The following is a 139770-nucleotide window of genomic DNA, read 5'->3' as shown; positions in this document are numbered from 1 at the left end:
ACTTCACCTAGTAGTTCCTGAAACTGTGAGCACCGTTGCACTAAGCCAGTGCAGAGCTGTTAGGGACGGGGCCCAGCTCCTGCCACCACAGACACAGAATGTCTTGGGAGGGCCAGCAGGCCCTCTGAGGGTTCTGGAATCTGTGCACCTTATTTGATCACACTCCAAAATTCCGTTTTTATTTTAACCCTTGAACCTGCTTTATGTATATAATCAAAATATCTATATCTATATCTATATATATTTTTAATCATCTACATGTAAATGAAGCAATAGAATTCTAACATAAGGCCAAGAAATGAGATGAATGTTTGGGGTTTATGTTTTTTAAGGTAAATACGGGTATTGTTTTTAATTATTACCATTTATTAAATTGTGGGCTTTGAAACCTAATGAAACCTGTTAGCCACTTCTCTGTGCCATATACTTCCCATGTTACCAAAATACCCCCAACTCTTTAGTCAAAAGAGAACCCTGACCTCCTGAGTTTCCATGGTCCTTTCTGTACCAGGTTTAAATACAGTCTTCTGGAGAAGTATTTTTGACATTAAGCTCTGGGACAGGACACCTTGGGTTTGTGGACTCCAGCCCACTATAATGTTATGACTTCTCTGGCCAGGCCTCTGGTGGAAGTGCACGGGCACTCCCAATGTTGTTAATGCTCTGTCTTCCATTTGTTCTGGAATCCTGTGTGTGGGTCTGTTGTTCCATGCATTAGCTGTTTGTAAGTAATGCATTTGCATACTGAAAAAGGAATGCCACCTGCCACAGTTGATGGTGAGGAAGGTCCTTTGACGTGGTGCAATTTTGATGAGATGTGTCTGGGGACACGAGGATGCCCTAATGATGCTAACTTGTCATGGTTGCAGCATTCGAACTTTTGGTGTTTAAAAAAAAAAAAAAATTCGTTAAGTCTATGACCTGGCAACATTTTACAACCCTGTATTTTTAAAGATGGCTTTCTAATAAAAAAATCCAGAACCACACAGCCCTATGGTCAAACAGTCCTACGTTTGTGCCTCTGCTCTTAAAGGTGCTGTGCTGGACAGTTGGCATGCCAGGGTTTGAGAAGAGTGGATGGCTTGACGTACTTGCAGTTAACTGTTCATAATTGACTGGCTGCCTCTGTTCCTACCGTACTGTAAATTTGATCATGTCTGTTCCTGTTCCATTCTCCCAGGAGCTTCTCTGCAGACTGACACACCCTCCCCCACCCCAGGTAGTGGAGATGCTGGTGTCTGGGTAGTCATGGATTTCTGTTGGACATTTGAATGTGATAAACAATCCAGCATTACTTGGGAAATGCTACATGTGGAATGTGCATGTTTCCAGGGGCGAGTATTGTCAATCAAAAGGTTTGCAACGATTTCCTTCCTGCCAAAAATAAACATGTGAAACTGCGCTCTCTTGTGGATGGACTGCTTTTCTACCAGCAGCGCCTCTCCTCCCTCCCTTCCCCACCTCCTGTGCAGCCTCATGCCATCACCTTGGGTCTCCTGGTATCCCCACTTCTGGGGAACAGGGTTGGACGGGAGTCGGGCTGCAGCACTCCAGGAGCCACAGACTGATCTTCTAGCTCCTCCATCCCACCCAAATTGCCTGTCACTCCAAGGGTGACTGCTGTTCAGCCTCCTGGCTTCCTCTCTCCAGAAGCGGTATGGCTCACTGTCCTCCCAAAAGGATTCCAGTCCTCCCAGCAGACTTGAAAATTCAGCCTGAGAGAACTGGGACCTCCCATTCCATAAGAGCCACAGGCATTATATGTGGTGCCTAAACCCATCCCCATCCCCATGGGCACAGTGACTGAGATGATTGCCAGATGAAGCACGGCAAGGACTCGGAAGAGGAGTCAGGATGTCCCAGGCAGTTTCTTGCAGTGAGACATTCTGTCGCCAGTGTCCTGAACCCAGTCCCTCTGTACATGCAGGTGAGAGAGGCAGTGAGTCCTCCTCTGCTAGGGACTCCTGGCAGGGTCTTGGACATGGCTTTGCCACTCTCAGGACTCTTTCTGTTCATAATGATATCTGATTCAGATAGCACCAGTGTCAATTTCATAAGGTAGGTCTTATCCCCATTTTGTGGATGAGAAAACAGGCCAGTGAGACAAAGCTCTGCAGTTTGCTCTATCACAAGATAACCAGGCACATATATTCATCCCAAATAACTCAGGACACAGTATGTGTATCAGCCCAGGAGACCTAATATTTACCCAGAGACAAAACCCCAAATACCCCACAGCTAAGCCTGTGCCGTGCCTCTAGGTTCCTTGTCGTCACAGTGGAGCAGCTAGCCAGCCAGAGAGAAGTCACCACAGCTTCCTCCCCTGGTTCCAGACTCCTAGGCTGTGTCCTTCATTCTGCTCCCCAGCCCTCTCTGTCCCTCTCACTTTCTCTGGCATCAACCCTGTACCCCACTGCTTCACACCTTTGCAAATAGGCAAACAGATAAAAGGCTGAGAATTGTGGCAGTGTCTGAGGCTGAGGTATCCTCATGAGTGTCCACCGATCCCTGAAATAGGTGGGAAGGACACACGGGGCGTCAAGAGGGCACTTATCTGGGGACTTAGACATGCTGAGATATGCCTTCCGTGTTTTCTAGTTTGAGCACATGTCATCTGTGTGTATTACACGACCAAGGAATGGGCAGGAAGCTCAGGAGGGTGGGAAGGAGTGGCTGGGAAAAGCCAGCCTGGGAACAGTGGCGCATCAGCTCATGAACATTCTGTGGAGCTTATGGATGAGTGCATTGAGGGCTTGTGGCCGAGTTGTGGAGTAACCTGAATGCTTGCACGATAAATCTGTGCCAGGGTTGGCTATGGGTCAGCAGGCTGTTCAAGGCCCAGAGCCACCAACTGGCATGGCCACCAGCCTGACCTCTGAGAACAGAGGCCATCGGGAGGAGGACATGGCCCCAGAGCTTTCCACCCCAAGCCTCCATTACAGCTCCCTCTCCTGGCGCAGTGATTCTCAGCTCTGGCTGCAGCTGTACGCTAGAATTACCTGAGGGGTCTCAAACACACATCCCTCAAGTCCACCCCAGACCATTTCCAATCTCTGCAGATGGGGACCTGCACCATGTTTTTAAGTGCCAAGAAGACTGGAAAGGGCAGCCAGGGCTGAGACCCCCTGCTCTGACTGGCTACAGAGGAAAGGCAAGTCCTCCAAAACTGTTCCAGGCCTGATGCCCAGGTGTGGCAAAGGAGCCGTGGCCAGAGCTTTGCGGAAAATGACACATTGCTTTGCCTGAAAGATCAGCCATATACATGTTCATTGCCAAAAACTTGGAAAATCCAGAAAAGTACAGAGAAAAGCCCACCTGGGCACTGGGAGCCTTTCCCAAGGCAGGAGTGAGGAGGGAGGCCTGATAAGACCCCTGCCTGGCTGACAGCACCTGCTTTCACACAGGTGGGGAGAAGAGTGGAGCCCCCCACTGCACATTGGAAGGGTCACACTGCCACTAGGCACGGACCCCAGCCTTGCACCACCCCTCCAACAGGCCAGGGGCTTTCCTGACCCAAGCTGGGTCCTAATGGGTGGGCGTGCTGCTGAGCAGGACCACAGTGGGCAAGGCAGTGACACCTGTTTGCAGGGATCCAGGGTTGGTGTTTGGTCTGTCCTCTCACCCAGCAGTTCCTGTGGTGTCCTTGGGAGGAGTCACTTCCAGCCTATGCAAGCCCCGGTGACCATTGCCACAGCTCCTTCCACATCCTGCAGCCCAGGACGGGACCAGCAGATGTGGGGACACACGCCGGCCCATGGCTGCTCCCCTCCAGCATGAGGAGCCAGGGCATCTGCAGCAGTGGGCTCCAGTCCTCGCTTCCCTGTCTGCCCTCAGGGAGGGACGCTCCTTACAGAGCCCAGAGGCAACATTCTGCACCTGTCTGGGAGAGACTGGAGAAGGCCTGGGGGATGAAGCCTGGGAGAGGATGCCTGAGCCCAGGGAAACCGGGGCGGAGCCTGGACTTAGCTTGGGGCCACTCCTTCACCTGGGTCAATATTGACATGGAGTGGGCTGGGCCTTGGAGACAAGCCAGGCAGGAACAAAGTAGGCCCCAAGCCCTGGAAACTTGCTGAGTGAGGAGGTGGTAGATTAAGGGGGGCTGGGGCAGGAAGAGGGCAGGGCTTTGCTAGCAAGGCAAACTCTACTCAGGGCCCTTTTTTTTTTTTTTTTGGAGACGGAGTCTCGCTCTGTCCCCCAGGCTGGAGTGCAGTGGCGCCATCTCGGCTCACTGCAAGCTCCCCGCCTCCCGGGTTCACGCCATTCTCCTGCCTCAGCCTCCCGAGTAGCTGGGACTACAGGCGCCCGCCACCGCGCCCAGCTAATTTTTTCTATTTTTAGTAGCGACGGGGTTTCACTGTGGTCTCGATCTCCTGACCTTGTGATCCACCCACCTTGGCCTCCCAAAGTGCTGGGATTACAGGCGTGAGCCACCGCACTCAGGGCCCTTTTGACTCCCGGCAGGCCCCCTTGAAGAGGGGCGGAGGTAGGGATGGGGGTGAGGTGGTGGGACCCCTTTCCTGCTAGGGGGAGGAGGGAGGGAAAGGCTAGGCATCCCACCTTCCCATTCTTGTAGCACCCGGCTGCCTGTGAGCCTGCCCTGGGCCTCAGTTTCCCCTCTGTGTGCCTGGGGTGTGACAGCCATGAGCCGGAGGCTGCCCAGGCCAGACTCAAGGCAGTGCTGCTCATCGTGGCCTGAGGCCAGGTTCTAAGGCCAGACTGCCATCTCTCCTGGGCCTGGGATCACAGGTTACAGAGTAAGTGGTTCTGGACAGGGCAGTTCTGCCCAGGTGACATCTTCTGGTTTGCAGACACCGAGACAATTCTGAGAGGTGAGGCCTTGGAGAAGTTCTCGTGCCCCCCACTAAGCTGCTGACACTGGATTGTGCCAGCTGGGGTATCTAGCCCACAACCAAAGTGAAGAGGAGTCACCCCCTCAGCTTCTCAGAGGAGGAGGACTGAGCCCAGTAAAGGATCCAGACACACACACACACACACACACACACACACACACACACACACACACAGGGTCAGGCGCAGGCCACAGAAACATGTCAGCAAACATTTTATTAAGCAACTGCAGTATGCCGGGCACCATTCTACACACAGGTGGACATGAGCAAGGCCCCGCCCACAGTGACTCACAGTCCAGCTGGGACACAGACACTAACCAAAGATCCCACTTAGCAAGGAGACCAGCTTCTTGGAGCACCATGATGAGGAAAGTGCTGATGTCTGAGGAGGGAGACTGCTGTGGCTAAGGAGGGCAGGAAGGGCCCTCTGCAGGGCTGCCGTTTTGGCTGGGGCCTAAATGCAGTAAAGGAGCAGCTACGGGAAGATACAGCGTGGGGCTTCCAGGCAGAGAAGACTGCAGTGCAAAGGTCTGCAGACAACGACCTGGGCGTCTTCAAGGGACACAAGGAATCATATTGCCAGAACGCAGTGAGCCATGCAAAGAGCGATGGGAGAGGCAGCTGGGAACGGCCATTGAGAATTTCATCCCAGTTTTAGTGGAAGCCACTGGAAGGTTTGGAGAGGGGGATGGTGTGAGTGGGTTTATGGTTAAATTCTGAGGTTAAATTTTCCCTCTAGTTAGTGAAAATCATAGACAGAAAATAGAATGGTGGTTGCAAGGGGCTGGGGGCAATGGGGAGTCTGTGTTTAATGAGTGCAGGGTTTCAGTTTTGTAAGATGAAAGAATTCTGGAAATAGTGGCAGCGGTTGCACAACAATATGAGTGTCCTTAACACCACAGAACCATATACTTAAAAGTGGATACACGTCGGGTGTGGTGGCTCATGCCTGTCATCTCAACACTTTGGGAGGCTGAGGCGGGTGGATCACTGGAGGTCAGGAGTTCACCACCAGCCTGACCAACATAGTGAAACCCCGTCTCTACTAAAAATACAAAATTAGCCAGATGTGGTGGTGCATACCTGTAATCCCAACTTCTCAGGGGGCTGAGGCAGGAGAATCACTTGAACCCAGGAGGCGGAGGCTGCAGTGAGCCAAGATTGAGCCATTGCACTCCAGCCTGGGCAACAAAAGCAAAACTCCGTCTCAAATAAATAAATAAAAAGGGGATGCAATGGTAAATTTTAAGTATATCTTACTACAATTTTTTACATCTTGTGAAAAAAAGATTTTTTATATTTTACCACAATGTTTTAAATCTTAGGAAAAAAGATCCCTCTGGATACTGTGGGAGGATGGCCGCAGTGGCCAGGCAGACCCCCAGACACAGAGGGAGGCTGGCTCCAGAGCACGCAGGAGGCATGAGAGGGAGGGCCAGGGCCAGGATCCACCATGAACCAGCCGCAGACTGGCCAGTGGCTTGGGGGAGACAGAAACCAAGGCAACTGCAGGTCTGGGGCCTAAGCACCCACTGGATGTTCACGGTGAACATGTTCCTGGGGCTCAGAAAGGGTAGATCTGGGAGGGGCCTGAGGCAATGTTAAGTGTGAGGCCAAACGTGCCGGGAGAGATGTGACCAGATGGAAGATGGAGACTTAGGCTGGGGCAAGGTTCAGGGGAGTTGGGTCAGGGAAACGCTTGCGTTTCCATGGTATTTGCATCCTTCAGACTGGAACTGGGAAGGTAACTAGAAAACAAACAGGAGTGAAGGCCCGAGCTCTGCACCTGCTGCCATTTAGAGGCCTGAGGGAGATGGGTGGAGTGAGAGGGAAGGAACGATGGTGACTGAACCGACTGCCGACTGCCGCATGGATGAGAGTGGGTATTGGTGACTTAGGAAAGAGCCATTACCAGGGAATTCAAGAACCAAGACCAACAGAGTGGGTGGGCTGAGGGGAGATGGGGGAAGAGTCAGTGGGAAGAAGTGAGGACACAGGGTCTTCCTGGGCACAGGGACAAAAGGAGACAGGGAAAAGGGTATGCACAGCTGCAGCAGATACACTGCCACTGTCACAGACAGAGTCCCTGTCCCAAGTGGGGATTAGACAGACATGCCAGGACACAGGCACACACATGAGGTCGGACAGGCAATGGCACACGTGGGGACAGACCAAGTGCCTGTGACACAGGCATTGCTTCACACACAGGGACCCTGCATCGTGTCTATTAAACAGTCACACACTAGCTGTAGGTCCTGCTGGGCACAGACTGCCCCTGAGTCCCCAAGTCCCCAGACCCCTGTGACAGAGACCTTTGTGGGGTGAAGACTGAGCACAGGGAGAGGGTCTTGGGCAGTGGGCAGTGGTGGGCAGGCTTTAGCAGCGTGGCTTTGATAGGACAGCCCATGCTGGCTGGGCCTTGGCTGGGACTGAGGCCTGTGCCCTAAGCTGCCAAGAGGAGGTTGTGCCCCTGGAGTTTCTGGAAGGCTCTATTTGCAGCCCCTCCACCCCACAGTGAGAGAGAGAGAGTGGCAGTGGGCGGCAGCTGAGGTGAGGGAGAGGCGTCTTTGCTGCTAGAGCTGGACTGGCCTCTCCCATGATGGGTAGCGGGGTTCCCTGAGGAGGGCTGTGCCAGGCAGTGAGCTCACATTTGGGTAGGGACAGCAGAAATATCTAGAGGGAGCCCTGGCCACCTTCCCCTCCTGAAGTGAGCTGGGTCCCACAGAGCCGGACCCCACAGCCCCCAGCCTCAGTCCTACCTCCTCCTAAAGTTTGCTGGAGTGGCCTGGCCCTCTTGGTCCAGGGGGAGCCCACCACCCTGGGTGAGGGATCAGGGGCCCATCTAGTACTCCAGAGAAGGAAATTCCAGTATCTTCCACACCTCACCACTTAGCCCAGTCCAGGCCTCCATCCCCTGCTCTCTCTGGCCACTGGTACCCAGGCAGTGAGACCTGGGAGACTTAGCCATAGCCCTGGGGAGGGCGCTGGCCCCCAGATGGCTTGCTCAATATTTGTTGACTGACTGACTAAGGGAATGCCCAGCCCGCTGAGTGCTGTGTGGTGGGGTGTGTCCTGCAGGGCAGGAGCTGGGATTCAGTTACAGCAGCAGGGGCCAGGAGTAGGGAGGCAGAGACTGGCCCTGTGCCAGGCCCAGCACTGCCCACAGGCAGGGTGAAGGCGCGGGAGCGGTTTCCAGCAGGTAGGCCTGGGCAGGGTGTGTGGGGGGTTCCAGGGAACCAGCGGGGCAGAGAGTGGGCTATTCAAGTCAAGGGCATAGAGCATAAGGTCGCAGGGCTCAGGGTCACAGAGCCTTGGCGGCAGAATTGAGCGGCAGCAGCAGCCCAGCAGGTGAAAACACCGATGGGGCAGGGCCACTGTGGCAGGCAGCCCAAGGGGAAGAAAGTGGTGGATTTTGTAGAAGGGCAGGGAAGTCCGTGGCCCACAGACTCAGTGTGCCTGCCCCCAACCCTGGCCCCATCCTTTCCCCTCATTCTAGAGGGCGGCACCAATCCCTGCTCCCTGGAAGTTGGGCAAGGTAATCTCCGGCTCCCTTCAATGGTACCCACAAAGGAAGGAAGGGCTCCTGTAGGGAGAGAAAGAGGCGCTGGAGGAGGGAGAGGGCCAGGAGAGAGGAGGCACCCAGGGACATGAGGGGCACGGGGAGAGAAGAGGGTGTGTGTGAAGAGGGTAGGGAGTGTCCCGGGAAAGACAGGGGAGCCCGGGAAAGAGAAGGGAAGACCTGGGTAGGGAGGGCGGGGAGGGAGACAGGAAGGGGTGTAGGGGAAAACAGGGAACCGGGAAAGGAGGAAGTGCCTGGGAAAGAGAAATGGGAGAAAAAGGGAAGGATCACAGGGGAGAGGGGCAATCAACGGGGAGAAGGAAGAGCCAGGGGGAGGCAGAGGCACCAGGCGGGGACAGAGGGAAACCTTGGAAAAGGGGAGGCGTGGGGCATAGGGAGAGAAAGGGAAACCAGGGAAGGAACTGGGCATCTGGAAGAGAAAGGAGCCCTGAGTGGAGGAAGCGCACCCCCAGGGAAAAGAAGGAGGGGCTTCTAGGAGGAAAGAGAGGACCAGGGGTAGGAGGGTTCCCACTTGGGAAGGTGGTGAAAGGGAGTTCCCCAGAGGAAAGAGAGCGGGAGGGTTTGGGAGGTTGGAGGCAGCACTGTGGAGAGGTAGGAGGCCCCCAATCTTTGAGCACCCATTCCCCCCTGAAGCCCAGGTGGAAGACAGTGAACACAGATGCCATGGGAGTGGGACCTCAGCCCTGGTGGCTGAGGGTTTGGCTCCACAGGCTGGGGCTGGATATCAGACAGGCTCCCGGCCCCCTGGGGGCGACACTGCCCCTCCCAGTGACACCAGCCAAGTCCCAACTTTCTGGCTGCCAGTTTGACTTTCCTGTCCCCCTTGGGCCCTGGCTGCCACTGTTCTGAGGCCATCCAGCAGTCTTTCTGATACTCTGTCACCGAGTTGCACTCTTCCATGAGCTACGTACAGCTCACAGTTTCTGTCTGCACCTCTGGTCACTGCCTGCCTGGGCCTCTGGTAATTGTCACTGGTCACTATTTCTGCCTGTTACTCAGTGTCCTACAGGGCCACCATTGCATGTCATCCTGCTTGCCACCCAACGTCCTCACGTTTTCTGTTGCTTGAGATCACCTTTTCACGGCCACTATGTCTGCCTGTCACTCATGTCATCGTCACACCAATAGGCCATCAACTGTGGCAACAGATCCTGGGGCAGTTAGGGTGCGGGGACGGCTCCCTTCTCCATTCACTTTCACTCAGTCCCGTCAGTCACAGGGCAGCACGCTTCACTCATTCAACAACTACTTACCGAGTACCTGCTGGGGGCCAGGCAGCTGGGATCCCACAGTAAACAAGAGGACAAACCCCTGCCTTCAGGAATCTGATGTGCTGGTGAGGGAGACAGCAGCCAACAACCATCCTATGGTTTCCATAGGGTGCGGGAGGAGCTGTGAGCTAAACCCAGCTCTAACCCCCTAGAAGGACCGCCCACTCTGTCCCCGCTGCCCCACGGCCTCCTCTGCTCCCACCACATTTCCTTGGCTACCTGTTGGGTGTTGCCACAGTGTACTGTGAACTCACCAGGGCCAAACCAGGGCCCCTGACAAAGGTGTAAGGAATGTGAGCCACTTTATGCCACCTATTGTACCACGCCTGATTCTGTAACTCTGTCCCCTTGCCTTGTTCCGCCTGGAGCCAAGGGTGTTCCTGCTGTCGATAAGACATAGTGGGAGTGGAGGGGGAGGGGGAAGGACTAACACACCAGGGTCACCCTGAGTGAGAGATTTAGAAAGAAGTGACTTTTGGACCAAACCTCACACACAGGTTTCTGAAAGTGGTGCAGAGAAGCCTCAGGTAATTGAGTATGAAGTGCCAAGACATAACAAAATCGACAGAAGTGAGGGTCCCTTCCTTCCCCCAGGTACTTCTCATTCCATGTCACTCACTGCCCTCTCCTTCTCTCCCTCCTCCGCACACGCAGAACCACACAGCACAGACTCAAGCCAGCTAAATCGCTATTTGCAGAGCCTGTGGCTGTTTGCAGAGCCTGTGGCTGTTTGCAGAGCCTGTGTTTATACAGAGTTCAGTTCTGTTTCAAGAATGTGTCAACTGAAGCAGGAGCATCACTTGAACCCAGAAGGTGGAGGTGCAGTGAAGCGTGTTCGAATCATGCACTGCAGGCTAGGTGACAGAGCAAGACCCTGTCTCGAAAAAACTGAAAAAAAAAAAAAAATTGTCAAGTGTTTATGCCTAATCTGCCCAACCCACTCATATCAGCTGAGCCTGTCACTTGCTGCAGAATCTGTCAGTCTTCACAGTCTGTGTGCGACATGTGTGAGTTTCCAGAGCCCTGCTAATAAAAGTCATGTTCTATGATGAAGCTGTACAGGTAGCCAGGCGTTGGTCTCCAGCCTGAGAACTCTGGCTCTTGTTCCTTGTGTCATCCCATATTCCTGCCTGGCCTAGGATGGACATCAGCAAGGGCCTCCCAGCCATGCAGGGAGGCCTCCACATATGGATCACTGAGGTGAGAGGCACGACCAGATAGGAGAGTTGGTGACACGGAAGAGCGTGGGGTTTCCCACACCAGGCTTCTCCCGCCCCCAACTCAGAGCGTCCTCCTCCACCCCAGCCCAGCGGGTGTCACGGGTAGGGATCTCCTGAGTTGTTACAGCGCGCTCTCCTCTCCCAGAACCAGAAGATGGTGCCGGTACCCGAGGGGGCTTCCGGGAACTTTTTTGAGGAACACTGCTATGTCATCCTCCACGTGAGTCGCTTGGGGAAGTGTGTCTGAGAGGGGTGACATGGCCCAGCACTGGGGAGACAGTGGCGCAGACATAAACTCTGCCCTGGGAAGCGGCAAGTTGAGAGCCGGAGAATCACATCCCACAAGGTGGCGGTTACCGCTGAGGCTTCTCAGCCCTTCCTCCCGCTTCCTCATCTCCGCGGAAGCCCCTGCCTGGCTGGCGTCTCCCCATGGCCCTTGGTGCATCCTCCCCTTCTCCAGCCGCACCTCCGCCTTCCCCGCAACACACACACACACACACCCGGACCCTAGGTTCCCCAGAGCCCGAAGGCCACGCAGGGGCCGCCCAGCGACCTGCACTACTGGCTCGGGAAGCAGGCGGGTGCGGAGGCGCAGGGCACGGCGGCCGCCTTCCAGCAGCGCCTACAGCAGGAGCTGGGGGGCCGGACCGTGCTGCACCGCGAGGCGCAGGCCCACGAGTCCGACGGCTTCTGCAGCTACTTCCGCCCGGGAATCATGTGAGTGCGGGGGCGGCCGGGGGCCGGACTGAGCCGTGGAGGCGGTGCCTGGGCTGGGGCAGTCTTGGGATGGCCATGGTCCACATGCCTGAATGGGGAAAGCCGGGAGGGGTTAGGTAACACCTTTATTGAGATGCAACTCATACACCGTACGATTCACCCATTTAAAGTACACATACATGTCAGTGATTTTTAACAGTTGGGTGCAACCATCACCACAATCAATTTTAGAACATTTTCATCACCCTAAAAAGAAGTCCCATACCCCTTTGCGATCACTCCCCATTTCCCTCCAAGACCCCCATCCCCGGCCCTAGGCAACTACTCATCTACTTTGTCTATACATTTGCCTCTTCCGGGCATGTCATAGAAATGGAATCATTCAACAAGTGGTCTTCCCTGACGGACTGTTTTTGCTTAACACACTGTTTTCAAGGTTTATCCATGTTGTAGCATGTGTTATTACTTCTTTTTATTACCAAGTAATATTGCATTTTATGAATATACTACATTTCATGTATCCATTCATCACTTAATGGACATTTGGGTTGTTTCCACTTTTTGGCTGCTATGAATCTCTTTCTATGAACATTTGTATACAAGTTTTTGTGTGGACAAATGCTTTCATTTCCCTTGCTATATACCTAGGAGCAGACACCAATGGTGTTTTGAGTTTGCTTTTATATTACTGTGCTGGTGGGAATATGTCTTTCGCTGTAAATGGCTTCACAGGTGTTTTAAATTAACATTTGCAATATATTTGGCAGTATAGGAAATTGCTGCTATTTGATCATTTCCATTTCATACAGTTGAACCTATATATGCATATAGCATATACATGAACACATGCACACAAGCATATGCACAGATGCAGAAACACCACCCCCATGTAAGTCCACCTATAGATGGACATGTGTGAATATCCATGTTCACCTACACACATATATACTGTTGCCCATTTTCATGTACTCACCATCTAGACTTACAGGGATAAACAAATAGACACTGTGCCCCCAAATGTATGTACATGTACACATATATGCATGTGTCCACATGACTATGCATGGAAGTGCACTACACATGGAAATGAATGCACACTCATGCCCTATGTGTGCACCCATGTACCTATACATGCATGTGTTCACACAGATTCCCGTGCATGTATGAAGCAGGTACATATGTGCATGTGCTCACATCTGCAATCATTCATGCACATGGCAGGCTGTGTTCTCACATACACAGAATGTATATACCCTCCTGCTATTCCCTCCTCAGCTACAGGAAGGGAGGCCTAGCGTCTGACCTCAAGCATGTGGAGACCAACTTTTTCAACATCCAGCGACTGCTGCACATCAAAGGGAGGAAGCACGTGTCTGCCACAGAGGTGAGGCTGCCAGGGGAGCCTCTTGACCTCTGGACTCGGCTCAGACTGGGTGTACTGAGGTATAAGGAAGTTGGAAATTGGCTGGGGCTGTGGGGAACAAGGAGCTGTCAGCATTCTCAGATGGTCTTGAACGAGGAGAATGGAGAGGACACCAAGCTTCTAGCCCCACTTCTGCCTCTGCTCCCTGGACCTTATATTTCTGCATCTGTCTCATGGACATATTGAGAACCTGGGCACAGCTACTTGGGAGGCTAAGGCAGGAGGATCACCTGAGCCCAGGAGTGATTCATGATGACACCACTGTACTCCAGCAGCTTGGGTGACAGAGAAAGACCCGACCCTGTCTCTAAAATCAAAAAAAGAACTTGGGCAGATGGGGCAGACGATCTGGCACCTGTGAATGGTCCTTGTTAGCAACACAGTGAGAGGTGCTGCAAAACTTGGGGAGTGCATAACCTCACACTCTCTCACACACATTGTCATTGTCACCCATATGCACACACGCTGTCTCCCACTGTTATCCCCAGGTGCTTCTCTGGTCCATTTAGTGCCCTTGTGCAAATCAGAACACAGTGTCCCTTTCTTCCATCTGTCAGGAAATTACAGGAAAGTACTGGTTTTGTTAAAACAAAACATTTTGCTGCCATCTGGCCAGAATTTGGTGTAATGAACATTCAGGTGTACAACATCTACAGTGTGAATGGTAACCCTTGAGGTATGCAAGTGAGTCTGCATAGGCAGCCTGTGACACACAGACAATCCCACATAGGCTCAGCATGTCACCCACAGACCCAGTGACCATACATCCCTGGTCATTCAGGGACACCATGAAGCCCCATGTTTCTCCTATTATCCTGGCATAATTATCTAAAGTACTCCCTTTTACTCTCAAAAGTGTGTCCGTTTGGAGACTATCTTCATCCATACATATACACTGTCACCATGAGCACATACACTTCTTCACATGTGATGTCCCCACATACATATGTGTGTATATGCACACACACAAAAGATAAACAGATACACCCCACCTGTATACATGTGTACATGTACACATGTACAGCAACAGACATGCACTGAGTGAAAAGTGTCATAAGTCATGTACACCCTGTGAAATGCAGCATTATCTACAGTCACACATGCCTAGTACACCCAGTTGCAGACAGCTTCATGCACACGTGACACATCCCAGCTATGCTCCCCTCTAGCGGATGCTGGTGGTATGACACTCTGTCTCCCTCCCTGCTCCTCCTGGCTCTGGCAGGTGGAGCTCTCCTGGAACAGCTTTAATAAGGGTGACATCTTCCTGCTGGACCTAGGCAAGATGATGATCCAGTGGAATGGGCCCAAGACCAGCATTTCTGAGAAGGCTCGGGTCAGTGTCTACCCAAGGAACTGGGGAGTATGGGGTTTGAGGGGGAATGGTCCTCCAGGTGCCCATCCTCCAGCCACCCCAAGAGGTGGGCTTGGCTTTCTGCTACAACCCACGAAACGTCTACGAGTTACAAGCTGAGTTCAGACCCTGCACTGTTGGTGTCCCCCTGGATGCCAGGATGAGGGGACACCAGCCCTTCTCCCCACCAGCCTCTGGGAGCTGAGCAGTGACAGGAGAAAGCCGTGCTGTGAGGGGGCACACTGGTGACACCCTGACTGCCAGGTTCTCTCCCGCAGGGGCTGGCCTTGACCTACAGCCTCCGGGACAGGGAACGTGGTGGTCGTGCACAGATTGGTGTAGTGGATGATGAGGCCAAAGCCCCAGACCTCATGCAGATCATGCAAGCTGTGCTGGGCCGCAGGGTGGGCAGCCTTCGTGCCGCCACGCCCAGCAAGGATATCAACCAGCTGCAGAAGGCCAGTGTTCGCCTGTACCAGTAAGTACCCTTGGGGTGGGCAGGGGTGGATGGGACAGTCCAGGACTCCGTGTCCATCACTACTACAATAACACGGCATCTCTAGAAAGCCCTCCAGCAAAGGCTGCTGGGTTTCTGGGACATGTCATATGGACCGTGGGCCCAGCCTGTACTCTTCCATGGTGTGCGGCTGCCTTGCTGAGAAACCTATTGTACATACCGGGGGACTGTGGTGCCCTGCTAGGGTCAGGGAGTTGCCTAAAGCTCCACAGCAAGGCTGCGGTAAAGTCAAGACTACAACTCAGGGCTCCAGCCCCCATGCCTTCTGTCTCTGAGGGGCTGCGGTGGGGTCCTAAGAGGGGCTGGAGTGGAGCCAGGTCAGGGAGGGGCTGGGCTGGTCACTCCTGGGTTCCTGTTCCCCCAGTGTCTATGAGAAGGGCAAAGACTTGGTGGTCGTGGAGTTGGCGACTCCCCCACTGACCCAGGACCTGCTGCAGGAGGAGGTGAGGAAGTCCTGGCCCCAGCTATTCGCATCCTTCCCCACCCACAACCCCAGCCCAGTCTGGACCACCTACTGACCAGCCCCACCCTTGCTCCCAGGACGTCTACATCCTGGACCAGGGTGGCTTCAAGATCTATGTGTGGCAGGGACGCATGTCTAGCCTCCAGGAGAGACAGGCTGCCTTCAGCCGGGCTATGGTGAGCACCCGGGCTCTGTCTGAGAGGAACAGAGCACTGCCCTGCTGTCTGAGTGGGGAGACAGCGCTGCCCCGGGGTCTAAGGGAGGAATCAGCCCTCCCCTGGAGTTTGAGTTGGGAAATCCTATGCTGGAGTCTTAAAGGGGCGGTAGCCCTGCCTTGGGAGGCCTGAGAGTGAAGACCAGGTGGCCACTGAGAAACCATGTATAAAAGGGGCACGTGGCCCTGCCTTCAGGTGTGGGGCCTTACTGACTGGGCGGCCCCGCTTTCTGAGGGTGGGGTTGGGGAGGAGACGGGGCTCTGTCTGGGGTCCATGAGGGTTGACATGGCCTGTCCTGCCCGACGCCTGGACTAAGGGGACCCTGCCTGCCCTCAGGGACCTCAGAGAAGTTGGTGGTGACAGAGTCAGTTCGTTAAGTGGGTCATGAGCTCGGTTAATTAACGCTTCTTGGAGCTCGGCTGTCCCAGAGCTGTAGGTCCCCAGGGGCGGGAGTGGAGCAGTGGACTCTCGGGTCGCAGGACTGACAGTGCCTTCCGCCCCAGGGCTTCATCCAGGCCAAGGGCTACCCGACCTACACCAACGTGGAGGTGGTGAACGACGGCGCCGAGTCGGCCGCGTTCAAGCAGCTCTTCCGGACTTGGTCTGAGAAGCGGAGCAGGAACCAGAAGCTCGGCGGGAGGGGTGAGCGGGCGGGGCGAGCGGGCGGGGCGAGCGGGCGGGGCGGGACTGGCGGGGGCGGGGCGGGACTGGAGGGGGCGGGGCCTGGCAGTAACTGGCAACTCGGCGGGAGGGGTGAGCGGGCGGGGCGAGCGGGCGGGGCGAGCGGGCGGGGCGAGCGGGCGGGGCGAGCGGGCGGGGCGGGACTGGCGGGGGCGGGGCGGGACTGGCGGGGGCGGGGCCTGGCAGTAACTGGCAACTCGGCGGGAGGGGTGAGCGGGCCGGGAGAGCGGGCGGGGCGAGCGGGCGGGCCGAGCGGGCGGGGCGGGACTGGCGGGGCGGGACTGGCGGGGCGGGACTGGCGGGGGCGGGGCGGGACTGGAGGGGGCGGGGCCTGGCAGTAACTGGCAACTCGGCGGGATGGGTGAGCGGGCGGGGCGGAGCCGGAGGGGGCGGGGCCTGGTCTGCACGGGGCGGAACAGAACCTTCTCAGGATGAGGAAAGGGGCGTGGGCGGCGGAGGACGGGGCGGGACCTGGAATCTCGGAGGGATGGTTGAGGAGTGGGCGGGGCGGGGATGGTGTGGGAGGGGGTGGGGCCGAGGGCGCCACTGACACCTGCTGCCCCACCTTCAGATAAATTGATTCATGTAAAGCTGGACGTGGGCAAGCTGCACACCCAGCCTGAGTTAGCGGCCCAGCTCAGGATGGTGGACGACGGCTCTGGGAAGGTGGAGGTGAGGGGCACTGGGTTAGCTGGGGGAAGATGGGCACACAGGGGTGAGCTTTGCCTACAGGTAAACGGTATGACTGCTATCTGATGTGACCCAGGTGCGTATCCATACATAATCAGGGACACCAAGAGACACGTGTACATTTACACACTCTTCTAACAGGCAGTTCATAAGTTCATAAGTTCATACAGAGTCACACCTAATCATATACAGCCATAGGCACTCACATAACACAGACACACAGTAGAGTAACACTTGGACCCTTAAATTCGCCCTGTAGTCACATGTAGGACAAAATCAAACATATGCTTATACAGACACACATACACACATACATAGTCACAGCCAAGTACACAAGTGCAAATATGAAGCTGCAAAAACTCTGCATCAGACATGACCACAGTCACACACAACTATCAATCCACAGAGACACACCAACACAGACACATGATCACACATAATCATAGCCCCACACACTCAACCCCAGCTCATTGCCAGACACTGTCAACCACTCATCTGGTCTCAGTCCAGTGTCCTGCGAGACACAGGGGTTGAGGGCCACTTCCAGGCTGTGTATAGTGTGGGGTTGTATCTTGACTTACTGGCTGACCCCCTAGGCAGGGCCCTGAAATTTTTAGGCCCTAGTTTTTAAATAAAATGGAGTCAGAAACTGTGGTCCCATCTGGCCCCAAGGCTGATGTGGGGATCCTGTGGAACTGTGGGAACAGAACTGCTGGGCCTATGCAAGGGGTCCTAGTTCTCGAGGTAGGTGGAGGTCAGAGAAAACCAAGATTTCTTCTTCCTTTGCTCTAATATGGATGGACAGAAGTGATGAGTGGGAAGAGACTGAGAGAAGAGAAGATGGGGCACGGGGGAAGAAGGGGGAGACAGGGAAAGAGGAAGACAGGGAAGGAGCGCAATGAGAGACAGAGAAAAAAGACTGGGAAGGACAGGGGATGAGGAGGAGACAGAGGGAAGGGAGGAGGAGGTGGGATGGAGGAAGAGCAGGGAGAGATGGGGTACAGGGAGAAGAGAAGGGGGGTCAGGAATAGATGGGATACACAGAGAGAGACAGAGAGCCAGATAGTGGGAGCGGCAGACAGGAAAGCAGAGGGAAAGGCGAGGGACGGAGGGAAAGAGAGCTCCAGAATTCAAGCGCCAAGCACAAAGTCAGGGAGGGGATCCCTCCTGGCAGACAGTGGACAGACAGGCAGAGAGAGGGCCTGAGCCAGGGGTCCTGGCTGCCCGGTAAGTGCCAAGTGGCCTGTGGTCAGGTCAGCCCCTTTTGTAAAAGACAGGGCTGTGGCTGCTCTGGGCTGGAGGTCAGCTTCCCAGGGACAACTGTCAGGGTCAGTGTGGGAAAGGACACCCGGGCCTTGTCTCCTGCCATGCAGAGGTGAGGTAAGGGAGGTGTCATCGTCCCCAATATACCGGTGGGAAAGGCCTGATGTTTAGAACAATGTCACTGCTAACACAGGGCCTATCTGGGATTTGACCAGAGTCTGCCTGGCTCCAGGCTCTGCCACCCACAGGTCCCAGAAGAAACTACACTAACAGATGTGAGACAGTGTTTGCCCTTCAGTCTTTGAACAGGCTTTGTGTTTTCTAAATGACACTTGAAAAAAGGGAATTCATTCAAGAGCTCCAAAGCTTCCCTTTCCGCCTGGCTTCTGTTGCCCTGGCCTGAGCAGCAAGCAGCTGGGAGGGGACCGAACTGCTCCTAACCAGGGCTGTGGCTGGTGGGGTTGGGACTAGGGCTGGGCATGTGGCTGGGATTGGGTCCATCTCCCAAGTGTGGTGGGTTTCAGAGGTCCATGGGGAAAGGGCCGCCTGCAGATCCTTGTTCAAGCCCAGCACAAAGCCCGGAATGGGCCTGGAGCTGAGGGTGGGCCCCTGGCCTTTGTGGATGAGGAAGGCCTCGGAGGCTGGGGAGAGCTTTCCAGTTGGGTGCAGGATGGGTGGGCTGGTTCAGGAAGAGCAGCCATCTGTGCCCATCAGTCCCTTATTCCCCAGGTGTGGTGCATGGAAGACTTACATAGGCAGCCCGTGGACCCCAAACGTCATGGACAGTTGTGTGCAGGCAACTGCTACCTTGTGCTCTACACATACCAGAGGCTGGGCCGTGTCCAGTACATCCTGTACCTATGGCAGGTGAGCCAGCCTGAGGGAGGCGGCACTCACCTTAAAGCCCAAGGGCTGGGCTCTGGGAGTGAGATGTGAGAGCTGGGCCAGGCCCTCACTCACTGCCCCTACCTGCAGGGCCACCAGGCCACTGCAGATGAGATCAAGGCCCTGAACAGCAATGCTGAGGAGCTGGATGTCATGTATGGTGGCGCCCTAGTGCAGGAGCATGTGACCATGGGCAGCGAGCCCCCCCACTTCCTCGCCATCTTCCAGGGCCAGCTGGTGATCTTCCAGGTAGGTCTCACCTTGCCCCTCTGGCCACAGCCTGCCCAGTTCTGCGTGGGCCATGGCCCCCACACAAACTTCTAAGCACTTTCTCTTTGGGCCTGGGTCCTGCTTCTCATCCCCTAGTTTCCCAGAGCTTGTCTAAGGCCCAGGAGCTCCAAGGTTGGCCCCTGCCTGACTTACCCTCTCCAGTCCCAGAGCCAGATGAGGAATTTGAGTTGAAAGGGAGCCAGAGGCTTGCCTGGGGCCACACACTGGCAAACCTGGTCCCCACTTTCCACCTCCAAGGTCTGAGCACCCATGCCCTTACCACTCAGAGATAGGGGGGAAGGTTCATTTAGAAAGGGTCTGTCCCTATCCCAGCCTGATGGCATTCCTGCACTCCACGCTTAGAGGGTCCTATACTCCTCATGTGAAATCACCAGTGAGGGCCGTGGTAGCTTCAAGCAAGGGTCCCTGAGCTCTGAGGTAATATGTCCCACACTGGGACAGGAAGGCGCCCCCGGGAGCCCTTGCCCAGCCTGAGGCCTTGTTCTCCTGTAGGAGAGAGCTGGGCACCATGGAAAGGGGCAGTCAGCGTCCACCACGAGGCTTTTCCATGTGCAAGGCACTGACAGCCAAAACACCAAGACCATGGAGGTGCCAGCCCGTGCCTCGTCCCTCAACTCCAATGACATCTTCTTGGTGGTCACAGCCGGTGTCTGCTACCTCTGGTTTGGGAAGGTACCCACAGCACTGACCACTTGACTCATGCCCAGAGGTAGTGGTGCCAGGCTGGGGGTGGGTCCTCTCCATAGGGGATGCAGACTTTGAGTCCAGCCTCAGATAGGCTGATGGGGGGAATGGGGAGGGGAAGAAGCCACAGTGTCCCCTCTGGAACTTGGGGAAAGTTACAAAGTTACAGGTGGACCTGAGAGTCTACAGGTCAGAGCCAGGCCCAGGCCGCTGTCTCCTTACTTCCTGGAGCACAGGGCATGTCCCTTCCCAGGTCTCTTGGGAAAGGGGAGGCCTATGCCAGTTTGCTGGAGTTTTCTCTAATTTTCAGCATAAACTATGACTGACCCTCTAAGCCTGGGAGCCTCCCATCCCCTGCTCTGGACCTTTCGAGGGTCCCAGACCCTGTGATCCAGGTCAGCTGGGGACACAGGCCTGGAGGATGAGGAAGATGCCTTGTTCACCGGTGCCCTGCCGTCAGCTTAGGCCTCCTGTGACCTGGGCCCAACCCCACCCCATACACCCCGTGAATGGCATATGGGGCTGGAGGTGAAGGCCCCTCCTCGTACAGGGCCTGAGCCATCTCTTTGCCTGCTAGGGGTGTAATGGTGATCAACGTGAGATGGCACGGGTGGTGGTCACTGTCATTTCCAAGAAGAACGAGGAAACAGTGCTGGAGGGTCAGGAGCCTCCCCACTTCTGGGAGGCCCTGGGAGGCCGGGCCCCCTACCCCAGCAAGAAAAGGTAACAGGGTTGGGAGGAGAGTGTTCTTACGCAGAGGAGGAATTGAGGCCCAGAGGGGAGGGTGGGTGACTGGGGTTCACACAGAGAGCTGGAGAGACAAGACTAGAACTGGGGACTCTCAGCTTCCCACTCACAGAGACTCCCACGAGCACAGCCCGCCCTTCACTCCCAGGCCTGGGTAACTTGGGTCTCGAAGATGCTGGGGAGGGTGGGGGGCAGTGGCGCTCTCTGCTGGCAGAATCCCCTCCCTGCATTGTCGTGGTCCTGGGCCAGGGGACAAAGCACCCTACAGTCCTCAGGGGTCACGGTGCCCAGTGTGTGTGTATACAGTGTCATATGATGTATCGGTATACAGTGCGTGTGGATGTGCAAGAACAGGTGTATTCTGGGTGTTGTGTGTGTGGTGTGCAAATGGACAGGGTTTGTGTGGCAGGTAGGAGTGAGGCCTCAAGGGGAGGAGGGAGCTGAGTCCTGGTCACTCTTGGTCTCCCTGTGGGGCTTGGTTTATGTGCTGCACTCCCTGAAATTCTCCTGAGCTCAGTACTCCCGCCTCCTTCTCCCAGCCTGGCTTCCCCTCCTTCTACTTTGGGCTGGAGACCTACTCTCTGCCAGGGGTGGGCTGAGGAGCTCCTCCCATCCCAGGGAGGGCGAGACTCCAGCTCAGGCCCTCCCCTTGCCCTGCAGCCCTCTCCTAGGGGAATTCACGGGACACCTTGCATCACAGCTGGGTGGGGCGAGAGCTTTCTCCATGAGCAGAGAGGGACCCTGCACCAGAGCAGAGCAGTGTGCTCGGGGAGCGGACCGTGGGGCTCAGAGGAGGGCCCAGGGCTCCCACTCCTGAGAAGTGGCTTCCCAGTCCCGGGATGGGGCACTTGTGCCATGGGCTGGGGTGCCTCTCTGCGTGGCTCACAGCCTTGCTGTCCGTGCTGGCCAGGCTCCCTGAGGAGGTTCCCAGATTCCAGCCACGCCTGTTTGAGTGCTCCAGCCAGATGGGCTGCCTGGTCCTGGCAGAAGTGGTGTTCTTCAGCCAGGAGGACCTGGACAAGTATGACATCATGTTACTGGACACCTGGCAGGAGGTAAAGCGGCCACCCCTGCCTGGTGGGGCTGTGAACGGGAGTGTGTCTGTTTGTGTAACTGGGTGTGTGTGTATCTAGCCATCTGACTCTGTACATAGGGTTGTGGGTGAGTCTGTGTGACCCTGTCACTGAGCAACTGCATTGTGGTGCCTATGAGACCATGGATGAGTGTGTGTCACCAGGTGGCAGCACTGAGACTCTGGGCGACTAGGAGTGTGTTGGAACTCAGGGGTAACTGAGACCACGTTTGCAGTTGTGTGCGGCTCTGTGTGCCTTATGATACTGTGTGTGGCTCCAGTGACAGTACCTGCGGCCGAGCAGGTGTCAGTGCTGCATGAGTGACTGTGAGTGGAACACCCAGTCGCATCATTCATGTGTGCGGCTTGGTGTGAGCGTTTCCCTTTGTGCACCTGTATGTGACACTTTGTTAGTGACTGTGAGGTCACATGATGCTAGAACTGACCAGACCAGTGGCAACTGGTGAAAATGCGTCTGTGAGAGAGATTGTGACTGGCTGTGGGCGAGTGATGGATGGGTGTGTTTGTGGGTCTGTGTTTCTGTGCACAGTGGTGTAACTGGCTGGGTGTGCATGGCTGTGTAAACAAGTGCTGTTGTGTTTACGTGCAGCTGTGTCTGACAACAGTGGATGACTGTGTGGCTATGGTTTGCTGTCTGGCTGTGTGGCGATGGATGACTGTGTGACTGTGTAAGCTGCCATAATGTGTGTTCTCTGCGTCTCTGTGGGGCCATGTCTGCAGCACTGTTTGAATTTGTGATGAAGCTGTGTGCTCCCATCTCACTCAGAACAAACCCAGAGCTCTTACCGCAGCCCTACGTGACCTGGCCAGCCCCAACTCTTTGACCCAATTTCCCCCCGCACCCTCCCACTGCTTCTGCTGCAGCCACAATGGCCTCCTTGTGTTCCCTGAACATGCTGGGCACACGGCCACCTCGGGGCTTTTACACTGGTTGTTTCTTCTGGTTAGGACGCTTTTCCTCCAGACATACATGTGACTTGCTCTCTCATGAAAGCTCTATAAGAGCAGGGATTTTTGTCCATTTTCTTTCATTGTTGACTCCCCAGAGCCTAGACCAATGCCCGGCACACAGTAGGTGCTCAGTAAGTATTTGTGGATTGATCTCCAGGTAAACCATGCAAGAAAAAAAAGACGTGTGGGTTGAATATGTGTGCATGCATGCATTCCTGTGACCTCGTGTGTTCACGGGTGTGTGGGTATGGCCGCTTGCTGGATGTGTCTGCCTGGCCAGGGATCTGTATGTGGGGTCCTGTCTGGGACAACTGATGGACAGGGAGTGGACAGGAAGGGGTCCGCTCTGGGCAGCCCTTCCACCTGCCCAAGGCCAGGCCCCCTCTGTGGCCCAGATCTTCCTGTGGCTTGGGGAAGCTGCAAGTGAGTGGAAGGAGGCAGTGGCCTGGGGCCAGGAGTACCTGAAGACCCACCCAGCAGGGAGGAGCCCGGCCACACCCCTCGTGCTGGTCAAGCAGGGCCATGAGCCTCCCACCTTCACTGGATGGTTCTTCACTTGGGACCCCTACAAGTGGACCGTGAGTGAGGCCGGAAACCCCCAGCCCCACCCTAATTTGGGGGGAGAGGAGCCTGACCTGGGCCAATGGAATGAGGAGGCACTGCCCTGGCTGGGGATTGCCAGTGTGTGCAAGAGACCTGGTCTTGTCCTCAGGCCCCTCCTGACTCCCACCGGTGCCCCCTCCTCCTGCCCTGGCCCTGATACTTGCCCCTATTCTTGCTCCAGAGCCACCTGTCCGACACGGAAGTGGTGGAGGGCAGCCCGGCAGCAGCATCAACCATCTCTGAGATAACAGCAGTGAGTCCTGGGGCCCCCAGCCTTCCCCACAGTGACCTGGGCTCTGACCGCATGGTCCTGATGGGCAGGGGAAGTGCCAGGCCCTGGTAGGTGGGAGGGGCTGCAGTTGGAGGCAAGAGGCCTGTGGGTTCAGTGCAGCCTCCCTGTGGGCTACCAATTCCCCATCTTCCCCAGCCTGAGGCTCCTCTCTGGACAGGAAGTCAACAACTTCCGGCTATCCAGATGGCCGGGCAATGGCAGGGCAGGTGCCGTGGCCCTGCAGGCCCTCAAGGGCTCCCAGGACAGCTCAGAGAATGAGCTGATGCGGGGCCCCAAATCGGGTGGCACCAGAACCAGCAGCTCTGTCAGCAGCACCAGCTCCACAATCAACGGGGGCCTGCGCCGGGAACAACTGATGCACCAGGCCGCTGAGGACCTGCCAGAGGGCGTGGACCCTGCCCGCAGGGAGGTGGGTGCCCAAGACCCCCGCCACTCACTGCCCCAGCACCAGTGCATCTGACACTGAGCTGGAGGAGCCTGAGGCAGGATCCACTGGTGGCGTGCAGTGGGCAGCTGCCCCAGGAGATGTGTCTTCTAGTTGGGGTGGTGGGCAGACAGATGTCTGGGAGTCCTAAGCCCTGGATGACGCTCCTGAGTGGGGCAGGATTCTGGGCTCAGATGACACCCTCCCCTGTACCTCCCCCTCTCTCCCCTGCCCAGTTCTATCTCTCAGACTCTGACTTCCAAGATATCTTTGGGAAATCCAAGGAGGAATTCTACAGCATGGCCACGTGGAGGCAGCAGCAGGAGAAAAAGCAGCTGGGCTTCTTCTGACCCCAAGCCCTCTCGACTGCCCCTACCCGCCCCCGCAACATACCTACAATGCTGGGGAGGCCCTGCTTCCACTCCCCTCAGAGGCTTCTGGCCATCCTCTGCTTGTCAGTAAAAGCAGGCAGTCCATACAAGGTGTGGTATGCATGCTTTCAAGCCCGGGCCACTCAGCAGGTCCACCTCTCAGAGGAAGGGGCCTCCGGGGCTGGCGAGTGTGAGCTCTCAGTGCCACCCCACAGAGGGGTTTATTTCTCATTGGTCTCTCCAGATGATACCCCCCGCCCTACTCAACTGTGTGCAAGGCAGGTAGAGAGTGAGGTGCTGAGGCTCCAGCACTCTAGGACATGGGGACACACACACACACACACACACACACACACACGCTTCACAGGGGATTTTTCTGGCATCCAGGTAAAGAGACCACAAGGCTTAATCTTACCGTGATTTTTATAAAAACCCTTGACCACCGGCCGGCCAGAGGGTGGAGAGGGCTGCAGTGTTGTTCCTAACGGAATGAAGGACAGCTCCAGGGACTGGGCTAGCTCCTGGTCCCCAGGGAGGCAGCAGCAGACACTATGTTAGAGCTGAAGGCAGTTTGGGGGCCTAGCTCTGAGCAAGAGGCTGGGAGCAGCCACACCAGCCCTGTCCCCACGTGTGGACAGAGGGCCCAGCCCACTCAGGGGGGACCCTCCTGGCTTCCTCCAGCCTAGTCCTGGAGGGAGATCTTCACAAAGAGGGTGGCTGATGGATGCTGGTCCCCGTTCTTAGACAAGAGGTGGACATGGCGGTATCCTGGTGGGTGGACAGGCAGGAGGGAACACAGAGAGTTTCGGTCACTCAGGGGATGCTTCAAGGGACAGCCAGCCCCAGCCCAAGAGATACCAGGGCCTATTTCCCGCCAACCTGGCCGTCCCCTTCTCTTGACACTCACCTTGCTTGAGGCTGTTCAAGGGGATGGTACTCTGGCCAATGAAGTCGTTCTTGGAGGAGGCATCATAATCTTCCACCAAGAAGCGGACGAGGGCAAGGTCAGGCACAACTACCTCAAACGCAAACTCCGTGTCCCACCATGGGTTGAAACCTAGGGGGACAGGCACCATATCAACAGCATGGACACCAGCCTAGTAGCCCAGCCCGGCCCAGCACCTACCGTTGTTGGTGATGACAGCAGTCTGGCGGCTGGCCACGTCCCGGCTCACGCCATGGATCTCCACTGTTACCTTGGGGTCCACGATTGAATTCTTATTCTTGTTGACTTTTGGCAGCTGCTGCCCTGAAATGACCTGAGGAAAGGCAGGGGACAATGGACAGTTCAGGAGTGGTAGTGGGGAAGGGAGGCCCATCGGCACCTATCCCTCCTGGGTCCGGCGTACCCTGATGTTGAGCCGCTTCCGTGCCCACCAGGGCCCCTGAGCCAGGGCGCGGGGGTTAAAGGTGGCGTTGGGGTCTCGCAGGAAGGCGGGCTTCAGCACGTACCCACAGGCCCCGTTGTCCTGGAAGCGGCCCTGGTACACGTCCATCTCTGGCCCAGGTGTCTGGAAGTTCAGGGCCACTACAGGCAGGACAGAGCAGTCGCAGGCTGTGGGTTGGCCCTGGGGCCCTAGAGCACAGCCTGCTCAGGGTACACTGAGGCCTAGGGTCACATGGTGAGTTATCAGGGCACAGCATCACTCCAATGCCTGCTGCCCACCTGCCACCCTCAGTGACCCACAACGCTAACCACGCCTTCCATTCCTCATGTCAGAAATCAAAGGGCTAGTGTGTTAATGAGGTTTCAGACACTGGGATGTGCTGGTGGGCAGATATTTCCAGACGGATATTACCGGCTCCACAGGCCCCTGCATTAGACCCTGCTCGGGTCCTCAGAGCTCCACTGCATGGCCTTCGAGCTCTAGGCTGCCCACCTTGGGACTGAAACCCTCCTCCAGGCCTCCTCCAGCCCCAGCCAGCCCATACCGATCTGGCAGCCCCCGTTCCACATCTCCACGGGGCTGTAGTTGGAGGAGTCTGTTCTCCATCCAGCCGGGTAGATTCTGCTCAGGTGCCCCACATTGTGGCGGACAAAGCCGTTTCCTGAGGGGAGGTGTGATTCAGTCGCAGTGGAGGCCTCCTGGTGAGGCCTGAGCACTGCCCTGCCAGTTCTCTCTGTAACACAGCAGAGGAGTAGTGGGGAGCCAGGCCTCACCTGATTCCTGGAGCAGTCGAAGGGCACGGTTCTCAGAGAAGGATGCCATCTCGTAGAAGGCCTGTCCAGGGGTACCAGGACTGGAGAAGCCCCCAAAGTGGACGCTCTTGCAGTAAATGACCATGTCAGAGAGCTCCTGTGCTAGCCTGAGCTTGTCCTCCTGGGGGCCACGGGAAGGCCCGGGTTAGATTCAGTGGTTGGGGCAGGGTAGGCACTGAGAAAGCCAGAAACCCAGGCACGGAGAGATAGGAGACAGACAGAGAGAGCGGGGCAGAGGGTCTGAATGGCAGCCACAGAGAACTGAGACAAGGCAGACCTCCCAGGGTTGAGGGGATGGGGAAGGCCCGGGCTGCCCCACCCCACAGCTCCCCCTCAAACCTTGGGCTTGTGCTGCACGCGGCTCCTCACTGCCTCATCCTCCATCTCAGCAGCCTCATCTTCGTCTGACACCACAGTGGCCTCAGGGCCATCCTCCCCTCCAGGAGGCAGGAGCCCCCCGAGCTTCTTCCCCTTCAGCAGGATCTTCCCCTTCAGTTGCTAGGGGTGGAGGGGCAACTGGTCAGGACACACCTAGCCTCCCGGCCAGGCTCCCCACCCTCCCCCTGGGATCCCACATCCCCACCACACACCTCAGGGGAGGGCAGGCTGTTGGTGACCCCATCCAGCTGCCGGTTCAACAGCATGGGGCCCAGGATGGCTTGCAGGTGCCGCGCCATCACGCGCTGCTGCTCCAGGGTGCAGTGGTTCTCCAGGGACAGGATGACGGGGTAGGGGGATGCCTGGAGGCCCAAGGGCACATTAGGAGTGGTGGGCCACCCTAGCATCCCACTCCTCACCTGCCAGGGGCACGCCCACCTTGAAGGCGTAGTCCCGGATGGCCCTGAGCACATCGCAGAAGAGGATCTTGGAAGTGAAAGTATAGCCGTGGTAGATGATTGGTTCCTGGTTGGGTCCGTCCCAGCAGTCGAGCTCTAGGCAGCGGCAGCCTTTGCACAGTGCCCTGAGGGGAGGGTGGCAGCTAGGACCCTCCAAGTCCCGTCCTGGGTCCCACCCAGATTCCCGCCCCAAGGCTTCCCTGGACAGCACCGGATGTAGGCCTCAGTGCTGCTGGGCCCGGCGAGCTGGTCCTCCAGCAGGTAGGTGTTGTGCGAAGAGGACACCAGGTAGTGGCTAAGCGGCTGGCCCATATCCTGGTAGACGCGGCGGTGTGCCAGGCTGAAGGCACTGCCGTCAGCTGACAGTAAGTACATGAGGAAGCCATCCTTGGTCATCTGCCGCTGCGCCTTGGCTGGGAGGGAGGAGGCCACTGCCAATCAGAGCCAGCCTCCAGCTGCCCACCCATCTGGACAGAGGAGCCCTCTGAACCCGCTTGCCTGCCTGTCCTGAGCCAGTCTTCCAGAGCTCTTGGAATTAGGATAAGTCTGAGGCTCTCGACTAGACTGTGGCTACTCCAGAGTGGGGCCCCATCTCCTCCTCCTCCCCTGTCTGCACACTCTAAGACCTCTGAGGACAGGGCGTCATCTCCCCGTTCTCTGTACCCCCAGACTGGAACCCCCTCCAGAGCAGGGCCCCATCTTCTCTGCTCTATCACATCTCAAAGCTGGCCCAGAATGAGCACAAAAAAGGAAGCAGGAGTAGCATCTGCTTTTCAGCCATCTCTCTGGTTTCTTGAAGAAGAGGCTCTCAAAGCCCCCTGAAGGAAGTGCTAAGAGGGAAACAGGACCAGGGAAGGGCAGGGATGCCGCAGCCCTGTCTCTCATCTGCCGGCTTTCATGGGACTGGAAAGTGCTGAGCAGGGGCGCGGGGCTGGCTGAGGCAGCCCCTTCCCTCCAGCTCCCTCCTTGCTGCAGTCTCCCCAGGGGTCTCCCGGCCAGTGCGGTACTGGGACTGCAGGTGGCAGGCCCTGGTCAGGCTCTCACCAGTCTCGCTGGGCTCGTAGCGCTCAATGAGGGAGAGGGCCAGCGCAGGCCCTGCGGCCTCCTCCCGCTGCTGGTGCTGCAGGAACGTCACTAACTGATCCACCGACAGAGTCTCCCCTGAGCCCGCGGCCTCGGCGAAGGTGCGGTCGATCTCCACCCGCTGGGTCAGCATCTTGTAGAAGGCCTCAATCTCCTCGTCCTCCAGGGAGTCTGTCTGGGAGCGGTCACACTCCTACAGAGCCAGGACAGCCGGGTGGGCTCAGAGCAGGCCTTGGGCCGGGGTCAAGGGCCCCATGGACAGGCAGCCCCAGCCCCTACTTCCTGCCTCACCCGGAAGATCTTCCGGGCATAGCTGTCGTCCACCTGGATGTTGAGCTCCTTCAGGAAGTTCTGCAGCTCCTTGAAGCTCATCTTGTTGTCCTTGTTCTTGTCAGCTTTTCGCAAGCAGGAGTGAATCCAGCTGGGCAAGAAGTAAGGAAAGAACCCAGGAGTCCTGGAACCCACCAAGGTCCCAGCCAGAGCCATGGATGACTCCAGCTGAAGCCACCTATAGCCACAGCTCCCTGCAGGCCTGACTTACTACACATCCACGTTTCAGTGGCCTCTTCAGAGGAAAATGTTACATCCCATTAAGGGATCTTTTTCTATTTGCTGGTTTTCAAACCTTTCAAATTTTTAAAAACATTTATTTTCTTACTATAAAAGGGCCCACTGTAGACAATTTAGAAAATGCAGAAAAGTAAACAAGCAAACAAATCCCCCATAGTCTATCACCTAGGGATAAGTACTATTAACATTCCAAAGTACATTCTTCTGGTTTTCCTTTTCTCTTTCTCTTTCTTTCTTTCCTTTCTTTTTTTCTTTCTTTCTTTCTTTCCTTTTCTTTTTTTCTTTTTTTTTTTTTTTTTTTTTTTTTACAAGATCTCACTCTGTCGCCCAGGTTGGAGTGCAGTGGCACAATCACAGCTCATTGCAGCCTTGACCTCTCAGGCTCAAGTGATTCTCCCGCTACAGGTGTACACCATACCACTATGCCTGGCCTTTTTTTTTTTTTTGGTAGAGACATGGTCTCCCTGTGTTGCCCAGGCTAATCTCAAACTCCTAGGCCCAAGCAGTCCTCCTGCTTTGGTCTCCCAAAGTGCTGGGATTACAGATATGAGTCATCTGGACTGGTTTTCAACATACAATATATAATAATAAATATCCAACACTAAAGAAATGGATATACCACCTGCTAAACAGCCTTCAGCACACGAATCTTGTGCTTGGCTGGACCATTCTGAACTTGAATTTTTTTCACCTGACTTTCTGCCATAATTATTCTTTTCCACATATATACCCATATATACAATTTGGAAAATATGTGTTAGAATTTTTTTTTTTTTTGGAGATGGAGTCTTGCTCTGTCGCCCAGGCTAGAGTGCATTAGCGCGATCTCGGTTCACTGCAACCTCTGGCCCCTGGGTTCAAGCAATTCTCCTGCTCCAGCCTCCTGAGGAGCTAGGATTACAGGCGTATGCTACCATGCCTGGCTAATTTTTGTATTTTTAGTGGAGATGGGGTTTCAGCATGTTGGCCAGGCTGGTCTTGAACTCCTGACCTCAAGTGATCCGCCCGCCTTGACCTCCCAAAGTGCTGGGATTATAGGTGTGAGCCACCGTGCCTGGCCTAGAATGAAGTTTTAAAGATCCACCTACCTCCTCCAGAAGCTTCTGATATTTGCATTTTCCTCCTAATTTTTTTTCTGCAGTTTAATTTATTTATTTGGTTTTTTGAGACAGGGTCTCACTCTGTTGCCCAGGCTGGAGTGCAGTGGCGTGATTATGGCTCACTGCGGCCTCAAACAATCCTCCCGCCTCAGTCTCCTAAGGAGCTGGAACTACAGGTGCAAGCCACCATGGCTGGCTAATTTTTGTATTTTTTGTAGAGACGGGGTTTTGCCATGTTGCCCAGACTAGTTTCAAACTCCTGAGCTCAAGCTATCCACCTGCCTCAGCCTCCCAAAGTGCTAGGACTAGAGGTGTGAGACACTGAGCCCAGCCTTTCTGGATTTTAATTTGCCTAATGATGCATCTGCCAAAAATAGTGGAAATCATACATTTGTAGTCCATTTTCTGTGTAACATTATATCATAATTATTTCCCTGTGTTAGCGCAGTCTCCAGAAACAGCTTTAATGGCTGTATAATGCTTCGCTGAGTATAGGCACTATAAATTAGAATGGCTGTATGAGCTTAAGGTCTAGGCAGCAGGACTCTGCAGAGGGCATGAGATTGTTTAAGGTCAAGGCTCTGCCAAAGGTGTGATTATGACAAAAATGCCACAGAATTGGGCTTTTTAAAAAGCTCAGAATCAGGCAGATGTGCCATTGAGAAATCGCACTTAAAAGTCTTTCAGAGGCTCAAAAGCACACAGAAGAGGAAATTAACAGGGCTCAAAATGTGTCCCCTAAGGAGTGGATATACACCAGCAATGAAAAATTTAAAGTGAAATTAAGAAAACATTTCCATTTACAGTAGCAGCAAAGTGAATAAAATACTTTTAAAGAAATTGTTTAAGGGCAAAACCTGGAAAACCATAAGGCGCTGTTGAAAAAAATGAAAGAAGACATAAATAATGGAAAGACATTACATGTCCATGGATCGGAAGACTTGACATTACTATACTGGGAATATACTCCAAATTGATCTATACATTCAATATAATCCCTATCAAAATCTTGCTGGCTTCTTTGCAGAAATTGACAGGCTAATCCTAAAATTCATACAGAAACTCAAGGGACCCAGAATAGCTAAAGTAATATTGAAAAAAAAAAAAAAAAACAAAAACAGAAACAAATTTAGAGAACTCACACTTCCTTATTTCAAAACTTACTACAAAGTTACAGAAACCAAAATATTGTGGTAGTGGTGCAAGGACAGACATCTAGACAAACAGAGTAAAACTGAGAACTCAGACCAGGCGCAGTGGCTCACTGCTGTAATCCCAGCACTTTGGATTAGGCAAAGCCTTCCTGAAGAGGATGCCAAAAAACATAAATAACAAAAGAAATAAAGTATATGAATTACACTTCATCAAAACCAAAAACTTTTACGCTTCAAAGAATATGAAGAGTCTGGTCTGAGTGCAGGGGTGTTTACAACTACTGATCACAAGCAGTTCCAGATTTCTTTGTTCCTTCTCCACTCTCACTGTTTCACTTTTCTATCTTTAAAAAACCCATCAAGAAAGAGAAAAGACAACCCACAGAATGGAGAAATTATTTGCAAGCATAAATCTCATAAAAGACTTGTATCTAGAATATATAAAGAGCTCTTACAACTCAATAATAAAAAGATAAATGATCCAAAAAATGGGCAAAGGACCTGAATAGCTATTTCTCCAAAGAAGATACATAAACATACATGGAAAAATGCTCAATATCACTAATCATTAGGGAAATGCAAATCAAAATCACAATGAGATACCACTTCATACCCACAGGGTATCTATAATCAAAAAGAAAGATGTAGTGTTGTCAAGGACATAGAAAACTGAAACCCTCGTATACTGCTGGTGGGAATGTAAATTGATGCAGCCTGTTTGGAAAACAGTTTGGCAGTTTCTCAAAAGGTTAAACATAGTTACCATATGACCCAGCGATTCTACTCCAAGAGAAATGAAAACATATATACACACCAAAACTTATACACAAATGTTAATATCAGCATTCTTATAAAAGCCCCGAAGTGGAAACAGTCTAAATGTCCGTCACCTGGTGAAGAGATAAATAAAATGTGGTCTATCCATACACAGCATATTACTAGACGCAATGAAATACTGACACAGGCTACAACATGGATGAACATTGCAAATATCATGCTAAATGAAAGAAGTCAGTCACAAAAGACTCCATGATTCTGTTTCTGTAACATGCCCAGAACAGGAAAGTATAGAGGCAGAAAGTAGGTAAGTGGCTGTCGAGGGCTGGTGGTTGAGGTGAAACGGGGAGTGACTGCTAACGGGTACAGGATTTCTTTCTGGGGTGATGGAAATGTGCTAAAATTGATTGTGGTGATGGCTGCACAACTCTATGAATATACTAAAAAGCACTAAATCAGGTTCAGCACTTTAAATGGGTTAATTATATGGTATGTGAATGATACTCAATAAAGGTGCCATAAAAAATGGGGAGAGCTGGCTCCACCCTAATCCGTACGTGCCAGAAGCCTGACCACCTCGAATCATAAACCAGTGTGTCACTGTGTAACTAAATGTTGAAGTTAATTTGTTTTGAGCCCACAGACTGGCCTACACACCACACCCAGGGGAACTTGATCACTCCCCAAAGAATGGCACAGGAGGGTACTATGGCCTCCCAACTCCCAGAGGGAAATCATGTAGTAACTCCAGAAAACATGATTCAAACACCCAAGACTGGTCTCCCATTGCAGCAGGCTGCTCCCCTCAGGCTCCTCAGACCCCCAACTCCACGCTGGTGACAGACGGGGACACGGAGTATCAGGAGCAGCAGAGCTATTTGGGCTCTGGTCAGACTAGACCAAAGAGGGCTTCGTGTACCTTCCCTCCTTCCCTTCTGAATTGTATACCCAACCCCCCAACTCACCAAATTTATATGTTGAAGCCCCAATGCCCAACGTGATCATATTTGGAGACAAGGCCTTTGGAAGATAACTTGGTTGAGATGAGGTCATGAGGGTGGGGCACCCGTGCTGGGATTAGTGTCCTTACAAGAAGAGATGGCAGAGAACCTAGTCTGTCTCCCCACCATGTGAGGACACAGCAAGAAGACAGTCATCTGCCAGCAAAGGAGACAGCCCTCACCAGGCTCTGACCGCACTGGCACCCTGACCTTGGACTTCCAGCCTCCACACTGTAAGAAAATAAATTAAGCCACCTAGTCTATGATATTTTGTTATGGCAGCCCAAAGTACCTAAACCACCTTCCATACCCAGGTTGCCCTGGGGATAACCACAGCCAGTGCCCATAAGCCAGGCCTGGACCCACTGCCACCAAAAGGATACTGCCGTAGCTTCTGCCGCTGGTCCATGGAGCCTGAGTGGTGGATGATCTTGCGCAGCCCCAGCACCCAGTGCTGGGCATCAGCTGGCGAGGGGGCGATGAGGTCTAGTGTATTGCGCTGGTCCTTGAAGACAATGGAGAAGCAGCGGTCCTCGGGCACATCACGGGCGAACTTCTCCAGACCCTCCGTGCGGTGCCCCATTCGCACCTCCTGAATGTCCTCGATGGAGACTGCGAGAGGGGGACGGTGGAGAAGAGAGGGAGAGAATGCTGTGAGGTCAGTCCCTGACCCTGACATGGCCAAGGCCACAGTGGAGAGGGGCATGGCTTGGAGACACAGAGCCAGGACCAGAGTTCAGGCCTTGAGTCCAGAGGGAAAGGAGAGGGGCAGAAGGTCAGATAAGGGGGGACAAAAAGGAGAAAGGAAGACAGAAACTGAGGGGGAGCCAGAGCATGAGACACGGTCATTGCAGGCACAGTGGAGACGCACAGGGAGGGACAGAGAGTGAAAGAAAGACAGACTTTAGCAGCGGAAAGGGCACCTGGGACCCCAGGCCTGCTCTCTCAGTGATGGGGGGTGCGGGGCCCCAGGGAGAGGACTAGGGCAGGGCCGGGCTCTTAGAGATGCAGACAGACCACTCCGGAGTATGGGGCCCATGACAGAGAAGGGCCACACACCCTTCTGACTGTATTGGACTTTAGGTCTGTCCTGACCCGACAAAGCCACAAGAGCCACTGGGCCCCTCTCCCGAACATTCAAGAGACTGGAACCACCCTCAGTTAGCCCCAGCCCTGGGGTCTATAGACAGAGGGCTGAAGACAGAGGGAGAAGCCCTGAATGGGAGAGGAGACAGAGTCATGTCCTCTGTGCAGCTGTGTGTATCCTGACTTCAGGGAGCCCCTTGGCAGGGGATACAGGAAGACTCTGCCTTCCCCAATCCCAAGAGGCAAACTGGAGGGTGCCCTGAAGGGGTCTGAGAGATTACATCAATCTGCCCTTAGAAGAGCCAAGGGGAGGGCCCTCCCCTCACAGCCCAGCCTTCCAAGCTTCAGGGAGATGCCAGGCCCTGTCTACCCCCGCTTCCAATGTGCCCTCCATGGCCTGGCCAGGAGCCAGTTCTTCCAGCCAGGCTCATGCTCTGCCTCCCAGCAGTAGGATCCAGGCTTTGCCCCTGCCACGCCCCCATCCTGAGCCATCCTCATCCATCTGTCCAGGCTCCTAGATGGTTCTAGCTGAAGTCCACCTGTCCCTCCCTGTGCCCATTCACTCTGAGTATCCAGGGGCCTCCTAGCCACCTGCAGGGCCCACAAATGTAGCATGTGCCAGCCTGGGCTGCAGGCTTTGAGGAGTGGGACACATGAGCCCAGGGCTATCTCGGGGACAGAGGATAGCACTGCTTAATCCTTCTGCCTGCAGTCCCTGGTGACCCACACGGCCGCACACAGGGTCAGCTGCAGCTGCCTGGGGCAGGAATGAAAACAGGAAGCCTGAGCCATGGAACGCCCCAAGGCCAGCGCCCTTACCCACACAGAGAGAAACTCCAGATGCCTTCACTTCTGATAACACCTTTGGCCTCTGGGAACCAGAGTTATGAGGGTGGGTAGTAGTGGCAGGATTGGGGAGACTTAAAAAGCTGGAAGCAGAGCCAAAGAAAACTGGGCAGAAGGGGAAGCTATTCCAGGCCTCCCTCACCTGGCCTCTGTTTCCCAGAGGGTAAAGAGCAATTGAAGACAACAGTCTCACCGCTCACCCAGAGAAGGGAGGCAGCCAACACAGCAGGTGCAGCACGAGCCCCGTCTCAGGTGTCTGACTGGCAGAAAGCCCCCTCAGGCCTTGCTCCATAGCTGCGCACACCTGGCTCCCTGACCCTGGACCTGGCTCCCTGCAGCCCCTCCTTCTGGCAGGACGCAGCCCCTCAGCCTCCCATTCATGCCTGTTCCTCCTCCTCACCCTGCACCTTGGCTCACATGGGGCCTCCTGCCTGCAATGCCCTTCCTGCCCATCTGCTCACAGCTGTTGCAATACAAGGTCCTCCTCTCACCAGCCCAAATGTGGTTCCTACAAGGCAAGGCCTGGGTCTTCCACTCCTCTGTCTCCCGCTTCACACTTCCCAAGAGCTAGGTACACACTGGGAGTCATGCATATGTAGCGGTAGGTAGGTGGGCTCCAAGGAACCCCCAGGGCTCAGAGCATAAGATCTCGTTCTCACTGTGCTCCCCACCCGCCAGCATCTAACAGGAAATCCCATATCAGGGCAAGAGCCCCACGAAGGAGCCTGTCTGGCGCCACAGACAGAAAAGGTCAGGCGGTCACTCCTGTACTGTGTGGTAGCAGGCTGAGCTGGGGCTCCGTGTGTGTGTGTGGTTTCCTCAGAATGTTCTGGAGCCCCTACCCCTCAGACCCTCCCCTGCCCTGCCCTGCTCGGAAATCTTCCATGGCACACAGCCCCAAGGACTGTGTGGAGAGCCCCAAGGCTCTCCGCAACTGGTCCTGCTCCCGTCCTGCCTTACCTTCAGCCCCTCCACAGGCCACAGGCTGCCAGGCCATACCTTCTCAGGGTCCTGTCCAGTGTCCTGAGGCCAGGCAGACCCTTTCTGGGTGAAAGGCACCCTCCTGGGGCACCCTCAGCGGTGGATCCTCCCCTTCCTTATGCTCTCCTCCTACCTGGGCTTATCACCCATGTCCAGTCTCACTCCCCATAGACCTGCCCCCCATCTCCCCACCCACACCTCAGCCAATGGCAGGAGAACAGGCGAGGGATCTCCAGGGTTCTTGACTACGTGAAACCCAGGCTGCAATGATTTATATGCACTGTCCAATTCAGTAGCCACCAGCCATCTGGGGCTATTTAAATATAAATTAGTTAAAATTAAATAAGAGTGGGAATTCAGTTCGGCAGTCACACTAGCCAATTTCAAGGTCTCAATCGATAGCCACAAGTGGCTAGTGGCTCCCATGCTGGACAGTGCAGATATAGAACATTTCTATCATTGTTCAATCGTAAGCATCAGCCTCAAATTTCCTCACCAAGTAAAGGTATAGAAGGAGACATCTCACTTTATAGGATCTTTAGGGAATTCTTTCCCTTAAAGGGCAGAAGTGAGCAGAGCTTTCTTCTCCCTGAGGCATTGCAGGAGGCTCTATTTGTGGCCTGAGACTTGGGTTCCTTGGACTTTTTAGAAGCTTCCAGAAAGCTCTCAGACCCACAAGCGCTCCCCAGCAGTGGCCTCTCTCTGTGTGTCCCAGTCCTGCTCTGCCCTAACACCCCTCCTGCAGCTCCAGTCCCAGGGAGGAGCTGCCTCCTGTGGCCCCAGCTCCCACCCTGGCCACTCAACCCCAGAAGTACCTTATCTGCCTGGACCTTGGGCCTGGCTTTTGCCTTCACCACACCTGGAGTCCTAATCCGCCCAATTTCCCTCCTCACAAATGCCTGGGCGGAGGCCTGTGAGTTCAGGCAACACTGTCCAGCTCTCTCCCTGCTTCTGAACCTGGCTGTCCCCATCTGTGGTCATGGTTAAGTATCCCCATCCCTCAAAAGCTTTGCCATTTCCATCTGTGGTCCTCGTTCCATGACTGCCCTTTCCAACCCCGACTAGGCTTCAATTTCCCGACAGGCAATTTAACTGGCCCCGCTCCCCAGCACCAGCCAACCTCAGTTTCCCCATTGGCAGTTCAGGTTGTACAAATGACCTATGCCCCACCAGGCCAGGCCTCAGTTTCCCCATCTGTGGTTTTGATCCACAAGTGACGTTTATATTTACCCAGCCCTGAGCAGATTCCACACTCTATCCCCTCCCCTGTGATCCCAGGGCACTTACACAGCTGGGACTCCGGGGTCCGCATGACCTTGCGGGACTCCTGCCAGATGGTCTTGCAGTCCTCCTGCAACTTGTAGAAGCGCTCTCTCCTCCATGAGCTGGACTTCACCTTCAGGAGCTGGCTGCCCTTCAGCAGGGCCTGTAGATCCTCATCATCCTGCAGGCCTGGGGATCAAAGCCAGTAAGATGCCACCTTCTCCACTGGTTTCCCTGATGCCCTAGGCCCCACACTGGCCGTGCCCACCTCTGGACCCTCTCAGAGCCCACTTTTCACCAAGCCTCATCCTCAGCTCTGTTTACTCCTCCCTCCTCCACCCACACTCCAGCCTGCTCCCAGTGCCTGCCTTCCTCCAGGAAGTCATCCCTGATTGCCAGCTAAGGCGACCATGCAAACGGGACACCTGCCCCCCCGAGGCCATACTTATACACTGTGACCTACCACCCACAGCTGAATGAACAAAAGAAAGGCAGCTAATTCAAGAACCCCTGGTTCCTAGAGGACCAGGTCCCTAAGAAATGTTCTGAAAGATAGTTTTGAAAGATTAGGTGAGCCCCTCCCGGTCACACTTAGGGGTCAGAGTGAACTGAAGAAAGCTGGGATCAAAAGGTTAGGCAAGGCAGGGAGACAAAAGGGGGACAGACACAGAGAGAAATGGACCCCAGAGCGTCATGGAGCCAAACAATGTCCCAACTCCAATAGCTCCACAATCATTTGTGCCTAGGTTCATGTGCCCTTCCCAACAAGCTGTGTGACCTGGGCAAGGGACTTCATGCTGCTGGGCCTCTGCTTTCCTGTCTATGAAATGGAGATAATAATAGCAACCACCTCAAAGGGAAGTTCTAGGTTCAATGAGATGATGCCTGAATCTGTGCAGGCCCTGAGATAATGGCAGTTGGGGTTCTTGGTGTTAACATTGTGGTTACTGTGGGACCCTTGTGCCCATCTCTGCCACCCTTACCCTTGCTGTCCCCCCCACCTCTGACTTGAGCCCACATGGTGGATCTCTGATCCTTGCCCCAAGAAGAGACAGATGAGTCCACTGTAGCCTGTGTTTGGCCTGCTGGGATGGCCCTGTCCCTCGCTGCCCCAGCCCCATCTCAGAGTGCCCAGAGTCTGGGACCCCTCAGGATACAACAGCTTTTTCTCTTTTTTGAGATGGAGTCTTGCTGTGTCACCCAGGCTAGAGTGCGGTGGCGAGATCTCGGCTCACTGCAAGCTCCGCCTTCTGGGTTCACACCATTCTCCTGCCTCAGCCACAATGCCAGGCTAATTTTTTGTATTTTTAGTAGAGATGGGGTTTCACCGTGTTAGCCAGGATGGTCTCAATCTCCTGACCTCGTGATCCGCCCGCCTTGGCCTCCCAAAGTGCTGGGATTACAGGTGAGAGCCACCGTGCCTGGCCAGGATACAGCAGCTTTAAGGTATAGTGCATCCCTTTCCGAAGCTGAGCAGGTCCTGTCCCAGAGCCCACAGAGAGGAGCCTGGCTGCTTGCCCCAGTCCTGCCCCACTCTTTTGCTGCTCTCAGAGGCGTGGGCTCCCAAAGATGCAATGCCCTCAGTCCTACCAGGCCCAGACTGGAGGCACCAAAAGGATGTCAGAGCCTTCACCACCCAGCAGGTCCTGCACCAACTGATAAAGTTGATAAAAGTGACCCCAACCCTGAGTAACCCACTGGTGTAACATAGAAACATCTATAAGGGCATATGTGTGTGTGTATCACCCTAGCCACATATAGTCCAGCAGCCAGCTCTGCTGAGAGCCAATCAGCCACTTCACTTCTCTCCCCAGAGCTACGTGACCCATCTGCAATCTCTGTCCTGTGCTCCAGCACAGTGGCAGCCTCCGGACTTCAAGTGTCTAGTCTGAGGGTCTTGAGCCTAAGCCTACGTGGGGAAGCCCTCACAAAGCCACAGGCCTTTTCTTTTCTGAGCCCAGATCCCCAACAATGGATGGCCTCTCCCATTTTATCCATGCCCCCTCCCCCAGCCAGCCTGTCCCACATATCTTCAGGGCTCACAGAACCCTCTGGACCACTTCCCCAGCCTTCAATCGCTCACACATCTCTATCCCTCCCCAGTCTCCTGCTTCCAGTCAGAACAGAGGCCAGTGCTAACATCCACCTCCTATAGCTTTAGGCAACTCCCTTCCCTCTTTCTGCTTTTGTTCCCCCTTCAGCCCTGGGCTAAGAACAGCATGGGGGAGGCATCCCTGGGCCTCTTCGGGGGTGACAGTCTGATGTGACCTTCCTCCACCTTTCTCCCAGGTCTGTCCACCCACTTGATGAGCTGTTCTGCCTTACTGTGAGCAGCTCCCTCTTAGCCCAAGGGGAGTCCCAGTGGAAAAGAAGGGGGCTCTGATAGAATATTCCCAACTACTGGCTGTGTCTGAGGAGCCTGAGACAAGAGGAGGGAGAAGGGAGTTCCCAGGCTGCCAGAGGACCGGGCCACCTCCGGCCTCCAGTGGGGAATTCCACTATCCCTTCTAAGGCTGATGTCCCTCTAAAGCTGAGAGGGACATCTCCTTGCCCTCTGCCAGCACCCTGCTGGGCATACATCAGGGCAAGCCACTGCTGACAGCACATATGGGGATGGAGCTGGGAGCCAGGAAGTAGAAGTTGAGCACCACCCTCCTGTTCTGGAAAACACCATGAAGAGATGACATGCTCATCCTGTCCTGGAGCCAGGCTGTGGCCCTATCTACAGTCAGGCAGAGATAAACCTCCAGCTGCCAACAATAGTTTCTAAAAGGTGGATATCAGTTCCAGGGTGATAATTCCAGAAAGGTGATAGCCACAGCCCTCTGGACCATTAGGAAACCTGGGCAGGTGCCCTCATCTCTTAGCCTCATTTGGGGCCCTTCTGTTTCTGAAGCTTCTGGACTGCCTGTCCCACCACCCTGGCTCCCTTAGTACCCAGAAAGTCTGTGGCACCCCTCACCCAGCCCTACTCAACCCAGTCATAGTATTAGTTTGGCCCAAAAGTAATTGTGGGTTTTGCTATTACTTTCAATAGCAAAAACTGTGATTACTTTTGCATCAACCTAATAGCCTCTCCTCCTGTGGGAGGGTGGTGGTGAGGGGCCTTTGAGCTGCCCCTGGGTTGACCTTGCAGCCTGCCCAGGCTAGCTGTGCACAGTGAGACTGCCATGTGGTGGGGCATACAGGGTGTTGCAGTGGGAAGCTGAGGGAGGTGCCAGGAGTCCTGTCCCTATACCTAGGGTGATGCATAACGAAGACACACTGGGACTGGGACCCACAGCGATACAGAGCTACACAGATATGGCCACACAAATACACAGACACACACTAGACCACCACTCACACAACCTCAAAGAGACAATGAGCCACACACAATGACACACTGCCCCCCAAAATTACACACTGTCACAGGGAGTTGCACAGTGTCACACTTAGTCACGCATAGCCACACAACATACAGTGCCAGAACATGATGATGATGATAGCAGCTCCCATAATAATAGCTAATATTTAAATAAGATACTGTTCTTAGCACATGCACTTAATTCTCTCAATAACCCTCTGAGGAAGGCACTGTCATTATTCCCATTTTACACAAGAGGAAATTGAGGCTCAAGGAAGTTGCATGGTGGAGTCAGGACTCAGAAGCAGGTAGCTTACCCACAGGGTCAGCACTATGAAACTTTATGCAGCCACTGTGAAGGGACACACGGCCACAGAGTAAGAACATCAGAAAATCCATATAACACACACACCATAACGGAATGACAAAACCACTCAGTCACCCTGGGTCACCCACTGTCACACTGGTTATACAGTCACACTCCGTTGAACGGTATCACAACAGATCACACGCTGTCACACTGGGTTACAAGCAGCCACCCTCAGTGCCACAATGTCACACACTTTGTTTCACAACATTACACACCATCACCATCATTACACACTGCCCCACCACAGACCACAGGCGTGACAGAACTACTCAGTCGGCACTGGGTCCCATACTAGATCGCCACTGTCACACTCATCACATACAGGCACACTTTCGCACAGGATCAAACTGAAGCACAAACTCTTGCAGATCACCTCATTGGTTACACAGTCATACCTGTAACACACCAGGCCACACATCCAGTGCCTCAGAAATTTGTAAACAGGAGGGCATCAGGTGACAAGGGATGGGGAGCTTTGGAAGGGCTGAGTTAAATCATGAGAAGGGGTGTCTTATTATCCTAGTACTCACCCCGACGTGCTACCACTGCAAACACTGCCCCACAGTGGGCCACACACTCACATAAGTACTAAACATGTCCAATTAAAGGCTCCAAGGCAAATGGCCCCAAGTTAAGGGACAAGTGGTCGGCGTCCTGCTCCAGCTGCCTGCCCATTCCCCGCAGATCTCAGAGTGCTCTGCGCCCCTTACCCAGCCTCCGTCCATTGAGCGCCGCCACCTTAAGGCTCTGCTCCTGCAGGTAGAGCTCCCTGGAGCGGCTCCGGCTCCGGATCCCCAGGCACTGCATGGCGCTCCGCAGTGCCCCTGCCTGCGTGGAGCAGGATCCAGGACAGTGAGTGCTGCCGCCAGTGTTTTATGCTCACAACACCCACTGCTCTGGTCTAGGGGGCGGAACTGTCGCCCTGGAGGGGAGCAGGGCGGAGTCCAGGAGTGGCAGGGAGGACTAGGGGCGGGACGAGAGGGAAACCCGGGCCGAGGGGGTAGTCAGACCCTAGGAGGCGGAGCTAGTGCACGAGGGGCGGGACCTATGCCCCCTGAAGGTGAGGCGAGAGGGAAACCCAGATAAAGTGAGGGGTTGGGGAGGTCAGAACACAGGAGGCGGGACCAGAAGAAAATCTGGACTAAGGGAGGGCGGAGTCAGACCCCAAAAGGCTGGGCCATCCAAGAGGGGTGGAACCAACGCCCCCTGGAGGTGGGGCGAGAGCGGCGTCGAGGCGTGGGTGGGGATAGGGGGTGGATCCAGAACCCAGGAGGCGGGACCGAGGAGGTGCCGGGACCCGCGGAGGCGTAGTGGGACAAATCCATAACCCAGGAAGCAAATCTGTGTCGAGGGCCAGAGGCCAGAAAACGGACTGGGGGCGGGACCAGAGCCAAGGCAGCGGGGCGAGGGAGGGGTCAGGCCCAGAGGCGGAGCTCAGGCCGGGAGCCTCTGCTCCAGAGGCGACGTGGAGGCAGAGCCACACCCAGGAAGCAGCCCGGGGGCGGGGCCGGGGCCCAGGAGGCGAGGTTGGGAGGATCCCGCACTGGAAGGGCGGTGTCCAGGCAGAGAGGGGCGGGCCCTCGGCTTTGGAGGCGGTGCGGGGGCGGAGCCAGGGCCCTGGAGGCAGTGTGGGCGGAGTCTGACAGGGAGCCTGAGCGGCGAATTCTAAGGCCACCTTGGAGGCTGGCGCAGAACCGAAGGGTTGAGTCTGGGGAGAAAGAGCTGAGGGAAGTCCCAGGGGGAGGAGGGCGGCAGTCTAGCGGGGACCTGAATGGGGCGAGGCCAGGCGGGACCGGGGATAGAGCCTGGGCCAGACACCGAGCCCCCGCCAAGTATGTTACTTCAATTGCTCAACTAATTCATTGCGACTCAGCTTGCTGTTGCCTCATTTGTGAACCTCAGGTGGGCTTGTTTGCTTCTCTCGGTTTGACCACCAAAGTGATCATCCCCAAGCTGCCGGATGCAAACGAAATTCTTGAAAAAATGCTGATCTTAAAATGAGCCCATTAACGCAAGCTGGCTTTCATGAATACATGAGAACGACTGTAACTTTGCACAAAACTTTGCTGCCAATATGCTCGGGAACAGTGGGTCCTTTCGTGTACATCACAAATTCCCTTTCATTCACCCAGTAATTATTTATTGAGCCCCTACTGTGTGCCAAGGTCAGGACACCACCCAGAGGCCTGACTCACTCTTTTACTCTCAGCCTCTGAATAGTTCCCCCAGTTCGCTTCACTGCAGCTCCAGTCACCAGCATTGACAGTGAGTCACTGGCAAAGCCGGTTATTGGCACAGACAAGCACAGCAGTAATAACAAGAAACTGAAGCACAGAGTAACTTGCCTAAGGTCATACCAGAGAGAATAAATCATTAGCAAGGTGAATATATGGACAAGATAAATGAACTGAAATATGAACACGGAAAAGTTATTCTTCTTTGGAGAGAGGAAGCAGAGTGCAAAGGGAGCCTGTGTTATGGAGAAACTGTGCAGGGGTTCTTAACCAGACCAAAGACCCCTCAAGTACCTGTAGATAGAATAACATCTCAAAATAATTGGCTTCCTTTGAATTATTATGTATTTTATTTTCTGTGTTTAAAAACATGATCCTGGCCGGGCGCAGTGCCTCACACCTGTAATCCCAGCACTTTAGGAGGCCAAGGTGGGAGGATCACTTAAGGTCAGGAGTTTGAGATCAGCCTGGCCAACATGAAGAAACCCCGTCTTTGCTAAAAATACAAAAATTAGCTGGGCGTGATGGCGGGTGCCTGTAATCCCAGCTACTCCGGAGGGTGAGGCAAGACAATCCCTTGAACACGAGAGGCGGAGGTTGCAGTAAGCCAAGATGGTGCAAATTACACTCCAGCCTGGGTGACAGCGAGATTCTGTCTCATAAATAAATAAATAAATAAATAAATAAATAAATAAATAAATAAAAACATGATCCTGAGAAAGGGTCTACAGGCTTCACCTGACTGCCAAAGTGGTCTGTGGCACAAAAAGTTCAGATTGGTGTGGATCAGTGTGTGCCTGTGTAGCATGGGCCTGGAAGCCTAGGGACAGACAGCTTTAGAACATAGGTAGGTGAGGAGCTGGCCACCCCAACTTACTAAAAGTTCTGGAATCATCATCTCTTGGAGGACTGGTTTTTGGGGCAACCTAGAATTCCTATGCCCATTGGTATTTATGTTCACAACACCTACTGTGAAATATGTATTGCTATCCCATGGATGGTTCTCAGACCCACAGTAAGTAGAAACAAAGATAGGGCTGGAGCCCAGGACTCCTGGGGCCAAGATGAGGTCCCTCTATTTTCTATTTTTACAAATGGCACCTCTCGCGGGGCGGGGGTGGGGGGGGGTGGGTCGGTGGGCAAAAGGGATTGGGTGTAGGAAAAGTTAGTGTGTATGTAGGGGGTGTTCAGTGAGGGGAGGGCCCTGGGAGGTGATGTTCTTTTGGGCACATCGGGGAACCTGCTAGAGAAACCAGTCCAGGTATAGCGAGTGGAGGAAGTAGGTGAAGGAAGGAGAATGGAGGCTGTCTTGTCAGTCTGAGGGCTTCAGAGGCACTGGAAAGAGCTGGCTGGCTCACTCTTGAATCTAGTTCTGGCCCTATTTCCCCTGACTAGGAACTACCTTATGATGCCCCCATCATCTCCCAAAGAACTATAGATGGCAACTCATCAGGCATAGAAACTTGGGGAGGGGGCCTCCTGCAGGAACATAGTTCTCACTGAGTACCAGGCACTGTTCTAACTGCTGTGTAGATATGTCATTCAGTCTTCATAGCAACCCTATGAGGTAGATGGTATTATCCCCCATTTTACAGATGAGGAAACTGACACACAGAGAAGTCAAGGGATTCGTCTGAGATGAGAAAGCCAAGACTTGAACCCAGGTACTTTACTTTCGGAATCTACGCCAGTAAACTATATTACCTCTGCATGCATCTGGGGTGAGGACAGAAGGGACATGTCACATCTAGGTGAGCCCCATAGCTCCCCAGGCCAATAGAAGGAGTCCCTCTGGGCTCCTTCTAGAGAGTGTGGAGCCCTAAGCCAGAAAGTGTGGTCCGGCAGCACATCCAGTGCTGGGGCACCCACACTGTGAAACAGATACAGACTCTCCAATACAAGTGTAGACAACCTGGAACAGCACAGGGCACAGTGACTACTCCCTCCCACCAACCATCCTCCTTGACAGGTTCTTATTTCCCTGTCTGGTTTGCAGTGTAGACAGACGCCAGTTAAGGAGGTAATTTTGGGTGATAAGCTAAAAGTGGCAGGGCCTTCAGGGAAAACAGTTTGGGGTCACAGTGTTCATGTCAACCCTTCAGGAAAGGCTGGACTGAGTTAGGCATTTGGGAGACTGGTCTCAAATGGGGTGGGCCAGGGCAGCCAAGCCTATGCCACAGGACTGGGAGGTCCTGACTGAGCCTCCATGTGTCTTCCTCCATGGGAAAGATATCAGGGCTGCCTCAGGAGAGAAACTGAACAAAGGCACAGACACTGAGGATGAAGCCTGTTCCAACAGGAGCCAAGGAATGACGCTGTGTCAGAGAGAAAGCAGAGGTCTCTGCTGTGTCCTCTCAGCTGCCCAGGCTCCCTTCTTGCTAGTCTGGCAGGCGCACTAAAGACACCACTGGCCTGAAGAAAGAAGAGGGGGCACTGGAAGGGGCAGGGACTCCATGACTCATCTAGACAAGGTGGCTTTAAGGAGCCTAGGCTATTGGTGTAAAAGCAACAGCTCTGGGCACAGAGCAAGGTCTCTCTGGGCCAGGAGGACCGGGTCTGTGCCAACTGGGAACATGAGATAGACTGGAGGCTGGCTGATGGGAACATCTCTAAGTACCTCTAAATTCCGGGGGACTCTAGTGGAAGGCTAGAAGACTCTGCCCTTCTCTTTCCCATCTATTATGTCCATGAACAGTTTAGATGGATGGTTGGTGGTCACTAAAGTCTCCAACCCCAAGGGTACTAAAAAAGTGAGGGATATACAGTAAAGCAGTAATTGGTATGAAAGGAGCAGGGTTTGCTGAGCTGGCAAGTGATCTGGAGGGGCAGGAGGGCAAGCTCACCAAGAGTGGGTAAGTGCCTGTCCTGGAGCAAAGAGGTGCCCAGTCAAAGTTACCCTCCCCATCCTCCCGCCTCCCAGAAGGCCTCCAGATCTGCATTCAGGAGCCCAGGCTTCCCTGGCTGCTGGAGGGACAGCGAAAGGGCAAAGAGCTGGCTCCTATCAGAGGAAACAAAGCTCCGCTGGACAAAGGATGGAGCAGGCAGCTCCAGCTGAGACCTGGTCCTGTCCCCCGAGGAGGGTTGCAAACGAGGGGATCGGGCTGCTTCTCCCAGCCTGGGCATCGCTGACTATTCTGCGCTAGGCAGTTAAGGCTGCACGGCCCGACCACGGTTAACCTTGCACACCTCCTCGCCCCACCCCCTTAGCCCCTACTCCGCCACACCCGCGCGGCCTGACGCGGTCCAGGCACGCCCAGGCTTTGGGGAGCCTCTGGGGCGGCCCGGATGGGGCAAGGAGAATTTGGTCGTTCTCGGATGCTGTTTCCTTCCTTCTCCGCCCCTCCGTGCGAGCGGGATCGTGGAGCTCAGACTTTCATGACCAGGACAAGGGGGTCCGCGAGGCGGAGAGAAGTCTTCAGACCCGAACCGCCCGCCCACCCCCAGGGCTAGACCTCGGACAAGCTTGGAAACGCCCAGGGTCGTGCCCGGCAGTCCCACCCAGGGAGCCGCGGGCTGAGATTTTCCCAGTCCGGCGAAGGGGCAGAGAGGAGGGCTCGGGGTGGTGTGCAGGCGGCCGAAGGAGCTGGGGGCTCCCTGTCCAGGGCCCGGAACGGCTTTCCAGGCGTCAGCCCCTGCAGGGTCTCCCCCTCGCGCGGGCCAGGCACTCACCGTGCAGAGTCAGGAAGTCCCGGCCCGAGTCCATGCCCGACGGGCGGCGCGGCGGGAGGGGCACCGCGGGACTCACGTGAGTGGCGACAGCACCGGCGGCCTGGGGTCCAAACGGAGTGCGGTGGAGGGACCTGAATGGATCGCGGTGGGAGGAGGCCGGGGGTGGTCCCGGGACACGCCCCGCCCCCGCCGGCCTGCGCCCCCGCCCCCTGAGCCCGCCAACCCGCGTCTCTCCCCGCCCCTCGTGGGGATGCGAGAGGGAGGGCAGAGCTGGGGGCCCGGACGACTGGCCAACCCCGGCCCGGGCCAGCGGGTGCGCCCCGACCAGAAATAGCCAGATCCCTCCAGCTTCCTCCGCCGCCGCCACCCACGGGCCGCCGGCCCTGTCATTACCGCGGGCGGCCGGGCCCCACGCCCTGTTTGTGGGCGCCTCGCTGGGGTCCGGGTGATGCTGGAAAGAATCCGGCGTCATCCCGGGGAAGGGATCGTGTAAGGTCCCACGCCCAGCCGGGCTGCTGCGCTAGGGAGACGCGGCGTCCAGGCTTCAAGCCGCAGCTCCTCAGTGTTCGCTTTCCCTTCTGCGAAATGTGTGCACGGACACGATTAGAAGGTCTTCAGAGAGCAATACCTGGACCTTGTCGCGGGGAGGGTCCCCTTCCCTCTCGCTGGGAGGTTTCTAACCTCAAGGGTGCCTTTGGTGGAGCGTTGAGGGTGGAGGGGGAAGCAAGCAGGTGCACGGAGTTCACTTTCGAGCCCCTCATATCTCAAAACCCCAGCGATCCATGCAGCCGAGGGTGAGGATCCCCAGGGTCCCTTCTTCAGGTGGCCTCCCAAGGGGCTGTCTGGGCAAGGTCCCTATGCAGACCCACCCCCTAACTCTTGGGATCCAGAAAACCCCCTTTATAGGTTGCCCAGAGACCCCTCCCACTATAGACCCTGGGAGGATCCCTGGATCCTGTTGCCCACCGCCCCTTTGGAGAGTCCCTTGGGAAAACTGGGCTCTTGGTGTCAGAGAGCCCCCAGAGGGCCTCACAGGATGGGGTGCTAGGCCCCCTAGTGAAGCCACCCAGGCCTCCTGGGCTGATAAGGCCAATGTGAGAGTCAGGCAAAGCTAGTCGGACTAGCTCTGGGGGGAGGGGGAGGGGCTTACCCCAATCCCTCCTCTTCTGGGCCCTATTAGGCCTGGGTGGCCTTGAATAAGGGATGTGGAACAGCTGAAGGTCAGTCTTCTGGTTCTGGGAGTTAAAAGTGGACCAGGACTTCCAGGCTTTGGAGAGCCCCCTGCTCTGCATGCCCCTTCTCCACAGATGGGACTTCACCCCTTACCTGGCACTCAGCTCAAATTCTGTCCTGCAGTGCGAACACCCCTGCCCTGGGCAGGCCTGTCAGGTCCCTCCTTGGTTTCCCTTCCGCCCAGGGCCGTACCCCATGTTTGCTGAGGGATGAGCAAATCCATACTGGCAGGCCTTGCTTTGGACCTCCATACAGGGGGCCAGCGGGGAAGAAGGGTCCCCTTCTCTGCCCTCTGGGGGCCTCCTCAGGCCTTGGAGCCTACCACCTGCACCTCTGATACTCCTGGAGCCTGCAAGCCCCTGTACTCAGCAAGTCAGTCCTCCTCAAGCCCCCCTCCTCTTCCTAGGCAGCGTCACAATGAAACTCTGACACCAGGAGTGGACATGGCTTCATTTTAGTCATCATTCCTATATATTCACATCATCTCCCAACTCTGAGCCCCAGGCCCCAAGCCAGGACATTACCTGGGAGCCTCTCCTTTCCCTCTGTCTCTGTACCATGGTGGGGGCTGCAGCCAGGCTCTTTCTTTGCATGCTCCAAACCCACCTCACAGAATCCCTCCTCTGGCCCCTGACACAGACATAGGAGCTGCAGCCTCCTCCCTAGCCCAGGGTTCTTGGGCAGGATGGGCACTGCTGACTCAGAGCTGGCACAAGCAACCAGGTTCTGCCAGACATGAGGGCTGGGCCCCACCCTGCTCATAGAGAAACCCGGCGGCTGCTTGGAGCTGTGGGTCAGCCCTCGCTCCAGTCCTCTCCTCTCCTCCCCTGTCTGTCGGCCCCTCCTGGCTCACACAGGCTGGGAGGTGCTCTGCTGGTTCCTGCTGCTGGTAAGCCTATGCGGTACGACAGAACATGTGTGGAGGGACTGGAGCTCAGAGGACGCAAAGAGGCTTTGCCCCAAGCCACAAATTTGCTGGATTCCATTCTCTTTGCCTTCACTCCCTCTGCCCTCAATTCCCAGGGCTGTCTGTGGGCCCAGCCCTGGCCAGGTGCCTAAATTACCCTCCTCAAAACCCAGTTCTCAGTTGCCTGTGCAAGATGCCCTGAGATCCCGGTGACTCAGAGGGCTATTTGGCAGGCTTAGTTGGGTGCACAGAGGGCCCACACATGCCCCAAAGACTAGTTCTTTAATGGGGGAGTTTCTGGCATCTCACTCTCCTGACCATGCCCAGTCTTCCATGTCTGTGTGAGGGTAGATGGGGTGATAGAGTTTCTGGGATCACTGGAGACAGGGAAGAGAGACCTAGTGTTGGTGCCAGTGCCTGCCTCAAGCCACTTCCCTTGGCCTCTCCACCACCACTTTCTCTGGAGGCATAAGGAGGGAGTATTATCTACCCAAGAATGACAATTTTCAGGATGGTCAGGCTACAAGCGTGCTTCAGGGCTGGCCCTTTCTAGTCCCCGCCCCATGAAATGCAAACCTAACCCAGCTTGGGTAGGTGAGGTGGATGGGGTTTATTCCGCCCCCTCCCTGTCTTAAGAGCCCCTGCTCCAGGATACGGCGTGAAGGGGCTGTTTAAATCTTGGCTCTGCAGTTTCCTGCTGCTAAGACTTTGGAAAAGTGACTTCGCTTCTCTGAGCTCCTCAATCAGGAGCTATAATCATCCTTAGAATTGGCAGAAATAATGGATGGCAAGTACAGGGCACAAGTAAGTACCTGCTAGAAGGCCACCAGAATCCCATATTCCCACAGCCATCCTCTGCTTGGCCTCCTCTACACATCCAGGTGGCCAGAGCCCAGCCTGAGGCTGTTGGTCTAAGCTCATGCCCCTGCTGCTTTTGAGGGCTGCAAAACTCCCATAGGAGCTCCCTCCAGAGGGCCATGGGCCCAAGTCCAGATGCATCAGGAGGAAAAGTGAAGTGAAGGCTGCTCCTCCCAAGGGAGCAGCTGTGGCAAAGTGAGAGTCCTCAGGTCATGCAGGGTCAGATCCTCAGGTCCTGACCTTGCAGGGATCCAGGATGCCACAGTGAACTATGGCGTAACATAATGAACTGGACTTGCTGTAGTCCCAGGACAGTATGGGATTATTTGAGGTTACTATTCCACAATTATATTCGTGGGATTTTATTGTGTATTCATTTGTAAATGGAACTGTGATGTTTATTTCACTGTGGACTGTCCCAGTGCTCACCTCCACCCCAGAGGCAGAATATAGTGCTTGGTGTGGGGAACAGTCAGGAAACTTGCCCTCAGACCCTTAAACTTGCCCTCCTCAGAAGGAGGAGGCAGAATCTAACTCACCTGAGGGAGGAAGCACACTTAAGGGGTGTGTGAACTGAAGAGACCCACATTTGAAAACTGTTCTGCTATGTCACTTATTCCACAAATATTTATTGAGCAGCTCCTGTGTACTGGGCACTGTTCTAGAGGCTTGGGAATCATCTGTGAACAAAACACACCAAAAACCCCTGCCCTCCTGGAGCCCAAATTCTAATGGAAAGAAAAGAGACATTTTAACAAATGTAAGAAATGGATTGTATAGGGTATTAGCAGATAATAAGCAAAATGAAAACAGTCAGATAAAGGAGTTCAGGAATGGGATAGGGTTAATTTTTTTTTTTTTTTTTTGAGACGGAGTCTCACTCTGTTGCCCAGGCTGGAGTGCAGTGGTGTGATCTCAGCTCACTGCAATCTCTGCCCCCAGGTTTGAGTGATTCTCCTGCCTCAGCCTCCTGAGTAGCTGGGATTGCAGGTGTGTGGCACCACGCCCGCCTAATTTTTGTATTTTGAATAGAGATGGGGTTTTACCACGTTGGCCAAGGTGCTCTTGAACTCTTGACACCAAGCGATCCACCCCGCCTGCCAATTAAATTTTAAAGGGGTTGATCAGGCTGGATCTTATGGGAAAGGTGACATTCAAGCAAAGCCTTGACAGAAGTGAGGGACTGAGACATTTAGAGATATCTGGACAGAAGATTCCAGGCACAGGAAATACACCCTGAGGCAGGAGGGCATTGATATGCTGGAGGAAGAGCAAGGAAGACAAGGCCAGTGTGGCTGGAGCTGTGAGAGCAAGGGAACCGGGAAGTAGGGGGTGGGGTGATCATGGAAGGAGAAAGAGAAGTAACCGGGACCAAGTCCTTTTGGGCCTTTTAAGAATTCACCTTTTACGGTTGGGCATGGTGGCTCATGCCTGTAATTCCAACACTTTGGGAGGCTGAGGCTGGTGGATCACCTGAGGTCAGAAGTTCAAGACCAGGCTGGCCAACATGGCGAAACCCTGTCTCTACTAAAAATACACACACACACACACACACACACACACACACACACAATTAGCTGGGAGTGGTTGGTGGTGGGCGCTTGTAATACCAGTTACTTGGGAGGCTGAGGCAGGAGAATTACTTGAACCCGGGAGGAGGAGGTTGCAGTGAGCTGAGATTGCACCATTGCACTCTAGCCTGGGCGACGGAGCAAGACTCTGTCTCAAACAACAACAACAATAAAAAATAATTCAACTTGGCCGGGCGCAGTGGCTCACGCCTGTAATTCCAGCACTTTGGGAGGCTGATGCAGGCGGATTGCCTGAGGTCGAAAGTTCAAGACCAGCCTGACCAATATGGTGAAACCCCATCTCTACTAAAAATACAGAATTAGCCGGCCGTGATGGCACATGCCTATAATCCCAGCTACTCCAGAGGCTGAGGTAGGAGAATCGCTTGAACCTGGGAGGCGGAGGTTGCGGTGAGCTGAGATTGCGCCACTGCACTCCAGCCTGGGCAACAAAAGCGACACTCTGTCTCAAAAAAAAAAAAAAAAAAAAAAAAGAATTCAACTTTTACTCTGGGCAAAATGGGAAGCACTTGCAAGGCTTCAAGCCAGGGAGGGACATAATCTGACTAATGTAAAAAGAATCCTCTGACTGCTGGAAGTCACCATGGAGGGACAAGGGCTAAAGCAAGAGCCCAGTGAGGAGACTCTTGTAATACCCGATTCAGGTGGGAGTGGATGGTGGCTCAGACCTTGGAGGTAGGAGTTGAGTGTGGAAACTGATAGGATTCCAGATATATTTTGAAGGTAGAGTCAACAGGAATTACTGGTGGGGGCTGTGAGAGAAAGAGAGGAGTCAAGGATGACTCCAAATTTTGGACCTGGACACCTGAAGAATGGATCTCCCATTAATGGAATGGGGAAGGCTGAGGAGGAGCAGGCACTCGATTTCGGACACATTAAGTTTGAGGTACCATCTAGATGTCAAGAACATGATGGATGTACAAGTCCGGAGTTTGGGAGGGAGATGTGAGCTAGGGATAAAATCTGGGATATGGCTCAAAACATGTTTAAAATGTCCATGAACTCATACATTTTGCATATGGGATTATATTCTGGTATAATCTTTTTGAAGGGCATTTTGGCAGTATCTCAGCTACTAAAATGTACACACCTTTGGCCAAGCACTTCTATGATATTATTCCACAGAAATATTGTACAGCTATGCAAAGTATGTACAAACATGAACAAGGTTGCTCATTACAGCATTATTTATAGAAGCAAAAAAAAAAAAAAAAAATAGTAGTTCTCCATGAGTTGCCATAGGATATAAGAAGTGAAAAATACAAATGACAGGACAATATCCATGTATAACATGATTTCACTTATTTGTTTTGTTTTGTTTTGTTTTGTTTTTTGAGACAGAGTCTCACTCTGTCACCTAGGCTGGAGTGCAGTGGCACTATCTCAGCTCACTACAACTCTGCCTCCCGGGTTCAAGCAATTCTTGTGTCTTGGCTTCCCAAGTAGCTGGGATTACAGGCATGTGCCACCGTGTCTGGCTAATTTTTGTATTTTTAGCAGTGACAGGGTTCGTCATGTTGGCCAGGCTGGTCTTTGATTCCTGGTCTCAAGCAATCCACCTGCTCAGCCTTCCAAAGTGCTGGGATTACAGGCATGAGCCACCATGCCCAGCCTGTTTTTAAACAATTTTTTAAATGTCTTGACAAATATCAGTGTTCATGAAGGCAGAAAAAACAGCTGAAAGTATGCGGAAATACTCTAATAATTTGGGGGAAAGGACTGAGAGGAAGACACTTCCTTTTCATTATTTATGTACTATTTGAATTTGTTTTTATACACAGGTCTCCAATCTTTTGGCTTCCCTGGGCCACACCTGAAGAAGAATTGTCTTGGGCCACACATCAAATACGCTAACACTAATAATAGCTGATAAGCTTAAAAAAAAAAAAGGTCCATGCATAATGTTCATTATATCCACCACCACAGATAAGCAAAAATTTCCTTGCAATCAAAACGTTGGACATCTGGCTGGGCGCGGTGTCTCACGCCTGTAATCCCAATACTTTGGGAGGCTGAGGTGGGTGGATCATGAGGTCAGGAGTTTGAGACCAGCCTGGCCAACATGGTGAAACCCTGTCTCTACTAAAAATACAAAAATTAGCCGGGCATGGTGGTGTGTGCCTGTAATCCCAGCTACTCAGGAGGCTGAGACAGGAGAATCGCTTGAACCTGAGAGGGGGAGTTTGCAGTGAGCCAAGATTGCAACACTACACTCCAGCTTGGGGGACAGGGCAAGACTCCATCTCAAAAAAAAAAAAAAAAAAGCCAAACGCCAGGTGCAGTGGCTCATGCCTGTAATCCCAACATTTCAGGAGGTGAAGTCAGGAGGATTGCTTGAATCCAGGTGTTTGAGACCAGCCTGGGCAACATAGGAAGACCTTGTCTCTACAAATAATTTTAAATATTAGCTGGGCATGGTGGTGCATGCCTGTGGTCCCAGCTACTCAGGAGGTCGAGGCAGGGGGATTGCCTGAGCCCAGGAGGTTGAGGCTGCAATGAGCCATGATCATACCCCGGCACCCCAGCCTGGGTGACGGAGTGAGAACCTGTCTCAAAAAGAAAAAAGCAGTGAAAAAAAAAGTAAAGACCAAAAATGTGTGTGGGAACACAGAGGTAAACAAACAAACAAAAATGTGGTCAATAGAACAGGTTATAAAATGAAGACAGCAACTCACAAGGAATTCCCTTTGTGCTGATGAAGTCCCCAGGGGAGGGGAGCTGAAGAGTGGTTCCAAAAGTGACCTGAGCCCTGTTACCAGTGCAGGGTTGCAGTCATTCATTTCTCCAGTTAGCCAGGGAGCAAACAGAAATTGAATGCCGGGCATGGTGGAATCAGGGATGAATCCAGTTTATCAAGCAGAGAGATACTGTTAGAACAGGGACCCGAGGGTGGAGATAGATGATGCACAGAAGAAATAGGGAGGCAGGGAAGAGAGTGTGTCAGTTGGAGGGAATGGGTAGCAGCACCAGAGGCTGCTGAGATGAGGACTGAGGGGTGGCTGTTGCCACTGGAAAGACAGGAGGGTTGCTGGTGACCTTAGCCTGGAGCCAGAGGGTGGGAGGGGTCATGCAAAGGGAGACCTCTCCCAGGCTAGTCAGGCACTGTGACTGTCTCTGAGGCTGCCTAGAGGCAGGATGGAGAAGCCAAAAGTAATGGCAAGAGTCCATTGTCCTGTCCTTCCCTATAACAGGGAAGGGGGCCAGGGAGCCCTGAGAGGCTGACTTAAAGAAGAGGCCTGCATAGGTCTTGGAATGAACACAGGACATGTGGGCACATACTTTCGGGGTCCCATGTACCTGGAGAGGGGGCACGGGGCACATCATCTTGGCCCTGTGGTCTTTTACTCTGTGGGAAAGAGTACAGCTGGGGGACAGCCAGAGATGGGCCTCTCAAGTATGCAGTCCAGGGCAGGCAGCCCTGGCTTCTCAGCTCTCAGGACAGAAAGTACTGGAAAGGACAAAAGAGAGAGCCAGGCCCAACCAAGAGAAGTAGAAGTGGAGGTAGCCCAGGTGTGTGGGCAAGCATCCTAGCAATCATCTCTGGAAGTGAGTTTCAGGATGTAAGGCAAGCAAACTCACCGTGGAGTATAAAGGGATTGGTTGTATCACCTGTGAGCAAAAGCCATGGTGTGCAAATGACAACAGTCAATGTGATGTCATGCTGCTGCCCTGGACAAATGCAGTCCTCTTCTCCATCTCAGTGATGCTGTAATCACCCCGCTGATTGCACACACAGGATACCTGGGAGTTATTCTTGGTGCCTGTTTCTTACCTCCCATTATCCACCAGCAAGTCTTGTCAATTCTACTTTTTGGATCTATCTCCAATTCAGTTCCCTCTCTCTCATCCAATCTCCTTTCATCTCTTTCCTAACCTCTGTGCTAGTTTCCTAACTGAACTTTCTGATGCCTCTTGCCTCTCTTGTCTATTCTCATAGCAATCAGGATGATCTTAGTAAAACAGAGCTGACCACGACATGCCCTAGCTTAAGACCCTTGATGAACCTCCTACTGCCCTCAAAATAAAGTCCAAATTCCCTATTGTGGCCTACCAACCCACTTATGATCTGGCCCTAACCTATCAGTGCCATTCCTCCACCCTCACACTCTTTTAAGTTCCACTCCTCCTGAATTTCTTTCAGCCCTTCCCACATTTTAAAATATTTTGTAGAGATGGGGTCTCCCTATGTTGCCCAGGCTGGTCTCAAACTCCTGGCTTCAAGTGATCCTCCTGCCTCAGCCTCCCAGTGTTGGGATTACAGGTGTGAGCCACCACACACACCTGGCTCTTATTTAAGTACTTTCTTGTTTTTTGTCATTCTACTAACTGTAGTATTGCATTGTGGTTTTAATTTCCACTTCCTTGATGACTAATGATGTTCAGTCTACTCATTCTTTGAAATCTCTGCTTAGTTTTAATTTGTTCCAAGAAGCAATCACTCCTTCTACAGACTAAGTTCCTGTCCTCCTTTGTAGTTCCATGACAACCAATATTTATCTCCACCTTGGCCTTAATCCACTAAAGTACAGTTGTTTTACTGTTACCTCCACACCCACCGCCCTCATCACAAACACACACATACACAACTGCGCACTTCCTGAAGGCAGAAGCAGCATCATACTTCTTTGGTATCTTCAGCTACCGGCACAGACCTGAAACACAATCTTTACACAATAAATATGATGAGTGAATGAGCAGTTGCTTAACAAATTAAAGAATGGATGAAGGTAGGTAGTTAGGTACAAGGTTTGGCAGACAGGCCTGGCTGTGTCAATTAAACCTTTCTCCATGGGTCCTCACACTTAGTAAGCTCACTTTTAAAAGGACGATGCTGAAGATGCGAATGTTTACGATGACCACAGCGATGACGTGATCCGAGAGAAAGGCAAGGCGGAAGGGGTAGGGCCGGAAGCAGAAGGGCGGCAGGGAGTTAGCCGCGTCTCAGTTGCCATGGAGACCAGGAGATCCATAAAGCGGGGATCTTTAGCGTCCCGGACCGACGAGTGCCAGGGGACAATGTGGGCGCCAACTTCGCCACCAACCGAGTCCAGCAGCCCCAGCCAGCCCACCTGGAAGTCCTTATATTCCTCCCTCTCCTACTCCGAGGGCTTCCACTACAGCTTCGCAGCCCGGCCCCGCCGCTTCACGCAGCTTGCGCTGGCGCAGCGTCCCGAGCCTCAGCTGCTTCGTCTGCGCCCCTCCTCGCTGCGCACCCAAGATATCTCGCACTTGCTCACCGGTGTCTTCCGCAACTTGTACTCTGCCGAGGTCATCGGCGACGAAGTGAGCGCAAGTTTGATCAAGGCCCGCGGCAGCGAAAATAAACGCCACGAGGAGTTCGTGGACCAGCTGCAGCAGGTAACGCGGCGGTGCCGGGGACTCAGCGCTCGGCACGCGTCCGCGCCGGCCAGGTGCCAGGCGCTGTTCCAGGATCTGGGGCTGCAGCTGAGAAACAGCCCATCATGCCGAAGTGGGCCCGACATTACTAGTGGAAGGACACTCTCTCCATACACACATACATGCAAACACCACACATACCACACAACGTGCGGCATATATCTATAGCACCTGTCTGTATTTCTCTAGGCACATACGTTATATATTGCGTATATCAATGAACGGCTGTGGCAGACCGCTGAATAGTTGTTCCATGGAGGTGATAAAGCCGAAAGTCACCCGGCTTTGGGGTGCCTTTGTATCACAAATCACAATCTTGGCTGGCCATTCATGCGCAGATTTTAGGAAGTGTGTCTAGTCTCTAGAACAGCAACTCTGCTTCCTCGTCTGTACAAGGAGAAAACCAGCTGACTTGGGACCTCTGTGCTGAGTCCGCCTCTGCTGGCCACACTACTGAGGACTCCCTTAAACTTGTGGGCACTTCTCCCATACCCGATCCTTTACCCCGGTGTGCCTCCTGCCTCTCAGATCTTCTTCTTCTCCTTTCTGTTCTGTCCTCTACCTGCCCCTTAAGTGACATGCATCCCACGTCCTTAACCTCAGTCATCCCTTCACTTAACACATTTGTTGAATGTCTGCTGGATGTCATACTCTGTTCTAGGCAGTGGGGATTCAGCAGTGAATAAAAACGCCAGTGTTCGGGCACACCCACCCTCACACACGCAACCTGTCCTCTGTAGCTTTCAACCTAGCTGAGGTAGATAGACATTAACAGAATGAAGACCCATAGGGTATATGAGATACTTGGAGGACCAGCCTCGCCCCCTCCATGGGTTATAGGCTTCTTCAAGTGCAGCCAGAGCCCCTGGCTGGGACCCTGTACTCTGTGATTCATGGGTCACCACATTCACTCTGCTAAGACTTCAGCCTACCCAGCCAGACCTTGCCCTTGAACTTCGGACTCACATCCCTGTCATTCACTTGAGCCAGAATATATGGAGCATTATAAACCTATAAACCCCATGACCAGTGACCCAGTTCATTGGATTCTATTTTCTCAGTCTCTGTCCTGTAAGTAGCCACTATACCACCCAGTCTGGAGTGCAGAGGCGCGATCTTGGCTACTACAACTTCGTCTCCTGGGTTCAAGCGATTCTCCTGCCTCAGCCTCCCAAGTAGCTGGGATTACAGGCATGCACCACCATGCCTGGCTAATTTTTGTATTTTTAGTAGAGATGGGGTTTCACCATGTTGGCCAGGCTGGTCTCCAACTCCTGACCTCAAGTTATCTGCCCACCTCAGCCTCCCAAAGTGCTAGGATTACAAGCGTGTGTCACCGCGCCTGGCCTGCCGTTTATTAATTTAGCAAAAAAGCCATAGGACAATGTTAGGATAATTTCATTTTTTATAATATATATGCATGGGAAAAAAGCTGAAAACTTTTACAACAAAATGTTAACAATACTCTTATGGGACATTTAACTTTTTTTTGCACATTTCTATATTGTCTGAATTTTGCAATGTACATGAATTAATTTTGTAATTACAAAAAAAGAAACTTTGAAAAGAGCAGGCATCTGTTATTCTACTTCTGTAATGTTGCTGGGTTTTTGGTTTTTTTCTTTTTTTTTTTTTTTTTTGAGACAGAGTCTCGCACTGTCGCCTGGGCTGGAGTGCAGTGGAGCAATCTCAGCTCATTGCAACCTCCACCTCCTGGGTTCATGTGATTCTCCTGCCTCAGCCTCCCAAGTAGCTGGGACTACAAGCGCACACCACCACACCAGGCTAATTTTTTGTGTTTTAAGTAAAGACAGGGTGTCACTATGTTGGCCAGACTGGTCTTGAACTCCTGACCTCATGATCCACCTGCCTTGGCCTCCCAAAGTGCTGGGATTACAGACGTGAGCCAACATGCCCGGCAATGTTGCTGTTCTTATACCTATATTCCTCTCCCTCTTTCCTTTTTCGTCATCTCTTCTTTCCTTTTCCTCACTCGTCTCTAGATGTCACTGCCATATGACGGTCTGTACAGGACTCAAATTCGTTCTCCCTGGGCGAAGCAATAATCACTCTTCCGTATGAGTATCTGCATTGCCTGAGATAACCCCCTTGGCAGCTGATCTTCCCCAGGCCCACCTATAGAAATATCGCATGGTCTAATGATTAAGAGCAAATGCTCTGGAACCATACACCCTGGGTTCAAGTCCTGGCTCCTGCACATACCATCTATATGACCTTGGGTGGTATTTACTTCTATATGCCTCCATTTCCTTATCTTTAAAATGCAGATAATAATATTCACCCCATGGGTTGGTTGTTTTGAGGATTAAATAAGTCAATACAGTAAAGCATTTACAATGTTGAGTATTTACAACACGGTAAGCCCTCAGTAAGTGATAGTTGGCCTTGTTATTTGGATAAGATGCTAATTCCTACATCCAAAAATTAGGGTCAGAGATTGTCAGCAGACCCAAATATTAAAACACATGACATAGAACACAGTACTTTATATTTGAGGAACTGTCCCAGGCCACTGTCTCCTGAAAGGCGTTTCCTGACCCCAGAAAGATTTAGTTACTTCCTCTTAGCCTTCCTTATATCCTCATTCATATGCTATCATAGCACTTTTAAGAGTTGATTTCACCTATTTGTATCCTTGCCAGGCCCCTCCTGCTAAACTGTAAACTCTTTAAGAGCAGAAACCATATCTGATTCATTTCCCCAAATGTAAATGGTAATTACACAATACATCTTTTTTTTTTTAAGGTGGAATTTCGCTCCTATTGCCCAGGCTGGAGTGCAATGGTGCAGTCTCAACTCACTGCAACCTCTGCTTCCTGGGTTCAAGTGATTCTTCTGCCTCAGCCTCCCGAATAGCTGGATTACAAGTGCCCACCACCACGCCTGGGTACACAATAAATCTTTATTAAAAGAATGACTAAGTAAACATCTTTGCGATCCCACCAACTTTAAGAATACAATAAGGAACACTGTCTTCCTACATAAACTGTTTTTTTCTTTTTCTTTAAAAGAAGTGAGGTTGGCCGAGCATGGTGGCTCATGCCTGTAATCCCAGCACTTTGGGAGGCTGAGATGGGAGGATTACTTGAGTCCAGGAGTTTGAGACCCCATCTCTACAAAAAATTTAAAAATTAGCTGGATATGGTGGTGTATGCCTGTAGTCCCAGCTACTTGGAGGCTGAGGCAGGAGGATCCTTCGACCCCAGGAAGAGTAGGCAGGGGTGAGCTGTGATTGCACCACTATACTCCAGGCTAAGCCACAAAGCAAGACTCCAGTTCTAAAAAATAAATAAATAAGAGAGGAAAATAAGACTGGGGGCAGGGGTTCATGTCTGCAATCCCAGCACTTTGGGAGGCTGAGGTGGGTAGATCACCTGAGGTCAGGAGTTCAAGACCAGCCTGGCCAACATGGTGAAACCCCATCTTTACTAAAAAATATACAAAAAATTATTGGGCATCGTGGCGGGCACCTGTAATCCTAGCTGCTTCAGAGGCTGAGGCAGGAGAATCGCTTGAACCTGGGAGGCAGAGGTTTCAATGAGCCGAGGTCATGCCATTGCACTCTAGCCTGGGCAACAAGAGCAAAACTATGTCTCAAAAAAAAAAAAAAAAAAAAAAAAAGAAAGAAAGAAAAGAAGAGAAAGAAACAGGGTTTCACTGTGTTGCCCAGTCTGATCTTGCACTCCTAGGCTCAAGTAATTCCCTTGCCTGCCAAGTAGCTGGGACTACAGGTGCACACCACCATGCCTGGCTAATGCGAACTCTTTCATATTACCCATACCGGTGAGCTCTCTGCTTCTTGCCTCGAGAAGTCTGAACCAGAAAATATGCATCAGAAGTTTAGCTGGTTGACTAGTCAATCTGTAATGAGTCTTGAGGAGTGTGTTGGGCATCCAAGTGGACTCTCTGGGCGCAAGTACTGTGACAGAGTTTGGGCTACAGGTGTTTGTTAGCTAGCAACACCTGTGAGGGGAAGGGAACGGAAGAAGGAGTGAGCCACGGAAGAAGGAGTGAGCCACGGAAGAAGGAGTGAGCCACGGAAGAAGGAGTGAGCCACGGAAGAAGCTGAACTCTGATGATGCATTTGTCAACAAGCTTTGACAAATGCAGCAGGTTGCCCTGGAGAGAGTATTGCCTGTCAGAGTTTCTCTCTTTGGGTCAAAATGGCCAGGCCTTTATACCCCTGCCTCTCTCAGACACAGGATGTGGGTGCTGCAGAAAAGACATGGTCTCAGGTGACTCCTTTTCCGCAGCTTAGGTGGACTGTGAAGGGGCTGTCTGCTGATGACGTTCCCTGTAGCTAGGGAACAAGTCCTTCCCTGAATGGGGATCTGGGTGGCACCACAGGAAGTGTGCTAACTTGTATTTGGTATTTCACTGTTTGGATGGCAGCTCTCTTTACTGTGAAGCCAGGAGACAGGTGACCAAGCTCGAGTCTGTTACTGGCCTGACTATGAAACCTTTAAACCTTTCCCCTCTATGGGTCTCAGTTTTCAGATCCAGTAGGTCAGACCAGATGGTTGCAATAGTTCTCTGACTATTCTGTGCTTCACTGGAAGCCCTGATCCTGGGGTAGGGCTGAGTAAAGCTAAGTAATGGTAAGTAATCTCACCATATTTCTGTGCATTTGATCATCCCCCTGCCAGATTCGGGAGCTCTATAAGCAGCGGCTGGATGAGTTTGAAATGTTGGAGAGACATATCACTCAGGCCCAAGCACGGGCTATTGCGGAAAACGAGCGGGTCGTGAGCCAGGTTGGAGTACAGGACCTTGAGAGCCTTGTCAAGTTGCCTCCAGGTGTGTATAAAGAACTCCCATATGCCCGCCCGATTCCCGGGCTGTTGATATTTTACTGTGTTTGCTCCATCGCCCACTCTCTAGGCTTTTTCTGGATACTTGGAGAGCAAGTTGCAGACGTGATGATATGAATATTACCACAAAAGAATATTTCATTGCCACAAAACACTTCAGTATGTGTATCTCCAAAACAGGGACGCTGTCCTACATAACCAGCATGTAACCCCCACAACCTGGAAATCAGTTTCTGTGCAACACTAACCTCTGACCCACAGATGCTTGTCAACCTAAATAGCAGAGAGAGGCTCTCTAAAAGAAAATGATGGGCACTGCAATGGGAATACACGTGCCATTGTAAACTGTGTGCATATTCAGGGAGGTAAAGGAAGACAAAGGTTTTTAAAGGAAACGTGAGGAGGATTATACGATGGTTTTGAAGTAATTATCCTTGGCTGAAGAATCATTAACAAGAGTAGTACCAGTCTGAGGTTAAACAGGCAGTTGCCGGGCAGATTTTTGTGTGTGTGTAAGGTTGCAATGACCTTCTGTGAGGTTGTGATTTTTGTGGAATGATATGGTTTATCTGCATCCCCACCCAAATCTCACCTTGAATTATAGCTCCCGTAATCCCCACGTGTTATGGGAGGGACCTGGTGGGAGGTATTGAATCAGGGGGCAGGTTTTTCCCTTGCTATTCTCATGGTAGTGAATAAGTCTGATGAGATCTGATGGTTTTATAAACGGCAGTTCCCCTGCACACACTCTCTTGCCTACTGTCATGTAAGACATGCCTTTGCTCCTCCTTCGCCTTCTACCATGATTGTGAGGCCTCCCCAGCCATGGGGAACTGTGAGTCCATTAAACCTCTTTTTCTTTATAAATTACACAGTCTCAGGTATTTATTCATAGCAGTATGAAAATGGACTAATACAAGGTGTCTTTTGTGGTAATTCTTGTTATCAGGCATTTATGCATGGCCTTCCCCAGCTCCATTTGTCAGGGTATTTTTTTTAACACAAGTGACTCCATTTTGATTTGGAAAACTTTTACATCCGATTCAAATTTTACCGACTGTCCCACTGTGGCTTTTCCCCCTCTCAGGCCCAGGATCCTGTCCAGGAAGTCATGTCACATGCCAATTGTCATGTCTGTTGTTTAGATGCTTCATTGGAAACAATTCCTTGATCTTTTCTTGTCTTTCATCTTCCTGACAGTTCTTGACCAGACTTATATTCTGTAGGATGGGGATGGTTCTGTCTGATGCTTCCCCATAACCAGACTTAGGCACACATTCTGGGCAACAACGCCACATAAAGTTATTCCTTGTTCATCTCACTGCAGCACACCAGGAGGGTCACGTGGTGTTAACCTCTATCCCCTGAGTGGGTTGGTATCTGCCAGGATTTTCTGCATTAAATTCTCCAAATCAGATTATAATTGATTAGCATTTTGTAGAGAGGTATTCTCAGATTACACCAATATCTTGTTCCTCATCAAAGCTCTATCGCCCAACCACCATTATTCACTGAAAACTCATTTCTTAATGCAGAAGTTTAAAGAGTGATCCTTTAGAAATACAACTACGCAAAGATGAGTTGACTTCATGAATTATGGCATATCCACACTATGGAATACTACAAAGTTGTTTAAAAGAATGAATTATACCTGTGTTGTAGATATAGATGGCTGTCTGCTATTTATTAATTTAGCAAAAAAGTCACAGAACAATGTTAGGATAATCCCATTTTTATAGTGTATATGCATGAAAAAAAAGCTGAAAACTTGCATCTCAGAATGTTAACAATGCTCTTAGGGGGCAATTAACTACCTATAATCAAAATTGGGTTGTTTTCCCTATAGACTTGCCCATAGTCTGAATTTTACTGATATCAGCATCATGGTGTCATTTAACCTGTTCTTCCTTGTATTTCCTATAAATCTGTAATTAGTTCTTGAGACTTTATGAGGCTTAGGTTCAATGCAGACTGGGTGGTGGGGAAAGAGCACTTCATAGGTGATGCTGTGTGTTTCCCTCAGGAGGTACGTGGTATGTGGTTGATATCTCTCTTTTCATGATGCTGGCAGCCTTTTTATTTTGTTATTTTATTAGGGGTTACAAATTATAATGAAATGCTAATGGTAATAATAATTCTATCATTCTTTATTTATTTGTCAGCTGAAGTACTTCTATAAACTTTGATTACCCCAAAGTATGGGCAGCATTAATTCTTTCCCTTTATTTGCCAGTGTTTAAAATACTGAGTTGGTTCCCCTAACATCTGCCAAAGGTGACTAATGAGGTTTTTTTGGTTGTTTTAGTATCATTGTGGACTCTTGGATTTCATGACTGCAAATTATTTATTATCCTTTTGGTGCTCAAATTGTTCCATCTTTGGCAGAGAGCCTTTTCAAGCTGCTGATTCATTTGACAATCAGCTGTCTTTGATAACTTCCTTGCTTTCTGAGCTGGTGAGATGTTCCAGGTTCATCTTGGGTATTTCTGGCCCCAGATCTGGAACCAGCCTCTTCTTCAAGAAACCCTGATTCCTTTTATTCCCTCCACCACTCCCCGCAAAGACTTTGACCTATTCCCCTGAATGCTTGAAAATTATCATTTTTCAGTGCAGTAGACAGAAAAGACAGTATATTTAGAAGACCTGTTATATCTGTGGCCTAGAGGGAAAGATCTAGAGGGAGGAAGAAGTGGAAAATGCAGTGCCTTAGAAAGGCATTTAAACTTACGAGGACCTACTGGGGACCAGATGCTAATATGCTTTGCACAGGTTATCCCACTAAATCCTCCCGACAACCCTGTAAGGTAGGTTTTCTTTCTATCTTACAGGTGTAGGAACTAAACTTAGATGATCAAACGACTTCCCTGAAGCCCCCAACTTGGAAGGGGTGGGACTTGATTTGAACCTGGGTGTGTCTGCTGTCAAAACCCATGGCTTTCTTCTATCGGGAGGAGGAAGGATTGTTGATCAGCCACAGTGTCTCAGGAGTGTTGATGACTTCTCTTAGAGTGTGGCTCTGAGCAGCAGAAGCCCTATCCTTCGTTAGGCCTGCCAGACCTCTGAGACTCAAGTCCCATTAAACAGTAACACTCTGGCACAGGTTTTGTATCTCTTTTTTTTTTTTTTTTTTTTTTTTTGAGACGGAGTCTCGCTCTGTCGCCCAGGCTGGAGTGCAGTGGCGCAATCTCGGCTCACTGCAAGCTCCGCCTCCCGGGTTCACGCCATTCTCCTGCCTCAGCCTCCCCAGTAGCTGGGACTACAGGCGCCCGCCACTGCGCCCGGCTAATTTTTTTTTCTATTTTTTAGTAGAGACGGGGTTTCACCATGGTCTCGATCTCCTGACCTTGTGATCCGCCCGCCTCGGCCTCCCAAAGTGCTGGGATTACAGGCGTGAGGTTTTGTATCTCTTTCTGTTTCCTCCTCCACCACGGCAGAGTGTAGCTGCAAGGACCCCTCCCTCAATGGTGGCCCAGATAATGTGGATTTTGGCAGAGATTATTGGTAGCAAATTTCCAGAGTCTTTACTGGTTGCCTGATGTTCCTTGAGTCCTGGGAGTCAGCTACTATCCCGTTTTTGTTGTTGTTGGCTAGAGATTAAATAATTAACTACTTTGATTTGTTTGTTTGTTTGTTTGTTTGTTTTTTTAGTGAAAGTGAAATAAAACATTGAGAACCAGGAGACAAATGTCAGTTTGGAGAATTTTTCAATGACTTTCATTTTATTTTTACTCAAGAATGATATTAAGGTCTAATCAGACATTATCTGCCCTGGTTTCTCAGGTTTCTGCTGGTAATGTATCTTTCTTTTATTTAAGAAGTGAAGAAGTAGACACCCTAATGCAGTTCCATGGGTACCCTCTGGTGTCTGCTTCCCAGAGAAGGGCAAGGTAACTTATTTTTATAACTTAGATAACTGGCAATGAGGACATTCCCCTAAAAGTTTCTTATTTGAGGCATAGAGGCAACCTTTCTCTGTTTACTAATACAAATGTGACAAAGTGGCAAGCATATGTAAATTCTCGAAAGTGAGGGAGAAAGATCAGAATGCTGCAGAACATCTTGTGCTTTCATTCTTTCTTGTCCCTTGCTGGAAACTTGTCCACATTATCCAAGACCTCGCAGAGCCATGCCCAGGAGCCACAGTGTTAGCATAGGAAGCCCACTGTTCCCAGAGGAGAAAAGATGGTCACAAGGCCAGAACAGGCTTTTCCAAGGCTCATGGGCTACATGTCCAGGCCTGACAGCTCCTGCAGACACAGCACATAGCCACTCATACCCTGGGGCAGGACTGTGGAAAGAATTTTATCAGAAGAGAGAGGATACATCTTCTTGTCACGTGGCCTTTATCCTTTGTATAGAAGTCTTATCTTTTGATATTTTAAATAGGCCATCACCAAAGTCCTTGGGAACTGGGCTAGCTTGTGTCAACTTGGTATTGCTGTTACCCCCTGCTGAAGTCTCTGTCGCCAAGGAGAGATGGGGGAGTACATTTCCCAGAAGGCACCTCCCCCTTGTGCTTCCAGGATAGATCAACTGATGAGAGGCCCTTGGTGAGTTTTGGAAAGGAAGGCCACTTATTTCAAAAAGCAATAGTAGGCACATGATTGAGTGGCTGTGAGTTTCGAAACAGCTTCCAGATAACTTTTTTTTTTTTTGAGACAGGGTCTCACTTCGTCACCCAGGCTGGAGTGCAGTGGTGCAACTCTTAGCTCACTGCAACCCCTGACTCCTGGGCTCAAGTGATCTTCCCACCTCAGCCTCCCTAGTAGCTGGGACCACAGGCACATAGCACCATACCCGGCTAGTTTTTTGTATTTTTTTTTTTTTTTCAGTCTTTCATATGATTTTATTTTCTTCCTTCAACCATAATAATATGATATCCAAATTTCATCTTAACCGCTGGGTCTGTAAACACAGGCTTATCCATCCCACTTACAGGCAAGGCAAATGCTGCTTCTTGAAATGGTCCCACCATGGACCCTCTGGTCATCCAACCCAACTCGCCCCCTTGCCTGGCTTTATCTTCACTATACTGTGAGGCCACTTCATTGAATCTCATCCCAGACTTTAACTTTTCCATGGCTTCCATGGTTTTGCCATGTTTTTCACATAGAATGTGTCTGACCTTTACTGCATTGCCACCACCTTTGGGACCTTGAGCCTTCTTGTCAGCACTGTCACTCCCAGAGGCTGCTCCCCCTTTCCCCGCTTTTCCAGAACCACTTTTCCCTTTGGGCGGCATCTTGGAAGCTTGTTGTTGAACTCTGAACTGTTTTTTGTATTTTTAATAGAGACAGGGTCTTGCCATGTTGCCCAGGCTGAGTTTCCAGATAGCATCTTACGAAAGCCCTGCTTCAGTGCTGCTGGCTGAAGTTGTTAATGATGATGTCTTAGTCCGTTTGTGTTGTTGTAAAGGAATACCTGAGACTGGGTAATTTATAAAGAAAAGAGGTTGATTTGGCTCATCATTCTGCAGGCTGGAATACTGGGCATCTGGTGAAAGCCTCAGTCTGCTTCCACTCATGGGGGGAGGCAAAGGGGAGCCATGCAGGCATCACATGGCGAGAAGGCAAGTGTGAGTGGGAGGTCCGGGGGGGCCGGGTGAGCTAATATAGTTAGGACTCACTCCCTGCCTGCCGGCACCCAGGGCATTCGTCTACACATGAGGGGTCCACTCCCATGACCCAACACTTCCCATTGGGCCCCACCTCCAACCTTAGGAACAAATTTCAGCATAAGATTTGAGGGAACAAACTCCTAAACTATAGCAGATGGCTTCCCTGACATTATTTCCCTCAGTCTGCAATCCTCTGTATGAAAACCTTTAATATGTGATATACACAGATTGGTTTCTGTTTTCCTGATGGAACTCTCAAAGAACATATGTGATGGGGGAAGGTGTGTCTTCACTGATAGGTTGGTTATGGGAGACCTCCAAAAGGAAAGACCATTCAAAGGCACCATGTCTCTCTCTCTCTTTCTCCTTTTTTTTTTTTTTTTTTTTTTTTTTTTGCTGGAGGGCATTGGCTCCATCCTGGCTCACTGCAACCTCTACCTCCCAAGGGATCCTCCCAACTCAGCCTCCGGAGTAGCTGGAACCACAGACGGGCACCACCACCCCCACTAATTTTTGTATTTTTTGTAGAGATGAGGTTTCACTGTGTTGCCCAGGCTAGTCTTGAACTCCAGGGCTCAAGCAATCTGCCCACCTTGGCCTCCCACAGTGCTGGGATTATAGGTGTGAGCTACCGCACCTGGCTGGCACCATGTCTTACGACATGGAGCAATCTTGGCTAATGGGGCAAACAACAAAGTTTGAAAACTTCCAACGAGTCTTCTGTTTGGGCGGTGGTGACAACCGGGACTGTTCGCTCAGTGGCAGTGGCACAGAAGCCTCCTCCCTGGTCCACCATGGTCCCTGCCCAACCCCACCTGTCCCCGCTGCCTGCTGCCATAACAGGAGCTGGAGGTGGCTGCTGCTGGTGGGCAATGAGTTCCAATGGTGCTTCTCACAAGTCGATGGGGCCATCGAGGAGGACATGACTGAAGATCCGCCGCGGGGGAGAGGCCAGAAGAGGCTTTGATGACCAGCAGTGAGTGACCAGGGGGCTACATAGCCTCAGTCTGCAGCAGATATCATTTCCACCGTTGAGTTTAATTACTCTGGAGCTCCTGTGGCAGGAGACAAGGATGGCAGAGTTATTTTTCAGCAGGAAGTAGAGAATAAAAGCCGCCCTCATTCTAGGGGAGAATATAATGTTTACAGTACCTTTAAAGGTCATGAACCACGGTTTGGCTATTAGGAAAGTCTAGAAATTGAGGAAAAAATAAAATTAGATGGTTACAAGAGAACACTGCTCATTTTCTACTCTCTACAAATGATAAAACTATAAAATTATGGAAAAGAAGTGGATGAGATAAAAGAGCAGAAAGTTATAACTTGAATGATGAAGATGGATGACTTCAAGATCCACTTAGAATTATGCACTATCAATGACCTGAGAATTAATTTATGACACTTAGAAATCACAGATAGACGTTTTGATGTGGTAGACATCAAACCTGCTAACATGGAGGAGATGACGGAAGTCTTTGTGGCAGCCAAGTTCCACTCACACCAGTGCAACGTGCTTGTCTATGGTAGCAGCAAAGGGACCATCAACCGAGCAGCATGACTCCTTGGCCCTGTGCAACAGGCACTCCCAAGTTTTTTGAAGAGCCTCAAGATCCCAGCAGCAGGTCCTTCTTCTCACAAATAATTTCATCCATACCTAATGTAAGATTTAGCCACAGTGAGCAGTACCTGATGACCAGAAACTACCTGTCGGTGAAGGTGTGGGACCTCAACATAGAAAGCAGGTTGGTGGAGACCCACCAGGACCACGAGTACCTGCACAGCAAGCTCTGCTCTCTCTATGAGAAATGCAGAATCTTTGATAGCTTTGAATGTTGCTGGAACGGTTCAGATAGGTGCATAGTTGAACTCACAAATAAGCAAGGGAAATCTCCCAACGGCCAGAAACGAAGAGGGAGCTGAAACCAGAACCGTAGCCTCTAAAGGCATTTATTCCGAGAGAAACCCCACACCCCTGGCTGGCCGTGGGTGCATCAGCCAAGAGCAGGAACCACTGCTTCCTGTGACCAGCAACTTGTGGTACAGAGCTGAAGCCTTGGACCACATGAGGTGTGGAGTTGGAACTGTGCCCTCAAAGACGATGAGGCCTCTGTCCACTGGAGTCCAGAGGGAAGTTTATCTGAGATCATGCATTGGGGTGGCCAAAGCTCCCCTGAGATGTGTAAGCATAGCTTCCCATTACAAAGGTTTGAAGTTTGTGTTGGTGGCAGCTGTGTGATCTGGAAAACTCACATTGAGGAGCTCTCCTGCCTCCATGAGGGCAGCGTGCAGGCACCTGGAGAGACTGACGTTTTTCTGGGTCTGGCTTCTACTCTGTTTACAGACTAACCTGCCAGCCTAGGGTTTCACAAATGTTGACTGAAGACATGAGGTTCCTGGGTCCTTGGAGCACAGCAAGCAGCATGAGCCTCTTGCTGGCACAGGTTTCCCATGGGGTGACACAAGGGGCCCAGGCAGATGCTGTGCAAGCAGTGGGGCTGGTGTCATGGCCGATGCATGCTGAGATGGAGAATTCACTGCTTTTTCAGTGGAGAATCAACAAACCTGCACTTTGACCAGAAGAAACATGACCTCATTGCCACTTGCTATAAGCACAGCCCTGAGAAGTGGCCCAGGTTAAAAGAATGGTGTTCTTTGCAAACTTAGTGAGAACATGCATGGTGGGTGGCTGCTCCCAGCACACCCAGGTCTCTCTGGATTTCCCCAGATTAAAACCAGCTAAACGTGAGCTCACAGGTAAAATGACCAAGCACATACAGAAAAAGCCACCACGAGTACGTCAGCAGAACCACAGCAGAACTGAACCTCTGAGAACCCAGCCTTTGACATCCTAAATTAAACTAAGAATGCTTGAGATATTTGCAGACTAAAGGAAGGAAACAGCCTGAACCAGGAGCCACAAGACCACTAAAAATGGCCTGGCAGACGGGGAGGAATCAAAGAGAACCATCTGGAAATGACAAGCACAATAGATGAAACTGTGGGTTAACAGCAGATCCATTTTGGCTACAGAGATTTCGAATTAGTAGATGGAAAAGGAAATCAGAAGAAATGCAGACTAGAGAGCCAAAGAGATAGAAAACATGAAACATAAGAAGTGTGGAGGTCAGGATGAGGCAGAGCACACATTTAAACAGAGAAGTGTGGGGACGTGAGGCTTGAAGTGACAATGGCCAGGAATTTTCTGTAACTTATGAAAGCCTGAACACAGAGAATCAGGAAGCACAGAAATCCACATCCATATCATAATGAAACTGCAGGACACTAAGCGCAAAGAGGACATCTTAAATGCAGCCAAGGAAAAAACACAAATTACAGAGAGCAGATGCTGAGACTGAGAGTAGACTTTGTAGTGGCCATAGTAGGAGCCGGAAGCCATGTGATACAGTGAGTGTGACTTGGAACTCTTCACCGTCAGCTTAGAATCAGGCATTGAAATAGATGGTTGTTCAAGCATCTGCTCATGGTAAAGGCATTTCCAGATGGGAAACAGAATTTATCACAACAGGAAACTCAGGAGAGTGAGACTCAAGGAACTCACTGAAGAACATACTTCTAGCAGAAGGAGAGTGGTCCTGGAGAAAGGGTGTGAGTCTGAGATAGGCAGATGAACAGAGCAGTCAGTGAGAGTGTGAGCAACGGAAAGCAACATGGACTCTAAAGCTCTGTCAACTGGGTGACCCTGGTTATCTGGGTTGCGGGGAGAAAAATTAGAGCCCTCGCCAACACCACACAGCAAATAAGCTCTGAATGTTTTAAAGCCTAGAAGATACTATGAGAAAGCATCTTCATGAGCTCCGGAGACAAAAGGACTTCTTTAACGAGGTCCTAAAAGCCCAAATAGTGAAGAAAACATTAAGAAATTCAGGCTGATCATGCTGGCTCACACCTGTAATTCCAGCACTTCGGGAGACCGAGTTGGGTAGATCACTTGAGCCCAGGAGTTTGAGACCAGCCTGGGCAAAATGGTGAAACCTCATCTCTATACAAAAAAATATATATATACACACACACACACACACAAATAGCTGAGTGTGGTGTCATGCGCCTCCCAGCTACTTGGCAGGCTGAGATGGGAGGATTACCTGAGCTAGGGAGGTGGAGGTTGTAATAAGCTGAGATTGTGCCACCACACTCCAGCCTGGGCAACAGAGCGAGACCCTGTCTCCAAAAAACAAACAAAAAAAATTAATGTAGTTAAATTTAGTGGTTTTTGGTTTTTGTTTTTTGAGACAGGGTCTCACTCTGTTGCCCAGGCTGGAGTGCAGTGGCTCAGTCTTGGCCCACTGCAACCTCTCTCTCCCGGGTTCAAGTGATTCTCCTGCCTCAGCCCCCTGAGTAGCTGGGATTACAGGCATGTGCCACCACGCCTGGCTAATTTTTATATTTTTAATAGAGATGTGGTTTTACCATGTTGGCCAGGCTGGTCTCAAACTCTTGACCTCAAGTGATCTGCCCTCCTCGGCCTCCCAAAGTGCTGAGATTACAGGCGTGAGCCACCATGCCCAGCCAACTGCATTACATTTTAAACTTCTTTATTTTGAAATAAAAAATAAAAACAGGCTCCTCTGCCTATAGAGTAGCCATTCTTTTATTCCTTTACTTTCTTAATAAACTTGCTTTCACCTTAAAAAAAAAAAAAAGTGAAAACAAAATCCACAAAAGAAAATATAACGAACAGATTTAGTATCCAGAATACATAAAGAATTAGGAGTCAATAAGAAAGTGGCAAACAGCTCACTTAGGAAAGAGCAAAACCCATGAGTGGGAATTTGCAGAAATGGAAAAATAAATAAAAGTGCTCATCCTTACTGATCAGCAAATTAAAGCCAGAGGGATGTCCTTTCACACAGAATGATGATGATGACGTCAGGGAAAGGGGTGAAGGTCAGTGGGTGAGACCACTGCCTTTTGTGGGCCTCCTTGGTGACAGCAAGTCCAGTTGGGAGCTTCTTGTATGTACAGACAAGAAAATGTATTTAGAAGCTTGAAATAGCAAACACCTGGAGACAGCTCAGGGGTGCCTCATTAGAGGAATGGACAGGTAGGTTATTGTCTATTGTATACTAAAAAGCAGTAAGAATCGATGATTAGAACTACATGGATCACATAGGTGTGATGACATATGACATGTTATATTTAAGACCTGCAGAAGTTTTGTTTTTTGTTTTTTGTTTTTTTAGAGATGGGGTTTCACCATGTTGGCCAGGCGAAGTTTTGTTTTTAAGAATCTGTAACTTCAAAATACGGTGGGGGTTAACTGTCTTAGCAATGACTTATGGGTACATGGATATTCACTGTATTATTCTTTATTCTTCTTGATGCATCTGAAATATTGTGAAGTATACTTAAATTATACATCCCTAAGAATATCCAAAAGCTCTCCTGGTAATATTTGCTTTCTCCATTCACTCTTACAAACACTCCCATATCTTCTGGCCTGGAAACATCTGTTGAGGGATGGGATGACGGGGAATGAGATTTTTCAGTGCTGTCTCTGCCCAGTCCTGATCCCCTGTGTGACACCACTTTCTGGTGCTCTAGGTTGCCCCGCAAAACCGGACACAGCCACTTGCTCTTGAGCATGGCTGCACTGTCCCCTACCTGAGGCCAGGACCGATGCGGGCGGCTAAGTGGCTCTCTTGTTTACAGTGTGGAAATGCCCACTCCCAGACTGGCATTGCCTATCAGGAATTGATAAGTGATAATAAAACTGTGTAAAAGCTGAAAATGTCTTATATTCTTCCTATTTTTTCTTTAATTTTTATCAAAGTAATAAATATATATGGTTTTTAAAAATCAAATAGTTTAGAAGAACTTCTAATGAAGAATAAAAAGCCTCCACCTGTACATTATAAATTTGCACAAATGCACAGAATGTACACCACCAAGAGTGACCTGTAATGTAAACAAGGACTTCGGGCGATAGTCATGTGTCCACGTAGGTTCTTCAGGAGTAACAAATGTATCACTCTGGTGGGGGATGTTGATAACGGGGAACGTTGTGCATACATGAGGTATATGGGGAATTTTTGCACCTTCCTCTCAATTTTGCTGCAAACCTACAACTGGTCTAAAAAATAAAGTCCCAGCACTTTGGGAGGCCGAGACGGGCGGATCACGAGGTCAGGAGATCGAGACCATCCTGGCTAACACGGTGAAACCCCGTCTCTACTAAAAATACAAAAAACTAGCCGGGCGAGGTGGCGGGCGCCTGTAGTCCCAGCTACTCGGGAGGCTGAGGCAGGAGAATGGCGTAAACCCGGGAGGCGGAGCTTGCAGTGAGCTGAGATCCGGCCACTGCAGTCCAGCCCGGGCTACAGAGCAAGACTCCGTCTCAAAATAAATAAATAAATAAATAAATAAATAAATAAATAAATAAAGTCTATTTTTAAAAAAGCCTTTTCCACCTCACCTCTCCAACCTCAGTCCACTTGCCAAAGGTAGCCATTGCTAGTTTTAATAAGTATTTGGAATACTTATAAATAATGTTACTTATATGTTATAAAAATATGTTATAAAAAGCTACTGTTTCTGGGCTCATCACCCATAGACGTTAATTATCACCTTCCCTCTCTTGAGATTTTCTCTCTCCTGTGTCTGCAGGTCAGTGGGGAATTGGCCGAGCTGGCTGGGCTTGGCTGGCTAGACTGGCTCTAAGCTGTGGGTCCAGCTAGGCGTGTCTCCTTGTGTAGGTCAGGCTCAGGTCTGCTCTGGATTCCCTCTGGGGTCTAAGATGAAGGGACAGGGAAGCTCTTGTCACAATGATGGCAAAGCCACTAGAGGGAAGGCTCAGCTGCACAAGTGCATTTCAATTCTTTGCCAACATCTCATTGGCCAAAGCACGTCACATGGCCACAGTCAGGGGTGAAGAAGTGCACTATCTCTAGTAGCAGGCACTGCAGAGTCACACAGTCAAGGGCCTGGATACAGACAGGAATGAAGAATTGGGACCATTTATTCAATCTACCGTATTTCTCATAATCCTGTTTTCTTGTAGACTTCTCTGCAACAGTATTTTAGCTCAGATAATACAACACAGCTTTGCCCAGTGGTTGGCCTCTTGTAAGTGGCTGATAGATACTTGATTAGCTTCTTAAATCTCAACATTCCCACAGGGTTCTGAGAAGGAATTTTGTTAGATAGTTTAGACTTGGAGGATGAAGAAAGTTTGGGTGTGGGTTCTTCAAGGTCAGTCTGTCTGGAAACACCTTGTTCTCCCCTTCCCTTCTATGAAGTGAAGAGTGTCTTCAGATGGTGTATAGACAGCGAGTTGCTACGGAAACATCGTTTGATCTCCCCAGAAGATTACTACACCGATACAGTGCCGTTTCACCCTGCACCTAAAGGTAATGCTTCTGTGCTCTTAGCACCTCTGATATCATTTGGGGGAAGTTCTGCAGTAGCAGGGCCACACTGGCCACCTCTGCTGCCATTTCCTTGCTCAGAGGTTTTTTCCCCCTTTTCTTTAATTTCGATGGTGACTGTTGGGAAAGTCAAATCTGAGCATCTGAGCATGCCAGTTTCTCACTAGTGCTCCCCAGCCTGTATGACTGAAGCCCAGTCTTCTCCATGTGGACTATGATGCCCACATCTGCTGCCCAACACCAAGAGTTATGTAAATGTTTGGAGTTGTAGTTGAAAAACCAAGAGAGGCCGGGCGCGGTGGCTCAAGCCTGTAATCCCAGCACTTTGGGAGGCCGAGACGGGCGGATCATGAGGTCAGGAGATCGAGACCATCCTGGCTAACACGGTGAAACCCGTCTCTACTAAAAAATACAAAAAAACTAGCCGGGCGAGGTGGCGGGCACCTGTAGTCCCAGCTACTTGGGAGGCTGAGGCAGGAGAATGGCGTGAACCCAGGAGGCGGAGCTTGCAGTGAGCTGAGATCCGGCCACTGCACTCCAGCCTGGGCGGCAGAGCGAGACTCCGTCTCAAAAAAAAATAAAAAGAAAAAGAAAAACCAAGAGAAGGAAAAACTGAAGACATAGATAAGCAAAGAGAGCATGTTCCTGATGAGTTGGAACATGGACCTATGGGTTTTCCCATGCATGAAGAGTGCAGCTTCTCATCCTCTCAGAATATAGGGAAGGCTAGGGAGAGAGGCAGAGAGGGTATGTACATGTACGTGACATTGGGCCAGTTTCCTGTGATATGGGAGGCAAGATATTCTGAGAATGAGTGGGGTGGGAGGCTGTGATGTGGGCTTAAGCAGGGAGTTAGACTTTTGGAAGAGTCCCCACGTGGATAGGGAGAAGTCCCTATGTGGATTCTGTGGACAGATATCAGGATTGCCTAGCATGCTGGGCTCAGAAGACAAGCTCTCCCACAGCTCCGGTTGAGGGACTGTTTGATTTTCTGGGGCTGAGAAGGTGTTTGGGGTGGGAGAATTGAGATCTAGAAAATTAAGGGTGCTCCTGGGGAGAGTTCCACTGATGGTCTGAGCTGCATAGGGAAGTAAGGCAAGAAAGAGGTAGCAGAATCAAGTGTCATGGAGTACTAAGCCACTTAGTTTCTTTTTTTTTTTTTTTTTTTTGAGGCAGAGTTTCTCTTTTGTCACCCAGGCTGGAGTGCAACGGCATGATCTTGGCTCACCGCAACCTCCGTCTCCCAGGTTCAAGTGATTCTCCTGCCTCAGCCTCCCAAGTAGCTGGGATTGCAGGCATGCACCACTGTGCCCAGCTAATTGTGTATTTTTAGTAGAGATGGGGTTTCTCCATACTGGTCAGGCTGGTCTCAAACTCCTGACCTCAGGTAATCCACCTGCCTCGGCCTCCCAAAGTGCTGGGTTATAGGCGTGAGCCACTGTGCCTGGCCGCCACTTAGTATTTTAAAGTTAGTTGGAAACTCACTATCTTATGCAGGTCAATAAGAATAGGGCTAACACGTATTGAGAAGTAACCAGGCATTGTGCTAAGAGATTTATGATGGTATCCATTTGATTGCATTCTTGCTAGCAATGAATGTTCTCATTTAACCTTTGGGGGGGATTTTTTTTTCTTTTCTCTTTTGTCTTGAGATGGAGTCTTGCTCTGTCACCCAGGCTTCAGTACAGTGGCGTGATCTACTGCAACCTCTGCCTTCTGGGTTCAAGCAATTCTCCTGCCTCAGACTCAGCCTCCTGAGTAACTGGGATTACAGGTGCCCTCCATCATGCCTGGATAATTTTTTTGTATTTTTAGTAGAGACAGGGTTTCACCATGTTGGCCAGGCTGGTTTTGAACTCCTGACCTCAAGTGATCCACCTGCCTCAGCCTCCCAAATTGCCAGGATTACAGGAATGAGCCGCTGCGCTCAGCCAGGGGACGGGGGATGATCTTAAGGGTGTAAAAAGCTCATACAAACTTTCATTCCTTCTGTGGGCTCTTCGGAAAGCTCGTGTATGGGGTGTGTATACATGTGAGCTCTTCAGAAAGCGTGCTCATGTGTGGGGTGTGTGTACATGCATATGTGTGTGACAGTGGTCTACTCATGTTCTTTGACCATGTCAGAAAATATTCTAACACTCTAGTCCTAACTTTTGTTGTTGTTTGTTTGTTTGTTTGTTTTTGAGACCGAGTCTTGCTTTGTTGCCCAGGCTGGAGTGCAGAACACAACCATAACTCACTGCAGCCTTGGCCTCCTGGGCTGAAGTAATTCTCCCCACTCAGCCTCCTGAGCATGTGGGGCCACAGGCATGCACTACCACACTCAGCACATTTTTCAATTTATTTTTGGTAGAGATGGGGTCTCACTCTCACTGTGTTGCCAAGTCTGGTGTCAACTCCTGGGCTCAAGTGATGCTCCCACCTTGGCCTCCCAAAGTGCTGGGATGATAGGTGTGAGCCACCATGCCCGGCCATTTCGAATACATAGAATAAGTTCCAGGAGTAATTTATATGTTGAAGAGCAATTATAGCTAGTGTGGTAAATGTGAAAGTTTAGAGAAAGATCAAGCTAACTGTGGCTTTGGTGGTTTTATTTGGGCATCTTAGGAATGCCCACCTCCTCACCTTGCTACAGTAATTCAATTTGTTCCCTTGATGCTGTAGGCATCTCCCTACCTGGATGTTCCAAACTGACATTTAGCTGTGAGAAGCGTTCCGTCCCAAAAAAAGAGCTAAACAAGAAGCTTGAAGATTCATGCAGGAAGAAGCTTGCTGAGTTCGAAGATGAGTTAGACCACACTGTGGACAGCCTGACATGGAGTTTAACTCCTAAGGCCAAACAAAGGACCAGAGAACCTCTCAAGGTCAGTTTGGAAGCCTGTGCACAGCAGTGTTTGGGGGGACAGAGAGGCAATGAAGGGGGAGGCATTCAGATGACATGAGAAGCTGTGATGAATCCATCACGAAATAGAGTAGAGCTTCTGTTGGCCATCTATGGGTCATGCAATTGGTCAAGATGTCAACATGCACAGTTCCTTTGCCTGTCATTGACTCTATGCTTTTGTATGTTTCAAAGAAAGCAAGTCAACCAAAGAATAAAAACTGGATGAACCACTTACGTGTGCCACAGAGAGAACTAGACCGACTTCTGCTTGCCAGAATGGAGAGTCGGAACCACTTCCTAAAAAACCCCCGTTTTTTTCCTCCTAACACTCCATATGGAGGCAAGTCTCTTGTTTTTCCTCCAAAGAAGCCAGCACGGATAGGAGAATTCCAGAGTACAGAGCCAGAACAGAGGTATGCCTTTCCCTGACTTGAACTCTCAGAAAATCTGACCCTTTAGAGTTAACCTAGATGGTCCTCTGTTTGGTCTGGCTGTAGAGGTCCCTAGACTTTCGAGGCAGAGTAGCAGTATCAGAACAGAGCAGGGCTGTAGGGTCACCTACTGGTGTGGCCTTTGGACCTTCTCCAGAGTCCTGGGTTTATGCTTTTCTGACCTGCCAGGAGTCTTGAGAAATAGGGGTGAGTGTTGGCCTTTTATTTACATTGGAGCAATCTGGGTCAAATGGAAGCAATCCCATTAGAGGCATAGGTCTTGAATAATAACAGCATTTGAAATTTGATTAATTATAAATAATTAGTGTAAACTGTGATTTTTCTTTAAAAGTGCCTTTGCCTATATATAAGTAATTGTCCTTATGAAAGTAATGAGTTGCTTCATGGGTTCATAATTTTAATAAGCCTAAAACTATTAACATTTCTTTATTAGACCTCTAATTTTTTTTATTAAGAAAAATTAGATACAAAAACTAGCTGGGTGTGGTGGCATGCACCTGTGATCCCAGCCACTTGGGAGGCAGAAGTGGGAGGATCACCTGAGCACAGGGATGTAGAGGCTGCAGTGAGCCAGGATTGTGCCACTGTACTCTAGCCTAGGTGACAGAGTGAGACCCTGTCAGGAAGAGAAGAGAAGAGGAGAGAGGAGAGGAGAGGAGAGGAGAGGAGAGGAGAGGAGAGGAGAGGAAAAGATTAGAGAAGACAAATATTTGAGATACCTACATTAAAAACCCAGTTACCTATTAGTGTTTAAACATGTAGAGTTTTTCCTGTGCATATTGAAAATGAAATATGTCTTCATAAAGATTGGATCATACTGTAAAATTATTTTATAACCTGCATTAACAATAAGATCTAAGAAAACCCCAACAAATGGCATATTGTGAATCTCTTTGATGACCTTTATGTATTTATTTTTACATTAATCAGTCACTGCCTACTATTTCATTGTATGGATGAAACTAATAGCCTTCTCCCCTCTTTTCTCATCCCACAGTTGTGCTGATACTCCAGTGTTTCTAGCTAAGCCACCAATTGGGTTTTTCACAGATTATGAAATTGGTCCAGTTTATGAGGTAGACATCTTATTTCTTTACAGCTCCCACCCCATCTGCTTTCTTATTTTTAAAAAGTCTTTATTATGGAAATTTTCAACTGTACACAAAACTAGGGAAAAGACTATAACTACTCCTCATGTGCCCAACATACAGCTTCAACAGTTATCTACATTTTGCCAATGTGGTTTTATCTATTACTCCTACAACCTCTTCATGTGTGCGTCTATATGCACATGTATGTGCTGGAGTCATGTAAGGAAAATATATCACGTCATTCTTCAGTTAATACATCAATTAGTATCTCTAACAGATAAGCATTTTAGAAAGTAACCGTAGTACCACTGTCACCCCCAGCCATATTAATAATGATTCCTTAATATCAACTAATACCCATCTATGTCTGATCTTCATTTGTTTTAAAAAAAAGTCAATTTATATTTGGTTTCTTTGCATCAGAAATCTGAACATTGCATTTGATTAAAGCATCTCTTAATTCTCCTTTAGTTGATAATAATTCCTCTCCCACCTCTTGCTTTTTAAAAATGCCATTTATTTGTTGAAGAAACTGCAATTCCATACACCCTGGATTTGGCTAATTGCATTATTGTGGTGACAGTAAACGTGTTCTTTTATCTTCCGTATTTTGCACAAACTGGTCATTATATATAGAGATTTGATGAGATTCAAGTTCCCCTTTTCCTCTTTTTTGACAAGAATACTTATTTGGTGGTACTGTGTATTTCTTACTGCATTCCATTAGGAGGACGTGTGGGATCTGGGTTTCCCATGGTCAGTTATGAATGGCATCAGGTGTTGAAAGTCTGATTCATTCCCTATAAAGTTCTTATCAAACTTGCACTTAATAGTTAACAGCCTAGATGACTGCCAAAGGGCTTACAAAATGGTAATTTCTAATTTTATTATTCCATTTACATTTATTAGCTTGATTTTCCATTTAAAAAACAGAAACAAAACTTTCCCTCTAACTTTGATTCCTATCTCCTCCTCTTTCTTATACTCTCCTGATATCTATAGGTAACTATTTCTATTAGTTTGTGTTCTTCCATTGTTTCTTTTTGAGCCATAAGCAAATACGTATACATATTTGAACCCCCTTTCCTTCTTACTGTCCTCTACGTCTTAACAGTATATCCAATAATGCCTGCAAGAGCAGAGACTTTCTGCGTTCCTTTTTCCCAGTTTCTTTCTTTTAAAAGCCTCCCACCATCTTGGGGAATCAGGTCGAGACCAAGCTTAGCAGTCGCCAACTCTGCTCACCAGGTGCAAAGACAACTAGGCCTAATGATAACAATCTCTTCACACACACACGGATTGCACTTTACAATTTAAAGAACACTTGCATATCCATAATTCTTTAGGAATGTCTCAACCACTCATGGCAAAAAGCAGACCAATATGGTAGCTCTACATGCTGAACATTGAGGAAGCATTTTGCTTACTCCATGGACTTAACAGTAATGTGTTGTCTTTTGCACTTCTGTGTCTGGGACTTCTGTGTCTGGCCATCACATTTTAAGGACAGTTGTAGGAGCTGGCGAACACCCAGAGGAAGGGAGCTAAAATCATGTCAGGGAGTAGAATAGGGAAAAGGTAGAGCTGCTCATGGACATATGGGAGATATTCTTCTTCAGGGCTTGCAGATGCCTGCTGTGGAAGCCTGTGCTCAGAGCCTGGAGATCCTGAGGCTGTAGATGAGGTAGACATAGACTGCCATGGAACAGTCTTTCCTCTGATCTTTGCCTACTTCTCATCCCTTTGATGTTCATAACAGTTATTTACCCAGATAAACTATAAAGTGTAAGGATAAAAACATTACAGATTTTCAGTCCTTAAAAATTTATGTCCCATGTACCCTTTCTCAGGAGCCTCCCAGGGAACATTCTTCTCTAATAGAAATGAGGAAACCAAAGAAGAGAAAGGCATGGAATGTGGTACCAAGAGATCCAACATAGGGGAGAGGTGAAGGAAATCTCCAGGTTAATAACTCTTAAGAGATTTTGCAGTTAATATTGCTGCAAAGCAAAATTTCCCAAAGCTCAGCAACTTAAAACAATCATTTTATCATGTTTACAAATTCCTTGGGTGAAAAATTCAGACAGAGCACAATGGGAATGGCTTGTTCCACAATATCTGAGGCCATTGCTGGAGAGAGTCAGTGCTTAGGAGTGACATAAAAGTTGGGGTTGATGCTGCTGATGCTGTTGTAGATAGACTGCTGAGGCTATCTACCAGAACATCTGTCTACACCACATAGCTTCTCTGTGTGGGCTGGGCTTCCTTATAGTGTGGCAATCTCAGGTTAATCAGACTTTTACATGACATGCAAGTGAGTATCTGCACTTTTTTTTTTTTTTTTCTTCCCAAGATAGAATCTTGCTCTGTTGCCCAGGCTGGAGTACAGTTGCAGGATCTTGGCTCACTGCAACCTCTGCGTCTTGGGTTCAAGCAATTCTCCCATTTCAGCCTCCCGAGTAGCTGGGATTACAGGTACGCACCACCACACCTGGCTAATTTTTTATATTTTTGGTAGAGAGAGGGTTTTGCCATGTTGCCCAGGCTGGTGTTGAACTCCTGACTTCAGATGATTCACCTGCCTCGGGCTCCCAAAGTCCTGGGATTACAGGTGTGAGCCATTGTACCTGGCCAAGGATCTGCACTTCTAAATGAGTATCCTAGCAAGCAAGAAGGAGATTGCATCACATTTTATGACCTAATTTTGTAAGTTGCACAGCACTACATTCTTTGCACGCCATAGATTACAAACAAATCAGTAAGGTTGGTCCAGATTCAAGGGAAGATATGTAGAATTCATCTCTTTTTTTTTAAACCTTTTTTTTTTTTTGAAATAAGGTCTGGCTGTTACCCAGGCTGGAGTGCAGTGGCATGATCTTGGCTCACTGCAACCTCTGCCTCCTGGGCTCAAGCAACTCCTCCCAACTCAGCCTCCCGAGAAGCTGGGGCTACAGGTGCATGCCACCACACCTGGCTAATTTTTGTATATTTTGTACAGAAGGGTTTTTGCTGTGTTGCCCAGGTGGTCTCAAACTCCTGAGCTCAAGCAATCCACCTGCCTCAGCCTCCTAAAGTGCTAGGATTACAGGTGTGAGCCAGTGTCCAGCCTAGACTTCATCTCTAATGAGAACAGTGTCAAAGAACTTATGGATGTGTCTTAAAACTGCTACAGAAGTTATCCTATATGATAGCAGTAGGTGTAGTGGACAACTAGCCCAGATTAGAAGAGGCCAGAAGGCTCTAGGAGAGGTTGATTTATGGAGATGACGTTGGGAAGAGTCCCTGATACATCTGGATATTTGGGGGAGATATTCGTAGGGTGGTGGAGAAGGATTGAATTATTGGTAAGTACAAAGCAAACAAAATAATTAGTTGATTATTTACTCCAGGAAAACCAAAAATTGTACAAGGCAGGGAAAGGAATGACCTCGTGCTCAACTGTGAATAGCATTACTTAGTAACTTGAATATAACATGAATTACTAATCTAACCAGTAGTATGATAGAACTAGATTGGAAAGATGGGGGATAGGAAGGGCGTGTCATATGGTGAGTCAGATATGGGAGAGGGAAGAGAGACTATCCATATCCTCCCTCCATAACTAATACCTAAAACTGAACAAAAGTAGTATACTATTTGGAGACATGGAAATAAATACCAAAATAATCAGCTAAAGGAGGAAAAAGTGTTTATCTTTGGGGAGTGGGAAATGGCAGGGTGGGGCCGGGGAAGAGGGCGGTATTTCTATTTTCAAAACCTTGTCGAACTCTGACTCTTTAAACCATGTGGCTGTCCAACTTAGAAGAAAACAACTTTAAAAAAACAAAAAACTTTCCACAAAAAGAAACACCAGGCCCAGATCATTTTGCGGGTACAGACTATGAAGCATTCAAGCTATTCTCTATTTATGAAACTGTTTCAGAGACTAGAAAAAGTGGGAATGTACCATCGTTATTAGGTAATAAGCCTATAATAAGCCTAATTACCTTGACACCAAATAAAAACATATAACAGTCTTACTTAAGAACATAGGTGCAGAAATACTAGGTAAAAAACAGCAAACCAAACCAAACAGTAAGGAACAACACACACACACACACACACACACACACACACACACACACACACACACACAGAGTCAATTCTTTGAAACCCAGGAATGCAAGGAATGTCTTCACAGCAGGCCTTGAGTTGGCAGTTGGCTTTCCTAAGCCTATTATTTTTTTTCCTCCAAAACTTCCAGAGCTGTTAAGGAAAGCCAGCCCGTGCCACAGTCCTTATAATGATCACTGTCCCAAACCTTGCAGCCACCACAGCTACCATGTTTCACTGCCTGGCCTTCCACCTGCTCCTCATTTCAGTTGACCACTAGTGAAAGCCTTGGTCATTGTGACGATACCATCCCATGGTGCTCACACCCTAGTTCCCACCAGCTGTTTCACAGGTGGATTGGTGTAATATGTAGTGTTGGCCAAAAATTGATGTAAATGCTGATTTAGGAATACAAACCTATAAATAAAAATACGAAGACATACTTCATATTTGTGTCGATTTTTATCTGGTGGGGGGCGCTGGTAGAGGATTTCAACTTTATCTGTAATGCTTTATTTCTTAAGCTGGGTGATGGAAACGTGGCTTCTGTCATGTTATAATTTATACATTGTTTTCTAGTGTAACATGTCACAAAACATTAACAAAAGATGTGTATTATTGGGAGAACCCACTCCCGATGTTTAACGTGGGTTCTTTTCTATTTCCTAAATGTCTTGACTGAGTTGAAAAATAAAGGGAAAGAGCACAAGAGAGAGAAATTTAAAGTTGGGTGTCCTGGGGAGACATCACATGTTGGCGGGATCCGTGATGTTCCCCCAGCCGTAAAACCAGCAAGGTTTATTAGTGATTTTCAAAAGGGGAGGGAGTGCATGAATAGGATATGGGTCACAGAGATCACATACTTCACAAAGTAATAAAATATCACAAAGCAAGTGGAGGCAGGGCGAGATCACAGGACCACCAGATGAGGTGAAATTAAAATTGCTAATGAAGTTTCAGCACGCATTGTCGTTGATAACATCTTATCAGGAAACAGGGTTTGAGAGCAGATAACCTGTCTGACCAGAATTAGGTGGGAATTTTCCTCGTCCTAATAAGCCTGGGAGCACTACAGGAGACAGGGCTTATTTCATCCCTTCGGCTTCGACCATCAAAGACTGGACGCCTTAAAAGGGGCCGTCTATAAGCCTACCTTCAGGGCGCATTCTCTTTCTCATGGATATTCCTGGCTGAGAAAAAGAATTCAGCGATATTTCTCCTATTTGCTTATGAAAGAGGAGAAATATAGCTCTGTTCCATCTGGCTCACCGGTGGCCAGTTCAAAGTTACCTCTCTTGTTACCTGAACATCGCTGTTATCCTGTTCTTTTTTTAAGATGCCCAGATTTCATATTGTTCAAACACACATGCTCTACAAACAATTTGTGCAGTTGATACAATCACAGGGTCCTGAGGTGACATTCCTCCTCCTCAGCTTACAAAGAAGATGATGGGATTAAGAGATTAAAGTAAAGACAGGCATAGGAAAACACAAGGGTATTGAATGGGGAAGTGATAAGAGTCCATGAAATCTTCACAATTTATGTTCTTCTGGTGCGGCTTCAGCCAGTGCCTCCATTCAGGGTCCCTGACTTCCCGCAACAGTGTACTTGTATTGCTGTGCTACACAATGTGTTGGGTGCCGCTGGAGGGTTAGGTCTAGACCTTGCTCTTGGTGGTCTCCCAATCTGGGGTGGGAGAAAAGAAAGTGGGGTTTAAAGGGGTGAATGGGTTACATAAGAGGCCCAATTACATCCTGACATAGAGGTGCCATGACACCCTTCGTGTCCATGGGAAGAATGGTTCAAAGAGACACGTGGTGAGGAAGACAGTAAGTAAGAGGGGAGGTGAGCAAAACTTTGGAACCAGATATCCTAGGCTCAAACCTCACTGGTGCCTCTTTGAACTCCAGGTTCTTCAGCCGTGAGATAGAAACAGTTCCCACATTTCCTGGTTGTTGTGAGGTTGAGGAGGCACAGAGCAGATGCTCATAAATATTAGTTGTTATTTTAAACAATAGGTCAGATCTATTCCTGCCTTCATTTTTACCTTGCATTTTATTTATTTATTTTTAAAATTTTAGACTAATTTTTTGTGTGTGTGTGGAGACAGAGTCTCTTCACGTTGTCCAGGCAGGTCTCAAACTTCTGACCTTAGGTGATCCACTTGCCCCAGCCTCCCAAAGTGCTGGGATTACAGGCGTGAGCCACCGCACCTGGCCTGTATTTTATTTTTTACTATGGAAACTTCCCAAAACAAACAAAAGTACATAGGATGGCGTAATGAATCCCCATGTACCCCTCAGCCAGCTTCGACCATTACCAACATGTGGCCAAGCCCATTTCATTTCTACTTCTTCCCCCTTTCCATATTAGAGTCAATCCTGAACATTGTATCATTTCGTCCATAAGTGTTGGTGTCTAAAATAGATCATCTTACCTTTCAACAGATGGTAATCGCGCTGCAGAACACCACCACGACCAGTCGCTACCTGCGAGTCCTCCCACCTTCCACGCCATACTTTGCTCTAGGACTGGGTAAGTTCAGTATCAGTAAGTTCAGTAATCGTAGTGGTAGTAGTAGTGGTGGTATTAGTAGTAGTGGTAGTAGTAGTAGTGGTGGTAGTAATGATGGTAGTAATAGTGGTAGTAGTAGTAGTGGTGGTAGTAATGATGGTAGTAATAGTGGTAGTCGTAGTAGTGGTGGTGGTGGTAATAGTAGTAGTAGTAGTGGTGGTGGTGGTGGTGGTAGTAGTAGTAGCAGTAGCAGTAGTAGTGTAGATTGCCTCAAAGTCACTTGCTGAGCTTGCCACCAGTTGCTGACTCCCGCCCTGAGTCCAGAGCCCAGCTCCAGACTCCCCCCATCAGCAGTCCCTGAGGGCCCCTCATGCTCCACCAGCAATGCGTCCTCAGAGCCTTGACAGCTCCATTCTCCTGACCGCCTCCACACAGGCACTGGTGCTGCCATCTCCCCACTCCTTGTGCTGCCACTCTCCTCAGTCAGGCCCTCTCCACTCCTCACTTAAGTGCCAGCAGCAGCCCCCAGTCAGCCTTCCTACTTTAGTGTCACAGTGTTTGTCTCAAGAACAACTCTGATCATGTCACCCCTGTTCAGAAATCTCAAAAGTTTATCTGCTGCCCACCATAGAAATTCTAAGCCATAGGGCCAGGCATGGCCCCGCCTGACCTTTCCGGATGGATAGGGTCATCTCCCCCCAGGCTCTGGCGTGCTTACCTGGAGTTGTCACCCTTTCAGCCTGCTCCCGTCGCATGCCCTTATCCTGCCGTCAGCAAATGCTTTGGCCCAGAAGGCACTTACAGAGCCAGCCCGGGTCGCGGCTGGGGTCTGTACCAGCTGAGCTCAAGCCCTGGTGGCTGGCTGCTGCCTGGATCCTCACTTGTCACTTTTGTCATGCACAGGGATGTTCCCAGGAAAAGGTGGAATGGTGGCTCCTGGAATGACCTGCCAGTACATTGTCCAGTTTTTTCCTGACTGCCTTGGGGATTTTGATGATTTTATTTTAGTGGAGACCCAGTCAGCTCACACGCTTCTGATCCCCCTGCAGGCCCGGAGGCCACCCCCCGTGCTGACATGTGAGTGTGCACCGTATCTTCCCACAGATTCAGTTAAGGTTGGAGAGTCCCCATAAGGACTGCCTGCCTCTCACGTTCCCTTTGTAGCAGCACGCAGCTTGATTCTCTTGGGCGGGGGCCGTGGGTCCTACAGAGGAAACTGCTAGTAGCTTCTGTAGCTATCCACAGTGTCAAGTCATGATTATCCTGCTTGCTTTTGGGTTTTCTCAGTGGAGGTTGACTCACAGCAGAGGAGGAGGCCAACAGTCCAGCTAACCCCACCATAGGTTTTGCTGACTTATGAATACCCCTGAGAGGACCTGTGCCACAGTGGGCAAGGAATAGGTGCCTGTGCACCCTGAGGAGTCCTAACAGGTGTTGTCCTCGCGGCTGTAGGGGTAGGCGTCCTTAGCAAAGCTGGCTTCAGCTGGGCTCCCTCAGTGACAAGCTTCTCCAGCTGGGCATAGGCTGGAATTTGGGACTGTGATCCCCCTTACTTCTGCCATAGTCCTCAAGGGCCATGCTGGATGGCCCTGGCTGAGCATTAATCCACAATGGGCACTGACTTCTGCTGCTCTAGCCAGGAGTGAGTAGAGTCCCATGGCACTATTGCCATGTGGCCAGCAGCAGCCTGGGCAGAGCCCAAGTGGGGGCAGGGTCAGGACATGTCCCCACTCATCCTCTCTGCGTAGGGTACTGGGCTGGGACCAGCTGTCCTGATCTCTGGCTGGACCTCAGGAGAACCATGACAGTAGGGCCCATTTAGAGTGACCTGTTGTTTCTCTTGCATATATTCTTCTGTGGATACAGTGTCACCGGTGTTGGACTGTGGTTACTGCCTCATTGGGGGAGTCAAGATGACCAGATTTGTCTGCAAAAATGTGGGTTTCAGTGTTGGCAGGTTCTGCATTATTCCCAAAACAAGCTGGCCACCACTAAGTTTCAAGGTGAGTGATCACAGGTTGCTAACTGGAAAAATTACAAATCTATCAAAGGAAATAACCCCCAGAGGAACTTGCTAGAATATACCTATGATTGGAAACACACAGAACGCTGAGTGTTGTAAACTCTCTATGCAACTGCCACAACCTGAATGAGAATGGATGTATAAGGGGACCAGTGTTACAGTCCTGGTTATATCAGTAATACCTGTACCACAGCCAGGCGCAGTGGCTCACACCTGTAATCCAAGCACTTTGTGAGGCCGAGGCGGGTGGATCACGAGGTCAGGGAATCGAGACCATCCTGGGTAACACGGTGAAACCCTGTCTCTACTAAAAAAATACAAAAAATTAGCCGAGTGGGGTGGCACGCGCCTGTAGTCCCAGCTATTTGGGAGGCTGAGGCAGGAGAATGGCGTGAACCCAGGAGGCAGAGCTTGCAGTGAGCTGAGATCGCACCACTGCACTCCAGCCCGGGTGACAGAGCGAGACTCCGTCTCAAAAAACGAACAAACAAACAAAAAAAAACAAAAAAACCTGTACCGGGCAAGCGGTATCACCTCTCTTATCCTTTAAGCCCTGGCTCAAATGTGACTACATTCACTCATTCAGTCCTTCTTTATTGTAGCAAATGACTGAATAGTTCAGAGGTTACAAATTGGCTGCCCTTTGGCCGAATTCTGCTGGTATTTATTTGGCACAGCACTTAATATTTTTTGAGCCAACATTTAAAAATAAGGAGATTTGGCTGGGCTCAGTGGCTCACACCTGTAATCCCAGCACTTTGGGAGGCCGAGTTGGGCGGATCACCTGAGGTCAGGAGTTCGAGACCAACATGACCAGTATGGTGAAACACTGTCTCTACTAAAAATAAAAAATTAGCTGGGTGCGGTGGCATGCATCTGTAGTCCCAGCTACTCAGGAGGCTGAGGAAGGAGAATCACTGGAACCCGGGAGGTGGAGTTTGCAGTGAGCCAAGATCGTACCACTACATTCCAGCCTGGGTGACAGAGTGAGACTCTGTCTCAAAAAAAAAAAAAAAAAAAAAAAAAAGAAATTTTACATAAAGTTCTACATTTTCAGTCCTTTGAAAAACTGGAAGATATGCAGGCCAGGGCCGGGATTCACTGTGAGCCTGTTGGCCAGGGCTGGGGGCAGGCCCTGTGTATCTTGTCCTGAGTGCCCTGCTCCACCAGTCCCAAGAGCATCCCAGCACTGACACAATCCATCAGCATGCTCACACCATTATTTTTCTCATAACAAAGATATTTATTTGTACCCAGAAAACAAGGGCTACATCCAGAGGACGACATTTCAAGATGTTCCAAGAAAGACATTTCACCCTTTTCTGTTACTGACCAGGGTCTTGTAAGCATGGGTTTGTGTCCCTGGCATGCTAAGTGGCTTCTTGTGTAGGCACTGGGGCTGCATCTCTCATGACTTAAGGGCTTGTAGCCAGGGGTGGGTCAGGGTTGGAGGCACATATGCTAGTACCCAAGACACAGGGTGTTACTGTAAGGAAAGGACAATGTGCTTTGGGAGCCCAGGGGAGGGCCCGCCCACTCAGCTCACCTCCTGAGTGAGACCTTCTCACATGCCTGTCACTTTGTGTCCCAATCTCTTGGTGATGGTGTTCCTTGTACCTCCTGCCAGTGGTCAGCTCTTCACAGATGTTCTAAGACTTACTCTCCTTAACCTTCAGAACCTCACCTGGTACCTGGTGATGGCTGAGTAAATGCTTGCGGAATGAATAAGCCTCAGTTTCTGCATTACCACGTGACTAGATGATCCTTAAGTTCCTTCACATTGCAAAATGGACGTTTGAAGGAGAGAAGTTTGCAATCTGAATGCTGGCTTTTACAATTTCTTCCACACGGTTGTGTAATCTGCTTTTCTTTAAGGCCATTGCAACTGTCGGCTTTGTTGAACAACCTCCTTTTGGAATCCTGCCTTCGGTGTTTGAGCTGGCCCCAGGACATGCTGTATTAGTGGAGGTACGTAATCAGACATTGGCATATATTTTCTCAACTGCTTGCATGCTTGCATTTGTCTCCATTTTCATGACTCAAGTGTTCAGTCCCATCCCATATGCCAGCCTTAGTGACTTCTGGGGAGACGCATATTCTTGCATTCTGTAGGGTGATGTCAGATGTCATTTGACTGTCTTATGAGCATTTTCACGAAGCAAATGCAGATAGCCCTAGCATTGCATCACAAACCTGAGCCTCACTAGTCCACACTTTTAGTCTGGGAGCCACCTCCACCAATGCCCAAGCTGCCTCCAAGATCTTCCCTTGGTTCTTCAGTCTCTACTGGGCCTTCCGTCCCCCATGCCCCTCTATCATCTGGTGCCTGATTATTGTGGTTATTGTGGCTTTGTTCTCACTTTCCTGCTTCATCCCCAGTTTGTGTGGTCAGCAAGGCTCACCTCCCTTAGGCCTCATCCTGAACCTCTGCAGAAGCTCTCAGCGGTCTGCCCCTGGCGATGGATGTCTCCTTTCCTAACTAGCCCCTTTTGCTGCCCCCATTCAGCTGGTCACACCTGCTTGCTGGTCCCTAGAGGTGCCCATGAGAAATGGTGATGCTTCCTGTCCCTGCTGTGGCATACTGCCACTCTCCCCAACTCCTGGTCTAGGAGTCTGGCTCCACAGCATGTGACTGGGTGTGGGGCTGCCACAGACATGCTCGGCCTTTCACACTAGCCTGCCAAGGGAGGCACCTGACATTCAGGAGCAAAAACTGTCTGGCTTCTCGGGGGTGGATTTGGCCTATGCCATATCACCAGGTAGTGAGATCCAGCAGCCCTTATTAGCTCTTAAACTCAACTGCACTTTGCATTCACCTGAGAGACCTGGAAACAACACCAAGGCCCCACCCCTGAGGTTCTGAGTTCACTGGACTGGGCTGTGGCCTGGGTACAGGACTTCTAAAGTCCCCCAGGGAATGCTGGTGTGCAGCCAAGTTGGAGTTCGACTGCCATGCTCTCAGGAAGGGCTTCCTCTTATCAGCTGCTTTCCAGTTTCAAGCGCCCAGTGGATTCTGGAGCCCTAGGATGTGGCTCTCTTATTCGTGTCCCTGCTGATCTAATCCCTGATGAGAACCTAGTTCTTGGGATTGAGACTGAGCCAGTTCAGGGGCTTTGTCAGGCCTCATCAGCTGCTGAGGGGCAGGTTGGGTCCACAAGGCCCATACACAGGCCAGGTTCCCTGTTCTCTTGGTGTAGTCCAGGCCTTGTCACAGGCTCATCAAAGCATTAAGGAATTGGAGCTGCTCTGCCCTGAACATCCCCCTCATCCCGTCCTCCTGGGATCTCCAAGTAAAGGAAGAGGGTAGCAGCAGGACTCTCAGGGGAGCAGCGAGGGAGCCAGGGGAGGCTTTCCTCTTTGCCTTTCTTGCGTATTTTGTTTATTGATTGTTTGGGGTTTTATCTGTTCTAAAATGTATTCATAGTTCCAAATAAGAAATACATTTGCATGATTAAAAATTCAAAAGAGAGGCTGGATGCAGTGGCTCAGGTCTGTACTCGTAGCACTTTGGGAGGCTAAAGCAAGAGAACTGCTTGAGTCTGGGAGTTAAAGACCAGCCTGGGCAACATAGTGACATACTGTCTGTATCGACAATTTTTAAAGTAAAAAATAAATTCAAAAGAGCCAGGTGTAGTGGCTCATGCCTATAATCTCAGCCCTTTGGGAGGTCAAGATAGGAGGATCACTTGAGGCCAGGAGTTTGAGGTCACAGTGAACTGTGATTGAGCCACTGTACTCCAGCCTGGGCAACAGAGTGAAACCTTGTCTCTAAAAATAAATAAATAAAAATAAAACATACAGAAGATGCACATAGGTAAACAGTGAAATGCTCCCTTTCACCCCAGTTCCTCAGCCATCCAGAGGCCACACCTGGCCAGTTTTCTGAATGCCCTTCCAGAGATAGTCTATGCCCAAATAAGCAACTGCACATGTTTTTTTCCCCATTTTTTTGTCTTCACACACAAAGTTGCCCACTCTATACTCTGTTCTTTGCCTTGTGTTTTCTACTTAACTCTATATCTTAGAGATCATTCTCATATGTTTTAATAACTGCATAGTATCCTACTGTGTGAATGGACCATAATTTAGTTCAGCAGTGTCCTGCTGATGGACACAAAGATTTTTTTCTGATCTCTGGCTACAAATTATGTATAAACTATACATACATCACTCTGTCCAAGGATGAGTCTACCCACAGGATACAGTCCCTAAAGTAGATTTGCTGATCCAGGGCTTTGTGCCCTCATAATTGTAATGCATGTTGCCAAAATCCTTACCATGCAGAGATTGTACCAAGTTATACTTTCAACAGCAATATGTAAGGGTGTCTGTTTCCTTACGCCTTTGCCAATACAGTATATTATCAAACTTAGAAACTGTTCATGGACATTGTATATTAAAACATACACAAAAATAGAACAATGATCACCCATGTATTCATTACTCATCTTCAGCAATTATCAATTCTTGGCCAATCTTATTACATCTCTACCCCTCCATTTCCCTCAGCCAATCCCCACCCTGCTCTTCTAGATGATTTTGAAGAAAATCAAGACAAAATATCATTGCATGTATCAGAATGAAACTAGACCCATATCTCTCACTGTGTACAAAAATTTACTTATTAATAAAATGGATTAAAGATTTAAATATAAGACTTGAAAATATAAAACTACTAGAAGAAAATGGGGGAAATCTCTATGACATTGGTCTGGGCAATGAATTTTTTGTATATGATTTCAAAAGCACTGGCAACAAAAGTGAAAATAGGTGCCAGGTTTGGTGGCTTCGCACTTTGGGAGGTTGAGGTGGGAGGATTGCTTGAGCCCAGGAGTTTGAGACCAGCCTGGGCAACATAAGGAGACCCCATCTCTATAAAAAATTTTAAAAACTAGCCAGGTGCGGTGGCATGCCCCTGTGGTCTCAGCTACTTGGGCAGCTGAAGTGGGAGGATCGCTTGAGCTCAGGTGTTAGAGGCTGCAGTGAGAAACGATCACACCACTGCACTCCAGCCTGGGTGACAGAGTGAGACCCTGTCTCAAAAAACAAAACAAGCAAACAAAAAAGCAAACAAGAGTAGACAAATGGGATTACCTCAAACTAAAAAGCTTCTACACAGCAAAGGAAACAAGCAACAGAGTGAAGAGACAATCTGTGAAATGGGAGAAAATACTATCACATCTGAGGAGGGGTAAATTCCCAAAATATATAAGGAACCTAACTCAATAGCAAGAAAACAACCTGCTTTTTCTAATGGGCGAAAGACCAAATAGACATTCCTCAAAAGAAGACCTATAAACGATCAACAAGTATATGAAAACATTCTCAACATAATTAATCATCAGGGAAATGCAAATTAAAACCACAGTGAGCTCTCACCTGACACCCATTAGATGGCTGTTATCAGAAAGATGAAAGGCATGTGATGGCGAGGATGTGGAGAGAAGGGAACGGTTGCCCACTGTTGATGGGAATGTAAATTAGTACAGCCGTTATGGAAAATGATATGGAGTTCCTTCAAAAAATTAAAAATAGAACTATCATATGATTCAGCAGTCCTACTACTGGGTATATATACAAATGAAATCTGGCTGGAGTGCAGTGATGTGATCATTGCTCACTGCAGCCTCTAACTCCTGGGCTCAAAAGATACCATTTAAAAGATATCCACACTCCTATGTTCATTGCATCATTCACGATAGGCAAGCTATGGAATCACCCAAAGTGTCTATTGATAGAGGATAAAGAAAATGAGGTATATGTACACAATGGAATAACAGCCTTGCAAAAGAAGGAAATCCTGTCGTTTGTGACAACATGGATAAGTCTGGAGGATATTATGTTAAGCCAAGCACAGAAAGACAAATACTGCATGATTGTACCTATATGTTGGACCTTAAATAATTGAACTCATAAAAGCAGAGAGTATAATGGTGGTTACTGGGGCTGGAGGTTGGGGGAATTGGGGAAAAAATAGAAAACAAATCATTGCATTTATGACAGCTCACCTTCTGCTCTTTGCCAGTAATGAGGGGTAAAAAAGCCGTTCTTCTGGATGGTTTTCATTGACATTTCTCTTATTATGAATGAGGATATGTGTTGTCATTCATTTAAGGACCATTTGTATTTTGGTCTCTGTGAACTTTATCTTCATATCCTTTCAGCTTGCTCCCTGCTTTTCTCTGGGGTGGAGCCAGGGTCAAACACTTGGCCTTAGGAGTAAAGTGGGAGGCGGCAGGGAGGGGAGCAGAGAGTGAAGAGCAAAGAAAGGGGTGTGTGTCTGACAGGAGGAGGGTGGGAGGCAGGGAGGGTGGAAGCCCTTTAATGGGAGGTAACAGAACAACCCTTCTCTCCCCCAGGTCTTGTTTTGCCCTAAGAGCCTAGGAAAGGCAGAGCAGACCTTCATCATCGTGTGCGACAACTGCCAGATAAAGGAGCTGGTGACCATAGGTGGGCTTGAGTGCACTCCCAGGGTCAGGGCTGGAGGGGCTGCCCCAGCTCCAGGGGCCACTGACCGCACTAGCATTGGCAGCCGCCAAGCTGTTCCCTCTCTGTGTCAGGAGCACACATTAAGAATGCTGCAGCCTCCAGGTGCCAGAGTCTAGTTTTGGGCCCCTTGCTCTGGTCTGACTTTGGAGACCCAAGCCAGTGTGGCCTGCAAGACAGTCCAAGGAGCCTTCTAGCAAGAGACAGATGGAAACCTGATGTGAAATCTTTCATTATTTCATTTTGAAAGTCACTTTGATCTCCTTTGGGGAGTTGCCAGTGACTCACACATAAACAGCCAGAGCCACCTCTAGATTTCTGTAGGGGTAGAAGAGGCATCCTAGGAATTGCAACAAGTTGCCCCTGGTCGCTCCTCCCTCCCTCCCTTCCTTCCTTCCTCCCTCCTTTCCTCCCTCCTTCCTTACTCCTTCCCTCCCTCCTTTTCTCCCTTCTCTCCCTTCCTCATTAATTGAGTGCCTGCTATATGCTAGGTTCTCAAAATCGCCTCCTTTTGGTCTTCAAAGATGTGAGAATGTTAACCTGTGCGTGGATATCCTCCTTTTCCCTCCAGTGTGGGCTTGCAAGAATCATGGTCACGGCCAGCTGCATGTGGATGGAGGCATGGGTCCTGCAGCAGTCTTGGCCAGATTTCAGCCCTAGTGAGCCTTCACTGACTTCACTTACCCTACTTTGGCAGGAATTGGGCAGCTGATTGCTTTGGATCTAATCTATATTTCTGGTGAAAAAAGCCAACCAGACCCTGGAGAGCTCACAGACTTAACAGCCCAGCACTTCATACGATTTGAGCCTGAAAATCTTCGGTCCACGGCTAGGAAGCAGCTGATTATTAGAAATGCTACGTGGGTAACCCCTGTGTCTGCCCCAATACCCAACCCTTCTCCTTGCTTACCTGGCCCTGAGTCCCAGTGAGACAGGAGGTCCTTCCAAGGGCCTAGGGAAGACGGCACAGAATGGATATCCAGATTCAATTGAGGGATCCAGATTGACACAGTCTATCATGGAAACCAGTAGCCACTCTTGGCTACTTACATTTAAATCAATTAAAATTAAATTAAGAGCTCACTTCCTCAGTGGCACGAGCCACATGTAGCTAGTGGCTGTCATATTGGACAGTGCAGATCTATGAGATCTCCATCCCTTCAGGAAGTTAGGTTAGACAGTGCTGCCCCAAATCATCCTGGACCCTCCCTAGCCAGCCACAGCTTTCCAGAGAGGACATACCATGCCGTGTAGGGGAATCCATCCAAGTCCCAGGGGCAGACAGACTGTGGTCTGTGCGTTTCATTCTCCTTGCCATTTATTTCTTGACCCACCTCTGAGTACCACCATGACACCAGGACAAATCTCAGGGAGCCTCCCAACCACGGCTGCCCTGGGGACCCCAGGCATTACACAGGACTCTGTCACCCAGGATAGCTGCAAGTCCTGCCCCTCCCGTGCTGTGGAGTTGCCACTGTTCCTATTGGCAGCCAGTAGGCACATATCTTTCTGGACACAGTGTCCTGAGAGCCCACAGCAGGAAAGGCAGAGGGCAGGGATGGGGTTGATGTGGCAAACCTTGGAAACTCATGTGGTGAGAAACACTGCAGAAGATATTCCCAATATTGGGGGGGGGCGGTGCATAGATGCCTACACTTTAATGACTGGAGCATGAATTCCTGACTTACCATGTCCCCTGAGTCATGGTAGTTCCAACCTCCAGGTGCCATGGCTGGAAAGTGAGGGGCTCTCTTACATAGTCTCTGTCTTAGACTCCTTCACCCACCTGCTACCCCTCACCCGGGTCCCCCCAACCCAGGCTCCTCCGTTGGAAGGGTGTGAAGGCTGACCTGGTCTCTTCCTGTTCCTAAGTCCTTTGCTGCTCCCTCCTGGAGCAGGGCGGGGAGGCATGGGGTGGAGGGACCTGTTCCCAGCAGAACTGGGACATGGCCTTGGATGTGTTGCCCCCACAGGCACGTGGAGCTGGCCTTCTACTGGCAGATCATGAAGCCCAACCTGCAGCCCCTCATGCCTGGAGAATTCTTCAGCATGGACAGCATCAAGTGCCACCCCGACAAGGAGACCGCCTTCTCCATCATGCCCAGGAAGGGGGTTCTCAGCCCCCACACAGACCACGAGTTCATCCTGAGCTTTTCTCCTCATGAGGTTCAAATGGTGTCATCTCAGTAGCCACACGTGGTTGGATTGTGTATTTAGACCCCCAACCTGTGTTCGTTAATCACACTGAAGCCACAGCTGGGCCCACTGAGGTGCCATCCTGCCCAGGCCAGCACTTGGCTGAGTTGGGCTGGAGTACACACGTGGTGTGCGGGGCGAAGCAGCTCATTTTGTCTGGTCCTGATCCCAGACCCACCCTGTCTGCAGCAAGACCCTGGGCCAGTTTCCTCAGCTCTGGGTGTCTCCCACATGTCTACTATGGCAAAAACATTACCATCCCCACCCCTACCACAGCAGCCCCTAGACAGAGTGAGGTGCAGGGACCTGAGGGCCAGGTTAGCACAGCGCTGGCCCCAACGTGGAGTGAAGCCCTGTGGGCCACAGTTAGGCTAGAGGGGAATTCAAGCTGGGCATGAAAAGGATGCTCCAGGGCCATTGTTAGTGGGTTTGGGGCTGAGATGAGTGATCCTGCCTCTAGTCCCAGCATCCAGCTGCCTGGTTGTCTGTGCTGGGAAGGTGTGGCGCTTCAGACACGTTGACGGGCTTTGTCAGCATCAGGAAGGACTTTCCTTTCCTTCTTGCCCCCAGGCCCAGCTGAGGCAGGTCCCTGAGTCCTGGCTCATGTTCTGGCAGCAACTTCACTTTCCTAAGGAGGGGAGGAGGCAGCAGGGAAGCATCCTTGGGTTTTCAGAAGGTCCTTCTAGGCTAAGGGGAGGAAGAATTCCTGCCATGCCCCAGCCTTCTCCAGGACAACCTGCTGGAACGCGGTGGGGTTTTCAGGGCACTGTGTTTGCCTTGCAGCTGAGAGATTTTCACAGTGTGCTCCAGATGGTTCTAGAGGAAGTCCCAGAGCCTGTAAGGTGAGAGAAACTGGGCCCTGGATGAGAAGTGTTCAGCTGGGCCTTCCCCTACCTTGGGGGTTCTCCTGGGGAAGGTATCCGGCGAGGGGAAGTGGGCAGCCTGGCCCCCCCCGGGTTTGGGGAGTGGGAGCATTTTTCTGCCTTGCCCAGCAACCCAGCCCTGCAATGGGCTGAGCACACTAAGCTCACTAAACTCACTATGAGGCCACCCCAGGAACTTTGGAGCTGTGCCCCAGGCCCATTGCTGCTCTTGGGCAACCAAACTGGGGGGTGGTGAGTGTGGAGGGAAGTCTTTGCCCCCACAGTGTAAACCTTCAGGCTGGGGTTCCAGCCAGCCCAGTGCAGAGATCCCAGGCTGGAGGCTGCAGAGTGGTCCCTGGAGGCAGCAGGGCAGTGCCCCTGTCCCAGTCCTTAGGCTAACCCACTGTCACAGCTATTGGTGCTCATCACCTTTCAGGCACTGGCCAATGCCTCTGATTTAGGGGACTCAGGAACTGTGGGTTAGGGAGAGTTTTCTTTTCACAAGGCCAAACGTGGGACAGAGGCAGGGACACGCTAGGACGTGCTTCCAGGTGTGTCGGCTCCTAGCTCACGGTGGGTTTGTGTTTAGTTCAGAAGCGGAGAACCTGGGGCACTCCTCCTACTCTGTGGATGATGTGATCGTCCTGGAAATCGAGGTGAAAGGCTCAGTAGAACCTTTCCAGGTTCTCTTACAGCCATATGCCCTCATCATCCCAGGGGAGAACTACATTGGCATAAATGTGAAGAAGACTTTTAAGGTAGGTCATTGTCTCTCCCCTGCCTAGGCTGGCCGAGGCTGTGCTGACATGGGTGCGAGTGTAGGGAGGATGTAGCAGGAGGGACAGATGGCAGCAGCCACTGCATGAAGGCTAAAGCTGTTCTCAGGGCCTTGAACCCAACTTGACTTGCACAGATGTGTAGGCCAGGCATGGCTGTCTTATTTTATCAGCCTCCCAGAATCCTCTGAAAGTTAGGGCTATGGAACCCATTCCCGTCCTTGGCAGAATATGTCAGCCACATGTACTGCAGTGTGGAGGGAGGGTGCCTTTGGGTTGGGAGGCCCATCACTCTGGGTGGCCAGGAATGAGCCAGGAAGTGGCATGTGGGCTCTTTGCGAGCCCACAACCCTACAGTCCTTCAGCAGGTACAGAGTTGACATGAAGGGGCAGGAAATGGGCAGCCCGGTCTCGGGTGTCTTTCAGATGTGGAACAACAGCAAGTCACCCATCAGATACCTGTGGGGGAAGATCAGCGACTGCCACATCATTGAAGTGGAACCCGGCACGGGGGTCATAGGTACCTTGGGGACTGCAGGAGGGGTTGTGACCTGCTGGCTCAGGAAGAAATCTTCAGAGTTAAAGGGGCTTGTGCAGGGCTCTTGGTGTCCTGTGACTGCTCTGGCTGAGGCCTGGGATGTGAGGGAGATGAGAAGTCCTTGCAAGCCAGATGTCTGGGCCCAACCATAGGAGGAAACTGCCCCTGCTTCTCCTCTCCGCCTCTCCCTTTCCCTCTCTCTCTCAGAGCCCAGTGAGGTCGGCGATTTTGAGTTGAACTTTACTGGGGGTGTCCCCGGCCCCACAAGCCAGGACCTGCTGTGTGAAATCGAAGACTCGCCCTCGCCAGTGGTGTTACACATTGAGGCAGCCTTTAAGGTGCTGCAGGTGGAGCTGGGCAGCGGGGTGGGCCCAGGGAGGTGGCAGGGCTGGGACACAGAGCCATCCCCAGGTGGCCCAGTGACAGGCCCTCTGGGTGTCTCAGGGGCCTGCCCTCGTCATCAACGTCTCAGCCCTTGAGTTTGGTCTGCTCCGCCTGGGGCAGAAAGCCACACACTCCATCCAGATCCGGAACGTCAGCCAGCTCCCGGCCACGTGGCGCATGAAGGAGAGCCCAGTCTGCCTCCAAGAGAGGCCTGAGGATGTAAGTCGGGCACTGCTGGTTCCTGTGGTGCCCCCACAATGAGCCCATTTAGCTCGCCCTGGTCGAACTTGCCCTGGTGCATTTAGATCAGAACTTCGAGGCTGGGGGAGGAAAAGCCTGCCTGGTGACTTCCACCTGGTGGTGCCTCCGGTTCTCCCCATCGCTGAGGCAGCTCAGCTCCTCTCTACAGCCAAATGTAACCCCCACCAGCATTTCCTGTGCCTTTTGCTACCATCGGATTCAGAAATAGGGCATGGGTTTCTCCCTCATCAGAGCCGCCCGAGGCAGGAAGAAATGGGCAGTTAGGTTGGGCAGGAAGCCTCCAAGGCTGCTGCTGCTCCGGCCACATTCCCACCTCCTCCCCACTCTCTGGAAGGTTCGGATCCTCCCGGAGATCTACTACCAGATGGCATCTGGTCACAGGCTGGCAGCCCAAACCCAAGGCTCCAAAAAGAAAATTCAAGATTTATTTCCACTCAAATAGCACTTTTCTTTCCACGATAAAAGTAGAAAAAAAGCAGCTAAGTATTATCATAATCATATTTAAATGCAATGGGCGATCTGGAACAAGACAAAGTCACACAAAGCACCAGCTACTCGCAAAGTGTCCACAGTGAGTCGTACATCACTGCCCCTTCACCACGGTATGGCTGCAGCTCCCTGGTGGACCACACATGTGAGACCCTGGCCATGTCTGTTTGGTGACTGCACTCTCCTTCTGGCTGCTTTCCACCGAGGTCCCCATCCTGCTTGCCCACTTGCCTTCCGAGTCAGAACACTGCACACTTCTCCTTCTGTATTAGGGAGCCCAGGGAAGACAATCCAAGCCACGCATATACCTTATTTTGCTAGTGTGCATTCCGTGTCTCCAGGGAAGTGGACTTTCCTTTCCATTCCAAGGAGGCCTTGCTCCTTTATCTGACAGCCTGTAGCTGGGCACTCTGAAACCTAGAGTTTATGACAGTGTGCATCGAATTGCCAACACCATTGCCAAGTACCTGTTACACAGGCTTGGAGTTCAATGCTCTCCCCTCCAGGGCTCATTAATCTCCCACCATGGATCCTGAAACCACAGAAGACTAAGGCTGGGGCTTGGGCTGGGATGGGGTTGGGGGCAGGGTGGCATCAGTATCTTTAGTGTCCACGTTATGTTTAGCCAAGGCATTTGAACCCTTTCTTCAAGTGAAACTTTATGCAAAAGCCCAGTACATAGAATAAAGTGTGACTGCACTAGCCACCCAGAGACCCCCTTGTTAGGCACCTCTGCCCCATCCTGCTTCTCCCCACATTCCAGTCCCCTGCACTTCCAGGGATTTCCTGGGATTTTCCAGAGCACAGTTGGAAGCTTACAGACCCCAGTCAGCCTCCTTATTTGATAGAGGAGGGACTGGAAGGGGCAGGGCTTCCCCAGCGTGTACAGCTGATGGGTAGCGGCATCACACCTGATCCGTCTTCTCTAGTTTCCAGTCTGTGGTGTTTTCCCACTGTGAAGAATAATTGTGTTTTATAATGGAAATAATTGCCAATGTTATAGTATTGTAAGATTTATGTCATAAGCAAGGCTGATGGGAATCCCGTCTCTACAGTTCTCTGCACTCTATTCTTTTGAGCTCTCAAAAGAATGTTGGGAGTTGGGGTTAGATGGTCTCAGATTAGGGGACACAGAGCTGCTGAAACCCAACCCCAGACTACAGCCACCCCCAGAGCTCCAGAGCTCCAAGGGAGATGCATATGAGCAACAAAGACAAAATAAAGCAAAGTGGCTCCTTCCTTACAGGGACAAGTGTCCTCTCTCAGTCAGGGCAGGAAGAATGGAATGTAAAGAGCCCTCCCCAGATGGGGACACTTTCCTTCCTGCTCTTTCCCTTCCCCTCTCCCTTTGTGTGTGTGCCTGGCATGGGAGGAGAGGCAGACAGCGGGGCAGGGGGGCGGTAAATAAAGCTGAAACTGCAGTGGGGGACAGGAGGAGGGGGTGGGGGAAAGACCATGTGGGTGCAAAGGAGAAATCTGTGGCCACAGCAGCCTCTCCCCACCCCCAAACTAGTGACCTGGTGGCTTTCCTCAGTTGAAGCTACTGAGAGGGCCACCCCCCTAGTTTGGCTCACCAGCTCTCCTCTGGCTCCCTAGCTCTCCCCATTTTCCCTGGAGCACCTCCCTCCACCTTCTATCTCTCAGATCTGGGCCAGGGCATGGCGCCCTCTGGCTTACGTATTCCTTTACTTGGAGACTCAGTTTCTATGCTCTTAATCCGAGACTTGTGGCTCTGGTCCCCCACCTGCTTGCCTGTTTCTGGATCCCAGATGGTCTTTGGAAGAGCTGGGGCAGCTTAGGGGCAACCTTGGTTGGGCATGGCCAGCCCCCAGTTCCTCTGCAATTCCAAGTGTCCTCAGTGCTCATCCTCCTGAGTGTTCTCCGGGGCAGGTGTCTCCCTTCGACATTGAGCCTTCAAGTGGCCAGCTTCACTCTCTGGGGGAGTGCAGGGTGGACATCACCTTGGAGGCCCGGCACTGCCAGCATCTGGAGACCGTCCTGGAGCTGGAGGTGGAAAATGGGGCCTGGAGGTAAGGGGGCCGTGGGAAGAGTCACTACAACAAACTCTATGCATATTTGTGGTGTATTTATCTATATTATATATTTATCTAGAGATGTTCTGGATTTAAAACTATTGAATCCAGAAAATTAGTATTCTATAAAATTTGTAAATTACAGAAAAGAAACTCAAAATGACCTGCAATCCATTCCCTAGAGATGATCCACTGATTATATTATGTATATATCTTTCTAGGGTGTGCGTACTAAAGGGATGTAAATTAGTATAACCACTTTCAAAACTACTTTAGCATTAGCTAGTGTTTGCCCTTCTGAGTATACTCCCAGGGAAATCCTTATATATGCACAGTGGGAGATGTGTGCTCATGTAGTAATGCTCAGGCTGGACTGTTCCTACGGGATAAACTAGAAAAAAACACTGTCTGTCAATGGGAGAATGGACATTAAAAAAAAGTGTGACATATTTAGATGAGCAACACCATTATATTCTGGGAGGAACATGCTAGAGGTTTCAAAGATTTTAGTAGTATTCCTTTTTTTCTTCTTCATTCTCCCTCTGCTCCCCCACTTCCCTCCTTCTCTCTCTTTCTAGTGGAAAGCTTCTCACATATATAAAAACAAAGAGAATAGTGTAATAAACCCCCATGTACTCTTTCCTCCCTTCAATAATTGTCAACTCACTGCAAGTACTGTTTCATCCATATCCCCCATCTCCTTCTCCCCACTCCTTCCCAAATTATTTTCAAATAAAATATTCATTTTCCTGCTGGGCGTGGTGGCTCACACCTGTAATCTTAGCACTTTGAGAGGCCGAGGCAGGCGGATCATGAGGTCAGGAGTTCGAGATCAGCCTGACCAATGTGGTGAAACCCCGTCTCTACTAAAAATACAAAAATTAGCCAGGTGTGGTGGTGCTCGCCTGTAGTCCCAGCTACTTGGTAGGCTGAGGTAGAAGGATCACTTGAACCCTGGAGGTGGAGGTTGCAGTGAGCTGAGATTGTGCCACTGCACTCCAGCCTGGGCAACAGAGCGAGACTCCATCTCAAAAAAAAAAAAAAAAAATATATATATATATATATTCATTTTCTTAAGCTGGCTGGTGATAATATTTTGTTTCTAAAGTTGTGTGGAGGTAGTACATAGATGTTGTTTTATTATTAAACTATATATATGTTTAAACTGTATATATGTTTTATTCTCATTTTTGCGTGTATTTGGTGTTTCATTGTAAAAACATTTAAATGCTCATTTAAATATTTATGGATGCTCTTGAATCATCCTCCAAAAAGACTGTGTCATTTTATACTTCTGCCTACAGTGTGTGAGACTGGCCACCACCCACACTCTCAGCATGACAAACGCTGTCGGACTTTGTGTACTTGACCGTCTGACAGTTGTTCGAATGTCCCCTCCTGTGATAACAAATACAGGTCTAGATAGGAGTCTTTGCACGGGTCCTTCAGGGCACTTTGCAGGCATTAGATGTGAAGGCTAAGTCTGCCTGCTGCTCAGGGGAAGGGCTTTCTATGAAGTCTTTGCATATTTCCTTTCCTTTTCTGTCTCTGTTCTTTCTCCTGAAAGGACCTTGTATTATCAGAATGTTTATAGTAGCAGGTGATGGAAACACAGACATTACCAACTTAGGCAAAAAAGAGGAAGCACTGGCTCATGTAACTGGGCATTCCCACCTTGCTGAATCCAAGGGCCCAACCTTTTCCCTTTGTCTGGTCTTCTGCTTTCTCTCTTTCTCTGCCCTCTTTCCCACTTCCCTGCCTCCATCCCAGTCCCAACACTCACATCTGCTGCTCTTTCTTTATGGGCCTTTCTCTCCCCTGTCGATAAGGGGCCTTAGCACTCTGCCTTGGGGAGAGGCCACTTAGAGCTCCAGGCTCACACACTCCCAGCTTAACAACCTCTGAAAGCGAATCTAGCTCTTTCCAGAGATAGGCCCTGCTTGCTCTTGTGTGGGTTGTGTGCCCGCCCCTTCCCCTACTGGGTGGCAGGAGGACCTGTCTCCAGAAGCGGCAATCAGGTTTTGAAATGTCAAGCTTTGTTGGTCTTGGGTCTTCCCTTTTCTATAGTAATCTGTTATAGTCTTATCAATGCAGCAGCCTCTCAGATTCCCCCAAGAAAACTAATTTCTGTTTTCCCAGATGTTGGAGTGCTTCTCCTTTACTTTTTGAACTTTCTTCTACTTCTGTCTAGTCCTGTTTTTGAATGGAGGAGGAAATTCATTTGCCTAAGGAGCTGGTGGTGTAAGTTTCTTCTGAGTAAAAGGGGGTAGATGTGGAGAGCACCCCTCTTCTAAGGGGTGAAGTACATGTGAGTCACCACCCTCAGAGCACACAGCTAGCCTGAATCCATCAGAGAAAGGGACCTTTGGGGAAAACAGCCCTAAACAAACAGTGGAGAAAACCCACACTGGCCAGCTACACGAATCAATCTGTGCCTTCATTCATAAATAAGAATGAAGGAATAGCATCTTTTTGGTTGTTTCTTCCTCGTGACAGTTGAGAGGTCCAATGTTACTGCAGGCTCTGCCCTGGCCTCTCTCCAGCATGACACCTACAGTCTTCAGTGGGGGCAAATGCTGTGGCAGCCCAGTCTTTTTCTTAATTTTCAATTTTAATCTTTATTATTTGTACAAATGTATGGGGTACATGTGCAATTTTGTTACATATATAGATTATATAGTGGTCAAGTCAGGGCTTTAGGGTATCCATCACCCAAATAGCATACATTGTACCCATGAACGAATTTCTCATCACCCATTTCACTCCTACGCCCGCACCCTTCCAAGTCTCCATTGTCTATCATTCCAATCTCTATGTCCATATGTCCACATTTTTAGCACCCACTTAAGAGTGAGATCATGTGATATTTGACTTCTGTGCCTGAGGCAGCTCACTATTCCGTGTGTTGCTCTGAGCTCTGGGGCTGGAGCCCTGACATGGCTAAGCCAATCGATCTTCAGCAGTGTTTTGTTCAGCTCCCCTGCCCTTTGATGCCCTCATTCCATCGTTAAAGATTGCATTGCATGTAACCTGTGCAGGGATTTCAAGCAGCAGTTTTGTTCTCCTCTGTTTTATCAGTTAATCTGATCACATTCTTTCTTTCTCCTATTTTCTTTTCCTTGTTTGCATAGCATTATATTTGCTTTATTATCTTTTATTTGAAAATTTTCACAAATAGGGCATTTGCTAGATATTACATTTCTTTGCATTCACGATTTGTCTGTTTGGCACAAAGCTAGCTTTCTGCCTGTGTCAGCTTTGGATACGCCTTCCTCACTAAGCTTGATCATTTTTAGCTTAATCATTGATTGAAAGTGAGATAATATGACTCTTCTTTTCACTTGAAGACTTAGAGGCTATTGTAGGGTTATTAGTTGGTCTAATTTCAATATTGTTGTGTCTCAAGAATAGGGAGGCCTGAGGAAAGGGAGAGAGACAGGGGAATGACTAGTAAGTAGAGAGTCAAAACACACACTGCATTTACCAGTTGAGCCCATTGTCTTATATGGTTGCTGTTTATGGCACCCCAAAACAATTACAGTAGTAACGTCAAAGATCACTGATCACAGATTACCATAACAGCTATAACAAAAAAATTTGCAAGACATGACACAGAGACATGAAACAAGAACATGCAATTGGAAAAATGACATTGATAGGCTTACTCAATGCAGCGTTATCACAAACCTTCAATTTGTAAAAATCACAGTATCTGTGAAGTGCAATAAGGCAGAGCATAATAAATATGAGGTATGTCTGTAACTGAATGTCTTATTATAGGTCAATTTAGACTTTTTTCTTGGCTGGGCACAGTGGCTCATTCCAGGAATCCCAGCACTTTGGGAGGCTGAGGTTGGTGGATCTCCTAAGGTCAGGAGTTCAAGACCAGGCTAGCCAACATGGTGAAACCCCATTTCTACCAAAAATATAAAAATTAGCTCAGTGTGGTGGTGTGCACCTGTAATCCCAGCTACTCGGGAGGCTGAGGCATGAGAATAGCTTGAACCTGGGAGGCGGAGGCTGCAGTGAGCCGAGATTGTGCCACTGCACTCCAGCCTGGGCAACAGAGCAAGACTCTGTACCCCACCCCTCACCTCCCCAGAAAAAGATGTTTTTCTTTACTCAGTTTTGGTAGTTTGCAGCACTCTAGGAATTCAGGAATTTGTCCGTTTTATCTGTTATGTAATTTGTTGGTACATAGTTGCTAGTGGTGTTCTCTGATAATTATTTTTATTTCTATATGATCAGTAGTGATGTCCCCACTTTCGTTCCTGATTTCTCTAATTTGAGTCTTGAGCAAATTTTTCTTGGTCAGTCTAGTCTAGATAAAGGTTTATCAAAGTTGTTTATATTTTCAAAGAACCAGCTTTTGCTTTTGTTGATTTTCTGTAATGTTTTTCTATTTTCTATTTCATTTATCTCTGCTTTCTTGTCTTTATTATTTCTGTCCTTCCAGTTGCTTTGGGTTTAGTTTGCTCTTTCTAGTTTCCTAAGGTGAAATCTTAGGTTTTTGATTTGCAATCTTTCTTTTTTTTTTTTTTTTGTTTAAAGAAAGTGGTATTTACAAATATAAATTTTCCTCTTACCACTGCCTTAGCTGTATCCTATAACTTTTCATAAATCATGTTTTCATTTTCATTGATATAAAAGTATTTTCTAATTTTTCTTGTGGTTTCTTATTTGAGTTGTTTATGAATGTGTTATTTAATTTGCACATATTTTTGTTTCACAAATTTCTTTCTGTTGATTTCTAATTTGATTCTATTGTTGTAGGAGAACCCACTTTATATAATTGCAGTCCTTTAAAACTTATTGAGGCTTGTTTTACGGGCCATTCTGGAGAATATTTCTTGTGTGCTCGAGAAAAATATGTATTCTGCTGTTATTGTGTAGAGTGTTGCCTGCTGGTTCTGTTTGGTTCATAGTGTTGTTTAAATCTTCTATTTCAATGTTTATCTTCTGGTTAGTTGTTTTTCCATTATTAAAAAATGGGCTCTTGAAGTCTCCAACCATTATTGTTGAATTGTTGACTTCTCCTTCAATTCTGTCAGTTTTTGCTTCATGTATTTTGGGGTGCTGTTGTTAGATATATACATGTTTATAATTGTTATATCTTTCTAATTGATCTTTTTATAATTATAGAATATCCTTCCTTGTCTCTAATAATAATTTTTGTCTTAAAGCCTATTTTATCTAACATTCATATATCTCCTGGAGCTCTCTTTTGGGTACTGTTTGCATGATATATATTTTTCCATCCTTTTTCTTTTAAACTATTGTGTCTTTGAATCTAAAGTGTCTCTTGTAAACAGCATATACTTGGATCATTTTTTTTAAAATCAGTTTTGCTAATCTCTACCTTTTGATTGGATTGTTTAATCCATTTATATTTAATGTAAATACTGATAAAGTAGAACTTACATCTCCCATTTTGCTATTTGTTTTCTGTATGCATTTTGTGTTTTTGTTCTTTTGATTAGATTGTTTAATCCATTTATATTTAATGTAAATACTGATAAAGTAGAACTTACATCTCCCATTTTGCTATTTGTTTTCCGTATGCATTTTGTGTTTTTGTTCCTGCATTCCTCCATTATTGCCTTCTCCTTTGTTAGATAGATATTTTCTAGTATGCCATTTTAGTTTCCATGTTTCTTTTACTTTTTAAAAAGTTATATTCTTACTGCTTGTCCAGGGCTTTATAGTTAATATCTTAATTTCCAAACAGTCTGGTTTAGATTAACACCAACTTAATTTCAATAGTCTGAAATGTTACTGTAATATAGCTCAGCTCTATTCTCTCCCCTTCCTTTGTACTATTATTATCATACAAATTACATATTTATACATTATAGGCCTATCAAGACAGTTTTATAGTTATTGGTTGATGTAGTTGCCCTTTAAATCAGATAGAAAAGTATGCAAAAATACATTTATCCTGTCTTTTGTATTTACATATGAATTTACCTTGATATGGTTGTATCAGTCAATGCTTAATATTTATTTCTTAATAACCTATTAAGAAATGTATTACAAAGAATCAGTTTACACAACCATAGGGACTAGTCAGGCAAGCCTAAAATCTGTAGGGCAGGTTTTCAGGAAGGGCGTGCTGGCATTTTTGGGGACAAGATGAACCTGTTATAAACACATGGAATTTCTTTGTCTGGGTAAACCCATTCCTGCTTTTAAAACCTTTTAGTGGCCAGGCATGGTAGCTCACCTTTGTAATCCCAGCACTTTGGGAGGCCAAGGTGGACAGATCACTCGAGGTCAGGAGTTTGAGACCAGCCTGGCCAACACAGTGAAACTTCATCTCTACTAAAAATACAAAAACTCACAGGGCACGGTGGCACATGCCTGTAGTCCCAGATACTCGGGAGGCTGAGGCAGGAGAATCACTTGAACCCGGGGGGGGTGGAGGTTGCAGTGAGCCAAGATCGTACCACTGCACTCCAGCCTGGGTGACAAAGTGAGACTCTGTCTCAAAAAAAAAAAAAAAAAAAAAAAAAAAGACCTTTCAACTAATTGAATCAGGCCCATCTAGATTATCTAGGATAATCTCCTTTACTTAAACTTAACTGATTATGAACATTAATCATACCTACAAAATACCTTCAGCCATTCAGACATGTAAAGAGCTTGTCCATCAAGCTCCTGCTCTCACAACAAGAAAAGACTGAACAAACTGAAACGATGATTTTTCTTAGATCTATCAGAGAATTGAGGTTACAGGACAAATGGCCATCCCAAAAGCTGGAGATATAGGCAAATACTGAGAATACAGATCAGTTTACCTGAAGCAGAAGAGCACTTAAATGGTTGCTTCAACAAATTCCTGGTGGCTGAGTATAGGCTAGCTTCAGAGTTTAAAAATCCTGGGGGCTCAGTAGGTTCTCATGATGAAAACTGGAAAAAAAATTCTCTCTTGTTTAGCCAGGGTGGGATGGGGAGGGGAAGTAACCATTCTGAAATATGCCCAGCGGAAAAGTGAAGTTAAGCCACTTTGAAATAAGCCTACAGTGTTCTTGCAACAATTTATCTTACACCCGAGATTTCTACTTTTTGAGCAATTACAAATGGTACTATATTTTAAATTTCGGTTTCCATGTGTTCGTTGTTAGTGTATAAAAATGTGGTTGATGTTTGTATATTGATCTTATACCCTGAAACTTTCCCAAACCCACTCATAGTTCTAGAGTTTCTAAAAATACAGATACCTTGGGATTTTCTACATAGACTGCATGTCATCTAGAAATAGGGACAGCTTTACTTCTTTTCTGATCAGTATGCCTTTTGTTTCCTTGTGTTCCAGCTACCTTCCTGTGTACGCTGAGGTACAGAAGCCCCATGTGTACCTACAGAGCAGCCAGGTGGAGGTTAGAAATCTCTATCTGGGGGTGCCCACGAGGACAACCATCACACTTATCAATGGCACCCTCCTGCCCACCCAGTTCCACTGGGGCAAGGTGAGTGAGCCCACAGCATCAGGCAGCAGTCTGCAGCCCTCAGCAACAGAGGCCCATGTAGAGGCCGGGCATTGTCCCCCAAATGTCCTCACAGAACAGAGATACTCAGCCTCCCTCCCACAGCCTGTCCCTTGTTCCATAGTGTGCGTAAAAGCTCCTCAAAGGAGCAGGGTATCTGGTCCAGCTTTTTCTTGCCCTGCCTCTAGGGAATTCCAGTTCCCTGCCCAAGAAGGAGTTTCTGGTGAACACAGCTAGAGCCTCCCAGCCTGCACAGCCCATGACTGGCCCAGGTAGCTGTTGGGGCCCAGTTGTGGTGCTGCTCCTGCCTGCGGCTGACTGGGGAGCTCTGAGTGTTGTGGGACATAAGGCCACATCCATGTGCACCAGAAGCTTCTGCCTTCTGCTCCCCATCCCTCGGGGCCTTCAAGGGCAGTTTCTTTAGTCCAGACAACCTCCCAACAAGTGGTAAATTCCATCCAGGGTTGGGGAGGAGAGGAGAAGGGACCCCTGGTTTATCCCCAGAAGTGAGCACCCAGCCCTGTCAGTTTCGCTGCAGGCCCCAGTCTGCCAGTCTCTAGCATTGCATGCGGCTGTGCTGAGCGCTCTCTGGATACCGGTCCATTCTGGGAGCCCAGTAAATGCCAACAGTCTCACTCATGTCTGCCAGCTCCTAGGGCACCAAGCAGATTTCTGCATGGTGACAGTCTCCCCCAGACATGGCCTGCTGGGCCCCAGCGAGGAGTGCCAGCTGAAGTTGGAGTTGACTGCTCACACCCAGGTGAGTAAGGCAATGTAGGGCCCGAGTGACTGGGAAGGCACCCTGCGAACCTTGTGCACCCACCTGTGCCCCCAGGGAGGCCCTAGCTTAGGCCACACTGCTGGTTCTTGTGGGTGGGGAAGAGATTTCTTGCATTTGGTTCTGGGGTCCCCATTCCTGCTGTGTCTGCTCCCTAGGGACACATGGTCAGACAGCCTGGAGCAGGCGTGGATGTGCCCTGAGACCCACTGGCCATGCCTGGCCTTTGGCATGAGCTTTTGCCCTCCCCAGGCCATTCTCTGTGGCCACAGGTGGGCCCAGCTTTCTGATTTGCCCAGAGGTTCCAGAGCACAGCTGTTGCTCACAGCAGGCACTGTGCCAGGTACTGCTTGGAGGCTAACTGGTACAGAGGTTTCCCCCGGGAGTGGCCCAGAGGAAGGCCAGCAGGGTGGGATATGCTCAGTCCTAGGGCCGTTCCTATCTGTCCTTTTGTGGTTCTTGTGGGAAAAGAAACTTCCTCCTTGCAGAGACTTGCAGACTCAGGTCTCAGTTCCCACTGGCAAATAGGGGGATGGCCGGCCTGAGCTCTGGGACAACAGACAGGCAGGCCCGGGTATGGAACAGATCTTGCTCAGGGAGGGTTTGATTTCTCAGGTAGCAGCTTCATCAGAGGAAGTGTGCAGCTTCTCCAGAGGCCCTCTCTGAGGGATTTCCCTTCAAGTGGGCATGCCCAGATATTTGGGGCAGACTCAGACAGCCATAAGCCCTTGAGGAAAGGGCCAGGCCTCCTGGGGCCGAGGGTGGGCCGACTGGCTGGGCTCACTGGAGGGACTGGAGATGAGCCTGGCCAGAGGTCAAGGCCTTCATGTTGAACCCTCCACAGCAATCCCCTGTGCTGCGGAAGACCATCCGGGCTCATCTTCAGAGGCCCCAGCCCTGGTCTGACCCCTGTCTGGGCTTTCTTACAGGAGCAGCTGACCCATCTGGCCCTCCCTTGTCACGTGTCAGGCATGAAGAAGCCACTGGTTCTAGGCATTTCTGGGAAGCCCCAGGGACTGCAAGTGGCCATTGCCATCTCTAAGGAGAGCTCTGATTGCAGGTGAGCCCAGGGTTGGGGGTCTGGGGGTGGCAGTGGCCTGAGAAATGAGGCAGCTGCACCTGGGACCAGCACGCACTGTGGTGTCAGTCTGCGCCCATCCGATTCCTGCAGCCAGGAAACACCACAGTGTTATTGCGGCCATTCACCACTCCTGTAGGGACAGCTCCCTTTACCCCGTCCCTGCCCTCTGTGTGGTCTCCTTCCACACACTTGGAGGTCTGGTGCCCAGACAGGCAGGAGATGGCAGAGGACAGGGCTGTAGGTATCCTGGGCTTGCCCACATGAGGCCCAGCAACTGGGAGCCATGCCAGCTCGCCCCTGGCCAGGGACAGTTTGTACAGAGTTTGAGGCCTCTCTCAGCATCATGGGCGGGCAGGAAAGGTGGGTCTGTGATTGGCAGCTCAATGAAACAGGAGTCTGAGGATGAAGCCTGGTGTCTGGGCAGCTTCTGCACGCCCACCCAAGATAGCTCTCTGGGCAGGGCCAAGGGTGGCGTGTTACATAGTGCCAATGGACACAGGACAGTGTTTTCAGCACAGAGCAGTGGCCAGACCACCCAAAGGAGCTCCGCCTGGACTTTGGCTCAACGGTGCCGCTGAGGACCCGTGTGAATCGCCAGCTCATTCTCACCAATCACTCCCCAATACAGACCCCTTTCTCCCTCGAGTTTGAGTACTTCGGGAGCCCCCAAAACAGCCTGAGCAAAAAGACCAGCCTGTAAGTCTTGCTTCTTTTACTTCCCAGGGTAGATGAAGCTGGATGGGGTGTACCCTGTTGAGCCTCTCTGTGGCTTAGGTGGCCAGTGGCCGGACGGTGTGAGAGACGGGAGTGTGTGTTTTTATAGGTAGACTTGGGGACAGGCAGAGAGGAAGTGGCTCCTGCTGTCCACCTCTCAGGCCCTGAGTGGGCCTGTGGGAGAGGCTGGGATTGTGGCCCCTTGTCCTAAGCCTGGCCTACTGGAGTGGAGGCTTCTGATGGACCAGGCAGATGGGCCTGTGGGGAGGGAGCGGTTACTGTAGACAGAAGGAACTGTGCAGGCCAAGGGGTGGGAGGAAGAGTTCAGGAGCAGGGAGTCTTCAGGGACCACTGATAGCGTGTTTGGGCTGACATGTGGAGAGTGAGATGGGGTGCCCCGTAGATAAGACACTGATCAGCAAAGCTGCTATGTGTAAGGACAGAGGCAAGATCTTGAGTGCTGCTTACACATACAGAGATACACACACACACATATACATGTACATATACCCACACATGCATGTGCACATACATATACACATGCATACACATACACACATGTGTGCATGTACACACATGCATATACATATATGCATACACAGACACAAATATACACATGCACACACATACATGCTCATACACACACACACACACACACAGAGGTGTGCCAGAACCAGCTAGCATTGGTTCAGGAGAACTGATTGTTAAATATTCAGGAATTTTGCAAATCTCTAACTTGAAATCAAACATTATAATTTAGGACTCTTTTTTCTGGAGTCCCCACTGTGCGGACACCTCACCACCTAGTCTAGTGAAGCAAGAGGGCCCAACTTCGAAACCACTGCTATGGGTGGAAGGGGAGCCATGAACAGTTTATAAGGCATTAACTTTCTGTTGTGAAAAGCTAGTGTGTACCCAGTGCTGGACAGGTGTCAGCAAGAAAAACTGGAAATGGGCCTGTTGCAGAATTCTGGGCTAGAGATGGGGAGTCTGGGCTGGGTTTGCGTCCAGGAGTAACCATGGCACAGAGCCTGTGGGCAGGGAGTCCTGCTTCAGAGCCTGCCTGGGTTTCTGGGGAGGTAATCCCTGCAGCTGGCGGGTGGCCTACAGCTGGGGATGTTTGAATGGTAGGGGTACAGTGGGAGCAAAGACCAGAGAAGGAGGTAAAGGAGGGAACTGGCCCACCCTCCCCTGGGAAGAGCAGGCAGGGCCACCTTCCTCTGCTGGGCACCTGGTAGAATGCTGGTTGCTCTAGAACCTGGCTCGGGTCTTGGGACAGGCTTGTCTGACTTGATACTATTTCTGTGTCTCCACTTGTAAAGTCCCGACATGCCTCCTGCCCTGCTAAAGACAGTGCGGATGCAAGAGCACCTGGCCAAGCGAGAGCAGCTGGGTAAGCGCCACCAGGGTGGGGCTTCGGGGCCCAGGCCATGGCCAGAGCAATGGCCTTCTGTGGATGTGGGCCGGAGGCTGCCAGGGAGCAGGACCAGGACCAGAGACCGCTCTCAGATGGCCAAGGCTCTCCACCTGACAGTGCCTCTTCCTGTTGAGGCCACTTCCCTTCTAGGGCACAGGCTCATGCACAGGGCCTGGACTCCATCTAGGATGGGCAGTGGCTCATGAGGGAGGGACCCGGCCTCTCAGGCAGTAGAGAGGCTGACCGCACAGGACTTTGAGTAGCTTGCCCCTGGATTCCGGGTTCCCAGGAGGAGGGCACATGTAGCCTGACCAAGGAGAGGCTGAAGGGTGGCTTGTCGGGGGCAGTGCTTTGCTCACACCTGAGGGTTTGGGCCTCACTCCCAGCCCCAGTCCTGTGAATTCCCAGAGTCGCGGTTCTTTCCCAGATTTTATGGAGAGCATGCTATCCCACGGGAAAGGAGCTGCTTTCTTCCCTCACATTTCCCAGGGCATGCTGGGGCCCTACCAGCAGCTGTGCATTGACATCACAGGCTGTGCCAACATGTGGGGCGAGTACTGGGACAACCTCATCTGCACGGTAAGGGCACGCAGGAGGGCAGTGGCCTGGGGGAGTGGGGAGTCTGCCCAGCCCTCGCCTTCAGCCTCTCTCCCCTCCAACGCCTGGCCCTCAGACTCTCAAACCTCACCAGGTTGAAACACAATGCCCACCGAGCTTGGGCGAGGCGTTCGTGTCTGAGGCAGCCTCTGGTGTTCTAGCTGAGCCATTTTAGGCAGGAGGGGTCCTCATAAGCAGCAGAACTTCCCACACCTTTTCCCAGGAGGTGCAGGGCTGGGCCATATCGAGGAGGGAAGAGGAGACAGTAGGCTGCCTGCCTGGGCCAGGACCCAAGAGCTGGAGTAGGGAGTATGGAGTGCAGGGACAGGAGCAGCCTCCCAGAGCCACGTCCTTGCCCCGCCCTCGGTGGGGCTCACCCAGGGGTCCATTTAATTGCTCCAGCACTCAGCATAAATGGAGCATCTGCTGTGTGTGGGTTCCTGTGTGGGCCACTGTACTGTGGAGGATACAGGGAAGAATAAAGTAACCAGCAAGGCGCCCCTAATTTAGTCTGGAGGGATGAAACATGCATACGTTATCCTACCGTTAAGTTGTTAAATAGAAGATTTTCATGAACTATTTAGTAAATTGAACAGATTAATTGTAGTAGATATTTGCTTTAAATTGTGTGTGTTATGTATGACAAAGAATTGATCATGTTAACATAAAAAGGGATCTGAAATAACAGGAAGCTGGGGAAAAGTATCCCAAGTGGGCAAGGTTTAAATAAACAACTCCAAGAAAGACAAATACAGACGGCCAATAAACATATTAAAATCTGTCACCACCACTGATGATTAAAGAAATGCAAAATACAAGAGCCACAAAATACTGGTTTTGACACATTAGCAAGGTTTAAAAGTTGTTGGTGAAGGTACAGGGGAACGGGTGCTTTGAGCCCCCCTTCTCCATGTCTGTCAGTAGAGGAGTGGGTACAGACATTGGGCCACATCCCTAAGGGAATTCTGCACAGCCTGTTACATGACGCCGCAAACTCTTTATTAGTAAAAATTAATCCTATGTTGTTGGCTGGGTGCAGTGGTTCATGCCTGTAATCCCAGCACTTTGGAAGGCTGAGGTGGGTGGATGTCTTGAGCTCAGGAGTTTGAGAGCAGCCTGGGCAACATGGCAAAACCCCTTCTTTACAAAAAATACAAAAACTAGCTGGGCGTGATGGCACATATCTCTGGTCCCAGCTATTCAGGAGGCTGAGGTGGGAGAATTGCTTGTGCCCAGGAGGTAGAGGTTACAGTCAACTGAGATCATGCCGCTGCACTCCAGCCTGGGCGATGGAGCAAGACTCTGTCTCAATAATAACAGTAATGATAATAATAATCCTATATTGTTAAAAGAAAAGATTATTAAAGAAAGGCGCGTGCAGCATGCTCCCCGTTTATATCTGAGCCTACACGAAAGAAGTGTAGATACTTGTGCACTGAAATGCTAACAGCAAGTCACGCTGCAGGTGTGGGATTGGAGGTGATTATCACACTCTTATATTTTAAAAAATAAGATTTATTACTTTTGATCAGCAGAGAAAAGTAATAAAGTTCTTTTCATTTAAAAGATAGAAATTTGATCAAAGGGACTACCAGAGGCCGAAGAGCCTCAGGCTTGCCAGGCGCAGTGGCTCACACTTGTAGTTCCAACACTTTAGGAGGCTGAGGCAGGAAGATTGCTTGAGGCCAGGAGTTTGAGACCAGCCTGGGCAACATAGTAAGACCCTTTGTCTATTTTAAAAAAGAGAAAAAAAAAAAGTTCTCAGGCTGGGAGCTTTGTGCAGGCTGCCTGGCTGGATGGCGGGAAGTGGGAGAGAAGCCAGAGTGGTACACAGTGAGGCTGGGACCAAACTGTGGGGCCCCTCCTGGGCTGGCTGGACAAGTGGAGGCCCTGCCCAGAGGGGATGTGGTGGCAACTGGTGACAGGAGTGACAAAGGGCTGGGGTGTGTTTGCAGGTGGGAGACCTGCCGCTGGCAGTCATCCCAGTGCATATGGCAGTGGTGGGCTGCCCCATCAGCTCCCTGAGGACCACCTCCTACACTACTGACCAGGCCCAGAAGGAACCAGCCATCAGGTGCTCCATGCTCAGCCTGAGCCTCTGCTCCCTGGTAGCCCCTGAAACCCTCCAGCCTCCGGGCTGGGCTGCCCACGTCGGCTTGTTATTCTTCAGCTGGGCTAGGGCCATTGGTGCCACCTACAAGAAGGTTCCAGGCCAGGGTTTCCCTGGGGGAAGGTGGCCTCAGGGGACATGGCCACCACCATTTCGGGGGGCAGAAGTGGCGAGTAGTCAGTGTGGCCCGAGGTCAGCACCAGCCCTGGGGCCCCTGGCACAGCAGAACTGGAATCAGCGTAGTCTGCTCAGGGCGGGTGATTGGATTGCCAGGGCACAGGGCAGCCCCAGAGCCTGGCTCACCTGGTGCCAGCTGGGGAAGTCCCAGCCCTGGGTCTCATTAATTCTTGAGTGAGACACCTGCAAGGTGTACGCTGGCTGTGGCTGTACTGAATCCAGTCTGTCCGCCTCCAGGTTCGGCACCCAGGTCTCCGGAGGAGACACAGTTACCCGCACCCTTCGCCTGAATAACTCCAGTCCCTGTGGTAAGATATGCATGAGAGAAAGCAGGACTCTCGCCACAGGCTGTGACTTGTGGTGAGCCAGGCTAGGAGGGAAGGTCAGAGGGAAGCCGATGGCCCATGAACAGGACCCAGGTGTCCAGGGGGCCTGTAGTTACGGAGGTGTGGATGGGCCCACGGATGCCCTGCTCTCATCAGGGTTGCTGTGTGGAGGAACAGACAATAAGAGGGGATCTCTTTCTCATTCCTCCAGCCGGCAGGACCTGAGCTGCCTGAGAGCTGCTGGGGATACAGCGGGGACAGGACAGCAGGGTCTCTGCCAAGGGGCTTCCCTCCTGACGGAGGGGACAGACATGACTGCAGGCTGCAGTGTGTGGAGTGTGTGGCGTACAACGGAAGGGGAGGCTGGAGTGCTGGGGGAAGGTGTTGAGGGGCCAGACTGCCCTGCGGAGGGGAGGCAGAGTGTAGGCTGAGTCTAAGAGGAAGGGTAAGCCCATGTGGGCCAGGGGAGCATATGGGAACAAAGAGTGCTCTGGGCCTGAGGAAGGGTTAGGAGAGGGAGCTGGTGACACCCTGGCCACGCTGGCCCCTGAGGAGGGCTGGGAGCCGGACTGAAGGCAGGAGAGGAGGGGAAGATGGGTTTGATGCAGGCAGATGTCTATGTTTGGGACAGGACTTCGGGGACTTCTCAGTTTGGGGGCTTCTAGGAGATGAGGTGGGGCCACCGGCTGGGTGTGGGGAGGCAGATGGAGGTGTCGGAGGAGGGCAGGGACAGCTTGACATTGTCATGGTGCAGGCTGGAGAGAGAGCAATGGGGAGCCCCAGTTTAGGTTGGGGACAGATTGATGGGGGTGGCAATCTGTTCAGTTGGGGCACTTCCCGCAGTGGTACTCAGAGGGATGGTGCAGTTCAGTTCTTTCAGGGGTTGCCAGGTGGGTGCAAAGGGAGAGATGAGGATGCTGGCAAGACAGAGGTGGAGATGGCGGCCCCCAAAGACTAGTCTGGCTGGGGAAGGACGTGAAAGCTGACATAGGCTGATGGATAGATGGGGAGAAGGAAGGGCGTGTGGGGGTTAGAGAGCCCAGCCTGCCCACAGACAGGCTAGAAGGAGAAGCAGCTGTGGGGAGAGAGCAGAGCACCTGCATTCAGGCATCTGGACATGGAGACCTGGTCTTGTGACCATGAGGACTTCAGGTGATAGAACCAGACAGCATAAGTCTATAAAGCCTTTTTTAAAATGTTAAATGAGAATTGCCTGGAAGCGGCATTAGAGAGGCAGAGAGGCACCCCCTCCACCCAGGTACAGGAGAACGGGTCATCGCTGTCTGGGGGTACGAGGAGGAGGGGGTCCGGGGGGGTTGTCTGTACCTCCCTAATTCCTCACCCTGCCCCCCACATCTGCCGCAGACATCCGCCTGGACTGGGAGACCTATGTTCCAGAAGACAAGGAAGACCGGCTAGTGGAGCTGCTGGTGTTTTACGGGCCACCTTTCCCACTGCGGGACCAAGCCGGGAACGAGCTTGTGTGCCCGGATCCCTCGGAGGGTGGCTGCCTCCTCTGGTCCCCAAGCCCCTCCAGTTCATCAGAATTCAGCCATGAAACTGACTCATCGGTGAGCAGGGGTGGAGGGGTGGGGCAGGCTGGCCACTGAGGGTCACTGAGGTGTGGCCAGTAGGCTAGTTGAACCTCAGTGACTGCGTGAACCTCCGTGACTCCTTGGTGACAGGTTGAGGGCAGCTCCAGTGCCAGCAATAGAGTGTCACAGAAGCTCATCTCAGTCATCCTGCAGGCACATGAGGGGGTGCCATCCGGCCACCTGTACTCTATCAGCCCCAAGCAGGTGGTGAGTTGGGGTAGGGGCTGGGAGCTGTCTGCATTGGCCGGCCAGTGGCCATGGGACAGTGCTAAGGCTGCTGTGTCCATGCCAGGTGGTCCCTGCTGGGGGCAGCAGCACCATCTACATCTCCTTCACCCCCATGGTGCTCAGCCCTGAGATCCTGCACAAGGTGGAGTGTACTGGCTACGCCCTGGGTTTCATGAGCTTAGACAGCAAGGTGAGCTCTTCCAGCCTGGGTTGGGGGCTGCAGCCACTGCTCCCTCCTGGGTAGCATGCTGCCTGCTCAGCCCAGGGATCAGCTGTGATCAGACTTGGGCTCAGTAGGTGGAAAGGGAGATTCCAGGGAAGAGGCATCGCCTGCAGGACTTTGCGGTGGGACCCCTGAAACTGGACCTGCATAGCTACGTGAGGCCTGCACAGTGAGTCAGCTGGGGCGCCCCATCTCCTTTCATCCCCATGGGGTGCACCCTCACCAGGCACTGGTGGAGCCAGGCAGGGTTCTCAGAGCAAAAGGGCAGGCATGGGTGGGAGATGTCAGCAAAGGAGCCTGGGGAAAGGCTGGCCTGAGTCTGGATGAGCAGAGTCAGGGCAGCCAGGAGGCCCCAGGCGCGTGGCTTGCCCCAACAATGCCTATTGCTGGGCAGGCTAAGTGTGGAGCTGGACTACGGCGGCAGCATGGAATTCCAGTGCCAGGCCAGTGACCTCATTCCCGAGCAGCCCTGCTCTGGGGTGAGTGTGCTGCCACCGTCTGGCCCTGCCAGCTTACCTGGACCTCAGATGTCTCTGTGTGCCCTTCTGGGATTCAGGCCTTATAGTCTGAGTCCAAGTCCCCTCCCCCAGCCCTCCCAGCCCTACCCTAGAGCCATGAGGTTGAAGAGAGAGACAAGATGCATCCCCTGCCTCCTACCTCTGCGGCTGCCCAGGTGCTGAGTGAGCTGGTGATCACCCGCCACCTGAAGCTGACCAACACTACAGAGATCCCACACTACTTCCGGCTCATGGTCTCCAGGCCCTTCTCCGTTTCCCAAGATGGGGCGAGCCGGGACCACAGAGCTCCTGGCCCTGGCCAGAAGCAGGAGTGTGAGGAGGAGACAGCCTCAGCAGACAAGCAGCTGGTGCTGCCAGCACAGGAGAACATGCTGGTCAGTGGGAGTGTCTGCAGCCCTTGCCTTGACAGCACACCCTCGCATGTGTATAGACAGCACCCCTGCACGCCACCCTCACGTGCTTGCACCCAGATGCAAACTGCGTGCCTGACCCTGCCATACCCTGCATGAACACTCGGGGGTGTGCTCACACCAGAGGCCACATTCAGCACCTCTGCACAGGTGGCTGACATGGGCATGGACACACCAGACATTGTGTTCACATACATGCATGCACTTGTTCCAGAAATGTCCCCAGACTTCCCTTTCCCTCTTAGTCCCCACTGCTGAGATGCTGGCGGAGGCTGATGCGTTCCTGCGAGCACCTCCCCTTCCCACACAGACTCCGTCCTCCTATGCAAGCTCAGGGTTTGTGTCCCAGCTCAGGTGAGCCCATGGGGTTGCTGTAATTGTAAGACACTCCAGATTCTAATGTAAATTTTCCTCTTCTAACTAATTCTCAGTGATAATTGGATCCTGTATTTTCAGAGTTGGTTGGGTAGGGGAAGGTCTTGGGAATGTCAGGACCTCAGTAGAAACCATCAACTTCTTCCTCTGGTCTCTGAGGCAACTGGAAGGAGGCTGAGTGTGTGCACACCCATATCTGCACAGTGGGCTGCCAGGGCGTGCAGAGGCAGGCTGAGGGTAGACAGCCCTGCCCTGTCTCCTCCTTCCCCTCCTGCTTCAGAGGTCCTCTTTCTTCCTCTCCTTGGAGGGCTTCTCTTCATGCTGTGCTCCCTTGAGCTCTGCCAGGCTCTAGCCTCACTCTGCACATTTCTGGGTTGTCTTATCCATTTCCAGAGCCTCAGTGAACAGCCATATTCTCTCTATCCAATGTATACTCCACTGTGTAGCGAGGGCCTGCTGTGTACTAGATGCTGGGCTAGGTGATGGAACTCCCCGAGGACCTCATCATGGAGGTCAGGGACACACACGGATCTGCAGAGGGCAGAATGGCACCCTCGACCCACTTTGCATTTGCTCCCTTCAACAAGCTAAATGGAAGGGAAGGCTCAGAGCACAGCCAGAGGTTCCATTCCCCCAGAGCTTCCCAGGAGACACGGCAGTTAGCCACCAGGCATTTAAAAGTCCTTGGCAGCTCTGGGGAAGCCCAAAGGTTCCACAAAAAGGACATCACGTAATGGTGCTGCATCTCACCCTCCATGAGCTAACAATGCTAGGTTTCTGGCTCCTGGCCAGAATTCTCTCCCAGGCTTTAGAGCCAAACTCAACCTGTCCAAAGTGAACTCCCCATCCCCTCCCCCACCTCGTCCTGCCCCACACCTGTGCCTCCTTTTTGTGGTGGCATTTTGTCTCAGCAAATACTACTCCTAACCCCCTTGCTCATGCCCAGAGCTCTGGCACCCCTTGTCATAGACCGATCTCTGACCAAGCCACCAAGCCCTGCGGATGCCCCCTCCTAAAGTTCTCCCAGCACTATTCTCTTTTCTTCATCCCTACACCCATATCTTAGTTTAGGACAGCGGTTTCTAAGCCTGCCAATAAATCAGTGGCCTGGTTTTTAAGATTGGGTCTTGCTGTGCCACTCAGGCTGGAGTGCAGTGGCATGATCATGGCTCACTGAAGCCTCAACTGCCTGGGGCTTCAAGCAATCCTCCCACCTCAGCCTCCCAAGCAGCTTGGACCAGAGGCATATGCCACCATGCCCAGCTATTATTTGCAGAGACAAGGTCTCATTACATTGCCCAGGCTGGTCTTCAACTCCTGGGCTCAAGCAATCCTCCCACCTCAGTCTCCCAAAACCTCCCTTCAGGGGCTGGGCCTGGGAGGGAAGGAGGGATTACAGATGTGAGCCACTGCTCCCAGCAAATGAGTACCCTTGACAAAGCTTATTAAGGCAGCAGCAGCTCCCAGACCCCACCTCCAGAGATGTGAAGGCCCGGGTGAGGCCTAAGAATCTGTATTTTTAACAAGTGCCTCACAGTTGATTCTGATAAACTTGTACCAAGGACCTGTGCTGGGAGCCAGGAGTCCAAGCTCCATCCTGTCCAGCCTCCGTTACAGCCTCAGCCCCTGGTATGGCATCATCACACTCATGTGTGGTCTGCAGCCTGTCTCCCCGCCAGGTCAGTGACCTGTCAGAGGCTCCTCACTGTCCTCCGCACACAGACCAAGTCCTTCCTCTGCCTCTGAGTCCAACCACAGCTCTGGGAATTGGAAGTGGTAAAGGGCAGCTTGCTCATGTACCTTCCCCTCTAGCCTCTGATCTCTGAGGGCAGACATGACTTGTCCCTGGCACTAGCAGGGTGCTGGGCAGAGTAGGTGCTGGGCAGCACTTGTGGAATGAAAAGCACCAGGTTGGGGAGCTGCTGGGCTGTTGGCTGAGCAGGGCTGGGCCAGTCCGGGCCTTCAGGGGCTGGGCCTGGGAGGGAAGAAGGATGGCGCTCCAGGTGGAGAAGTGGCCACCTGCCCTCTGCAGCCGGAGATGACACCATGTCCACATCTGCTCAGGTGAACGTCTCCTTCTCGCTCTCCCTGGAGCTGCTCTCCTATCAGAAGCTCCCGGCCGACCAGACGCTGCCTGGGGTGGACATTCAGCAGAGCGCGAGTGGAGAGAGAGAGATGGTGTTTACTCAGAACCTGCTCCTGGAGTACGCCAACCAGACCACTCAGGCATGCCCCAGGCCCACCCACATGTGGAGGAGGGTGGAAGTAGGCTGGGCTCTGTTCTGCTGGGGCCAGAAGAGAAAGCCCTAGCAGGGCCCTTAGAAATAAGGAACCCCTGCCTCTGTCCTAGTGCTCAGTCTCCCCTAGAAGACCTGTGTGCAGAGAGATGAGGGCCATCCACCCTCACCTGCCTCATGAGCCCAAAGCCAGGTGAGGGCCTGAGTGTGGGAAATCAGGGAAGGCTCCCTGCAGGAGGTGGCACATGAAGCCTATACACCGATTAATCAAGGAAGGGAAACAGGTTGACGGCCAGGCCAAAAGAAAGGCCTGATGGGTGGGAATAGTGAGCACCTGAGGCAGCTGCGAGGGGCAGCCCTGGGGCTTGCTAGGTTTCAAGCACTAGGGCGAGCACCATGGACCAGAAGGTCACCAGGTCATAGTGTGGAGGCTAAGCAGGGGCTACTGGTAAGGAGTGAAGGAGTGGCCTGGGGAGGACTCCAGAGAGGCCGGGGATAGGAGGCTCAGCAGTGGAGCCGAGGCGCTCCAGCCTGGCACCCAGGCAGCTGCTGGGGCTGAGGCCATGGGATCGTGCATGGCAGCGCCTGAGTGTGATGCAGAGGCTGCCAGGAGATAGAGCAGGGCACAGGTGAGGCCTGCGGCCAAGGGACACAAACAAATGGTCCAGGGCCTGAGAGGAGCTGAGGGATGGGCCTTGGGGGCCACCATAGGAGGAGGAGGGGTGAAGGAGGGCAGCCCAACCAGCCAGGGTGCAGGGACTGGAGCTTTATGAGTTAGGGAGGCAGGGACAGCGGGGGAATGGATGGCATCACCCTGGCCCTTTCCCTGCGCAGACTCCCAGTAGCAGCCTGTGGCCTTCGAAGGTGGCGCTGGCCCCCTGCCAACTGCTGGGCACTTCCCGTTTTCCTCAGGAGCATCAGCACTTGGGATCAGCAGGGTTCCCTGTGTCCCAGAGGCCCTGGCTCAGAGCCCACCCAGAATGGACAAGGTTGCCTGGTCTCCCACAGGTGGTGCCCCTGCGGGCCGTGGTGGCCGTGCCTGAGCTGCAGCTCTCCACCAGCTGGGTGGACTTTGGGACCTGCTTTGTGAGCCAGCAGCGAGTCCGGGAGGTCTACCTGATGAACCTGAGCGGCTGCCGAAGCTACTGGACTATGCTGATGGGTATGTCCTACTCTCCCACCTACCCACTGTTCCCCTACAGGGTTGTGACAAGAGAAGACCCCAGGAAGAGGGCCCCTGTGCCCTGTCCTTGCATGCTGGCTCCCAGGGCAGGCACCACTTGGGATTTCTGCAGAACAGCCAGTCCCCCAATTCCACATGACCTCAGGCTTGCCCTGCCCCACAGTGCTGAGCAAGACCAGAGGTGCAGGCCTGGGGGAGGGGGAAGTCTTCTTGTGGCAGTACATGGGGCTGCCTGCACTCATGTGTCTTCCCTTCCCTTTGGTGCAGGCCAGCAGGAGCCACCCAAGGCCGCTGTGGCCTTTGGCGTCTCCCCAAGCAGTGGGCTGCTAGAAGCACGATCCGCCAATGCACCCCCAACCTCCATCGCCTTGCAGGTTTTCTTCACTGCCAGGTACAGCCCCTTCCAACCTCCCCCAAACTGCCCACAGGGCCTGGACCCCCTGCCCAGGCCCCTCCTAACCTCAGCCCCCGCATGCTCCCCACAGGAGTAGTGAGCTGTACGAGTCCACGATGGTGGTGGAAGGTGTGCTTGGTGAGAAGTCCTGCACCCTGCGGCTCCGAGGCCAAGGCTCTTATGATGAGAGATACATGTTGCCTCACCAACCCTGAGGCTCCGCCCCAGCCCTCAGCCCTAGGCCCCAGCTGGAGAATAAACATTGCCCAGGGATTAGGAGCAGATCTTCAGCACAAAGACACAGACTTGGGGACCTCTGGGCAGCTCCTGGAATGGAAGAACCCCCTTCCACAATGGTCTCAGCCTAGGCCTTCATGATATGTCCTCAGAGCTAACACAAAGGATAGGCTACACCACAGTAGAGACCACTGCATTGAGAATCACTACTCATTGCATAGCGAAGACCAGTATGGCAGAATTAGCCTTGGGAAAAAACCACAGCCACTAAGATAAATTCATGCAGTTTTACTATGCCCATTGCACTTCTCATCCATGAATTCGCCTTGCCCTAAGAATTAACCATGGCCTTGTGGCCTGGGTGACCCAGGCTGCTTTTGCCTTGCACAGCTAAAGAGGGTCTGATGCGTGGCTCAACACCCTACCCACTCCTATACCATGTCATCAGTGTTCACATTTTCCAAATGAGTTGAAGTGCCTTGATCTGTCCACTGCCACCACCACCAGTGCTGAGTTTTCTCATGTGGTTTTGCTTCTGTAGTGTTGCTGCCTTGCTGCTACAGCAGCAGGACTGTCTGCGTAGCGCCTCCAGCCTGGGACCTCACTCAGTTCCCAGGGTATTCAAAGACAGCAGCGGCTCCCATTCCAGTTCCGATGCACATGGACACCACTCCATATGCCCTGTGAAAACAAAACTTAATTGGCTGGGCAAAGGCACCCACCAAGTTACCTCCAGACCAGGCTGAGCCAGAAGGACTTCATGGACAAGTAGGATGCAAAACCATCAGACCAGATCTGTGGGCAAGCAGTACCCTGGCCTCCCACTTAGGCACACACACGGTGGCAGATGCCCACTGCAGGCTAGTATCCCTTTCAAGGCTGGCCCTCAGGGATAACAGGGATCATGCCCCTACATCCTCAGTTCAGGGTGTTTCTGTGTGCATGTTCCCCTCCCCAGGGACCGATCATAATCCCAAAAGACACAATCCCAAACGCAATCATCCCAAATGTTGAAATCCTGGAAGAACAAAAACCCCTAAAGTCTAAAATCCTGAAAATCACTATCCTAAAAGACCAAAATCCAGAAAATATAATTCTGGAAAAAATAATTTGGAAGCCTGGCATGGTGGCATCTACCTGTAGTCCCAGCTATTCAGCAGGCTGAGGCAAGAGGATTACTTGTGCCTAGGAGTTCAAGACCAGCCTGGGCAATATAGCAAGACCCCATTTTAGAAAAAAACTTTTTTAAAAAGATTGATTTAAAAAATATTTACATTTTTAGGCCAGGTGCAGTGGCTCATACCTGTAATCCCAACACTTTGGGAGGCTGAGGCAGGTGGATCATGAGGTCAGGAGTTCAAGACCAGCCTGGCCAACATGGTGAAACCCTGTCTCCACTAAAAATACAAAATTTAACTGGGTGTGGTGGCAGACACCTATAATCCCAGATACTCGGGAGGCTGAGGCAGGAAAATTGCTTGAATCCAAAAGGCAGAGGTTGCAGTGAGCCGAGATCACACCACTGCAATCCAGCCTGGACAACAGAGTGAGACTCCATGTCAAAAAAAAAAAAAAAAAAAACATTTTTATTTATTTATTTATTTATTTATTTTATTTTTTTTTTTTGAGACGGAGTCTCGCTCTGTCGCCCAGGCTGGAGTGCAGTGGCCAGATCTCAGCTCACTGCAAGCTCCGCCTCCCGGGTTTACGCCATTCTCCTGCCTCAGCCTCCGGAGTAGCTGGGAACTACAGGCGCCCGCCACCTCGCCCAGCTAGTTTTTTGTATTTTTTAGTAGAGACGGGGTTTCACCGTGTTAGCCAGGATGGTCTCGATCTCCTGACCTCATGATCCGCCCGTCTCAGCCTCCCAAAGTGCTGGGATTACAGGCTTGAGCCACCGCGCCCGGCAAAAAATACATTTTTAAAAGCGGATTTATTTGAGAAACAAAAACAACAGAACACTTCACAGGCTACTTTACACAGTAAAATAGGCAATAATTACAAATTTTTACAGACAAACACTCAGGTATGCTAACAATAGTCACAGGAGTATAACAATTATAAACAGACAAACTGTATTCATAAATAGGTTAAAAAGCAAACTGTATAAATGGCTGGTAATCGTGTGCACCCAGCTTTATAACTGCAGTCATATGAATACCATGAGGGACAACCTATGTCTTTTGATGAGATTGATCAAAAACTGATGGAGCCAGGCACTGTGGCTCACACCTGTAATCCCAGCACTTTGGAAGCTAAGGTGGGAGGATCACTTGAGCCCCGGAGTTCGAGACCAGCCTGGACAACATAGCAAAACCCTGTCTCTACAAAAAATACAGAAAATTAGCTGGGTGTGGTGGCACGCACATATAGTCTCAGCTACTTAGGAGGCTGAGGTGGGAGGATTGCTTGAGCCAGGGAAGCAGAGGTTGCAGTGAGCCTGAGATGGAGCCACTCCACTCCAGCCTGGGCAACGGAGTAAGACCCTGTCTCAAAAAACAAAACAACCTGGGATGGGTCAGCACTGCATAAGTAGTCACCCAAAGAACCAAGATCTTGAGAAATTCTATCTTTCACAAATGCAGGTGCACAAACAGCACACTTCTTCATTTACTGAGGAAGTTTCAACATTTTTATGTACATGCACAAGGCTTACAAAGTCAATGTGATAATGCACTTTCATGGAATCAGATTTCTGATGTCCAAGGCAGAAAGTGTGTCCCAGCTCTGAGAGAGACAGTTCAACTTCTGCATCTGTTCTCTCCAGGGCCCGAGGCAATTAGATGGTGCCTGCCAACACTGAGGGCGGATCTTCCCCACCTGGTCCACTCAGATGCATACTCTAACCCCTCTGCAAACACCCTCACAGACACACCCAAAACATTACTTGGTCAGGTTTCTAGGTATTCCCAAAATTAAGTCCATTCCTTGTCAACTTAGCATCCATTCACATCTCCTTAAACCATACTTAATTTCCAAATAAGACAATTAGTTACATGGTGTAACTAATATGATGCAGTATGCTACATACGGTGGAAAATGCACTAATCCCTTCTCTAGAATTCATAACATGAATTCAACATTAGGATTTCAACATTCAGGATTTTAATCTTTTCAGATTGTGATTTTTTGGGATTTTAGACAGTAAGGATCTTTCTGCTTGACTAGTCAAGTGTAGAAGTAAGAAGGAGGTAAAGAGTAGAATAAGGAGTTTGATCTGTAACTGAACAATCAAGATAACTCACTACCTTTGGACCAGCCAAGACCTTACGGACTTTGATCTTTTGGGATTTCAACATTTGGGATTACGGCGCTCAGGACTGTGTCTGTCGAGATTATGATCCAAAGCCCACCTACCTCTATCCCCTGCCCCTCAGGTGCCCTGGCTTGGGTATCCCCCCATGACCCCACTGCCAGGAGCAAAGCCTTACCTCTTCCCACGGCGTTTCAGCTCGTTGAGCAGCGTGATGACCTGTCGTGCCCCAGTGCAGCCCAATGGGTGCCCTAAGGCCACTGCACCGCCCAGAGGGTTCACCTTCTCAGAGGGGAGCCGTAGCTTCTCCACACAGTAGGCAGCCTGGAAGGAGGCGGATCATCAGCTACAGCCCTCTTACCCTCCCCTGCACCACTTGCCTGCTCACTCCACCTCGGCTGTCCAGGGTCAAGGCAACATTGAGAAACAAGGGCTCACCTGGCTTGCAAAGGCCTCATTGATCTCAAAGATGTCCACATCGCTCACTGTCAGCCCTGCAGGCAAGGTAGAGACCTGAACTGACACGCTGGCCGTCTGCCTCCCCTGGGACCCGCCCCATCCACGGGCCTACAGGCTGCCTGGTATGTGTCTCTTCCAAAAGGGTGAGCCAGTCTCAGCGGTGGGGTCAGGAAGGGCTTGGAGTATGGGACACTAGCCTGCCCCACCTCCACACTGCAGCACCCACAGGACCACCCTCATGCCCCTGGCAACAGCATGCAGGGCAGCTGCAGGATCCAGGTGGGACCCAGATACGATGTGAAGGAGCCACCTTACCTGCTTTTTGCAAAGCTATAGGGATGGCGTAGGCAGGTCCGATGCCCATGATGTCAGGTGGGACCCCAACCACTGCATAGGACCTCAGGACCCCAAGGATGGGAAGGCCCAACTCTTCTGCCTTGGACCTCCGGGCCAGCAGGATGGCAGCTGCCCCATCACTCACTTGGCTAGAGTTTCCTAGGGGCAAATTGTTGGGGTAAGAAGGCATCGGGGTGGGGCTGAGGAGATCCCAGCCCTCCCACTTCTACTTTGCAGAGGGGTCTATTCCAGGTTCCCAGAGTACAGCACCCAGCAGGCCATGGCCTCCTTTCTCACACCCGCATCCCAGACCAGTCTCACCAGCTGTGGTAGAACCGTCCTTCTTGAAGGCAGGCTTCAGTTTGGCCAGGCCCTCCATGGTGGTGCTGGGGCGGATACCCTCATCCTGGGTCACAGTGATGCTCCTCTTGGTGCCCTTGTCATCATGGACCGTGGTGGTCACAGGCACAATCTCAGCTTGGAAACAGCCCTTGCTCTGGGCTCTTGCTGCCCTGCCAGCACCATGGACAGCCAGGCTCAGCTCCCTTAGGGTTATCTTCCTCCCTGCCCCCAACCTCTATCCATTTGGGTAGATGCAAGCTTAGGCTGCTAAATTCAGGGACATGCTGGACTTTGAGGGAGCTCTGAGGGCATGGCCAAGGCCTTACAGGGCCTACTTCACCATCAGTCCTAGACCTCCTGATCGTGGCCAATCCCAGCCTCAAAAGGGGCAAGGGTGTTTGGAGGTGGTGCCTCCACTTAGAGCCCTTTGTCCGAGAGGGACTAAGCCTGCTTTGCTCTCTCTGCTAAACTGAGGATGGAACCCCAGAAATATTTGTGCTGGGTTCTGCCAACTTTTCTGCTCAAACTCAACAGTTCGATGTCATCTACTCCCCAGTTTCCACCTATTTAAAGTGACATATACTAAACTACTCATGTATTTTTTATTTAAGCAGTTTTAAAGCACAAGGTATTTAAGGGTGACCCCTGCAAACATGTGCAGCATATTAAGTGCCCAGGGACATTCCAGTGGAAGGAATCTAAGGCTTCCAACACATTTTCAAATGGTTATGTGACCCAAAGTGGCTAAGAATCACTGCCTCAGGGAAGCCAACCTGGCCCAGATACCACTCCTGCTTTTGCTGTCCTCTCTCTGGACAGGCCGGACTTGCCAATCTTAGCCTGCCTGAGCCCCTGGGGTTTCTCTGATATCATCCCCAGTTCTTGCCTTAGGATGCTGCCACAGACCCAGCATGGTCCAGAAGCTAGGATGCCAGGGTCCCTAACATTCCTGGCCCCACACTCCAGGATTGGACTCCCACAATGTCCAATCAGCAAACCACAGCCAGAAAAGAACACAGGGGGAAACTGAGGCCTAGCTAAGGCAAAGTCAGGGTGAACAGACAGTAATAGAACCTGGAAGTACTACCAACTCACAGTGGCCCTGACACTTCCCACTTCCCACCCCCAACCTGGGTGGCACGAGGCCTGGAAAGCACTCACTGCCCAGCGGTAACTACAAAACGGTGCCACTTCAGACCACTTAGGATAGACTCAAAACCTCACTCTCCAGCCCTTTAAACATTCCTCCCCAAGCAGTACTCACTTATGCTGGGAAGCCAGGGCAAAGGTATCCTGCTTCTCCCGTGAAATGCCAAACCGCTCAGCCACATTCTCAGAGGTTATCCTAGAACACAAACAGCATATAGGGTGGGCATTGGTCTGACAGCCTAGAGGAAGGGACCAGGCTGTAGAGCTGTGCTTAGAACTCTGGCTTCCCAAGGCTGTAAGCAGGAGAGGATGTAAGGGCAGTCCATGCCACAGACAGTAGTGATGACTCAGGATATGGTACAGCCTGCCCTGAGGGTGGATATAAAGGCACAGATCGGGAAGTCAGCAATGCTGGCCAGATCCTGAGAAGCTCATACACCAAAGAGACTTTCTCCAAGAGATAGGGCAGCCTGCATGGGGGCAGTTGCAGAAAAGAGTTTGTTCCCTGGGTGAGCTGCCTCAGCGCAGGGGAGAAAAGGAGCAGGGGTGGGCTTGGGTGGGGGCACTAACTGGCTACTCCTGGCCAGGTTCTTCTATGCCTCAAGGAAAACAGCTGCAATGTAGGGAGATGAGGACTCCCAAATCTCCTCCAGAAAGGCCAAACCTAGGCTTCCTGGTCACCTTGGCTGGTGTCTATGCTTATCCTGAGAACCCAGAGCCACAGCTAGGCCTTCCAGCCTGGGCTTCTGGCTTTATCGGCTTCCCTTGAAGATACAGTATGTGAAAGAAGCCACGGCACTGCCCCTCTCCAAGCCTTAGTCTCCTCACATATCTAGTGGATCCAGGACTCCTGACCCACAGACCCTGGGGATGGCCCAGAGGCTCAGAGAAGCTAAGGTGTTCCATACAAATGCCACATACTTTTCTTTTTTTCTTTTTTTTTTTTTTTTTGAGATGGAGTCTCACTCTGTCATCCAGGCTGGAGTACAGTGGCGCGATCTCGGCTCACTGCAACCTCTGCTTCCCAGGTTCACGCCATTCTCCTGCCTCAGCCTCCCAAGTAGCTGGGACTACAGGTGCCCGCCACCACGCCCGGCTAATTTTTTATATTTTCAGTAGAGACAGGCTTTCACTGTGTTAGCCAGGATGGTCTCGATCTCCTAACCTCGTGATCCACCCACCTCAGCCTCTCAAAGTGCTGGGATTACAGGTGTGAGCCACCACACCTGGCCAAATGCCACATACTTTTCATGTTGCACCTGACAGGGCCCAATTCCCCCCACCAGCATGTTCAGTCATCACAAGCTTCCCACTGCCTTCTCAACTTTCTAGGCCCCCAAGGCTTTGGAGTGGAGCTACCATCTTCCTTCCTATGACTGAGCACCTCAGTGTGGGAGTGACAAGGTAGGTGATGTTTGGAAACTCGGGGGCACAGAGAGGACCTGGGGGCTTCAGGAAATGGAAGTCAAGGGCAACATCAAGTCTCATCCCCAAAGTCCCTGCGGAGCAGACCATGCCCAAAGGAAGGAGGTCAAGGCTTGGCACCGCCAGCCCAGAGATGATAAAGTTCCTCGGCCCCCTGCTCCAGGCTGAGAGGGCACAAGCACACAGAGCTATGGGAGCACTCACCCCATAGGAATCAGGCAATCTCTGGCCTTCTCCTTCTCCATCAAGCGCGAAGTAATATTTCCAGGGTTCCCTCTGTCAGCCAGGGACATGGACTCCACCCTGGGGAGGAGGAAAAGGAGCAGGTAAGGTGAACTGGGCTCTAGCAGGACTCCTCCAGAGATAGCTGAACACTTGGCAAGTGCTAGGAAATAGCCAGGGAGCCCTAGGAAGTCCAGTGGGCCTCTGGGAGCCACAGGCAGGGCACCTGGCCAGCAAGGCCCAGCTGTGAGTACATGGCTACTGAGCCCTGTCTCTGTTTCGACCCCCACCCCAGGACAGAGCACTGCACAAAACACTCCTGGGGGCAGGGCTATGCTTCCCTATACAACTGCTAAATCAGCCAACTGGCAATTCCAGAGAAAAGCCTTCTGGTGTCAGCCACAGAGGAGGAAACATCCACAAGCCAGGACCAGCCCTCAGGGCCCACAAATTCAGAAGGGAGAAGAGACAATTTGAAAGTAACCACAGGCTGGCCGTGGTGGCTCATGCCTGTAATCCCAGCACTTTGGGAGGCTGCGGCGGGTGGAGATCGAGACCATCCTGGCTAACACAGTGAAACCCCGCCTCTCTAAAAATATAAAATATTAGCCGGGTGTGGTGGCAGGCGCCAGGGGAGGAAGCTGAGGCAGGAGAATGGTGTGAACCCAGGAGGCGGAGCTTGCAGTGCACCGAGATTGCACCGCTGCACTCTAGCCTGGGCAACAGAGCGAGACTCCATCTCAAAAATAAATAAATAAAATAAAAATAAAAGTAACCACAAAGCTGAGCTCAAAGGGTGATCAGACCTGCATAGACAAGGAAGTGCTACGAGCTGAGAGGAAGGAGACAGCGGCGTAGTGTGGTCAAAAAAGGGTTTTGAGGCGATGGGGGACCCTAACGCCCCAAGGGATGCTAACAGATAACCTTGACTGAGTGCTTTTCATGTGCCCAGCACTAATCTGAATTCTTTTCAGATGTTAGAGTGCTTCAGTGTCAGTCACATGAGAGACAAATACTCTACAGTGTAAGCTGTTGGTATTACTTCATTTATTCTTCTCAACTTCAACAGAGCTGAGCTAGGTATCCCCATTTTATAGACCAGGAGACTGAGGTCTAGAGAGACTGTATAACTTGTCCATGGTCACCCAGCCTGGATCCACATTTAAGTAGTCTGACCTCAGAGCCCACTTCCAACTAGAGTGCCCTGTGCTACACACTTGCTGATCAAAGCCTATGGAGAACAGTCAGGCTATGATGTGGGTGTCAAGCCTGGCCCAGATCTTAATATCCTAGTACCGTGGTCCTTAACCTGCTTGGGAATCAGATACTCTCTAAGAAACTCATAAAAGCTCCAGCCCTTCTCAAGTTCTCCACACCACCTTTCACCCAGTAAAACAGAAGAACATGACAGAAATCAAAGGGCAGTGGCCCTTGCCCAGCCAAAGTCCTTGTAGAGTGGTCTTTGGCTTTATTTACAACTGTAGACATAGGTCAGCACAACTCAGTGCCAGCTGCTACAGCCCTGCAACAGGGGCCAGCAATGTGTCCTCTCAAGAAATATCTAAAGAGGATGCAAAAGGCAGCAGGGGTATTTCAGAACCCTGGGGCTGCTCACTTCCCCTAGCCTGCCAAAGCCCTTACTCCCCTGCCCTCCCAGCACCAGATGCCCACCCAAGCCTGGGCACCAGTGCCCTGCCCTTCCCTGGAGGCACTGCCAAATACAACTTCTGCAGCTCCATTTGCTGCAGCCAACGATGGAGCCACAGTCTAGGTGGAGGTGACAGTGACCGAACCACCACAGATCTCATTTTGTCCCTCACAGCCCATAGGCAGCTGGAAGTTTCCACATTGGTACCAGCATGGGGAGACAAAGGGACAGACAGCCTAGTAAAATGAACAAACTAGTTATACAGTAGGCAGCTGTCCCTGGGTTTAGAGAACCCAAACTGCAACTTCTCTCTCAGCAGCATCATGAATCAATAAGGGCCCCAAAAGGAAACCCAAATGCTGGATTTTCTCAAAATGCTTGCCCACCTTTTCCAGCCTGAAATACTTCCAAGAAAGTAAGCTTTTAGAGGCCAATTCCCCTCCTCTGCTAGTGCTGAGAGGTATGAGTGATTCCTGAGCAGCCAGAGTTGGTAGCCACTCTTAACCTGCATTTGTGAGAACCCACTCCCGGCCAGCTGCCTAATGGGGATGGGGGGAATCCTGAAATCATGGCCTCTGAGAACTCAGATGAAAATTAGTTTTATTGTCACAAGTTGGTTAATAAGCTCCGGCAGAAAAAAATTCTTACCCACAGGCCATGCCAATGTCATAAGACCCATTTCTGATGCCACCTGCAACAAAAGCATTTCATAAACATCCTTTGCCAGAGTCCACCTGTTCTGGAAGCAGTGGAGCCTCTTCCCCACCTGGTCTCTAGAAGGGACTCAGCCCCAGACTCAGAAATGGAAGACCCAGGAATGTTCAGAAAAGGCTTTGGGCAGTGGTAGGGGGCGCTCCTGCACTCTTTCTGTGGTTAGAGTCCTCTCAGAAATCGTTATTACTTGCCCAGTAGACAGCGACTTCGCTGATCCAAACCCACAGGTCCAGCATCAAGGTGCCCACCCAGTCATAACTTACCTGCTATGCTGGCCACTGCCTGCAGCCCCGACGAACACTGTCTATTGACAGTGGACAAAGGCACAGTCTCCGGGATGTCACTGAAACCGAAGGTGAGAGAGTAGAATCAGCCCCCAATTCCATGCCAGGCTCTCATGGAAAGCAGTCCTATGCTTCTAACTGCCCCCCCCCCAAGGGATGTAAAGGGCAGGGGAACAAACCCAGCAGCCCTGCCCCCATGCCAGGCCAGATTCATGGAACGGGGGTGGGCAGCTACTGGACAGACCCCATCTCTGCAGGCACTTGCTCCCCAGGGCCACCAAGCACATTCCCTTCCATTCCTGTGACTATCTTCAATCAATGACCAAGCACAGCCCAAAGGCAAGGGAAGCCTGGTTGGGCCACAGGGATCCTTCTCTCTCTCCCTTTGAAGATTCAAAAATGAAAACTATGTCTGTCTGTTTCCCTCAAAGAACAGAGAAAAGGCACTGCTGCTAGGACAGAGCACCAGAGCCAAAGAAATGCCTAAAGTCTGAGGACAGGGACCCTCAACCTTACCAGTAATCATACAGCTAACCCTGCATGTTCCCACGGACTCTTGAAAGCCTGATCCCACCTAGACGAAGCACTCTGATGGGAATCATGTGTTCTAACATCCGTTGTTCTGGTAGGTTCCCCAAGACTCTCACACTGGTCTTAGCCCTGGAAGCTAGTAGGACTTCCCCTCTTGATGTAACCTGCCTTGGCCAACAGCAAAAAGCCCTAGGGAAATTTCCAGACCTCCTCAGACCCACAGACTCAGAACCTGAGGGAGTGGAAGCATCCTGGTGATTCTGGTGTACGGCCAGATTTGGGAGTCTCTGAACTAGTGCCCAGGCCAGGCTCTGCAGAGATTCTCTCAGGTGGATAGCCTCCTGTGCAGCCTGTTTGATCCCTCCAGGGTCCCTTAACTCCCTAGCAGGTAGTTACCATTCCTTCACTCAATCCACCAAGTGTTCACTAAATACCTACTTACCACAAGGCATCACCTGAGGGATGCTGAGATGCATATAACACTGTGCCCTGGAGGATGCCTAACCAACACACAGAAAATGAATCATCTAGCAGAGACTGAAATAATAGGGCAAGAAGGCAAACCACATCAGAAGGAAGTACATGGCTAGATACTACTGGAGAGCAAGGGGCTCTCATTTTCAGCCTGAGAGCCTGGATAAGTCATGCCAAAATGGTGAGACTGTGTTTGGGCAGGGTTTGTCTTTCTGTCTAGGGCAGAAAGAGGAGACAGGGCTAGCACTTCAAGGAGACAGAATGATGATATCAGGGAAGACAGTAGGCCGACAGGTGGCCGAATGAAGAAAAGTCAAGGTGAGTAAGCAGCTAGGAGATGAGGCTGGAAGGTAAGTCTGGAGCCAGATTGTAGGGGTCCTTGAACTACAGGCTGGGCAGTCTAAACCTCTCCCAGTTCCTAGAGGGTTTTTGTTTTCCTGTTCCTTCACTAGCTAATGTTCCTATTTATTCTTCTCCATACATCTAGAAGTACAAAGCTAAGCAGTTCTTAAATCTACACACGAAAATAATTTAAGCACTCTTTCCCCTGCAGGCGCTCAAAGGAAAGTTTACCAGGTCTCCTCCTGAGTGTCCCCCTTCCCCATGGTTCTGCCCTATCCCAAAGTCTCTGCTAGTGGGATATGACTGGAGTTAGCTCAACTAGTAAAAAGGCTGAAAGTCACTCTTCAGCATGCTTACTTGGTTACTCACCTGACAAATGAGGGCAGAATCCACACTTACAAAAGGCAAGTGACAACCTGGCTTTGGCTAAAAATCAAGCCACAGAGAACTTCTGCTCCAGTCCCAAAGGCCTTGTGTATCCTGGCTCAGCACTTTAAAGTAGGGGAGAGGTTGAATTCACAAGAGAAGGGAGTCAAGGACTCTGGTTGCCTCATTCTGGTGTCCAACCTTATCCTCCCCAACCTGCAGACTGAGTTCCCTGAGGCCTGGGCCCAGTAAAGCATCAAAATGGTCAACCCATGGCTAGAACTAGAAAAGTTTACCTCAGAAACTGGGCGATTCGGGCCATGATTGCCCCGGCCCCAGGCTGCAGCACATTTCCTGTGGACAATAAACTTTCATTCAGCGCCAGGTGGTGGTATTCTGTGCACTAAGGTATAGCTGTGAAAACCAGAGATGAGGCATTCCAGATCTTTCTTTGGGACACTAGCCCTTGGCAGTCTCACTTGCAGCTCTGGAACATCAGGGTTTGGGGCAGGGAGAGCCAGCCATACAATAGCTTGTCCTGGTCATCCACCAGCTCCTGTCACTAAGCGTCCCACGCTCACTTGCCCACGCACCCAGCTTTTCCAAATCAGCACAGATGGGCAGGTTGCCTGCCCTTAAAAGTGAAATGGGAGTTTCTGAAAATGCACATCTCCCCAGGTATCCTCCTCTGAGCCCTGTTGTCACCCCAGAGAGGTGGAACAGTGATTGCTGACCTAGGGGTGGCATCCGCTGGATAAGACTCTTGCCATATCATGTTGAGTATTTCAAGGTGAGGGGTGGGATAGACTGAAGGTTGTGGGGAAAAGAAAGATCAGATTTTTACTGTGTCTATGTAGAAAAGGAAGACATAAGAAACTCCATGTTGATCTGTACTAAGAAACATTGTTTCTGCTTTGAGAAGCTGTTAATCTGTAACTTTAGCCCCAACCCTGTGCTCACAGAAACATGTGCTGTACTGAATCAATGTTTAAGGGATTTAGGACTGTGCAGGATGTGTCTTGTTAACAATGTGTTTGCAGACAGTATGCTTGGTAAAAGTCATAGCCATTCTCCATTCTCTATTAACCAGGGACACGATGCACTGTGGAAAGCCGCAGGAACCTCTGCCCAAAAAAGTCTGGGTATTGTCTAAGATTTCCCCCCACTGAGACAGCCTGAGATACCGCCTCATGGTCATATCCCGTGGGAAGGAAAAGACCTTACCATTCCCCAGCCTGACACCCGTAAAGGGTCTGTGCTGAGGAAGATTAGTAAAAGAGGAAGGCCTCTGTTTCCCGCACGTCCCTAGGAAGGGAATGTCTGTAAAGCCGACTATTGGTTCTATTCTGAAATAGGAGAAAACCACCCTGTGGATGGAGGCGAAATATGCTGGCAGCAATACTGCTGTTACTCTTTGCTACACTGAGATATTTGGGTAAAGAGAAACATAAATCTAGCCTACTATGCACATCCGGGCATAGTACCTTCCCTTGAACTTATTTATGATGCAGATTCCTTTACTCACATGTTTTCCTGCTGACCTTCTCCCCACCACCCTGTTCACCCTGTTCTCCTGCCTAAGAGGTCCTGCCCCTCCACACGACTAAGAAAATAAGACACAGAGACAAAGTATAGAGGAAGAAAAGTGGGCCCAGGGGACCGATGTTCAGCAATTGAGGACCTGCACTGGCACCGGTCTCTGAGTTCCTCAGTGTTTATTGATCACTCTCTACTATCTTGACAAGGGAGATGTGGCAGGACTACAGGGTAATGGTGGGGAGGAAAACATATGAGCAAAGGACTCTGTGTCATAAATAAGTTTCAGGAAAGGTGCTGTGCCTGGATATGCACGTCGGCCAGATTGATGTTTGACTTTACACAAACATCTCCGTGCAGTAAAGAGCAGTATTGCCGCCAGCGTGTCTCACCTCCAGCCAGAAGGCGGTTTTCTCCTATCTCAGTAAATAGAATGTATGGTTGGGTTTTACACAGAGACATTCCATTCCCAGGGACAAGCAGGAGACAGATGCTTTCCTATGATCTCAACTGCAAAGAGGCCTTCCTCTTTTACTAATCCTCCTCAGCACAGACCCTTTATGGGTGTTGGGCTGGGGGACTGTAAGGTCTTTCCCTTCCCACGAGGCCATATCTCAGACTATCTCAGTTAGGGGAAACCTGGACAATACCCAGTCTTTCTTGGGCAGAGGTCCCTGTGGCCTTCGGCAGTGCATTGTGTACCTGGTCAATAGAGAATGGAGAATGGCAATGACTTTTATACTGCCTGCAAACAAATTGTTAACAAGGCACATCCTGCACAGCCCTAAATCCATTAAACCTTAAGTCAATACAGCACGTTTCTGTGAGGACAGGGTTGGGGCTAAGGCGACAGATTAACAGCATCTCAAAGCAGAATTTTTCTTAGTACAGATCAAAATGGAGTTTCTTATGTCTTCTTTTTCTACACAGACACAGTAACAGTCTGATCTCTCTTCCTTTCCCCCACACTGCCGGACTCCCCTTGCCGAGATAGTGAAAATAGTAATCAATCAATACCGAGAGAACTGGGAGACCAGAGCTGGTGCAGGTCCTCGCATGCCTAGTGTCCCGGCCTCCTGGGCCCACTGTTATTTCTCTATACTTTGTCTATGTGTCTTATTTCTTTTCTCAGTCTCTCGTCCCATCTGACGAGGAACACCCACAGGTGTGGAGGGGCAGGCCCCCTTCAAAGGTCAAGGCCATGGAGGTTCCCCCAGTGAAAACTCGGGGTGGGGAGGTGAGGAGAGCTCTGGACGAACGGAAAAACGGGGAGGGCCCAGCACACGGCCTGGGTGGTGCGCTCACCGACACAGATGTCCCCCAGCTCTTCCGGCCTCAGATTCACGTCCTTGAGAACCGCGGTCATGACGGCCGAGAGAAGCTCGTCGGGAGTGGTGTCCTGCAGCAGGAGGAGCAGCCGCGGTGACCCCCAGTGCCCCATGCTCACCCCAGGGAGCCAAAGCGACCACAGCTGGATGCGGAGCTGCCTCCGGCGTCCAGGGTAACCAAACATACGAACCGGACCCCAGCCCGCGCTGGCGTCTTCCCACACTCGGCACCCAGACCCTCGGGCCTCACCTTGAAGCCGCCGCGGCCTGCCCGGCAGATGGCCGTGCGCCGCCCGTGCACCACCACCACGTCCGCGGCCGAGGCCTGCGGGGCGCCGCTCCGGCAAGGCGCAGCCTGCGGCATCCACCCGGAATCCGGCCGGCCTGTCAGGTGGCCCAGCACTACCTGCAGCCTCTGCATGGCGCAGCTCAACCCTACAGACCAGCCACCAGTCCCGGAACTGACCGCCGGACTTAACAGACAGCCGTCAGCGCACGCGCAGAACCACATCTCAGCCTCCAAGGCCTCAACTCCGCCCACAGCCCTGAGAAGGGACGCGAGCGCCCCTCCAAAAGTCCCGCCCACCTCCCGCCGCAGCCAACCACAAGGTGAGTCGGCCTGGGAACCCGCCCCTCCCCGCCACCGCCTACCGAACCCTCTATAGGAGGGCCCACAGTCACCGCCCAGCCGAGCTTTCCACTCAATGTCCCGCCTACCTTAGCCTACCGCAGCCAACCAAAAGGTGGATCTTTACGAATCCCCGCCCAGAAATGCAGAGCGGACGCCTTTCCACCTTTTGTAGCCAAACCCGAGACCCGACCCCCAAACCCATGTCTCCTGCCCGCAGCTAAACGGAAGGCTGGAGCGCCAGGACCGCTTTCCGCTTGCGGGATGGGGATGGAAGCCGGGGCTCTAATTCCTCTACCCACTTCCTAGTCGGCTCTGCTATCCCTCCGGTCCCAGTACCCGAGCTGGGGGACCTAAATACTTCCGAGACGCCCGAGTCCTACTCCGACGTGGGTGGGCTTTCCCATTCTTTCGAGAAGACAGGGAATTTGGGCTTCCGGACTGGCCGGGAGAACAGATTTTACAGAGGTGCCGGGGTGTGACAAGCTCTCTAACTGGAGAATGAACGTTTCACACTTTTACCAGTTTTACACCCAATTGGAATGATTTTATTAGTGCCCATTTCCCGTGCTAGGCTGGGGGCTCCACCAAGGCAGAGAGCCTGGACAGGCTTGACACTTAGTAGATGATCAATAAGTACT

General features: G+C 50.8%; 5 protein-coding genes and 2 pseudogenes across 9 annotated transcripts in view; 4 read left to right on the top strand and 3 right to left on the bottom strand.

Annotated features, from left to right (window-relative positions):
* Window positions 1–1401, top strand: part of CTDSPL (CTD small phosphatase like) — a 118637-nt gene extending 117236 nt beyond the window's left edge. The window contains exon 8 of the mRNA XM_007971771.3: window positions 1–1401. This exon is cut by the window's left edge and continues 2324 nt beyond it. The gene's annotated coding sequence lies outside the window, so the exon portion shown is untranslated.
* A 6541-nt stretch (window positions 1402–7942) lies between these two features.
* VILL (villin like) lies at window positions 7943–24786 on the top strand. Of its 3 annotated transcripts, XM_007971770.3 has the most exons (20): window positions 7943–8049; window positions 10756–10901; window positions 11067–11141; window positions 11433–11638; window positions 12914–13022; window positions 14287–14397; window positions 14694–14893; window positions 15297–15375; window positions 15473–15571; window positions 16114–16252; window positions 16863–16963; window positions 18974–19111; window positions 19220–19378; window positions 19913–20092; window positions 20682–20827; window positions 21762–21906; window positions 23291–23473; window positions 23680–23751; window positions 23948–24199; window positions 24451–24784. In XM_007971770.3, the coding sequence occupies exons 2-20, from the start codon at window positions 10842–10844 to the stop codon at window positions 24562–24564; spliced, it is 2568 nt and encodes an 855-aa protein (XP_007969961.3). In that variant the 5' UTR covers window positions 7943–8049; window positions 10756–10841; the 3' UTR covers window positions 24565–24784. The 3 variants fall into 3 exon arrangements, with proteins under 3 accessions (XP_007969961.3, XP_037844379.1, XP_072879459.1); XM_037988451.2 differs by lacking the exon at window positions 23291–23473 and having other exon boundaries at window positions 24451–24786; XM_073023358.1 differs by lacking the exon at window positions 24451–24784 and having other exon boundaries at window positions 23926–24152.
* Window positions 24787–24990: 204 nt separating this feature from the next.
* PLCD1 (phospholipase C delta 1) lies at window positions 24991–47260 on the bottom strand. 2 transcript variants are annotated; one of them, XM_007971765.3, is made up of 15 exons: window positions 47102–47260; window positions 37507–37671; window positions 33690–33918; window positions 28996–29125; window positions 28666–28897; window positions 27833–28034; window positions 27602–27746; window positions 27376–27525; window positions 27125–27283; window positions 26747–26906; window positions 26518–26634; window positions 25935–26113; window positions 25712–25844; window positions 25493–25642; window positions 24991–25353 (listed from the first exon to the last, which is right to left on the bottom strand). In XM_007971765.3, exons 1-15 carry the CDS (start codon window positions 47133–47135, stop codon window positions 25268–25270), a joined length of 2271 nt encoding a protein of 756 aa, XP_007969956.3. In that variant the 5' UTR covers window positions 47136–47260; the 3' UTR covers window positions 24991–25267. The 2 variants fall into 2 exon arrangements, with proteins under 2 accessions (XP_007969956.3, XP_007969957.3); XM_007971766.3 differs by lacking the exon at window positions 47102–47260 and adding an exon at window positions 41909–42109.
* A 9046-nt stretch (window positions 47261–56306) lies between these two features.
* On the top strand, window positions 56307–124103 carry DLEC1 (DLEC1 cilia and flagella associated protein). Its single transcript, XM_007971759.3, has 37 exons — window positions 56307–57049; window positions 61756–61906; window positions 74794–74904; window positions 77587–77786; window positions 77999–78219; window positions 79256–79334; window positions 85890–85977; window positions 86860–87033; window positions 87823–87959; window positions 89855–89947; window positions 94339–94429; window positions 95163–95325; window positions 96439–96631; window positions 97445–97503; window positions 98114–98282; window positions 98727–98820; window positions 99046–99176; window positions 99283–99441; window positions 101863–102002; window positions 109321–109474; window positions 110142–110252; window positions 111200–111330; window positions 111865–112047; window positions 113388–113458; window positions 113910–114061; window positions 116035–116153; window positions 116604–116674; window positions 118058–118263; window positions 118378–118494; window positions 118580–118705; window positions 118813–118907; window positions 119133–119217; window positions 119412–119630; window positions 122106–122267; window positions 123287–123440; window positions 123729–123852; window positions 123947–124103. Exons 1-37 carry the CDS (start codon window positions 56642–56644, stop codon window positions 124068–124070), a joined length of 5265 nt encoding a protein of 1754 aa, XP_007969950.3. The 5' UTR covers window positions 56307–56641; the 3' UTR covers window positions 124071–124103.
* LOC140713522 (peptidyl-prolyl cis-trans isomerase NIMA-interacting 4 pseudogene) lies at window positions 66735–67209 on the bottom strand (annotated as a pseudogene). Its single transcript, XR_012095638.1, has one exon. The product of XR_012095638.1 is annotated as a peptidyl-prolyl cis-trans isomerase NIMA-interacting 4 pseudogene (transcript).
* Window positions 68187–69457, top strand: LOC103221065 (serine/threonine-protein phosphatase 2A 55 kDa regulatory subunit B delta isoform-like; annotated as a pseudogene).
* Window positions 124104–124365: 262 nt separating the features above from the next.
* ACAA1 (acetyl-CoA acyltransferase 1) lies at window positions 124366–139010 on the bottom strand. The gene is made up of 12 exons (XM_007971764.3): window positions 138752–139010; window positions 138479–138572; window positions 135934–135991; window positions 133904–133983; window positions 133575–133617; window positions 131261–131359; window positions 129747–129827; window positions 128462–128652; window positions 128120–128299; window positions 127784–127839; window positions 127524–127669; window positions 124366–124773 (listed from the first exon to the last, which is right to left on the bottom strand). Exons 1-12 carry the CDS (start codon window positions 138920–138922, stop codon window positions 124698–124700), a joined length of 1275 nt encoding a protein of 424 aa, XP_007969955.2. The 5' UTR covers window positions 138923–139010; the 3' UTR covers window positions 124366–124697.
* Window positions 139011–139770: the final 760 nt, after the last annotated feature.

This window comes from Chlorocebus sabaeus, chromosome 15 (genome assembly GCF_047675955.1).
Source record: "Chlorocebus sabaeus isolate Y175 chromosome 15, mChlSab1.0.hap1, whole genome shotgun sequence".
In the NCBI taxonomy this organism is placed as follows: Eukaryota; Metazoa; Chordata; class Mammalia; order Primates; family Cercopithecidae; genus Chlorocebus; species Chlorocebus sabaeus.
This window is presented reverse-complemented; position numbering and strand designations above follow the sequence as displayed.

What these genes read in the sequence shown, in the direction of transcription:
- PLCD1 (XM_007971766.3), bottom strand. Translation starts at nt 42,005, where the DNA reads ATGCAGTGCCTGGGGATCCGGAGCCGGAGCCGCTCCAGGGAGCTCTAC. An exon ending in CAGCGGCAGAAGCTACGGCA is followed by an intron (nt 29,126 to 33,689) that starts GTATCCTTTTGG and finishes CTTCTTGCCCAG; the next exon opens with CTGGATTCACTCCTGCTTGC. An exon ending in GAACGGGGGCTGCCAGATCG is followed by an intron (nt 26,114 to 26,517) that starts GTATGGGCTGGC and finishes TCCTGCCTGTAG; the next exon opens with TGGCCCTGAACTTCCAGACA.
- DLEC1 (XM_007971759.3), top strand. Translation starts at nt 56,642, where the DNA reads ATGGAGACCAGGAGATCCATAAAGCGGGGATCTTTAGCGTCCCGGACC. An exon ending in TCGTGGACCAGCTGCAGCAG is followed by an intron (nt 57,050 to 61,755) that starts GTAACGCGGCGG and finishes TCCCCCTGCCAG; the next exon opens with ATTCGGGAGCTCTATAAGCA. An exon ending in CCTTGTCAAGTTGCCTCCAG is followed by an intron (nt 61,907 to 74,793) that starts GTGTGTATAAAG and finishes CCTTCTATGAAG; the next exon opens with TGAAGAGTGTCTTCAGATGG.
- VILL (XM_007971770.3), top strand. Translation starts at nt 10,842, where the DNA reads ATGGACATCAGCAAGGGCCTCCCAGCCATGCAGGGAGGCCTCCACATA. An exon ending in CCATCTCTGAGATAACAGCA is followed by an intron (nt 23,752 to 23,947) that starts GTGAGTCCTGGG and finishes CTCTCTGGACAG; the next exon opens with GAAGTCAACAACTTCCGGCT. An exon ending in TGGACCCTGCCCGCAGGGAG is followed by an intron (nt 24,200 to 24,450) that starts GTGGGTGCCCAA and finishes TCCCCTGCCCAG; the next exon opens with TTCTATCTCTCAGACTCTGA.
- ACAA1 (XM_007971764.3), bottom strand. Translation starts at nt 138,922, where the DNA reads ATGCAGAGGCTGCAGGTAGTGCTGGGCCACCTGACAGGCCGGCCGGAT. An exon ending in GGCAGTGGCCAGCATAGCAG is followed by an intron (nt 133,618 to 133,903) that starts GTAAGTTATGAC and finishes CTTTTGTTGCAG; the next exon opens with GTGGCATCAGAAATGGGTCT. An exon ending in GATTGCCTGATTCCTATGGG is followed by an intron (nt 129,828 to 131,260) that starts GTGAGTGCTCCC and finishes TTTGTGTTCTAG; the next exon opens with GATAACCTCTGAGAATGTGG.